This window comes from Glycine max, chromosome 13 (assembly GCF_000004515.6).
Source record: "Glycine max cultivar Williams 82 chromosome 13, Glycine_max_v4.0, whole genome shotgun sequence".
NCBI lineage: Eukaryota > Viridiplantae > Streptophyta > Magnoliopsida > Fabales > Fabaceae > Glycine > Glycine max.
Window position 1 is genome coordinate 36,403,071 of NC_038249.2, and position 143,013 is coordinate 36,546,083.

At 30.4% G+C, this 143,013-nt stretch overlaps 17 protein-coding genes and 1 non-coding gene across 32 annotated transcripts in view; 9 read left to right on the forward strand and 9 right to left on the reverse strand.

Moving 5' to 3' along the window:
* Positions 1-697, reverse strand: part of LOC100305673 (uncharacterized) — a 1,212-nt gene extending 515 nt beyond the window's left edge. Inside the window, 1 exon segment of the mRNA NM_001248158.2 lies at positions 507-697. Within this exon segment, the coding sequence (NP_001235087.1) occupies positions 507-592 (86 nt within the window). The 5' untranslated portion in view covers positions 593-697.
* A 6,025-nt stretch (positions 698-6,722) lies between these two features.
* Positions 6,723-8,711, reverse strand: LOC102663141 (WRKY DNA-binding transcription factor 70). Of its 3 annotated transcripts, none has more exons than XM_041008395.1 (3): positions 8,303-8,711; positions 7,542-7,640; positions 6,723-7,440 (listed from the first exon to the last, which is right to left on the reverse strand). In XM_041008395.1, exons 1-3 carry the CDS (start codon positions 8,653-8,655, stop codon positions 7,014-7,016), a joined length of 879 nt encoding a protein of 292 aa, XP_040864329.1. In that variant the 5' UTR covers positions 8,656-8,711; the 3' UTR covers positions 6,723-7,013. The 3 variants fall into 3 exon arrangements, with proteins under 3 accessions (XP_040864329.1, XP_014621824.1, XP_006595434.1); XM_014766338.3 differs by having other exon boundaries at positions 6,723-7,428; positions 7,542-7,646; XM_006595371.4 differs by having other exon boundaries at positions 6,726-7,440; positions 7,542-7,646; positions 8,303-8,707.
* Positions 8,712-14,222: 5,511 nt separating this feature from the next.
* LOC102663281 (WRKY DNA-binding transcription factor 70) lies at positions 14,223-17,656 on the reverse strand. Its single transcript, XM_006595372.3, has 3 exons — positions 17,211-17,656; positions 15,850-15,954; positions 14,223-14,875 (listed from the first exon to the last, which is right to left on the reverse strand). Exons 1-3 carry the CDS (start codon positions 17,564-17,566, stop codon positions 14,446-14,448), a joined length of 891 nt encoding a protein of 296 aa, XP_006595435.1. The 5' UTR covers positions 17,567-17,656; the 3' UTR covers positions 14,223-14,445.
* A 2,206-nt stretch (positions 17,657-19,862) lies between these two features.
* LOC100792193 (probable WRKY transcription factor) lies at positions 19,863-22,242 on the forward strand. Of its 2 annotated transcripts, none has more exons than NM_001370956.1 (3): positions 19,863-20,277; positions 20,840-20,944; positions 21,639-22,242. In NM_001370956.1, the coding sequence occupies exons 1-3, from the start codon at positions 19,910-19,912 to the stop codon at positions 22,066-22,068; spliced, it is 903 nt and encodes a 300-aa protein (NP_001357885.1). In that variant the 5' UTR covers positions 19,863-19,909; the 3' UTR covers positions 22,069-22,242. The 2 variants fall into 2 exon arrangements, with proteins under 2 accessions (NP_001357885.1, XP_040863734.1); XM_041007800.1 differs by having other exon boundaries at positions 19,884-20,277; positions 20,870-20,944; positions 21,639-22,173.
* Positions 22,243-24,934: 2,692 nt separating this feature from the next.
* On the forward strand, positions 24,935-34,207 carry LOC102659367 (WRKY DNA-binding transcription factor 70). Of its 2 annotated transcripts, none has more exons than XM_006594660.3 (7): positions 24,935-25,239; positions 25,992-26,096; positions 26,499-26,593; positions 26,982-27,317; positions 32,250-32,679; positions 33,138-33,242; positions 33,462-34,207. In XM_006594660.3, the coding sequence occupies exons 5-7, from the start codon at positions 32,330-32,332 to the stop codon at positions 33,817-33,819; spliced, it is 813 nt and encodes a 270-aa protein (XP_006594723.2). In that variant the 5' UTR covers positions 24,935-25,239; positions 25,992-26,096; positions 26,499-26,593; positions 26,982-27,317; positions 32,250-32,329; the 3' UTR covers positions 33,820-34,207. The 2 variants fall into 2 exon arrangements, with proteins under 2 accessions (XP_006594723.2, XP_040864331.1); XM_041008397.1 differs by having other exon boundaries at positions 33,144-33,242.
* Positions 34,208-42,144: 7,937 nt separating this feature from the next.
* Positions 42,145-47,074, forward strand: GH (gamma glutamyl hydrolase). The gene is made up of 10 exons (NM_001248620.2): positions 42,145-42,498; positions 43,622-43,708; positions 44,162-44,251; positions 44,997-45,091; positions 45,441-45,501; positions 46,131-46,220; positions 46,332-46,394; positions 46,501-46,592; positions 46,697-46,789; positions 46,875-47,074. The coding sequence occupies exons 1-10, from the start codon at positions 42,175-42,177 to the stop codon at positions 46,906-46,908; spliced, it is 1,029 nt and encodes a 342-aa protein (NP_001235549.2). The 5' UTR covers positions 42,145-42,174; the 3' UTR covers positions 46,909-47,074.
* Positions 47,075-48,337: 1,263 nt separating this feature from the next.
* LOC100796947 (gamma-glutamyl hydrolase 2) lies at positions 48,338-53,362 on the forward strand. The gene is made up of 10 exons (XM_003543150.4): positions 48,338-48,754; positions 49,830-49,916; positions 50,247-50,336; positions 50,672-50,766; positions 51,306-51,366; positions 52,296-52,385; positions 52,508-52,570; positions 52,694-52,782; positions 52,916-53,008; positions 53,093-53,362. The coding sequence occupies exons 1-10, from the start codon at positions 48,434-48,436 to the stop codon at positions 53,130-53,132; spliced, it is 1,029 nt and encodes a 342-aa protein (XP_003543198.1). The 5' UTR covers positions 48,338-48,433; the 3' UTR covers positions 53,133-53,362.
* Positions 53,363-54,576: 1,214 nt separating this feature from the next.
* Positions 54,577-58,419, reverse strand: LOC100792724 (probable LRR receptor-like serine/threonine-protein kinase At3g47570). Its single transcript, XM_003541767.4, has 2 exons — positions 55,583-58,419; positions 54,577-55,440 (listed from the first exon to the last, which is right to left on the reverse strand). The coding sequence occupies exons 1-2, from the start codon at positions 58,272-58,274 to the stop codon at positions 55,049-55,051; spliced, it is 3,084 nt and encodes a 1,027-aa protein (XP_003541815.2). The 5' UTR covers positions 58,275-58,419; the 3' UTR covers positions 54,577-55,048.
* Positions 58,420-59,999: 1,580 nt separating this feature from the next.
* LOC100793247 (uncharacterized) lies at positions 60,000-66,506 on the forward strand. 5 transcript variants are annotated; one of them, XM_041008396.1, is made up of 8 exons: positions 60,000-61,876; positions 62,045-62,100; positions 62,220-62,344; positions 63,305-63,464; positions 64,195-64,274; positions 64,728-65,228; positions 65,685-65,787; positions 66,145-66,506. In XM_041008396.1, the coding sequence occupies exons 1-6, from the start codon at positions 61,808-61,810 to the stop codon at positions 64,769-64,771; spliced, it is 534 nt and encodes a 177-aa protein (XP_040864330.1). In that variant the 5' UTR covers positions 60,000-61,807; the 3' UTR covers positions 64,772-65,228; positions 65,685-65,787; positions 66,145-66,506. The 5 variants fall into 5 exon arrangements, with proteins under 5 accessions (XP_040864330.1, XP_014621366.1, XP_025980916.1 ...); XM_014765880.3 differs by having other exon boundaries at positions 60,002-61,876; positions 64,189-64,274; XM_026125131.2 differs by having other exon boundaries at positions 60,002-61,873; positions 64,189-64,613.
* Positions 66,507-67,848: 1,342 nt separating this feature from the next.
* On the reverse strand, positions 67,849-72,974 carry LOC100306399 (ubiquitin-binding domain-containing protein). The gene is given in 4 exon segments (NM_001251317.1): positions 67,849-68,158; positions 69,070-69,189; positions 70,973-71,095; positions 72,878-72,974. Coding segments are annotated over 4 exon segments (345 nt in total). The 5' UTR covers positions 72,915-72,974; the 3' UTR covers positions 67,849-68,093.
* A 6,910-nt stretch (positions 72,975-79,884) lies between these two features.
* On the reverse strand, positions 79,885-84,322 carry LOC100797841 (uncharacterized). Of its 2 annotated transcripts, none has more exons than XM_006594662.4 (7): positions 83,821-84,322; positions 83,545-83,613; positions 83,249-83,419; positions 82,605-82,775; positions 82,040-82,249; positions 81,455-81,543; positions 79,885-80,775 (listed from the first exon to the last, which is right to left on the reverse strand). In XM_006594662.4, exons 1-7 carry the CDS (start codon positions 83,906-83,908, stop codon positions 80,065-80,067), a joined length of 1,509 nt encoding a protein of 502 aa, XP_006594725.1. In that variant the 5' UTR covers positions 83,909-84,322; the 3' UTR covers positions 79,885-80,064. The 2 variants fall into 2 exon arrangements, with proteins under 2 accessions (XP_006594725.1, XP_006594724.1); XM_006594661.4 differs by having other exon boundaries at positions 79,885-80,778; positions 83,821-84,321.
* Positions 84,323-86,120: 1,798 nt separating this feature from the next.
* On the forward strand, positions 86,121-86,429 carry LOC102663538 (mulatexin-like). Its single transcript, XM_006595373.1, has one exon. It carries the CDS (start codon positions 86,121-86,123, stop codon positions 86,427-86,429), a length of 309 nt encoding a protein of 102 aa, XP_006595436.1.
* A 2,510-nt stretch (positions 86,430-88,939) lies between these two features.
* LOC100798372 (protein transport protein Sec61 subunit alpha-like) lies at positions 88,940-92,720 on the forward strand. 2 transcript variants are annotated; one of them, XM_006593382.4, is made up of 7 exons: positions 88,940-89,254; positions 89,953-90,320; positions 90,531-90,758; positions 90,894-91,248; positions 91,329-91,456; positions 91,590-91,725; positions 92,250-92,720. In XM_006593382.4, exons 2-7 carry the CDS (start codon positions 89,977-89,979, stop codon positions 92,487-92,489), a joined length of 1,431 nt encoding a protein of 476 aa, XP_006593445.1. In that variant the 5' UTR covers positions 88,940-89,254; positions 89,953-89,976; the 3' UTR covers positions 92,490-92,720.
* Positions 92,721-107,458: 14,738 nt separating this feature from the next.
* Positions 107,459-112,777, forward strand: LOC100799419 (protein GRAVITROPIC IN THE LIGHT 1). 3 transcript variants are annotated; one of them, XM_006594663.4, is made up of 3 exons: positions 107,459-107,759; positions 108,133-108,293; positions 110,965-112,777. In XM_006594663.4, the coding sequence occupies exon 3, from the start codon at positions 110,965-110,967 to the stop codon at positions 112,387-112,389; it is 1,425 nt and encodes a 474-aa protein (XP_006594726.1). In that variant the 5' UTR covers positions 107,459-107,759; positions 108,133-108,293; the 3' UTR covers positions 112,390-112,777. The 3 variants fall into 3 exon arrangements, with proteins under 3 accessions (XP_006594726.1, XP_006594727.1, XP_040864321.1); XM_006594664.4 differs by lacking the exon at positions 108,133-108,293; XM_041008387.1 differs by lacking the exons at positions 107,459-107,759; positions 108,133-108,293 and adding an exon at positions 108,323-109,574.
* Positions 112,778-125,473: 12,696 nt separating this feature from the next.
* On the forward strand, positions 125,474-130,026 carry LOC547654 (GTP-binding protein). The gene is made up of 2 exons (NM_001249030.2): positions 125,474-125,896; positions 129,333-130,026. The coding sequence occupies exons 1-2, from the start codon at positions 125,676-125,678 to the stop codon at positions 129,763-129,765; spliced, it is 654 nt and encodes a 217-aa protein (NP_001235959.2). The 5' UTR covers positions 125,474-125,675; the 3' UTR covers positions 129,766-130,026.
* A 440-nt stretch (positions 130,027-130,466) lies between these two features.
* On the reverse strand, positions 130,467-130,539 carry TRNAE-CUC (transfer RNA glutamic acid (anticodon CUC)). Its single transcript has one exon. It is a non-coding gene; the product is annotated as a tRNA-Glu (tRNA).
* Positions 130,540-132,498: 1,959 nt separating this feature from the next.
* LOC100800305 (pathogen-related protein) lies at positions 132,499-134,667 on the reverse strand. The gene is made up of 4 exons (XM_003543156.5): positions 134,434-134,667; positions 134,214-134,346; positions 133,465-133,763; positions 132,499-133,057 (listed from the first exon to the last, which is right to left on the reverse strand). The coding sequence occupies exons 1-4, from the start codon at positions 134,551-134,553 to the stop codon at positions 132,902-132,904; spliced, it is 708 nt and encodes a 235-aa protein (XP_003543204.1). The 5' UTR covers positions 134,554-134,667; the 3' UTR covers positions 132,499-132,901.
* Positions 134,668-140,585: 5,918 nt separating this feature from the next.
* Positions 140,586-143,013, reverse strand: part of LOC100800839 (alpha-1,3/1,6-mannosyltransferase ALG2) — a 4,117-nt gene continuing 1,689 nt past the window's right edge. For all 3 annotated transcript variants that reach the window (XM_014765881.3, XM_003543157.5, XM_014765882.3), the window contains exons 5-8: positions 143,010-143,013; positions 142,742-142,878; positions 141,213-141,379; positions 140,586-141,128 (exon numbers count right to left, since the gene is read on the reverse strand). The exon at positions 143,010-143,013 is cut by the window's right edge and continues 144 nt beyond it. In XM_014765881.3, the coding sequence (XP_014621367.1) occupies positions 140,835-141,128; positions 141,213-141,379; positions 142,742-142,878; positions 143,010-143,013 (602 nt within the window). In that variant the 3' untranslated portion in view covers positions 140,586-140,834. The remainder of the gene's footprint in view (positions 141,129-141,212; positions 141,380-142,741; positions 142,879-143,009) is intronic.

A 143,013-nucleotide genomic window follows, 5' to 3' on the forward strand; every position in this document is an offset into this window, starting at 1 on the left:
AGAGTGTTTAACTTGATCACTATCTAGTCTTGTTTGAATAATTTTATCATAAACAATAATAAGAGAAGAAAAAAAAAAACTTCTTCATAAGCTAAATTAACTTTTGCATAAGTTAAAAATAAATTTGTAAAGAAGCTAATACCAAAGAATTTTTATAAATTAGTTTATAGATAGACTAATTTTAGTTTATGAAAATGAAAAAAAAAATCCTTCTTCTATAAATATTTATGAAGAAGTTTATTTAATCTTACTTCAAAATAGTTTACTTTAAATGATATTCATGGAGTAGTTGCGTAATATTAATGGCTTAAAGTAACAAAGCAAAAAATCCCGTAAGTAGATAGAAAAAAAATGCAATTGAAAGAAGAGATTTTACTGTAAGTTTTCAGTCATATTCTTCGCGGACCAACAGAGATGTTGGTGAAACATCAATGATTTAACTAAGTAACAAAGCAAAAGATGCAGTAAAAGGACACATATATTTAATAAAAGAAGAAAGTAGTTACTTGAGCGAGGATGTAGCTTGGCGAGGCATGGATCTAAGTGCCTGAACAAGGATTTGAGGTGTAAGGTTTCCCAATAGGCGAGGCATGATATGGGTAATGACTAATGAGCAAAGTGCAGTGCAAGTGATGGTTTGTTCTTGGAAGTTGCTCAGATACTAAGAGTCAGGGGAGGGTGAGGAGTAGGACTGATCACTTGAAGCTGCAAAGAGGGCAAGAATGATGCCAAATTTATAGAGCAGGACCTTGGTTGTTGGCAAATAATTGAAGCAGAACTCTCTTGACTGTCTTGATCAAATGGGTCCCTTTTGATTCAATTACGGTTGTTACCATATATTTGTCTGTGTATATGTATGTCCGTGTTCATATTGCTAAGACTGTCTTGTTTAGACAGTGGACTTATGAGTGCATTGACTTATTTATTATGTATTAATAATATATATATTTTCCAATAATACATCATTTCTATCACATATTGGTTAAAATTTGTTAAATACTATAAAAGTAAAAAAAAAATCATTAAATAAGAGGTTTGAAATTTATAAAAATTTATGATTTTTAATAAATTTAAATAAATATTAAAAATTATATTCATAAGAGTTAAAGAGATATATTTAGATAGTTTAGTCTAAGCATATACATTATCGTATACTATAAAGTTGAATAACTATGCAATCTGGCGTTCTGAATTGAAAATCCGAAAAGGACAAACTACGTAAAGTAAGCAATTTAATTTGCTGCTGTCATGCACTACAAATTGAAATGGTCAATTATTGAATGAGGTCAGTGAGGATGAAAACATGGAACGTGCTTATTGCTTTCCCACTCCCACATTCTGATCCATCGTTATTATCATAATAAATTAACAAACACTTGAGTGGTCCTTCTTAATTCCTCAGCTTTTTATCGAAAAACATTAAGACCTGGACGTTGATTTGGTCGACGGTCAAGTCTAGGAAGAACGCTCATAATTTGGGTATTTATATTAACTATAATCATATCTAATAAATAATTAAATTATAAGCGAGTATTATAAATATAATTAATTTTTAAAATAGGGATATAATTTGATATAATTAGTTATTATTTTTAAAATATGAGTATATAACTAGTTGTGAATAAACTAGTTAGATAATTAATTATATAACAAGTTATGTCTAAAATCAATTATATAATTAATTATGGATGACCAAAAATAAGTTATCTAAAATATTCATTTTTATAAAACTAGTTATAATTATAAAATTGGTTATAATTTTATACCTACTTTTAAATAATTATATAAAATTAGTTACAGTTATAGATATTTTTTTTTAAATTAGTTTTTTTTAGGACTCCTAAAGTCTAGTTCAATATATCCTCCATGTTCTCTTTGTCTTGAACAATTCTATAATCCCTACAATAGGTAGAGCTTTAATTTCTTTACCATTGATCAACTATATAATATGAGTTTGTTTGGATAATTTTTTTCAGAAACACTTTAAAGAAAAAGCTTTTGCATAAATTAGTTTATAAAAATTCTCATATATATATACACTAAACTTGCACAAGTGCCCTTCGATTACATGTAACTTCTCCAGCTGAACAGTGAATATTATTTTATCATTTTCTTAATTAAACTTAACCTACTGTAAACCAATACTAATTCTCACCAGTTAGCGTGAGAGGTATCAAAATTACCATTTTTTTAAGAGGAAAATAGAATTAAAGCGGGATTTAGAGTTGACACCATTTTTTTCATGCTTTATATAAAATTAGTTATAGTTATAGATATTTTTTTTAAAATTAGTTCTTTCTCCTAAAGTCTAGTTCAATATTTCCGTAATGTAAGATTTTAATTATTTTCAACACATTCCTTCACTTTGAAAGTGAGATTTTGGACTTAATTCAATCCAAAAGTTAACTGGAATAAGATTGTCACTCACTTATATAATGTGAAATTACTTTTAGTCGATGAAATATTATTTCCAACAAAAACGTTCTCAATTTGAAGATTGCCCCCTGCACTATTCGTTTGTGGACCAAGCCCTCTCCCTCCGTCGGATGTCTTCTTTTATTAATATTGTTGCTATCCAAAGGTTAATTCATCTCACTATTAATATCAAATTCATTCTAATTACATTATTAATTGTATAACCATATATTGTATACAACCATATGATGTTGGAATAGAAGAATTTGATGAAGACAATAATCTTGAAGAAACAATTAACGATGCTTGTGATGTTTTGGAGAAGTGGATGAAGACAGCATAATCTTGAATACCGATATTTCAAGATTAAGAGAATTCTCATATAAGAAACACTTACATAGTCATTGTCATAGGTTTCCACGGTAATTAATTGGACGTTCGCAGCATATTAGGCATGTGCATGAAACAACCAGAAGGAAGAACCGTGAACAGCAGACCAAAGTAAAGTTGATTTTTCCATGATCGAAGTGCTTATCTTGGACAATATTTCATATCTCATAAACCCGTAACATCAATTATATATAGTTATGGCTGCCACTTCAACAGAGTTGCCATTTTTTTTTTCTTGCTAGTTAATACGAGTATTCTGATTTTTTTATATCACATTCCTTAGCAAGAAAAAATTTGGGTAATATTAGGATATTCAAATTTGAGAGCAAAACGTTCTTTTTTCTAAAAAAATTAATTTCATGATTTATCTTTTAAAACATAATCTGAGGTGGATTTGTCCAAATGATCAGGTGAAATGATAGTTTATATATCGCTCATTGTTATCAATGGTCGTGATGTGCATTTTTTACTAGTGCATATTTTAATCTAAGGAATCAATTTCTTAAACAATAATCTTCATAAAAAATATAGTTAATATGTAATTAAAAATATATATTTTAAATAACTGATCTTATCTCTAATATACAATATACATACAAATAAATAATACAACAAAAAGCCTTTCAACATTACATGATCACAGTTGTTGAGACCACGATGAAACAAAATTACCATGAAAAATAAAAATAAAACAAATATTTTGTTATCTATAGTATTCATATTAGAATGGTAATGATCCGGTGGTCACCTATCACCAATTGTTTGGATGCTTTTTCTTCACGTCCTCATTGACACCCTTCATACTGGTAACTAAAATATCCTCAATTTTCTGAAGATCGATTATTTGTTGTGGTTTCGAGTAGCCCTACACTATTAGTTTTTGGACCATTTTCTGTGCTTTTGAGTAGCCCTACGCTATTCGTTTGCGGATCACGTCCTTTCCCTCCGTCATGTCTTCTTTTCGTTTGTAGAACACTCCCTCTCCTTTTGGTTGTTGTGCTTTTGAGTGACCCTATGCTATTAGTTTGTGGATCACGTCCTTTTCCTCCATCATGTTTTCTTTTCGTTTGTAGAACTACTACACTTCCTCTCCTTTCGGTAATTGTCGTCATAGAATTTTGTGAGCTAGGGTTGGACGTTTGCACCAGTGGCATGTGCATGGAGCTAGGGCTACCTGGAGTAGCTAGAGCCATCATGAACAACAGACCTAATTAAAGTGGATTAATTTAATCTGTGTCTCAAATGTAAAAGTTGCTCAGAGCCCAAAACGTTGTTAGTGTTTAGTTTTTGGTCTTGGTGTGTATATTGTAGCAAGTTGATGATGGGATTTATAGGGAAAAAGTACGCAGTGATGGAAGGAAAATATAGCATTTAACTGTTTGAACTTGTCAAATTAAGTATGGAACGCGTCTCTATTTTTCTTGGGATGGATGGTCCAATTAAATGAGTTTATTTTCAGAGGAGGGTGCGGACTGATCATTTTGAATAGCTGTTCGGAAAATATTCTTATTTCTATTCAAGCAGAAATCCTTTGACTAAGCTGTTAGTTCTTCTTTTGTATTGTTTAATTTGTTCAAATGGGTCCTTTTTAATTTGTTTCATACGTATGATTATCATCTTATATTTCAATTTGCTTTTACCAAATATTGATCTTTGTATTTTAAGTCCATATTCATACTAGATTGATTGTCTATATACTGGTTCTTAGTGAGTTGACTTGACTTAACTGTTCTATAATCAATGTCAAACCACTATACAAGCTGGATTTCAGAAACTCCCAAAATAAGAATCTACGTAAAATAAACAATTTTTTAGCTATGTCACTTCAAGTTGAAATAGTCAATTAATGAATGATGTCACTGAGGGTGATACCATGTGAACGAGCTTGCTGAATTCCTACATACTGAGCATTCTTTGATTGCTATTATAAATATAATGTTAAAATAAGAATATAATAATCATGCCGGAACTCAAAAATGATCAGAAATGGAGGGGACCAAACTAAAGACACAGTAGCTAAGATCAAAGTTTATATCTTGGCAATGGCTATTGTATAGACACAGGGTTAGATATGGAAAGAAAATCCGTACTTGTGGGTACCCGCCCGAATCCGCTCCGACTTTGACGGGTAATATCCGAGTTGATCGGGTATGGTTCGGGTTTTTTCCGATAACCAAAAGTCGGGTACGGGTACGGGTATGGGATTACTAGACCCGTCCCGACCCTGAACCCAAACCCGTCCCGCCACTTAAAATCTTTAGAATTTTTGTATAATTTAATCAAAAGGCATATAATTTTTATTACTAGTTAATTTTATTTTAAATTTTTTACATAATTTAATATTATTTTTTTAACTATTTATGTAGACACACGCGTTATAATAAATTTATTGATATATAAGTAATTAAAAATAAATGTTTAACAATTAATTTATTTTTTTCTAAAATCAAATTTTTAATATTTTTTTACAAAAAGAAAATATTTTTCTAAATGGTGTGTGGAACGGGGTTGGGGATACCCGATACCCGACGGGTACGGGGATGAGACAATAAACTCAAACCCGTCGGGTATCGGGTACGGGTATGAGGATATGTTGAGGAGTCGGGGTAAGAAATTTGAGAGACAATACCCGTATCCGACCCGCCCCATTGCCATGTCTACACAGGGTTAGTTCCGAATTCTTCTCATGTTGGTTATACCCAAGAAGTTGTCTTGTTGGATAGTTTCCTTAATTTTGATTGTTTGGCAGATGGATTTACCTGCTTTTTTTTTTTTGGTGCTTTTTGAAAGTTGTAAACTGTACACCTTGTACAGAACATAGCACTACATATATAATAATACAATGCACATATTTTGCAGTTAAAAAAAAAAGAATACAATCATACAAAATTATGACAATAAATTGATGAACACACACTGGTGAGTGACACACTCAAGCATGCACACACACTCACTCATATCCCCATGGATGGTTAGAACTAAGGGTCTCTTTAGGGTAGATTGAAATGGAATGAGATAAAATTTTTGAATTAAAATATAATGTAAAAATATAAATCTCACATGATTTTATTGTTCATTTCATTATTTCTAGTTCTCTTTCACAGCAAACAAATGAACCTTAAAAGTTATTATATAATCACATGACCATTTAAAAAATCACACGACTTCTTGATTTAATTTTAACCATTTAAGTATGGTATAGTTATGAATATTATGTTTTAAGGTGATTGTGACATATTTTTAAAGAAAAATAGAAGCTATATTTTAACTTGTGGTGCCAGTGATAGTTTTATTATGATTCTTGGTATTGTTGGAAATTAGGAGCAAATTTGTTAGTAATTATGATCCCAACAAACTTTAAAAACTTGATGTTATGGTCAAAATTATAATCACAAATCGTCTTTAAAACTTTGAAAAGAAGATATGCACATGCTTTTTTTATTCTATCTAATTAAGTATATGTATTTGTTATTGAAAAAGTTGCATAAAAGCATATTAGTAAATCTAAAAGTTTAATCTAAAATTTTAAGATTTAAGTTTGAGTTTTATTCTCACTTATGATGTTCAATTTCACTTTTACTCAAGGTAAGAATTTGCCTCATACTTATATTCTAACAAGAATCAAATTTTGAGTGCTGTCAATCCTCCAATTATATGTAGAACTCGGTTTGTTGACCTAACAGAATAATTGCCTGAGAATTCAGCCAAACCCCGAGATCAGGGCTCCCAAAGTGTAGTTTTGCTGAGTTTAACAAAGTCTCCAGCTATTGAAGTTCCCAATAAAACCAACTCCGGTGCCATTTTAGGTCACACATCCCCCTCCCACATACCCACCTCCCCAACAAAGTTATCGTTTTGCAATGAATTTGCAAACAATCTAGGGGGAATAGATAAATCAATGAATTTGCAAATTCAATGTGTCACCGAACAAGATAGAAAAAGGTGATGAATATATCTTTCTCGGAAGAAATTAAAAGCAAAATACACATTTAAATTCAGGAACCAAACTGTGAGCAGGGACGTATAATATTAGAGAATGAGTTTCCTACCTAGCTACTAATATAGGTCCCTCAATCACTGTAAACTGTAAAGGCTTTCTTAATTAACTATAAAGCATACAAGTAATTAAGCTCTGTTCGAAGATGAACTTACCAATGCATTCCCCTTACAAATTTAAATAAATTATATATGTAGAATCCGAAACATGCCTAGCCATCAAATTCCTGATCACTCCGACAAACTTCATCAAATTGTACAGATTCAGTGGAGGATAGCATAGTACCATACCTCGAATAATTAAAATCAAGATCATAGTCACATAACATGTGGTAATCTGATGAGGGTAATTGGTTGTGAACAATATGGTCTTCATGAATCACTTCCATAGGCTCCTGTTTCATGGATGAATAAAGTGATGATGAAAATGGGTATTCTGCTTTGTTTGGGAAGGTGTTACTGAAACTAAGAAACATAGAAGAGTCAGAAGAAGAAGCTGGTTCCAACATTAAAGAGCTTTTGCAATTGTGATGGCCATAATAAGTTGTATGGTACAACGGAGGATCTTCTTGAATTCTTTGGACCTGTTTGGTTGCTAGACAACCCTGATCATACTTGTGAGTGCATCTGTAGTAGTTCCTACATGCATTCGTTATTTGAATCATACTGGATAAGAAAGAGTCCTATAGAGAGAAAAAGGATTTTTGGTTGGTTACAATTTGAAATTGAAGAATATATACCTGAGGTATTTTGCATTCATTGTCATTTTTTGTCCATACTTTCTCCATGCATAGCCATCTTCCATCAGAATTGAACTGTTCTTCTCCCATGTTGGTGCACTTGATCTCATAAAGAGAAAAAATAATAAAATTTTAAACGATCTTATTTAACTATATGCTCAATTAATCCTGCAATCTACTACATAACTACAAATATTTATGCAAACAACTGCAATGTATAACAATTAATCAATTGATTGTACTATCATAATCATTCAATCCCTTAAAACTGCAACCAAACTAAGGGTATTTGTCTAGGTTAATTATTTGGGGCAAAATATCATATTTGCACTACTAAGGGTCAATGAGATATTTTCAACACACGATATATATACTATTAATATTTACAAATTAAAGTGTTTGAAAGCAAATTAAAAGCTTTGGAATTTAATTTTCTCTTTGAAAGCATTGAGGCAAAAATAATTTTATGAAATTAAAGCGACAAAATTTAATAAAACCTAAAAATTAAATGACTTAAGAAAGACTAGCAAAAAAGATTTATAATTATTGAGACCAGCTGCTAAAGAAAGAAAAACACATTACTTCTGCTCGATTGATGAAAATAATGGTCCCTCTTTGATTAGGAAAATTGCATATCTTTATCAACCGTAACATAAAAGGACAGTGGAATTTTAAAGAAGAAATAAACGATCCAAATAAGAAAATCAACAATAACCATCACACATAATTTTCTAGCAAAGCAGGAGTTATATAATTCTTACTTTCTCTTGTAGCTCCCACTTCGTCTTTTAGCGTTGAAAGACTCATCCTTATACTCAGGCTTTTGGCATTTCACGGACGAAGAGACACCTTTGATAGTGACAGGCAAAACAACCTCATCGGAGACATGATCACTATGAGTGTTCAATAGCAAAAGGGTATTTGTGAGTGATCTGAGAACCTTGCGAACAAGATCTTCAGCAAATGGTAACACTAACGCTTCCACTTCTACACCCTTATGTTGAGTAGTATTGGATTTAGGAGCAAGTATTTCAAGTAACTGGTTTGCTATGTCACGCCCTTTGATTAGTTCTTCTTCTATTGCCTTTCTTCCATTTGATGGCTGATTTTCCATTGCTTATTTGAAATGGGGAACAGATTGGAGACTCACACACTGTCGTCTTTTACTCAAAATAGAAATAGCAATGCCCCCAACTAGCAATTTTAAAATTCGTTGTCTTCAGGGTTGAGACAAAAACATCCCTGGCAGATAAGATTAATTTACGAGCCTAAGGATGAGTTATTAGGGCTTATTTGTCAAGCTGTAACCTCTGATGACATTGCAAAGGACACACTTGTCCTTTTGGTTTTGTGCATTGTGGTACTGTGGGAGGCAATCATGCTCAGTCAAACAGAAGTGAGGGTACATAGGATTCTATCCAGAAGTATTAGGTTGGACAATTTTACTTACGATAATGAAACTGATTGGTACTTGCTGGTAGGAAGGTACAGAATATAATTTATAATTGCTCCGGTGTTTATATTCATTTTTTTAATGGATTAAAAGGAGTTTAATCCTGATCGTGGTTATAAGCTTAATTATATAGGTATAAAGTCCCTTTTCATTAATTTTTAAAATAGTGCTCTAATCCGATGACTTGAATCACTATAGGTTCTTTTGTTTAAGGGTAAATTATTAGATTATTCATTATTGAGGTAATGGAGAGAGTAAAATCTCTGAGAAAAAGTATTCTTATTAAAGAACAAAAATCCCTTAACATCTGCACCAAAAATAAAATAAAAAAATGCCTCCCTTCCTCTTATATTTCTATTCAGCTTTAAGGTTGGTGACAATTAAAGTCAAGAATAATGGAATGTGTAGTGACTGGCCTACATCGCATTTAAGTTGAGTCTGAGCTTACTTCCCCATTTTTCTTAATTCCGTTCATCTTTTTGCAAACGGCGTTAGTAAAAACTTGGCCCTGAGATTAAAAGAGTATAAAAATTACAACTATAAAGACTAAAAGAAAATGCTTTAAACTATAAAAGATTAAAAGAAAAAATTGTTACAAAGACAAAAAGAGTACTTAAACCTTATTCTTTTTAGAAAAAGAACTCACCAATCCATGAAAAATACTATTGCTATGTTAATATGTGAAGTGTATTTAATTAAAAAAATTTCAAATCATGAATTACCTCCATGTCTTGAATTTTGGAGCATTAATTAGCAATGTCATTCCAAATTTTTAGTCTGTCCATCATCAATAGGGGTGGGAATAGGTCAGGTCGGCCTATAGGGGCCTATGACCTAACCTACATAAAGTCGGACATGAACTGACCTATTTAATTAAAATGTTAGGTTCAGGTTTTTTTAAAAGCCTAATAAATTAAATAGATCAGACTTAGGCTTATTAAAAAGTCTTATAAATCTGATATATAGGTCGACCTATATATATATATATATATATATATATATATATATATATATATATATATTTGTATACTTATATTATTTTTTGGATACCAATATATAATATTATTTTTTGGATACAATTAATTTTTTTTTTAAACTATCAGACTTTAATTACACATTACTTATTCATAACTTCTATTCCTATAATCAAGTAAGATTTTAATTACAATTTAAGTGTGAGTCATGTGCCTTTTTATATTCCTCATTATTTTTATTGACTTTCCTTTTCCTTTCACTTTCTTATTACCTTCCTATTCCATAAAATATTAAATATTTATTGGAAAGAAAACTTTTAAAAAGACTATCAAGTCAGGCTAGGCTTTTAAAAAAGTGAAGCTGAGGCAAAATAAAAGTCTTTAATAGGTTATAAGTCAAACTCAGACCTTAAAGATTCATCGTATGCTAGGCTCAGATCTCAAAGGAGAAAAAACTATTAAAAGCCAAAGGGTATTTGTGAAGGATCGATATATCTCTCTGAGTATTCATATCCATTTGTTTAGCTAACAAGTTGAAGAAGTTGTTTCGGAAACTCGCCTCCTCTAATAATTAAGCCTTTCTGCGATCCAAAGCTTTATTAATACATCACAACATATATAGCCGATCACCTGGAATATAGTTTTTCTTTTCTATTTTTTATTTTTATCTATTTATTTATTTTCCTTTTTGGGTGTGAAAAAACGATGTGCAACCCACAGTCTGCAATTAACGATAATAGCAATTTAAGTACAGAAGTTCAACTTTTAGTTTGGAATATCGAGGCATGTTCTTGGGCAAATGCAAGTGCTAAAACCAACTTTTCCACCATCCAAGGCGGTGTGTGCACAATGTTAGAAACACAACCTATGAAGGTCTACAACATATAGGCAGTGTGACGTCACAAGGATTGCGTAAGTATATATCCAGCTGTGCCCGTCCCAAAATTAATTATTATTAATTATTCAATAAAACACAATATTTTTGTAGACTCAATTGCTAGGGCTAACTAGGATTGTAATTATGGGGCTTTTCTTGTTATTTGTAGTTTGAGTTTATGGAATATGGTTATAGACTATAGAGGTTTCAGAACAAATACAAGTTTAAATGAAATAAGCTAGGATTGTAGTGCTAGAAGGAGATAGAGGTTTTGACTTGTGCTCAACTTAACATTTATTAATGAATCTTTTGCTTATTAAAAAAAAAAGAGAAGAAAATATCATTTTTTTCTTTTCAATTAAAAAAGCATGTAGAAATAAGTAAATTCTTTGGAATCGGAAGTAAATAATGGACAATAGAATACTATATCATATATAATAGAAGATTGAAAGATTAATTAGTGAAATCAAAGAGGGAATTAATGAACTCATCCTACATGTAGTGAGGAAAGTTTCTAAAAATATTCTAAAGTTGGGAATTTATTTCAATAAGAATTGCTTCATGATTTACTGGAGGCAGTGGGTACGGTCAAGCAGCTATGCAGATTAATGTTCGTGATAATGGGTATGATTGTATGAAAAGTGTATAAATTGGAGGGCCGAGCCCAGCTGAAATTAAAAGAATGAGGTGATGGGAAGGTTGATCTTATTATAGAATATTGAATATCAAAATCAGATGATAAACGTGGTTACAAAAGTTGGCAGAGATACTTTTATGGATTGAGTATGTTATTCATTTATGAATAACTTTCAATTTTTTTTTTCAAGTTCCTAAAAGAATTATTAATTTTACTTCTAATGATGTGATTTATATCTTTGATTAATAACTAAAACATGTGTAATGAAGGACTAAGAAGACATTATTTTATTACATATAGGGATTAAAAATATTAAAAAATAATTCTTAAAGTATAAATTTGTAACATTTTTAAGGACTGAAACATATTTAACCTTTTTTTTTTGCACGGTCTTCTTGACTTTTTCAATGTATTAAACTAGCTTATAGTTCCCTAAGAATATTCCTTGTATTTTCTTAATATTAATATTGTTTGATAAAATGTAACTAAAATTGGTAAGCACTTCGTTTGGCTAGTATATATCGAATATAGCATAAATGGAATATACTAATTGTGTGCTGCGTTGGGTATGTATAGTCATTATGCACTTGAAAAAGACAAAGATATACAACAGGCATCCATAAATTCTTTGAACCTGAAGGAATATTAGAGATAACATTTTATATTAGCAAAACTGATCATTTGCAGAAAAATCATTTAATTTTGTAAAAGATATTACCTATTATATAAGGAAACTAATATTACAAACTCTGTATGTTCCAAGAAGATGAAGACAACAATGCTGGATAAGAAAAAGTTAAACAATTGCAAATTAACTAATTAAATTTTTAACAACTTGGTCATCTATATTTTGGAAGCTGGTACAGCTAGCAATGTAAACAGTTCATGGAGTGGCTACTCTAATACATGTATGCCATATCCCGTGAACCTGAAGTATATAGGAATAAAAAAATAACAGGTTTGTTAAGTACATATTGAATCCATCTGACTACTCTAATATCATGTTGTAAAAGAAGTAAAGAACACATGCAAAGGCTTGCTTCTCATATGCTGAACTTATCCATAGTTTTTTAATAAGTCCTATTGATGAGTATACTATAACTATATTAATAAAGTAATATTTACTATATATATATATATATATATATATATATATATATATATATATATATATATATATATATATTAAATAATTATAATTATTTTAATAAATACCGTAAGTATTAAAAAAGTTTGTATCCGCAAAACCAGAGTCATAATTCAGTAGGCTTGCACCCAGTGTATTATTGGAATTGTATCCGCACGATTTTCGCAAAGGACGTCGACTGTTCATATTTCTTTATGCACCGTGCAAGACCTACAAGGCTTACATGGTAACCTCCATCGCACTATAGATGAAAAACTAAGAATAAAGACTCATCCTACTTTACTTTCACACAATTACTATTGATACTTGATGATGGATAACATTCTTTCTTGGTTAACCAGTCGCTAGTCTATGCAGCAAGTTAAGGCAAAAGATAGACAAGAAATTGTAATGGTTCATGAAGTACTAAAGACCTAACCCAATAAATGACTTCATTCACAAACAATATTAGAATTAAGCCAAACTTCCCTTGACGTCCCCTAGCAAAATGAAAACAAAGTTTTCCCTTGACCATTATCGTTAAGTTCAATTTCCACAAGGTATATATAATAAATGTGGCTGTAATTATACATATACCCATATAATAAGATTTAGTAATACAAAATATTTTTGAAAAAAGATATCTAAGCATGTACATTTCAGAACTATAGCTCTACTTCTTATTGCATCAAATAATATGTCAGTGTACTAAGTATAAAATAAGTGGGTTAAAAGTAGGTTATTGATAGTTGATAGTTTTAGAGAATTGTTTTAAAAAGAAGATTATGTTATTGATTTCTTGGATTATCAATTACAACATATCAATTGTCTATTTATAGGCTCAAGTCATCAGTCTCTCAATGGTAGTGAATGTTTCGACATTATTTTAAGTTTTTCTAGAATTTTCATAATAGATTAGTATCATGATAGTTTTAGATTCTACTATTTTATACATACATTTATAGTTTTAGATTGTTCTATCATATTCATACACATTATAGTTTTAAATTGTTTTATCATATTCATATACATTATAATTCTAAGATATTCTACCATTTTCATATATATTATATTTAAGAATATTCTAAAAATTTGTAATAATTTTAACACAGATATATATACTACACAAACACATACATAATAGTATGTAAATTAAACTTTCGAAAACACTACACCATTTGTTTTCAGCCTACACCATTTGTTTTCTGCAACTATTAATATGTCGTTTAATCCTTCACCAATTCTTTTACTAGTGATTAGTGCGTGTTTGTTCTTCTGACGATTTTACTGTAACACGAAATACGAGATAAATAACTTCATCGTAGAAGTATAGATGAGCTTGCTTCTAGATTCTCCGTTTCGGATTACTGCACCGACAATCCAAACATGTTATTAGTTAATGGCCAATGTATTCCTGGATCAGTGGTAGTATTACCGGTAACATCAAGTGATGATAAAGATCCGTTAAAATAGATGAAAAAACTAAAACTGACAATTTTAATTAGTGACTATTTTAATGGGTACAAAAGCTAATTTTCCAATTGCCCCTTTCGCATCAATTTGCTTACTTTTATGTATTATTGATAACAGCTTAAAACAATATTCACCCTTATCACAAAAAGCAACACTATTCTTTTATATATATAAATAGGCAAACAAATTGTTTTGATACTAAAAGCTTTGCTGCTATTTTGACAAGATTTAAGGTAAAAAGATTCTACTTATCAAATAGCCAATACAATAGATTTCAGGTGTTTTCAATTGGCAAGATGAAGTATACTCTCTAATGCCTTGCCCAGGAAAGAATTTGAGGACCGAAACAAATATCAATTGGCCATCAAAATCCAAACTGCTCATAAACATTCTCAAATTCAACGGTTTCAGTGGATGATAGCGAGGCCACACGCTTCGAATAGTCAAAAAAAAAATCATAATCGTATAATAGGAGATCTTCAGGTGAGGACAACTGATTTTGAGCACTATGATAATCTTGAATCACTTCCACGGGCTCTTGTTTGGTTGATGCAAGTAGTGATGAGGGAAACGGGCTTTCTTGTTGTCTTTGAAAACTATTATTAAAGCTAAGTAAGGTGGAAGAAGCAGAGGGAGAAATAGGTTCCAAAATAATCTCGGGATTCAAAGGGCTTCTACAAGTATGATGGCCATAATAGGTTGTTCGGTACAATGGAGGGTTATCTTGAATTCTTTGCACCTGTTTCATTGCTTGGCATCCCTGATCATTCTTGTGAGAGCACCTGTAGTAGCTCCTGTAACACATTTCAAACATTTTCGATATTAATTCACTGCTTAGCTTAGAAAACAAAATAGAGAGGCTTAGACACATATATAAGAAAGACTTCATTACTATTTTAATCTTCAATCGTTTTTTTTCAGATGTATTGATATTCTCTTTTTTTTTCATTCTAATTATTGACATGGAAAGGGGTGAAGAAGATTATAGATCCAATTAAGTATTAAATATATGTAATTAATCTCCTCTTCTTTTTTTTATAATTGGCCTCATTGAAATTCGGAGTGGATTATGTTTTCTAAGCTCTTGAAAATCATTTTTTTTAATCCTTGAATTTTGATAACTTATTTTTTTAGTCATTAACATAATAAATTAATATTTTATGACAATTTCTAACACTGACAATTTTTTAGCATTATGATAATTTTAAAATTCAAATTCAAGTAATTAAAAAGTAAAAATTAATTTATGAAAACTAAAAAGTGTCAGAAAGTATCTATTTATTATACTAGAGATTTATTATACTAGAGATTAAAAAGAGTTATTTATCAAAATTTAAGAATAAAAAATAATTTTAAATTTTAGGAACTAAAAAAACATACATCCCAAATTTAGAGATTAAAATAAAGCATTGTTTAAAACTAGTTTTTGATGTCAAAAATCAATTTTATACTTATTTTAAAATTTGTTGAAACTAATTTAACAAGAAAATAGATTAATTTTACAAATTAAGTCATAATGCTAATTTATTTTAAATTTATTTTTAAAATTATCATAAAATGTTAAAAAATCATCGTAAAATATTAAAAATTGACATAAAATGTTAATTTATTATATCAAGAAGAAAAAAAAATAATTTATCAAAATTTTAAAGATTAAAAAAATATTTTTAAATGTCAACAACTAAAAAAAAACATTTAAATTTAGTAACTGAAACAATAATCAAACTTATACTTATAAGAAAAAGGGTGATTTGAAAAGGAGCATTACCTAAGGTATTTGGCGTTCAATGTCATTTTTTGTCCATACTTTCTCCATACATAACCATCTTCAATCAGTATTGAGCTGTCCTTCTCCCAAGCTGGCGCAATTGATCTTATATATATATAAAGACCAAAATATCAATTTTAGAATTCTTATATATAAGTTTTTTCACAACTAATCCCAATTATCTATTGAATTGAATATTTATTAAATCATTGTATTAATCCTAATAATTGTGTAATAATGGTTGTTATAATTTCCGGAGGCTTTATTCTAGATGCAATTGACGACCAGCAATTATTTAATTTGTAATTCAAGCATTCTAAATCTGTTTCTACAAGTATTTTGTATTGAAATTACATATATGAACCACAAAGTTACTTCTCTAAATATTTAACGCAACATATATAAAAAGACTTAAAATTAAAATTACTAATTAAATTAATTAGAACAATCTCACACTGATTATCTATGCACTACATTGTTCTTATTTATTAAAAACATAAAATGTTAAAAATTTAATTATGAGGTCCTTTGTATTTATTAAATACATAAGACATCAAGAAAATTAATTAAAAGGTAGTATAAAAAAGGTCATAATTTGTTTATTACTCGGGTTTAACTCTCCACTTCAAAAAAAAAAAAACATAATTGATATAATGACGAGTTTTGCTTTGACCGTTGAGCGTCTACAACAATACTCCTTAACCAGGGTTTGGAACCCACTATGAAAAAACATAGGCGGAGTTCACTTCAACAAATAAATAAAGAAGTTTAAAAGTGTATAGGATCCTATAACAACACTTTTCTTAACATTAAATTCAGTTTAATTAGAATAGTGAATCGTTTAAAAAAACAAAATAGAAGAATAAGAAAAATTATACATGATGATGGAGATTATTTTTTTTAAAGGCAAAGTTTATATTATTTTGTAAGAGTATAAGGGATACTCACCAAAAAACAGCTAGCCTTACAGAACAATTAAAGAAACTAGCAGACACACCATTTGAAATACACAGTGCTGTAGAATAAGAATATAGAGAAAAACTAGCATGGCGATGGAGAATTAATAAGACAAATTATTTTTTGCATGATCGACAGAAACAAATAGATCTTTTATTTTTTTTTCTGGATTTGCAAATGTTCCTCAATTTTATTTGAAGAATTTAATTTATGATAAAAAAAAATATTAATTTTGTGGACGAATGGTTGATCCCTTTAATTACAATAGTACTGTACTGGTTGATCTAGCTTCATATCCTATATCATATTCTTAAACAAAATGATCAGATCCAAATCACATAACAATTATATCAGAAATATATAATTTTCAAGCTAGGAAAAGATGAATTATATATAATTCTTACTTTCGCTTGTAGCCTCTTCTTCTAGTTTTAGTGTTCATGAGACTCTTGCAGGTTTCATCCGAAGACTCCAGCTTTGGGGAACTCGTGGACGAAGAGACATGTTTGGGAGCAATAGATGCCACCACCTCATAGGAGACATCGTTATTGGAGTTCAAAAGCAAAAGGGTATTTGTGAATGAACACAAGACCTTGCGCACAAGATCTTCAACAAATGGTAACACTGACTTTGAGTTTGTTGACCCTTCATCCTTATCATGAGCAAGTACTTCAAGAATCTGATTTGCCATGTCACGCCCTCTAATTAGTTCTTCTTCCATTGCATTTTTGCCATTTGGAAGCTGATTCTGATTCTCCATTATCCTTTTCGGTATAACACCTTACCTATTATGGCAGCGAAGCAGAGAGACACTACCTTTTTATTTAACGTGGCACTCCCCCACTTGCATATTTAAAAAATGTTGCACCAGGGAGTATATAGATTAAAATTCCTGAGCACAAATTGACTGGTTTAGTTCACGTGCCAAGGTTTTAGGTGAAGAACACGCACCGGTGAAAATTTGCAACGTAAGCAACAGGGTTGTCTCTTATAGGAAGGGTTTATAGCGTGGGAAGAGAAGTAGTGGGTTTCTTCCCATGGACATGCAGGATGAGCTCACTATGCTAACTTCATGCTGAGAACATAACCATCTGTTTGACAATAACACCCTTGGGCTTTGCACGTTGTGACAGTGTGAGAGGAATCCATGTTTTGGTCATAATTACTGATTTTTTTTTCACTTGTAGATATCAAAAAAATTATATCAATTCACACATTTTTAAAATCAGCAGACTCTCTTAGTGATTATAAGTTACTGGATAACTAGATATATATTATTATAAAAAAATTAAATGAAATTCATGATGGCTGATATGGCGTTTAATATACGATACCTAACATTAAGGAGAAAATTGCGCAAATATAGTTTAATAACACAAAGTGGGGTGGGGTAATTACGTTGAGAGTCGCACATGGGGTATTTGATTCTTTTTCTACATTACCATTTGACTGCTCCATTATGATCAGATCACTATAATTGTTGCTAGTTGGTACGTTTTAAATGTGACTAATGGTGTTATTTTTATAATTATTAATTAATGCAGTTATATTTGAATAGTCACTTTATCAATCCATTAATACTTTGACTGCGAAAGCACGGGTTAGTTTCCTTGTAAGTGGATTACGTAGGGAGATTAGTCATAGACACTAATATAAAATAAATATAACAAAAGTTGATCCAATATATTGCTAATGTATTGATTAGGATTTGATTTTGAACTATATGTTTCAGGGGGGGGGGGGACTTAATTAGAAGAAACAAAATATATTTTGAGTTATATCACTTAATATAACAAAATCTGGTTTACTTCACATCCAATTTGAGAAGGACAATATTCTATCATAAAGTCCCTCGCTAATATATCATTTTTCTTTTGTGAAGGATTCTGTGATGAATGCATGGTTTTGAGAGGGACAAACTTGGGTCACAGAATTCCTCCCAAATAAAATCTTATTTAATTAGCAAAAGATTTTGTGACGGAAGGTTTAGAGAGCAAAATGTTTCTTCACTAATTCCGTCACAGTTATTTTTCGTAGTGAATGGTTGTTCACTCTTTAAAAAAAAACAATAAAGATTCCATGCTTCATGCTTCCTCTGAAGCAAAAACAAAAAATTAAAGCAGAAGAAGAGACAATAAAAAAGGAAGGTAAGATAATGGAGAAAGAAAGAAAAAAGTTAGAGAGATATAGACAGAGTGAATGAAGAGGGGATCCAAGTCCCTTGAAAATAGACACTCCTAGGAATAATGTGTTGAAAGAGACCTCCCAGTTTTCGTGGTCATCAGATGTGTAGCTATTGTTTCAACTAAGGTTGGAGCCTCGAACCATCACCAACCAAGTACCAAAGCATATCTATGTAGATCTTATTTTTCAACATTTTTTTATTAATCTCACTATATATACATTACACAAACATAGAAACTAACCCATTCTTTCTTCTCAGCTAGCCATATATAGATTAAGCTCGTGTCGATGAAATAATCAAACTGATGACCATTCAAACTTCAAAAGATAACAGCGTTAGTAAATTTAATATCAATCTTACTTACCAGTAACAAGAAACATATCAACCAACACGACAAAGATAGTGATAATAATAGAATTCCTAATATAATCTAGAATTTCAAATGGTGACTAGAAAAAGAATCAATCCCCCTACCTGGTTCTTGTCTGCATATGCATCATATATCCCAAATTACCCTCAGCTTTGTACAAATAAACTAACATGCATGCAAATTAAAACCGAAGGATATTATTGTCTAATAGATGGCTGTGTTCTCAGCATGAAGTTAGCATTCTGAGCTCACCATGCATTCCCTTGCAAAAACACACACTGCTTCTCTTCCCACGCCTTGGACTCTTCCAATACGAGAAAACCCTCTTGCTTACGTTGCACAATTTCACTAGTGCGTGTTGTTCACGTGAAACACTAGCTCGTGAACCAAACCTGTCAATTTGTGCTATGGAATTTTTGTCAACACTCTCTGATGCAACAATTTTTAAATTTGCGAGTGGAGGAACTGCTACGTTTAATAAAAGGCAGTGTCTCTTGTGCTAGCAGCCACAATATAGTGTTATCTTAACCATTCCAAAAAAGACAATAATGGAGAACCAGCTTCCAAATGGCAAAAAGGCAATGGAAGAAGAGTTAATCAAAGGGCATGGCATGGCAAATCAGTTACTTGAAGTACTTGTTCAGGATAAATTGAACACTCACCTTGAAGAGGAGGGTAGCTCAAAGTCAGTGTTACCATTTGTTGAAGATCTTGTTCGCAAAGTGTTGTGTTCATTCACAAATACCCTTTTGATTTTGAACTCCAATAATGATGTTTCCAATGAGGTCGCAGCGTCTATCACTCTCAGAGATGTCTCTTCGTCCATTAATTGCCCAAAGCTGCAGTCGGTGGATGAAACTTGCAAGAGTCCCAATATTCTCAACCCTAAAAGTGGAAGCGGGTGCTACAAAAGAAAGTAAGAATTTTAATTCATATCCTTCCTAGCAAGAAAACTTTACTAAAGGATAACCGCCAAGAAACTACAACATATTTTTTAATATACCCTTTATATTATGTTTTTTTTATTAAAATCTGTTTAAAATTATAAGTAAAACTCGTTAAAAAAATTGATCAACCCACCAAATTGTTATTTTTAATAAATTTTATCGTTTAATATGATATTCAAAAAAATGTGTTAACTAATATGTTGTTAATATTTCTCTGAATTACAAATAACATGATTAGTAAGAAAATTTTAATATTTTTTTAGTACGATAAAAAAAGATTGATAGTATAAAAAGTACTATATGATGAGAAGATTTAGAATTATTTAATAAGGAAAGAATTTGTGCTGTTGATTGCATCTTGGCCAAATGCCCCAGACGTAAATAACCATGATCATGTATACAATTTTTAGGATTAATTATTTTTCCTGCAATATTTCATAAATATTCAAGTAAATTATGACAACTGGATTCGTTGTGAAAATACTTGCATATAATTCTTAAATTGATAATTTTGACTCCATATATAATAAGATCAATTGCGCCAACTTGGAAAAAGGACAGCTCAATACTGATTGAAGATGGCTATACATGGAGAAAGTACGGACAAAAAATGACGTCGCAGTCCAAATACCTCAGGTATTCTTCCCTTTCAAATTACCCTTTTTTTAATTTATGAAATTGATGTAAAATATTCACTGATTTTATTGATGAATGACTAATTTTTATCATAAAATTCATTTAATCACACGTAGTGGGATTTTATTTTCCAATCACAAGATTCAAACTCAAAATTTTATTTAAAAAAATCGAGTTTAATATTACTTGAATCAATAATTTGTTGGTTTAATTTTTTTTATCTTGAAAGTATAAATATATTAAGTTACACGAGAAGTGCTTAACAAAATTACATCTCAAGAGTTCTCAGAGCATTCTGACAATACTAAACCAGTCAAACAATAAAAATAAATACATAAAAGAGGAGCTGAATCTTAATATATACTCACTAAAGGCTACATAAAGAAAGATACAACACCTTAACTCTAAAATCAAACCAGAATTTGTACTCACTCACCTTACAAACTTAAAATTTGCTAGAGAAGCACTTTGATTAATTTGCCAAAGTTGATAGGTGACAGAAAAATCTTGTTTAAAAGCCTTCATGTGTATCTAATATGATCTATTACTGACTGAGACCAAATTATCCTTGTCTTTTTATTTTATAGGGAAAATAGTGTATTATTATAGACTCATTTTTTCTACATGTGTATCTAAGCCCCTCTCTTTCGATTTTTCAGCACTGAATTCAATATGGTTGAAATATGTGTTGCAGGAGCTACTATAGGTGCACTCACAAAAATGATCAGGGATGCCAAGCAATCAAACAAGTACAGAGAATTCAAGATAACCCTCCATTGTACCGAACAACCTATTATAGCCACCACACTTGTAAAAGCCCTATGAATCCCGAGATCATTGTGGAACCTTTTTCTCCCTCTGCCTCTTCCATATTACTTAGCTTCGATAACAACCTTCAGAGCAAACAAGAAAACCCGTTTTCCTCATCAATACTTGCATCAACCAAACATGAGCCCCAGGAAGTGATTCACAATGAACATAGTGCTCAAAATAAATTGTCTACATTTGAAAACCTCCTATTTTACGATTATGACATTCCTTTTGATTATTCGAGGAATGCCACTTTGCTATCATCGACTGAAGCCGTTCAATTTGAGAATGTTTATGAGCAGTATGGATTTTGATGGCTAGGTATTTGTTTCGGAGGGTAACTTCATCATGTTAGAATTGCGCAGAGCTTAGATCTGTATGTTGTATTAGCTAGTAGTTCTTCAATAAAACTTTGTTGTCTTAAATGTTGTCAAAACAATACACACGTACACATGTGATAATAACCAATTTTATAATGAGAAATGATAACTATAAAATATGCTACGAATTAAATTTGATTGATTTTAAAGAAAAAAAATCAATTAATCTAATTATTTAGTTTTCTTAATTTATCATCCATTTAATGTTGTTTAAAAATAAAATTCAATCCAGTCTAATCCAACATAAAGCATTTTACATTGAATCGATAGTTGATTTTAAACTCTCTTTTACAGTATTTTCTTTGTAAAAGTATATATTAAATAATTAGTAAGATATATAATAAATATTTATAATATCAAATATCTCATTTATACATCAATAAATATACGTAAATAATAGTATAAATCTTTAAATATAATATAGACCATAGTTTTAAAAATCAATCTGGTGACCAACATTATCAAGGCATTGAGTTAATGATCGAACCAGTGAATTGTTAATTAATTTGTATGATCCAATTTATATTAAAAAAATATAAAAGCTTTATATTTATCTTTAAAAAGGTCCCAAAATCATTACTCATAATCACTACTTGTAAACAAACGTATCTAAAATAAACACTCCATAATTAAAAAGCAAGTTGAATAAGTAATATAAAAAATAATCTAAAATCACATTACAACAATAAAACAACGTCATTTTGAGTAATTTGAAAGAAAGAAAAAATGATGACCCAATTTGAATTAATGGGTTAATTATTGGTTCAACCACAAATTCAATCAAATTATACTGGATCATACCAAATTGACTGCATGATCAATTTAATAACAAATCCAACCAGGTCAAACCATCGATTCACAATCAAATTAGTCAAGTTGGTCTGATTTTTAAAAACTATAATATTATAGTTTTAATATAGACTATTAATAAAATTACGCAATTTGATAATCACATTAATATAATTTTATAGAAACAATTTCTAAAATATTACTATCTTTAATCAAATATGTTTTCCATAAATAAGTATAAGTTTATTATTTGATAACTTTAAACACATATATATTATGAATAGTATAAACAGGATTGGTATAATAAAAATATAAATATAAATATTTGTGTGCCCGTGTGCGTCTGTGTAACTTCGATTTGAATCAGATTGATTATGAAAGTCATATGTTTATATTCTACGTTGATATGTCAAAATAAGCTAAAAATTCTTTAACAAAAATTTGTTCATGTAATACATAAGGGGGAAAAAAGTAAAAACTAACAATAAAAACAGTAATGTTTTATTATCATATGTCAATTTTTATTTAGGTATATAAAAGGAAATGCAATAGGAGATATTGATTTCAATTTATTTATAAAAAATATAAATAATTTTGCCACACAATTATATAACTTCTTTTTTAAAAAAATTGAGTTCATCCTAATTATGGATCTTGGGTCGTTGCACGTCTAGAGTAGACTCTACTCAAGGCCAACCCTATTTGGAGATGAATGTTTTATCCCTTATATTATAATAATCATGTATATTTGATTTATCATGATTGTCTTGTAAAAAATATCCAAAAATTTGTTATGCAAAAAACATATAATTAAGGTAAATATTTATTTTGGTTGTTGAAAGTATAATTTATTATCACTTAACTTCCTCAAAGTATTAAAATTTCAAAAAAGGCTCATGAAAGTGCAATGTGCTTGTAAGTTTAGTTTTGTCAGTAAAAGATACTTCGCATGTTATTTGCCTATGTTGCCGTTGATAATAAATACATGGATGATATATAACAATCTTATGTATACATTACAGCTAATGGTACAATCATATTATTTTGGTTCTTGACTGAATTGTTAATGTTATCAGTTATCACTATGTGCAAAATTATCACATATAATTTATGTGCATTATCAATTGTTTAGGACAAATATGATACCACTTTGGAACATTGGCTTTTACAAAAAGTCTTTTAAGCACAAGATTAAAGTGATAAGCAAATTAAACTTTCAATAATTATTTTGAAAATTTAATAATTTAAAAAGCTACGTGAAAATAAATTATAACTTTATTGATTAAAGTGACTATTTAAAATAGAGATTGATGCATAAAAAATATATAAAAAAAATCATAAAAAGTATAATTTTATGTCTCTCAATAAAAAAATTATTCTTAATTTCTTAATTGGTATTCTTAAAATATTTGTTAATATTTATCTTAAAAAACATAATTTCAGAAAAGGATGGTAATTAATATATTTAATTGAGTAATTAATTCATCTTGGAGGTGGCTAACGTCACAGCTGGAGGCCCTTACGCAGTATTAGTGACGTCAGTCTGCACCTTCATTGTAGACCTCCGTTGGTTGTCTCACACCTGGCGTTGGAGAGCGGAAAAGTTGGCACTTGCACTTGTCGACCTTTCTCCTTGCCTCCACATTCCTAATCAACAGTCGAGCTTTCTATATTAATACTTAATTATAAACATAAAATTATTGATTTTGTAATTATTTCAAAGTTATATATATAATTTAATTATTTGTTTGATTAAAAATGGTTGTCCTAATTTTCAATGGCTAAGTTTACAGCTTGAAGTAAACCCTAGCAAACACTCAGGACCCATTCCTATAAAAATAAAAACCTTCTCCCTAACGCGTGGCAAGTTAATATTCGTTGGTAGTAATTTAACTCTTTGGCTAGTGAGCCAAGCCTTTCTAATAAGGAATTTTTTGTCCCGACTCTGAAGAACAACCATTTTAAAATTGCTAGTTGAAGATATCTAATTTGAATATAAAAGGCACTAGCTGTGTCTCTTCGCTTCTCATCGGGTCTCCAATCTCATCGCGCTTCCAAAACAGCAATGGAGAATCACCCCTCAAATGGAAGATGAAAGGCAATAGAAAAAGAGCCGATCAAAGGGCGTGACATAGCAAACCAGTTAATTGAAGAAGAAGTGTTTGTTCATAAATCCGACACTATTCATGATGGAAACGTAGAAGGGTCGTCAATGCTTACCATTTGTTAAAGATCTTAGCCTCATCAGGATACACATGAGGCTTGCAAGAGTTTCTTGTTCCACGCTAAAAAACGAAGAGGGTGCTACAAGAGAAAGTAAGAATTCTAGGTCTGGTCTTTGGTATATAGCAAATTATGTGTGAGATTGTTGTTGATTAGTTGTCATATTTGAATCCTTTTTATGTTTGACAATAGTATTTGTGTCATGAAAGATCAATTAAAGATGGTATTTTCCCAATCAAATTGGAGGACCATTTTTTTCCGTCATGATGCAGAAGCTAATGATATGTATTTTTCCCTCTTTTAAGAAATGATAGATCAAAGTTCATTGTCGATAATCTCAATGATTAGGGATATTCTTTTTATTACTGCATTTTCTGACAATTTAATTCTAGGTTAATATATATTTTGTCGCTTTAATTTTTATAGCTATTTAATCGCTCAATTATTCTAATCTAGTCGTCTGCACGTGGGTTTAATTTTGCAAATAAATTTCAAAGCTTTTCCCTTCAAACATATATTGTGAGGAATTGAAAATATTCCCTAGACACTATTTTTTTTTAAAAAAAATCCCTGGATAATTATAGGCAAAAGATTTATGCTATTTCTCCCCGTATAATCAATTAACCAAATAACCAAAATCTTTAAATAATTAGTCAATTAATTTCGTTGCAGCTTTAATAGCGTATTGGCTAGGGCAGACAGATTGATAAACCATGATTACAGTCACTGGATTAATTGTCATATATTGCTAGTGATTTAATTTCATAAATAGTTTAGCTAGTATTATTAATTAGTAGATCAGATAATTAAATAACTTATAATTTGAATTTTTCGTCTTCATTAAGATCAAGTGCACCAACATGGGAGACGAACAGCTCAATTCTGATGGAAGATGGCTATGTATGGAGAAAATATGGAAAAAAAATAACAATGAATGCAAAATACCTCAGGTATATATATAAATATTCTTCAATTTCAAATTATAACCAAACCAAAAAATTCGTCTCTCTGATTTAGACCAGCTCTTTGTTCTTAATGCATGATGAATCCAAATATAGTATGATCCAAACAATATTATAAATGAGTAACATCCACCACAACCACTCTTCCCCCACCCCTTCCTACCACCCACCCATCATCATCAACATATGTTTGATCATGTATAGGAAAATCAACTTGTCTTCGTTAGAGAAATGACCTCCTAGCTCACGCACCTTGCCATCGGGATTTTTGTTTATTGCACACCAAAAATAATAAATTGTGCTTGGTAGCATCAACAATGACAACAAAAATAGTCATGAATATGAAATGACGATTATTATGAGCTAACGATAGTGGCATGGTGATTGCAGTGGTTGCCGACTCAGTGTTGCGGAGGTGGTCACCATGGCCGCTGCCCGCTGACTAGGGGAGGGATTGTGGAGAGTTAGGGGCAGAATAATCTGGTGTAAGTGAATGCATGATATAACCGTGAGATTAAATAAAATTAATGTGATCCATGCATCATAATAAATTATCTATAAAGGTGGTCTATATTATCACAAAATTGATTTTTCTGTTATCTTTTTTCGTATTATCTTCTTAAAATAATGTTGTTTTGAAAGTTATATTTTTAAAATGACATCATTTTAAAATGATAACACAAGAAAAGCATGAAAAAGGGCAGCCATACTAGCATCTGTCTAAAATAAATTGTAAATATTTAATTTGTTTCTTATCTCTTTCCTTCCTAATTTCTTCTATTTTTCTTTAATTAAAGAAAGTGTATTTGTCACTAACCGGGGAGGAGGGGTCAGTGTTATTGAATTTAATTGAGTAATTAATTCATCACGTAGCGTCACAGCTGGAACCCCTTACGCAATCCTGGTGACGTCACTATGCGCATGCATTCGTTGGAGAGTGGAAAAGTAGGTTCTAGCTACAATAAAATACCTAATTCGGAACTAATCAGCTCTTGGATGGAGAAGAATAAGCCTTTGTATCGTAGAATGGCAGCAGAAGCAACTTGTTAATTAGTAAAACAAGTGCAGATGAAGAAGATTACTGCCACTTGTTGCTTTCTAATAGTTTTTCTCTCCTTCCATCGCCCCAGTCCATCTCTCTGCTATATGTGGATAAAGCTATGAAAATTTGAAGCCATGTTGCAAGTGCTTCAAAATTCAAGATATGAGGTAATTCATGATATTATTTTTGTTAGTGGCTTTCACTTCATTTCTATACATGAAAGATATGAAAATATTTATGATGCCGAAAGATGTCCAAATATTTTATGTCCCTTGTACGCGTTTTTTTAATTAAGTTTTATAAACTATAAAAACATACCAACTATTTGTGGTATTAATAAAAATCAATATTATTGCTAATTAATACGGATAATATCCATTTCTCAAAACCAATTTCATTTGGATTTTTTTAAATGCTAGTATTACTCCCTTTTGAATATATTTATCTTTTTATTGGTTGAAATTTATTTAAAGTTACAAAATTTTGATAAATTTTATTCAATAATAAAAAGCATTTTATTATTAATTTTCACCTCCCATTATTTATAAATAATATTTTATTAAGAAACACATAAAAGAAATACTCTAATCAAGATACAAAAGTCTTGTAAGATCAAGAGGATAAATAAAGACAAGTTACATGGTCAATACACCAATCAAAAACAGAAAATATGAACAATGTTTGTCTTTACCTTAAACCAAATCTAATTTTATCAAGTACAAAATATATCATTCAAGTAATAAAAAAAATGAAACACTTCTGTTGTGCATACTTTGCATTTATTTAAGTGTTTTAGGTAAGTTATTTTAATTAATATTAATAAATTATTTTATTAATTTCATAAATAAAAAAAACTATAGATACTAGGTACTAATTATTTATTTGATACCCATTAAATGTAAACATAATGTCAACATTTCTTATTTCTTTTTATTCATTTCTTCTTATCACATTATTTCACTTATCATCAGGGCCGACGTAAGGTTTAAGTAGCCCAAACAAGGGCTTTATGCTAATAAAAAAAGACCCCAACATTTTTTTTTAATATTAATCTACCTCAAAAAAATTATTATAAAATTATGTTTGAAAATAAATTTTAATTAAAATATTATAAGTATTGTTAATCTTTTTATTGATACTGTAAGTAATAATTAATAAGTAATAACTCTTTATTAATATTATAGCTTTATTTAGAAAAAAAAGATTTAATAATTAATAATTAAAAAAATTCAAAAATTTTTCTTTTAATAAACTATTTTATGAGTAAATAAAAGATTTCATTCTTAAATTTACTTTATGTCTCTTAAGACCTCTACTCATCATATCAATTACTCATCTTTTATTTTTATCTATCTTTGTCTAAGTGTAACCTAAGAAGTTTGTAAAGATAATTTTGATGGCTTTTTTAACTATCTTTCCTAAACAAAAAACCATTTTAAAATGGATCGTATGTCGTCTTAATTATGATGTGATAATTTTTGTAGGTACCCTGTTATACTACATTGTAATACATGTTAATCAATTTGACGGCCTGCTAGTTGTTTTATATACATAAATAAAATTCATCAGTTGAGAGGATGACAAACTAAATCAAATAGCTAGTTTAAAAAAATTGTCACTTAACCCATAATTTACAATTAAACGCATGAGTCAATGAATGTGAATTTTTTAACTTAATCAGTTATTTTAAGTTTGAGTTATGCAACTATTTTAAATGCTAAAAATGAAAATTTTATCATCTTTTTGTAATAATTCTACTTAACTTGAGCATAATTATCTTTTATAAAGATTTCATTTTCAAACAGAAAAACTTCAAGTTTTTAAGACATTTCATTATTTTTATCTTATTCATGACAGCCGTTAAAAACCTACCGGGGTCGGTCAAACAAGATAATATATACAAGATTAGGTTCAAATTTTATTGTTGTCGTTGTAAACAAAAAAAAATATTAATTTTTGTTTTTTATTGTACATAAAAAGAAAAAAAATATAAAATAAGTATTTTATTAGTTTTCAATTTAATATTAATTATTTTTTCATTAATATTTTTATAAGTTTTGCTTTAGTTTTTCAATGTAATTCTAATACTATTTTCTTTTTATTTAATAAAGTTAGTTTTATAAAATTGTTATTCTTTTTTATTTATTAATTAATTTTTCGTAATCTGTGTAAAATAATATAGAATAACACTTATTTTGAAACAGAAGGAGTAATATATTATTTAATTAAAAAATATTAACATATTTTCTATCACACTCTTTTGTAATAAAAAAATTACAGATGATATATCATATTTAATTATTCTCTCTTGATTTTATAGATTTTAATAAATTTTAACCAATTAAGTTAAAAGAATATGTTTAAGAAAGTATGATAGAGAATGTGTTCCTTGGGCTCCTCTTTTTGTTTTTCTTATACTATGATTTGTCTGATGCTCAATTTTTTTATTTAGCATTTCATTTTAGGTCTAAAATCTTGTACGAGAAAAAGTTAATTACTTGAGGAATTCTCAATGATCAAATAAATTATTCAAAATTTATCATTGCAAACAAGTCATTAATCTAATGACAAGGATGTAATTTCTTGTATCATGATTTTATGACTCTTTCTTTGGTTTCAGAAAATAAGGTTGTTAATTAGAAGGAAAAATTGCCCTATTTCAGAATCAAGAAATACCAAAAACGTAAAAAAAAAAAAAACTACAATATGGTAATTACAAAATATAATTATCAAGTATAATCATTATCAAGAATTAAACTGGGCTCTTTTATCAACCTGTTTAATCCAATCTGCTGAGCTAAAGCTCGTTTTTTTTTTATAAGTATAACTTTATTAATAAAGAGGAGTACAAGGCCGTACACATTTCTCTAATGAAACTAAATCAATAAGATAAATACTGGAGAGCTAAACCTCATTAATTAGAATTGGCCAGACTCGATCACCTAGCTAGCTAGCTATGTTTTGGCTTACAACTTAAATTAGACAACCATTGTTTCTTCAGGAAAAGAGCTTAGTTCCGTCCATAACTGCATGTTGATTAAAATTTAAGAGAAACCAGACCAAAAATAGTTTCGTTATATCATAAAACACTATTATGTGAGAATTATTTCTCAGGTTTAAGCTTAGGAAAATCTAGTATTTTCTATATTAAGCTTAATTGTTTAATAGATTGTTGATTAGTCGTTCACTCAAAAGACAAATAATTCATAGAAATTAAGGAGAAAAAGTTACTCCGTTAATTATAGATTTCCCACCTTGTTGAAAATTGTTGGAGAGATTAGAAAAGGACTTTCACCAGGACATGGATCGAGTAAATAATCATGAATACCATACAGTAGGACTAAATATCATAGCCAAAGGATTGACTACTAAATAGTAGAAAGTAGAAACAGATTGCTTTGTGATTAAAGCAAATAGTCTCGAGTGAGTTTTACCTATTTGATGAGTTCATTGCTTAATTCCAATATTCAATGTATAGCTAAGGGAATGAATATTCGCTATAGCCTGATCTACTACTTTTCTGTTTCTTTATTAAGTTGAGGATTTCTCCAGTGCTGATGGAATGTGTGGTGTGAAAAAGTATGCATGGCAGGGGAGAAAGTTTATTATACTTCAATTCACTATAATATGACCATCAAATATCAATATTGATTAATTTAATTTGTTGTAACCTTCTTTGATAAACTACTTTAAGAAAGTATTGACAGATGCCTTGAGTTCTTTAATACAAATTTTACAGTATTCAACATATAAAGAAAATCACCAAGGCATCTGTCAATAATTAATTACCTTGAGTTCTTTAACTTTTACAGAATAATAACTTGAATTTATATCGTGGGAACGAATTTATTCAATTACCTTTCATTACATAAAACTTCCACACATGCATGGTCCACTTAAAAAGAAAACCACCCCACTTTTTCCCCATGGAAGTATATTAGTTATCAAACAGACCAATCAAAAGACATCAGGTTAGTCACATCCGAAATGGCTAACAACCTTCACTTTTTTTTTAGATAAAGGTCTAACAACCAACAAAAGTTATTCAACAGACAACCAATAACAAGAGTTATTCCATCAATAATTAGCATTTTTTTTACTGGAGAATTGGCAAATTATAGGATATTGATATTAATTTTATTATGGAAGTACCACAATACTAAGGTTAGTTATCCAGGTGGTGTTGTATGTGTGATTCACAGTATTATTTTCTAAAAATTTATTTGAAATGTATTAAGAGTGTAAATATTTTTATATTGATATTTAATGGGTAAAATTGTTGTTTTTAATATTTATTTCAAAAATATATTTAAAATCAAATTTAATTGATTAATAATATAAAATTACTATATTAATAATTAATCAAAATTAAATTTATTATATGATGTGTAATATTAAGAATTTAATGATCATTTACAGAAAATATCAAATAATTTTATATTATTATTTAATTATAAATTATTATTGATATGTTGTTAAGATAATTATTATAAAAGTTAATAAATTTATCTTACACAATAATTGTAAATTGTGATAAGATGATTATACTAATGCATGTTTTTTTCTCTTTTTTTATCAATATAGGTTTTTTTTTCTAATTTTAATGTTATTTTTTCTAGATCATCAATATTCAAATATCATATTAAATAGGATAATATTATGAATTTGAAGAATAAAAAATATCATTATGAATTTTAAAACTCTTTCTTCAAGTTTTATAAATAATAACTAAAATTAATTAAACACAACTAGCGTTTAATAAATTCAATAAACATTTAATTGATATTTAAGATGGATACAAGAGTATATTTACCAAAAAAACTTCAATATGCACCAAAAACAAGATGGATGTACAGGAGTAATCCTACGGAATATAATCTTTACCTTTAACAAGCCAAGAAGCAATGCATGAAAAATGTAAAATTCACTTAACTTTTTGGTACTGGTTTCCTAATTACCTTTAATCTGTTTGACTAAACATGGTTGAAGTAAACCCTAGCAACTCTCTGGACCCATCAAATAAAATAAAAATAACAACGATTTTTGTCTACTGTGCCGACCATTTCTAATGAGGAATTCAATAATTGCTACTTGAACAGATCTATTTGAATAAAAGGCACTGTGTCTCTTCGTTTCTTATCGAGTCTCCAATCTGTTCGAGCTTCCAAATTAAACAGCAATGGAGAATCAGCCTTCAAATGGAAAAAGGGCAATGGAAGAAGAGCTGATCAAAGGGTGTGAGACAGCAAACCAGTTACTTGAAGTACTTGTTCATAAATCCAACACTACTCATGAAGATGTAGAACTAGAAGGGTCAGTGCAACCTTTGGTTGAAGATCTTGTGCGCAAGGTGTTGTGTTCATTCACAAATACCCTTTTGCTATTGAACACTAATAATATTAATGATGTCTCCAAATACACTATCAAAGATGCCCCTTCGTCCGTGAAATGTCCAGAGACTCAGGGTACGGATGAGGCTTGCAAGAGTTTCTTCCACGCTGAAAAACGAAGAGGGTGCTACAAGAGAAAGTAAGAACTAATTTTAAGTCTTGCTTTTGCTATACATAGCAAAATATGTGTGAAGATTATTGTTGATTATCATATTTGAAAAACTCCCCCAAGTTAATACGTGGTTTAATTTTGCAAATAAATTCCAAAGCTTTCTATTTCAAACATGTTTATTAGCATAGTGTATATTGTTCTGAAATGGAAATATTCCCTTGATATGCATATAGGCAGAAAAGTAATTAAGACCCCGTATAATTAACTGAACCAATTACTTTTAGTCAAATATTTGTTGCAGTTTAACAGCACGCCTTAATTTGGACAGCCAGATTGAATAACCATGATTACACTATCACTGGATTAATTGTCATATATTTTGTGCTATATTAATTGATTTCATAATTATTTTAGTTAGTATAGATTACTCGATTATTAAATAAATAAGAACTTTTGTAATTGGATTTAATTTTCGTCTTCATGAGATCAAGTGCACCAACATGGGAGACGAACAGCTCAATTCTGCTGGAAGATGGCTATGCATGGAGAAAATATGGACAAAAGATAACACTGAATGCAAAATACCTCAGGTATATATTCTTCAATTTCAAATTGTACCTTTCTCTTGGATAAAAAAAAAATTGTATCTTTCTCAACCTAAGGGAGTCTGACTTAGTTGATTTAACAGGTACATGAGCTGTTGTAATTAATCCTTAGTATCTATTTTTTATTTTGACGGATAAAAAAAAAATTGTTTTTCCCTCCATAGGGCTCTTATCCAATCTCGTTTAAATAATGAATGTGTGTAGGAGCTACTACAGATGCACTCACAAGTATGATCAGGGTTGTCCAGCAACCAAACAGGTTCAGAGAACTCAAGAGGACCCTCCATTGTACCGGACAACATATTATGGACATCACAATTGCAAAAGCTCTTTAAGTCCTGAGATAATGATGGAACCAGCTTTTTCTTCTGGCTCTTCTATGATCCTTAGCTTCACTAGCACCCTCACAAGCAAAGAAGGATACCCATTTTCATCATCACTTTCTTCATCCACAAAACTGGAGCCTATGGAAGTGATTCAGGATGACCATATCGTTCAGAACCAATTATCCTCATCAGATTACCTCCTGTTATCTGACTATGGACTTGATTTCAATTATTAGAGGCATTTTACAATGCTATCCTCCACTGAATAATCTGTTCAATTAGATAAAGTTTATGGGAGTAGTGATCTGTATTTGCATGTTCCTACAAAATTTGTTTTATTGAGGAGGGCAATGCATTGGTAACTTCATTTGGCACAGGTTTAATTCTATGGATTTTTGTTACCTTCATTAAAAACGTCTTTTTATAGTGATTGAGGGACCCCTATACTTTAGTTGCTAAAAGTAAATAAGAAACTTGTTTTCTAAAACTATCATTCAGTCACAGCTTGGTTAAGAATTGAGATGAAATTTTACTGTAGTGAACTGATCAGTACTTCTGGTACTCTTTGCTATGAATAAAATTTTTATTCCCCGAAAAAAGAAATATATATATATATATATATATATATATATAATATTATTTGCTGTGAGTATGGCTTGTTGATCTGCTTGGGCTACAAAAAGTTAATTATGGATTGAAATCAGCATATATGGCACACAAAAAAGGTTTAAATTTTGTGCATTAGGAGATCTTCATACCTCATGTAAGAACAAATTACACAACTAAATTTAACACTACATTCAATCCAAAATTTAAGATGAAAAGTTTATGTGTATTTCTCATCACTTATATGTTGTTTGATTTGCTCTTTCATATCCAATGTGTGAGAATTTATCTTCACACTTTGATCCTTGAACTCTAATAATTCCCCTCTCAAGTGAGATTCTTTGGCACATGACATGTTCCCTCACAAGCAAAAACATTTTTCCATCGACAAGTACATATACAATGATAGTCATTAAAGCTTAGTCATTGCTCTCAATATGCCATGGCAATCATGACCGTCAATTAGCTCATATAAGTAAGACACACCACTTGATCTCTATAGTCTACACTACCAAAAAGGCACCTAAAGATCTCTATATACATGAGTCACAAATAAATCACACAAATCTACTTTTAATAAGTTTACGAGTCATTTTCACGTACTTATATTTTATTCAACCTAAAATCTTGAGAATATATATATATATATATATATATATATATATATACTTTAGAAAGATAAAATATTGTTAATCTAATTCTATATAAATAAAAAATATTGACGTTTTGAACATAGATGTGGTTTTTTCTTATTTATTGAATGTGTAATTGAACATTGATCTTTAAATTGTTACACATTCCAATTTTGATGGCTGTTAAGTCTTTTGAAGTCTACAAATTCAGCCACCATAGTCTATCAAATGAAAAATTGGTTTATGTTGATGACATGACACAAAATAATTTTAGTGATATTTAAATCGCTCTAAGTTCAATTGTAAAGTTAACAATTGACATCACCTCAGAGTAAAAATATCATCAGAAAAGATTAGTTGTCAATGTCATGTGAATACTGTCCTTGTATATTTGTAAGTCGCTATAATTCTTAGGATAATGAGAAGTGCAGCCCAAGTATGTCACTTACCATGCATTTGCATAGTCAAGTTCAACATTAGCAGCAGGATAAATATATAAAATACTCATCGTTAAAAATCTGTAGAATAATCTCATAGATTTTCTTCCTGAATATGAATATTTTTAAAATCATGTCCTTATGCGAAGAATCACACACACATATATCACCATTTAATATGTTGTTTAATATTCTAACAACCCCATGGAAAATTGGCATATCAATGGAAGGAAGCTGCGTGTACTAACTGCAGTCTGCTTCTGTCAATTTCATAGGGAAATCAAACTTCGTTCCAAAAAGTCCCAAAATTCGGCTGGTCTAATTAAAATTAATAGACCAACATTCTAACAACCCATGCAAAATGTGAATTTGCATGTGAATCAATATCATGTAGGTTTTCATCATGTTATTTGATGAGCATGAATTGCATCAAGTTAAAAGAATAAGATCAAGTAAATCTAAGATAAGAACTTAGTAAATTTGCTTAAAAAATTTCAATTTGATTGTTTTAATTTGGCCTCAACATCTTTAATATCAAGCATTCTTTTATCAAAGGTTAAATCAGTTTAAAAAGACATTTATCTTTTTGGACTGGTAATCGATTACCAGACTGTGTGATCGATTACCAGAGAGTTTGTGAAGATACTTTTGACTAACGACAGAAAACTGTTTGAATTTTTATTTGTGTAATCCATTACCAAAATCCTGTAATCGATTAATAGTGAACAGATTTCAAAAAACCTTTGAAAAGTTATGACTCTTCAGAAATATAACTGTGTAATTGATTATTAGAATTCGTAATCAATTACCATTGAGAAAACTTCATAAAAGTTTTTTGAAAAAACACATCTCTTCAAACCATTTTGAAAAGGTACAATGGGCCTATATATATGTGTTTGATTTCGTGAAAAAAAATAGAGATGTTCTAAGAGAACTTAATTGTCTAATAGTCTCTAAACAACTATTGGTTAAACACTTGTAAATCTATTGAGAATTCTTCTAAGATCTCCAATTTGTATCATCTACTCTAAATGAGAGAAATCAATCTGTACATCTCATAAACTCATTTGTAATCAAGAGACGGTTTGTTTCTTGATTTGTGAGAATCTTGAACACAAAGGTGAAGGATCCCAAGGTGTGTTCAACGACTATAAAGGATTTACAGAGATAGTAAAAAATCTCAAGTAGGTTGCTTGAGAACTAGACGTAAGCACTGAAAGTGGCCGAACCAGTATAAATTAAGTTTGTATTTCTCTCTTCCTTCATCTAAGTTATTTTATTACAATTTACTTTGTCTTATGCATTTAAAAAAATATTACTAAATTAATTGTTTCTTTTTCTTCTTCTTCTGCATTTAGAGCCTATCATATATCATTTAAAAAGAGATTAAAATTTGTTAGTGAAAAAAATTTAAAACTTAATTCACCCTCTTTTAAGTTATTGAGGTCACTTGTCCAACGGTTTAATCTTTTAAATATTATAAAATTTTCATTTAATTATCCATTTTCTCATACAGCAAATATAATTAAATTATATACATATTTTAAATATTAATACTTCCTTATTTTCTCAAGGTATTCTCAATATTCTACCACTTAACTAACCTAAAAAGTTCCTTCCACACTTTATTTGTATACATTTATTTTTTAATAGATAAAAATTGATTGAAGGAGGTACTAGGGGTACTAGCGCCAGCCTGTTTATAGAATAAACAATAAACCCAGCCCAAAAAAGGTAACTAGTTTTCTGCTGTAATGAGAGAACATGTATACAATTTCTATACCTAGTTATATATATGAGATGTATTCCCAACTATGATTAATCCAAAAAAATGCCACCAAGCAACCCTTTTATTTGTATGCATGATCTTCTTAGCTGTCAATTTCTCTTAATTTATCCTCTTTTATCTCTATTTTTAAATTAAATTGATCATTTTTTAAAAGAAAGTCAATAGTTAAAAATAATTTTATATCACAATTTAAATTATTTACTATTAATCTAAAATAAAACTTATATGTTTAAAGATATTAATTTATTATATATTTTAATTATATAAAATTAAAAAATTATCATTGTAATAGATAGTCTAAAATATTAAATTCAATAAAATAAATCAGTTATTGGAAGGGGGTGAACTTAGTATTATGGTAATGATGTGGGTGCTCACATCAATAGCATTGTTTTTCTTATTTCACAATGTTCTAAAATAAATATGTACTTTTATTTTATTTTATGAGGACCATATTAAATCTCATGTGTTCGATGCAATAAATTCATTATTTAATCAAAATAATAAATCATTTCTTATTTTGTAGGAAAATGATAATCCATTAAGTAATTCACATCCGATGTTTTTGGTCATACGTAACGTGTTCAGCCCAAAACTACTATTGGGCCTTGTAGGTCAACTGCACTTCTACCATCTTGTTTTACAACAAAGGTTAAGGGAAACTAGCCCTAGTGCTTGGAAGTTGAGAAATTAGTTGGAGTGTGATAATAAAAAATGAACCAAATCAATACAATCAAAAATTGAATCGAAATTAATTATAAAAGTTGAATCATTTTGAGGAAAAAAATAAACCGAACTACTTTATAAAAACTATTCAATTATCCAAACCATTTTTATAAAAATGTTTTGTTCAATTCTTTGAATATACCAAACCAAAAATATGTATTACATAGATAATCAAATTGGATTGAATCAAACCTAAAATATTTGAACTGTTTGAAAAAATAACTTCAAACCAAAGTACTTTATAAAATTGTTTTTATAAAAGTTGTTTGATTGTATCTTATTCAATTTTTTCAAAAATTCAAATTTTGAATTGTCCTACAAAATAGGAAGACAATACCTAATTTTACCTTAATTTCGTCCTCCCGATCACAAGATAATACATCCTCTTGCTTGCAAATTTGTAGAGTAGTAATTGTGATCGTTGGCTCATCTTGGTTAAGAATATGTGGAATAGCTGCCTTTGTGATCTCCTATGAGATTGGACTCTTTTGAGTTCTTATAATGAATTTTGATTATGATTAGAATTGTGTTTGGCAAAATTAGTTGGAAAAATTAATTGGAAACTAAAAGTTAAAAATTGGTAGTTAGAAATTAAAAAATTAACTTATTAAATTATAAATATTCAATAAAAATTAGTTATTAATATAATTAAAAAGTACAAAATGACTGAAAAATAATAAATCTATTATTTATTTAAAAACAAGTATTAAGAATAATGAATAAATATATTAAAAATAAAAGTGAAATAAAATATAAAAAATTAGGAATTGACATTTTAAAAAACATTATAAGTCATTAAGAAGTTACTAAAAAAAACTTGTTTGTAGAATAATTAATTTTTTTAATTAATAAAAAAATTAAAAACTAACTAAAATATCTTATTGAACATCATTTATCATTAACTTACGTTTGACTTTGTAGTATTTGGTAATTTTATGATTTCTCATCGTTTATGTTAACATTTGAATGTTTATTTATCTTATGATTTAGAATTTATGACTTATTTTGAACTTAAAAATGATACATTTTAATTTTATGAGAATAAAAATATATTAAAATTTTTATAATAATAAATTTTAAATATTTTTATATTTATGATGATGAAAAATGTATTTTAACTTTAAATATATTTATATATGATGCTGTCTTTACATTAAAAGTAAGTAAAAATTAATTCCTTGTTCTTATATATTCTTCTCATATTAAAAACTATATCTTGTTTTAACAAAATATAAATATTAATTGTGTTTTTAAAAGTTGAAACATGATGTTGAATTATAAATACTATCATTAGATTTGATTACTTAATCTTTAAAAATCAAATCTCTTTTCTTAAATTGTAGAATCATAATCTTGCTTTTATTTAATTTATATAAATATCATTTTCATAATATGTGATCAATATAATGAATCTTTTAGTTATTAATATAATTTAAATAATTAGTTTCATTTTAATTTTTGTATTTTTCTCTCATAACAAAAGTTCTAGCTCCGCCCCTAGGTATATATAAAGAAATTAAACAATAAAAAGTAAGATATTTATCTTCTCTTGATATATATGTGTCTCCTATTTCCCTTAAAAAAAAATTTTGTCTCCTACTAAAAATTCTCGTACCGAAAAAAGATACACATTGAGAATACCTGTAAATTAAACTGGTTTAAATGGGTACGAATTGTGGGGCATCGACTTCGTCAATTGATCGGCGTCGTTTCTTGCTTCTTGTAGTAAACTACTAGTAGTATTATTTTTTCCATTGACTAAAATAATTATCATCTGTCTACGAAAATTATTTTTAAAATAAAATTGACAACGCAATTCATAATATGCAGATATTAATATGTTTCTATTGTTAAATAAATTTGTGCAACATTTATTAAATAATGAGATTTTTAATAATAACTTTTATGAATTAAAATTAATGATAAAAATTATATTTAAAATGTGTTAAGGATTTTTTTTTTTACGAAATGTTAAGGATTATGTTAAAAAATATATTATTAATTCGTAATTTTTTATTTTAATATCAAATTAAAATGAATAAAAGAATCTTTTCCCTAAAGTTATACTGCTAGGAATAATTAATACTAGTATTTTTGTAAAATAACTTTTTTTTACCAAATTATAAAAATGAATTATAAGACGCAACTAAACATATTTTTTTTTATCGACCTTAATATTAGCAAACATCTTTCCACTAAAGTTACACTCTTAGGAATAATTAATAGTATTTTTTTATAAAAAATGAATTTATATTTTTATATAAAAATATATTATTTAATTTAACATGATTGAGGTTTCCTAAAAACAAACATGAGGAGTTAGTTTTATTTTTTTCTAAATCCGTCAACAAAAAATCTTTCAAAAAATTCGATTTAGTTAATCGAATCGACAAATCGTAATCGAATATTTTGTGGGTTCACTCTTTTGGCAGATATTTCACGGTATGGGGGTTTTGTGGTAGTCATTTAGTGGGCCTCAAGAAGAGGACGAAAGAAATGCCACTGTCATCACTGTGTGTACCTTAAACTCCATAATGCAAGGCTCATATTATCCTTCTTTTTAACAACTTGTCATAAATTTTAAAATGAAAGTTAGTTCCAATTTAACTTTCGTTTTGAAATGTTACTGTGTACGAGTATTTTTTTTTTTTTTTACAGAAATGTTACTATGTAATGTTAATATAAGTAGTATTATACTAGTATCATATAATATTTCGATTTCCTAAAAAAAAAAATAAGTTGATCAACTCGTCTATAAATAATTAAATACCTTTATTTAATAGGTGTAGTTAAATTGAAACCACACATTGAAATTGTGTGAGTAAACATGAATTTGACTTTTGTATAATATATTTTTGAAAAGGTGTAAAAAGTCTTAAGTATGATTAAATTTTAGATTAAGAATTAATTATATAATTAACTAAAACGATTGAAATATGTAGGAATGTTTTAATGTCTCACATGAAACGACATGTTGCGCTGCGTATAGGTTTCGTCAGAAGATGTCGCTTTCAGCGTGGTTATCTTCTCGTTCTTCGTGTTCCTTCTTATCCAACGGTTCATTTAGTAGAAAATTCAAAAACAAAAGCAATGAAAGAGAAATATTTGATGGAAGAGAAGTAAAAAAAAAAAAAAAGAGAGAAAGATAAATAAATGTAATAAATACTGCTAGCATAACTTTATTTCAATTCAACTAAATATTATTTTACTTTTCTCCTGTTTCTACTCTTGTCTTATTTTTCTGCTGCCGGGCGTAAAACAATAAATTTAAAAAATGCTACTACCATTTCTATATTTATTTTATAAGTTCATTTAAAAAAGATTTTTTATTCTTTCTTTTCCTCTGTGGGTCTTGGATGATTTTAAAAAAAGTATAAACTATGTGGAGAATTATATAAAATATATATGAAGACCCTACCACGTTGCTGCATTTACTTTTTGAATAATGGTTGCATGAAACACGAATCTTATCGACAGTACTATTAAAACTATCCAATCACACGTGTCTCGCTGTTACCAATTTTTTTTCTGGCTCAGTAATCCTTTGAAGATAATGAGCATAAGAGCATTGATTGTTGTGCTCGTTTTAGATAGGGTGTAAAAAAATTAATTTGATAAAAAAAGTTAAATTGAATTGATTTTAAATTATTTTAATCGGTTGAGTTTTATATATGAATAATTAAACTGATTTAAAATTAAATTAATTTTCAATTAAATTAATTTTTAATTAATTTTAAATTGATTCTAAAAGTTGAATTAATTTTTTAAATAAAAAATATTTAAATAATAATCAATTTAATTAACTAAATTTATAGAAATAATTTGATTGATCAAATTGATTCTATAAAATAATAATTTGTTCTTTTCTTAAATTAATTTAAAGAATTAATTTGATTTAAGTACAATTTTTACAATAAAATAATTCAATTCAAACTAATTTTTGGGGAGAGCATTCTACCGAAAGGGTCTGGGAATTTTATTTATTTTGACAACTTTTTTTTTTCTTTTCCCCAACAGGCTGAGGATTCAGACTGTAATATAATTTCTAAAATAATAAAATCAATAAAAGACACCGTAAAAATTTACTAGAAAAAAGTACAGTATATCCAAACAGTTCCCACTTACCACCAACACCAACAACAACAATAATTGTCCCAAACGGTGATAATTTGTTAATTAATTAAGTGATTCATGTTTAAATGTTAATTAATTTTTAATATGAAATAAATTAGGTTAAAAAATATATTTGATCTTCTATAAAAACAAGTCACGGCTGTGGAAAGTTATTTCGTATCAATGTTATATTAGGAAAAAAAATTCCCACGTGCCAATTAACACCATAAATAATCCCACACCTCCCTCGATAGCTTCAAGCTCCAACCATCACTTCCCTTCTCCAACATGCCAAACGACAGCGTTCTGAGTCTTTTCTTCTTCGTTACCCTCTTCACATGCCTTCTCTCTGCTACTTCCCACGATGACCATATTTTCCTACCGAGTCAACTCCATGACGATGACTCAGTGAGTTGCACTGCAACCGACCCAAGCCTTAACTACAAGCCGGTGATCGGAATCCTGACCCACCCCGGCGACGGTGCCTCTGGCCGGCTCAGCAACGCCACCGGGGTTTCTTACATCGCCGCCTCCTACGTTAAATTCGTGGAGTCCGGTGGTGCTAGAGTTATTCCCCTTATCTACAATGAGTCACCTGAGAACCTTAACAAGGTAGTACTCGAAAATACTGTCCTTTTTTTTTTCTTCGTTTTTCTAAGAACATTAGAATTACACTTTCAAATACGTTTTTTTTTTAATACACTTTGCAGTTAAAAATTGTTAAAATACTAATAAAATCATGAGATTTTTATTAGATAAAAAAAGTGAGATAAAAAAAAACTAAATTCCCTCCTATTCTTATTAAAAGATCCGAACCAACAAATTTATCCGATTACGAAATTTGGTTATTGTTTTTTTAAGAATGGTTGATTTAACAAATATTAATAAATTATGTTTTTCTGTTATGTCATTCTAAAATTGACTTTAGTGAATAATATTTTTGTATAAAAATAATTATAAAAAAATATGATAAATTGGATCTTTTATAAGAGGGACTTAGCCACGTTTTTTATTTGGACATTTTGAAAGGAATAAAAGGAGTAATTTCTAATAAACTTTAATTATTAATAAAAATGTATTAAAAAAACATAAATGTATATTTGATCCTTTAATTATAATTTAAAATTTAATTTAATCTCTTAATTATTGAAATATTTAATTAGATTCCTCAGTTATTTAAATATTTGACAAAGTTAACTAAAAGTTTAAAGATGAAAAGTTAACCGATATCTAAAAGTTGGAAAATTTGTTTATTAAATTATAAATATTTGATAAAATTAATTATTGAAATAACTAAAAAATGTAAAATGATAAAAAAATAAAAAAATTATAATTTATTTAAAAATGATAATTAAGAAATTAAATAAATATATTGAGAAGAAAAGTGAAACATGAAATCAAACTTAATTATAGATTTTTAAGTGGTGTCGTATGATTAAAAATAAATTTTGTGAGTGAGGAAGATATATGAAACATAAATTTTAATTGTATAAGAACACATAAAGCAATTAAGAAACCGAATCTTAATTAAGTATTTTTTTTTCTAAATTCTCTTGTGAATTGAAGTGATTAATCGGTGATTAAAAATGGTTTGAACTTAATTTGCTTTTTATATAAGTTTCGAGGAGATCAGGATGACTAAACCAGAGATTTCAGGAGCTAAATTATTTTACTCGGGGTGAAGAAATTTACCATTGTGAAGCTTAACTCTGCTTTTTGGTTTCACTTGTTGCAGAAGCTCGATTTGGTCAATGGAGTGCTCTTCACTGGTGGGTGGGCTGTTTCTGGTCCATATTTGGATACTCTTGGAAACATTTTTAAGGTATATGTTTTTTTCTATCAGCAAAAAAATTAAAATTAAGAAAGAAGATATGGTACAAGGGATATTCGCATTTTTAAGGTATATATATGATTATATTTTTTCTAATACGTAACTTTGTAATGTTTTTTGTTTTGTATTTTTCTGGGAATTACTAAAACTTTGTAATGTGAATTAACATTGATCAAGGATAGCGTATTTTAATCCTGAGTTTCATGGATCAAATCCTTTTGACTTGTGTGAACAAACACAAAACCAAATTTTACACATTTTTATTTTTATTTTTTCATCACATATCAAACTTTCTTTCTTTCTTTCCTATTTTTCCCTTGTCACTCGAGATGTCGCTCCCCTTAGAATATGAAAAAAAAATATTTTTTATTGTTGATATTCATGTTGATATATGTGGTTGTGCAATTTAAAAATTTATTTATCGATTTTTATTTATCTGTCCAGAAAGCTTTAGAGAAAAATGATGCTGGAGACCATTTCCCAGTAATTGCCTTCAACTTAGGTGGAAACCTCGTAATAAGGATCGTAAGCGAGGTAAGTTATCTTCATTAATTGTGATTTATCATGCATGATTTTTAAAATTCACTCTTCTAATTAAAATGTAAAAAATATAGGGATGAGTCAGAGAAGCTTTTCTACTAATTAGGTAATTTTATTAAGCTAATAGTATTTTAAATCGTTCATAAATGAGTGACTTTTGACGACTTTACTTATTTCAAGAAAATAGTCATATTTGTTTTAAAAAGACCTTCTAAAAAAACAGTATTTGAGAAAGAAGAATTTAGAATAATTTTATATCTTCCAATTTTAGTAATGAAAATATTAGGTCAGTGTCAAGATTTTTATTTTATTTTTTGTATATGTGAGTGTCAAGATTAGAACGTAATTACAGGTTTTAGGATAAATTGGCATAACAGTAAAAAAAAAAAAAAAAAGAGAGGATAAATTGGTATAAATGTGTATTAATCATTTCTTCTTTATATCTTTTTATCTGTTTTCTAAATGAATGGGAGTTTAATAGAAGTGTTTATACAGTAAAAAAAAAAAAGTTTCTTCAATTTTCTCTTCTATATATGCTTTCAGTCCTAAGAAAATAGCCGATATCGTTACAATAACCTTTCTTTAGATCGTCTTTTAAGAATTTTCTATATAATATCTTTTGATTTGTTTAAATATTTTTAAAAATATAACAAAATACAACTTAATATTTCTTTTTTGTGTATTGTACTTATTTTTCTCATGTATTGTATTTTTTTTTTTTACTTTTCATTGGAAACAGCAAACTGATATTCTTGAACCATTTACTGCGTCGAGTTTGCCAAGTTCTCTTGTATTGTGGAAGGAAGCAAATGCTAAAGGAAGTCTATTTCAAAGGTAAATAATCTGCATTCTGCATTATAGTATTATACATTTTAGTTATCTGAAGATCGATGCTTTGAAGGGACATTTTATGAATAAAAAAGTTTCTATCGCTTCCTATTTTACAAAGTTGGTTTGAACTTAAATTGTTATTTTACTGCATATCTTTCATTTTAGAGGTCATGAACTCATGATGTTCATTTCAAAAAGATTTACAATATTTTTATACTAGATTTGAGATATTTGTGTACCTAAAGTCTTAACAATCCTTGCATTAAATTCATTGATCCCTTAATTTTATTTGTTAGAACAAGAGATGATGATAGTTAACATTTCTTTTTCTTTTTTTTTGTTTCTTTAATAGATTTCCTTCAGATTTGTTGACACAGCTGAAGACAGATTGTCTCGTCCTGCACAATCATCGTGTGAGTTTTGTATTGTCAATGACTTAGTATTACATAGTGTGACGCTTTTACTGAATTTAAAATTTTGACTGGACTAATTGTTATCCATTACAATGAAGCATTTAATTTATAATTATTAATAAAGATAATTATTTCCTGCGTATACATATTTTTTATTTCTAAATTATCCATCAACATATATATATATATATATATATATATATATATATATATATATAATTATTTTTATTTTTTCATAACTATTCAAAATGTAACTATTGTCATTTTTCCTATAAAAAACTATCATCATTACTTTTTTGAATTGTTTTTTTTTTCTGAAATAAAGATAGAGATACAAAATATTTTTCTTTCAACTAACCTATAAAGTGAGTTTGTTCTTTTTCTTATATTAATCATTCAGTTTATGACTTGGGAGTATGTGACTAATTAATAAATCCTGAAATGATGGATAACTCACTTTTTTCATTCTTTAACTTCATTTTTTTTGTGACATTCTTTAGCTTCATCTATTTGATATTGTTGATTGTTCTCTTAGCTACTCGATCTTGCTTTTACTGAATTTTAATTATATCTATATATATTTAATTTAAATTCAGTAGTTTAAATTTGATATGTTTTTTACATGACAGTATGCCATATCCCCACGCAAGCTTCAATATAATACCAAGTTATCTGACTTTTTTGAGATTCTGGCAACATCTGAGGATAGAGATGGAAAGGTATTAAATTAATATTGTCCTCTCTTCGTAATTAAACAACATGTTTGCATAATATTTTAACTTGTATTTACCTTTTGGTTAAGATATCTAACATTATCATTGCTATTTTAGACTTTCGTTTCCACAGCACGTGGTAGGAAATATCCCGTGACTGTCAACCTATGGCAACCAGAGGTAATTAATTCATAAAATTGCTTTAAATGGCAAACACCATTTTTAATTAGTTAATTCTCAATTTCTTATTTTAATTATATTGCACCTTTTACAAATAATGTTACAGAAAAATGCTTTTGAATGGGCTACATCTTTGAAAGCCCCTCACACAGAGGATGCAATTCGGGTTACTCAGTCCACAGCAAACTTTTTCATAAGGTTAGGCCTCAAACATTAATATTTCCATCCATTTTATTCTTCTCATATTATAAATGGTCATTTTAGAGGGACCAAAGTTGTAATTATGATGAATTTGGGTACAGTGAAGCTAGGAAATCCACAAACACACCTGATGCTCAAAAAGTGCGAGATAATCTCATCTACAATTACAAACCTACTTTTGGTGGAACGGCTGGGTAAGCCCCAAATGTCTTTGTGACAATGTTATTAATTAATTACCTTGCACATAAAGTTTCTAACATGGTTTTTTGCAACTTGCAGGAAAGGATATGATCAAGTGTATCTCTTTGAATAATTCTATCTGTAGGAGGTGTCCTTGAATTTGATTTTATGCACAATAAATTATGAACTGGGGATGTAGTTTGAAGAAATAAAAATTTGTGCACAGTGATGTTTGTAAGATGCTTAATTTCAGGGCAATGTTCTGCTTATCAATGTGTTATATCTTGTTATTGCCCCAACCTTGGTATATTCTCCATTTTGCTATAATTCTATTAATTGCACGGATAATGGCCGTGATACATGTAAAACGCGCTCAAGAGAAAGTCCATTACATCGTACTAGTACTAGTAATAATATAGAAATAAAGTTTCAAGTATCAATTTAATTATAGAGAAACAAAGAGAAAACAAGTTTCTATTATTAGATATCCAAGAATCTGAAGCTATATAAATATAAATAATCAAAAATAAAAAATTTAAGTAATTGTATACCAAACTAAAGATAACAACCAAAAGAATTCACACATAACTGGTACAAGTGAATGTGAATCAATTATGGACTAGTTTAGAACTTAGATTTTATTTTCACTTAATTATTTTATTTCTAATTTAAAATTTAAATTTAATATTTTATGTTTTAAAATTAATTAAAATGGACTTCAAGAATAATTATTATTTTCAATTAGAAAAAAACAATAAAGATAAAAAGAACAATAATTTTATAAAATAATTATTAAATTATCATTAATTCATTTATAATTTTTGTTATTTATTATTAACATTATAAAAATGTAATAAATATGAAAAATAATTAATATTATACCATGAATATCAAACTCTTGAGTTAATTCGTTCACTTATCTTTTGTAAGTCGACTCTTGAGTAAATTTTTTTTTTAGTAGACTTTTGGTAGACTTTATAAATTCTAAGTAAATTCGGTAGAATTTGGAGTTTACTATCGAGTCAATAAGTTAAAAAAATAAGACAAAAATATAAATTATTTTGGGTTATTTTTTGTTTGTTTAGTGTTAAACATAACTTTATTTGGTGTGTTATTTTTAAATACAAAAATTTTCACTTTTAATAACATTAAACTCTTGTTCTCTAATAACATCAAATCCTCCATGAGAATCATCTATCATTATTATAACATTTAAAAGTTATTATCCAGTAGTGATGCATTAATAGACTTGATTATTTAAGTATTGTGAAATTTATGATTAACTATTTTATTTTATTATATTTTTAAATTTTTTAATTGATATGTTATTTATAGATATTTTATTATTATTTTTATATGAAATGAATTCTTACAAGTTTACGAGTCAAATCTTTCATAAATTTATGTAAATTTTTGAGTTTGATAACATTATATTATATTAAAAAGTTAAAGTAATAATTTTTTCTCTTATAATTATAATAATATTAATTTTTTTTAATTGGAACACAGAATGATGGCAGGGATTGTTTTGATTGTAAAAAATGGAAATGAAAACGTGACGTGAAAGAATGATTGATTCCCGAGCGAAGGTGGATCTCACTCCCACCCGTTATAAAATGACATAACTTCATTTCCTCATAGTCATTGACTTCTCCAACATGTCAAGCGACGCCGTTTGGGTCCTCTTCCACCTCGCCTTCTTCTCCCAATGCCTTCCCTCCGCCTGGGCCCACTCGGCGATCCTCCTCCCGGGTCAACTCGCCCGTGACTCACCGCAGAGCTGCCCCGCCCCTGACCCCAACCTCTACTACAAGCCAGTCATCGGAATCGTCAGCCATCCCGGCGACGGCGCCTCCGGCCGCCTCAGCAACGCCACCGGCGCCTCCTACATCGCCGCCTCCTATGTCAAATTCGTTGAGGCCGCCGGCGCCCGTGTCGTTCCCCTCATCTATACCGAGCCTCCGGAGAAGCTTCTCAAGGTAAAATGTTTCAACTTTCAACCATCACTCCCTCACTCTTAATGTTACTACTTTTAAACCTAACTACATAATTAAATAGATAATCAACTAGTATTTTTGTTGCCACTAGATGCAAACGAGTCGAGTCCAGCCCAACACTTAAATAGTTCTGGTTTGGTTTCTAAAAAAAATGGGATGCTCAATTGCTGATGCTTAACTGTTTAGTTAAACCTGTAAGCTTTAAGCTTGACTTGTTAAAAAAAAAAATAAAGCTTGAACTTGACTTATGTAGCTAATTCTTAACTTCATTATTTTTGCCTTTTTTATGAAAATTTTATCAATTTAGTATTTAATGAACATTTTAATGATGACATACAAATAGTGTGATTTGAAGTTTTCTATGATATATATTTATATATAAACAAGTTATTCATGAGTCGTTAATGTGGAGACTTTAAAGTTTGAACTTGACCCATTCAAATAATCAAGCCTGATTTCAAACTTGATTTTGCTTATTTAGTTAAATAAACGAGTTTGACTGAAATATTTAACGAATTGAGTTTGAATAGTTCATGAGTAGTTTAGCTCACTCACAACCTTGCTTACTAGTGGGATTGATTCATTGGAATAATAATAATTACATGTATAAGATATCAGTCTTAGAGAGCTTAAAGATGAAAGATGGATTTGTATTGATATGTTTCATTGTACAGAAAACTATTATTATTAGGTAAATGCCATGCTTATACAAAGTTTAACTTTTGTAACTAACTTAACTAATCAACAGATTTAGTAACTAAACATAACTGTCCTAACTACATTAATAACATGGTAAAATCCAGAATAAGGATAAAAAGATATTTTGGGGATTAAAAAAAATAAGTGTGTAACCTGCCAACCTACTAATTTACATTTTTTTTCCATTAAAATTTAGTACTTTTGCTTATAGAAAGTTCTGGTAAGTACATACTGTATAGTGTGAAATTGCAAAAATGGGCAAGAAAAGAAAATTGTTGTATATGTAACATTACCCCTAATTTTTTTCACTATGTAGAAATGTTTGTGATGATATGACTACATTTTTTACTAATTGCAGAAGCTCGAATTGGTAAATGGGGTTCTCTTCACTGGTGGATGGGCTAAAAGTGGTTTATATTTTGAAACTGTCACAAAAATATTTAAGGTATCTGTTTATCTTTTTCTAATGCTCACACAGCGGTTGATATGAATGCAGATGTCAGAGTGACTTGTTTTTAAAGTAACCAATATGCATTCGTTGGAAATTCTATTTGCATCTGAGTAAAATTGACGTTTCTCGAATTTGGAATGTGAATTATCAGTGTAGGATTACTACTGAGGAGTGGATAGCTAGTTTCTTTGCTACTTGTTAGCAATTATTTTACTTGTGCTTTTGTTAGATAAGTTCCTTTTCAAGATGCCAAGGAATGCTTTGTTGATACATGTACTTTTGCATTTTAGAATTTTATTTATCCAGTTGTATTTGTTTGTGCAGAAAATTTTAGAGAAGAATGATGCTGGAGATCATTTCCCATTATTTGCCACCTGCTTAGGCTTTGAACTCATAACGATGATCATAAGCCAGGTAAGTTGGCTTTCTCATAGTTTTATCATTTTTCACTTGAGTTTTAGGCACCATACTATAATTTTCTGCGTAATTTGCTTCAAGTGAATACAGTATTTATGTTATCTTATTATGTTTCCTTGTACTGCAAACATTGTAATTAATAAGTTCTATTGGATTTCAAATTTACAATACGTGACACTAGAAAAATTAGTCATTATGTTAAACATTTTGAACAATATTCATGAAATGTTCAGAACTTTTTATGAGTTGAGGGCTTTTGACAATATATTATAGTTCTATTCTTTTTTGGCTCTTTCAAGTTTTACTTTTTACTTTTTCTCCCATGATAATAGGACAATAATATTCTTGAAGAGTTTAGTGCATCAAATCAGGCAAGTACTCTTCAATTTGTGGAGAATGCAAATATCGGAGAAAGTGTCTTTCAAAGGTGAGCAATTTAATTCAAAGTTGGGAAGTTAGCTTTGAACTTTGGTAGCATTTGGTCAAATTTTTTTAGGCATTTATTCTCTTTAAAAGGAAAAGTTGGGTCAAACAAAATTTTGGAAAAGCTATAAAAGATAAAATTAGCATTTTTTGTTAATGAAGGAAAGACAACAAACAGAGCTTCCACAGAAGCTAATTGGAGGACCTTCTATCTTTAAGGAAAAGAGAACCTGAAAAAAGTTGAGCCAAAAACTACCTTAAAAAGTTGTTTTCAATGTTTCCTGTACAAATCTTTGAAAACAGGAAATAGAATGAAAATAAGGTGGCAATTTTGTAATTAAAGAGTGAAGACAGAAAATGAAAACAGAAAACAAAATTGCAAGTAAATGCCCCCTTAGTCTTTGTCTATTAATGAATTTTTCTTGAATTTATCATCCTCTATAATGATGTTGGTGTATCTTTAGGTGCTAAATAATTATAGGTTCAACATTTGGCATAGAATATGATATGAATAATCACTTTGACACTATCTCTTTCCTGCAGATTTCCTCCAGAGTTGTTAGGGAAGATGAGTACAGATTGTCTTGTCATGCAAAACCATCGTGTGAGTATATATAGTCAATATATTGTTATTCAGTAAGAGGCTTTTACTGATTTTTACAATCTGACAACAATTTAATTGGACAAATTGTCTTCAATTAGAGTTTTAAACCGCTTATGAGACATGAGTGTACCTTCAAATTGGTCCTGTTTTATAGATTTACAACTTATATTGTTTGGACAAGTCTATGATGGCACACCCCTGGGTGCACTGTTGCACCACTTAATATGAGCCATTGGATGACCTGGTATAATCATGTTCACAGTCTTCATTGATGCAGAAAGTTTTGAAGCAGCATTTAAAAGTTTACTAGATATTTTAGGTCGAGGCTCCTGAAGATAGGACTGTTGATGGCATGTCTGCCGTTTTTCCTAATTATCTGAATATTGCTTATGCTATTAAAGATGCCATTGTTGACTCTTCCTTAGTTCTTAAACATTAAGATACTGATAGGAAACCCAGATCCAATTAACTCAGCAAACCACAATCCAACCAACCCAGCAACTACTATGGCTGGGTTTGTTACTAAAAGCCCTCACAAGCATAATCTAAAAGGGGCAAGAGGATTTAGGAAAGAGAGTTAGGGGACAGAGAAAAGAAGGTCTAAGGAGATTAGTTTGAATAGGAATTTTTTCAATGGGAGAGGGCACCAAAAACCTTAGAGTTTGTAATCAGCATTGTGTTTGTGACCAAAGGTTTTGCCTTGGCTTGGATATTTTGCTCTTACTATTCTATGTATCTTCTTACATTTTCTCAACAAAAACAGTCTACTTCTCCTAATTTTCTTGGTGCATAATTTCTCTAGATATTTTTTTGGTGAATTAATTTCTCTAGATATTTATTTCACTATCAAATCAGTTTGATGAAGTTCATTAGCTATAGATGTTTGAAATTCAGTAATATAATTTTTTATCTGATTTTGGACGTGATAGTATGGCATATCCCCTGGAAAGCTTCTGAATAATCCAAAGTTGTCTAGTTTTTTTGAGATCTTGACAACTTGCACAGATGAAGATGATAAGGTACTCAGTGTTATCCTATCTAAATAAGTGATGTTGGTATGCAAATCCATTTTTTGACATATTCATAGCTTATAATTGGCTTCGTTCATAAAGAAATCTAATAGCATCAGTAATTGTTTTAGGTTTATGTTTCCACTGTACGTTCTCAAAACTATCCTGTGACTGGCTTCCAATGGCATCCAGAGGTGATTGATAAATTTTCTGGGCATGATCTGTTGCAGTATTGTGAATTCCATTTCCTATCCTAAATACTATGCACCACTCTTATTATTTCAGCTATGTAATATCCTTTATAAATGATGCCACAGAAAAATGCCTTTGAATGGGGTTCACCAAGAATTCCACACACGGAGGATGCCATTCAGATAACCCAGTATGTTGCAAATTTTTTGGTCAGGTTAGGGCTCATTGTGATAATATTGCCATCTGTTACTTCCTCCCAAGAATAATGAAATGATTGAGCTATATTTTCTGTCTTCATGAACTTATCAATGGCTAACATTTTTCCACTTTCACTTTTCTGGTGCCAGTGAAGCTAGGAAATCCTTAAACAGACCAGTTGCTCAAGAGTTGCTAGACAATCTCATTTACAATTACAGTCCAACTTATTGTGGGAAGGCTGGGTAAGCCGAAGACGTCTTTTCAACTTTGACGTGAATTTGTTTTTTATGTCAAGTTACTGATGTTGATGTTTATGCTTCTTGCAGGAAAGGATATGATGAAGTTTATATATTTGCGCAAGCCTGAGAATGCTGGAGAAATCAGCCAAGAATTGTATTGTGCATAGTAATTACCATGAATGTTGTTGTATGCACTAGTAATATCATTGTTATGATGCACAATAATGAGAGCAAGATGCTTAATATTGTACCAAAAGCTATGCTCATTTATGCGTTGTATCATGTTATTACCGAGTCTTTGGCCTTAGCTTCTGCTAGTATTCCAATATTATAATACGTGCATCTGCAGAATGCTAACGCTGTGTTGTTTAGGTCAATTTTCTGTTGAAGATGACTTGTAACATGTAACCTTTAGGATTATTGTCTATCTGAGGCCAAAAAGATAACATCAGAAAAAGAAAACCAAGCTTATAAGGAGACTATGGGAAAGTCGCAGAGTGATTTGGCACATGAACCATAGAGGCTTCAATGGAATAAGTAATTCATGTGAAAGATAGTTCAATTAATAACAAAACATGAGAATTAAAAAAAAAAACTTAAATAAAAATTTGGTCCCTACAAAATACTTTTTTTATTTTATTTTAGTCTTTTAAAAAAAATTAGTCTTTTTGTAATTTTTTTTTGTTTTAATTCCTACTATCAAGTAAATACTATTTGATGACATAATAATGACGTCCGTAGTCTTTTGACTTGTCGTGTGTATTTTTATTTCTTTTATAAATTCTGTTTTTAAATTCAAATTTATTTAAAACAATGTAGACTAAATTGATGATATTATTATAACATTAGAATACTATTGCATTTAAAAAAAAAAAAAAGAGAATACTATGGCAAGGTTTAGAGAACAATGCTCTGAAAAAATAAATTAATATAATAATTTCATAAAATATATACTAATAAAAATATAAATATATAGTAACGTCATAAATTTAATGATACACACCCGGGCATGTATGTTGTTGGCTTTTCAGTAAAAAACATGTTGGCTTTGGTCGGGTTTAAATAATTTTTAAAATTTGGAATCAAAATTCATTTAATTCAGTGAAAAATGTCAATTTCGTTTATACTTTTTAGTTTTTCAATTTAATTTATGTGATTTGTCTTTGATTGAATTAATTTATGTTTCCAAATATTCCATACAGCTGCACACCACAAAAACCTCCATTTTCAATTTCGCTTGGAGTACCACTGCACAATGTATGCTGCCAGAAATGCACTACAGGTGATTCAGGTAATGTTGTGATCCCATTTTTCCACAAATAACATCCCTTCCAAACACCATCAACCCCATTACATGCAAACATCATGAGACAAAGATCCATCTTCATATGACAGAAGGGGCATGAGAGATCATTCGAACTTAATTGAATATTTCTGGTTTTTTAAGTAAATAAATTACATTGTAGATTATGATGTCTTCCAGAGGGTACTCATTTTGCTTATTAAATTGGGTGGTCAAAATTATGCATCTATTACTATCATCAAGGGTATACTTTAGTATGTGTTCAAATTTCCTACATGCGGCACTTCTTTATTCTTGGCTTAACTAGATCATCATCATGTTTAACGTAAGAGATGCAAGGTGATATTATAGAACTCCATTTTCTCTCTTCCCTGCTGCATATAGTTATGAATTAAATATTTTCAGATTTGTTATAACATTAGTTTATTATGTTAGATATTTTATCTCATTTTTCTGTGCATTCATTATAATAGAAGTAGGATACAAAATTAAAGAAAGAAACAGTCACTTCACTTACAACAATTAATCCCGAACATATTTGGTTGCTTTGGAATTATAAGGAGGGAATTATATATTGATTATATTATATAATATAATATTGTCTATATTACAACCATAATAAACATGCATGGATGATAGAATCAGATGGATAGAAAGAAGAAAAAAAGTGCATTCAATTAGAAATGAAACATCATAGCATGCACCCGTACATCCTGTGTTTTGAGGTAGCAATAATGTTGTTAGCTTAGCCTCCCTCGAACCTCAAAAGGAGAAAAGCTTTTGATCAGATTAAGCTCCCTAAGGACATCAACCATACTCATTCTTTCCTTTGGTGATTCCACTGAGCAAGCGAGTGCAATCCTAAAAAGTGAAAGTAAACATTTCTCTGCATTTGGATGCACAGGGCCAAGCTTTTCACTGCCAGCAGTCCTTTCGAGTTCACTGGGGAGAATAGTCGGGTCCACAATCTGCAATAGGTTATTTGAAATTGAAAATTTAACATGATTATGGAGATTATGGCCATCTTTAAATATTTCATCTGTGGGTCTCCTTCCAGTTAATATTTCTAAAACCAGAATCCCAAAGCTATACATGTCGCCTTCAATTGACACCTCTGAACCCATTCCATACTCTGAAATGTAAAGCAAACCGATTAATGTTTTTAAAGTTATCATTAAAATATTAACCTAAAAGCAAATGAAAGTTCTGTAAACAAGGGAAAAAAGTTGAAATAAAAAGATTTCACAACTAAACCAAACAATATCATGTCATACCTGGAGGAGCATAACCAATAGTCCCCTTTATTCCAATTGTGCTACTTTGCAAAAGAGATATTCCAATACTTGAGAGCAATCTTGCTAAGCCAAAATCACTTACATGAGCTACCATGCAATCATCAAGAAGAACATTGCTAGGCTTTAAATCACAATGAAGGATAGTTTGCTCACACTCGTAGTGAAGATAATGCACTGCTGAAGCAACATCAGTAATGATATTAAACCTTTGCTCAAGGTCTAAGGATCTACCCTGATATTCAATATCTATTGATGAATGCAACCAACTTTCTAAGCTTCCATTTTTCATGTACTCAAAGATTAGAGCTTTAAATTCTTGACCTTTGTAATCTGTACTGGAACAGCATGTCAAAATCTTAATCAGATTTCGATGTCTAATATTCTTTAGTGCAATGCATTCAGCAATGAAACTCTTGTGAGCCCCTTTCTTTTGAAGGTTCAGGACTTTTATGGCAACAACTTCATCTTCTGACTCAAGAGTTCCTTTGTAGACAGAGCCAAAATTTCCAGATCCTATTAAGTTTCTACCTGCAAACCCATCAGTTCCATTGTGTAGGTTTTGGTATGAAACCTTAGGCACCTGGTCAGTTACTGGTGAATCAAGAGTTGGTTTCTTGTTTCTTTTCCTCATGCAATAAAAAGTGAGTATAAATAGCAGTATGAGTAGAAAAGCTAACACACCAACTATCACTCCTATCAGCCTGAAATTATGATGTTTTGTAGGCTCTTCAGCATTGATAGGACATGATGGTAGATGCAACTGTGGAATACCTCCACAAAGTTTATTGTTTCCAGTCACTGCTAACTCACTTGCATTTTGGAAGACACCTTCAGTTGGTACCTCTCCATCCAACATGTTAAATGATGCATTGAAGTATGCCAAGAAAGAAATATTTTGCAGACCTTTAGGAATTGATCCAGATAAGTGGTTTCGTGACATGTCTAAACGTCTAAGACCTTTCAGTGAAGCCATAGTGGTGGGTATGATTCCATGGAAAGAATTCCCTTGCAAATAAAGGTACTCCAAGCTTGTGCAATCTCCAATGCTTCCAGGAATATCACCAGACAGATGATTTTCAGAGACATCCATCTTCTCAAGATTTTTTAACTTGCTCACTACATTTGGTAAACTACCACTCAAGGAGTTCTGTGATAAGTCCAGCAAATTTGTTAGTGAGGAAAGGCTAAAAACCTCTGAGGGTATGGTTCCTGCAAGGTTATTTTTCCCAAGGGTTAGAAGTTGTAACTTTTGGCAATTTCCTATGGTCCTGGGAATACTTCCTCCCAGCATATTTTGTGCTAAACGCAAATGAAACAATTGAGTGAGGTTGCCTATGGAGGCTGGTATATCTCCTACCAGTTTATTTCCACTCAAAATTAATGCTTGCATCTTCTGGAACTTGCCAAAAACAGTTGGAATAGTCCCTTCAAAGTAGTTATATGCCATGTTCAAGAGCGCTAAGCTAATTAAATTTCCTAATTCTATAGGAATTTTTCCTGATATCAGATTACTCCCAAGATATAGTTGGCTAAGTTGGATGGATAAATTGCCCACTGAATTCGGCAAACTACCTCCAAAATAATTGTAGGATATAGATAACATTTGCAACTTACTACAGTTTGTCAGTGATCTTAAAAACTCCAAATCCTTAGTTGAATTTCCCTCACCTAGATTGTTTTCAGACAAACCTAGCCACCTAAGATCCTTTAGCTTCCCTAGATTTGGAACTTGTCCTGTGAAAGAGTTCCCAGAAAAACTAAGAACTTGAGGGACAGTTGCATTTGTGATGGAAATGGGGATTGGACCAGAAAATAGATTCCCACCAATGCTAATTCCTTGGAGATTAGGAAGTGTGTGAAACATGTTGGGTGAAAGAGAACCACTAAATTGATTGCCTGGAACTGAGAATAAAGTAAGAGATGATAAATTGTAAAGACAAGTAGGAAGTGTACCAGACAATTTGTTGACAGGCACTGACATCAGTGACAAGTTTTTGAGGCTACAAACTTCTTGTGGAATCTTTCCCTCTAAGTTGTTCAAACCTACCGAGAGCTCAATCAGGGATGAAAGATTCCCTATGGATGGTGGGACTTCTCCTGTTAAGTTGTTTTTTGCAACATAAAAGTATTGAAGCTTCTGAAGAGAGCCAATTTCAATTGGTATTTTACCAATGAGATTGTTCCCTGACAAGTCAAGGTCTTTGAGCTCAGAGCAACTTGTCAAGTTTGAAGGAATTTCTCCAACCAATGAGTTGTTAGTGAGATAGAGTACCTCTAGTCGTGACAAATGACCCAACTCCCGTGGGATTTTTCCATTGAAACTGTTGTTTTCAAGTTTTAAGATTCTTAGAAAAGAGAGGTTTCCAAGTTGAGGAAGTATGGGTCCATACAACTGGTACCCATGTAAGTTCAACTCCACAACTCTTTGATGCATGGGGTAGCATGAGATTCCATGCCACTTGCAGAAGTGGATGGAACTATTCCAAGATTTCATGATTCCATAAGGGTCACTAGATATTGATTCCTTGAATTTGAGCAATGCCAAATGATCTGTCTCATTTCCTAGCATTGCATTTGCATACACAACTGTGTTTTGGCACAACCATGGTGAGTTTAAAGGAATGACAAGAAACCAAAATACTTGTAACATGTTGAGAGAAAAAGGCTTCATATGGTTGAGGAAAAAAAGGTAGCAACTTAGTGGATTTTCTTTTGTTAGGTAGATGTATAAGGGTGAAATTGAGTAAACAGAAAAGAAAAGAAGCACAATCTTTTCCTTGTGACTCTATGGACTTAAATACTGGATGGTGTGGAATTTTACAATCAACACCCACTCCAATGACTAACAACATCTTCAATTGAAGAATTCAATTTGGTTCTTAATTATTTTCCAATAGATTTTTTGTTGTCAAGTGAAATTTAAGAATATTCACTAATTTTTACTTAAATACTAAATTTCAGCTTAAGTTTTTTAGTGGATTTTTTTTTTCACTCACACAAAAATCTTCATTTATCTTAGAAAATATTATTTAATTTTTAAGCAATCTTGATGTAAGTTACTTATATAAAAAATATCTATAAAAATTTATAAAAACTCACTTATTTTAATAATATTTTCAAATTATGTAACTTTAACAACCAACAAAAACAAGTGTATTAAAGTCACTCTAAGTCCTTTATTATTTTGCGGTCCCCTTAGGAAAAAAAAAATCAAAGTCAAGTCAATCGATCGTATATACCACGAAACATGTGACATGAAGTGTGGAATATCGACCATAGTACTGTTTTGTACTTGTAAAATCAATTTCTAAATATTTTAATGGAAAATTGTATTTAAAATTTAATTAAAAAATTCAAATTAATATATATATATATATATATATATATATAATTGATTATATTTCACGGTATTGAAAAAAATATTTATTAAACACTTGTAATTTAATAAACTAATTTTTCAACTTTCAATTTTCCATCAACTTTTCAGGTAAAATTTTTCAAAAAACTCGATTAATTGTTACTAGATTTCCATTGTCGCTTAAAAAAAATCATTTTTTACATATTGTTATTGATTATAGGTATAATGAAGTGTGACTTAGTAGAACTAGTCATATACATAATATGAATATAGAATTTTCATAACCCCTATTTAATCCATTTTTGGACTATTACATGTTATTACAAGAGAAAGTCTTTGGAGAAAGGTCCACGAAGGTGCCACTTCTATCTAGTATTATTATTACTTTTAGAAGAATTTCGCACATGTGTGTGAACGTAATAATAATATAGTACTTGATTACTTGATAGTATATCCATTCCTCACGCTAAGCAAAAGTTGGGACTTGGGAGCGTTAATTACGCATGTTCATGTCAATTTCGCCCATTAAGTTCTGTTAAAGAACCAAACATGACGCATTTTTTCTTCTATTGACGCGACGCGGTTTCAAACGCATACTTATTATTGTCTTTGGATGGAATTTATTATTTAATAAAACTCATTTTTATTGATTTTTTTATAACGTGTTATTATTTTTTAAAAGAAAGAAATTAAAATTTCAAAAAATATTAAATTTATTTATTTATAATAAATATAGTTAATTTTCAATTTCTGAAAAGACACCTCTTTTATCAATTATATTCTTACATGTTTCATAATCTTTGATTAATTTACATATGTATTTATTGTAGACTCAAGAAATAAATAGATAAAATAGGAAATCTTATAATTATTTTTAATAAAAAAAAATATATTAAATTTTGTAATAACTATTATTAGAATAAAAGAATTGTAATAAATTTTTTGATATGACCTTCTTCTTTTTTGATAAAGTTTGATGATCTTCTATCCTTTGATTTTTATGTTGATGTTAATCTAAAACTTTATAAGTATAAATAAGCTAAAATATATTTTTTTCCAGTAAAATGTCTAAAGTTTGTTTTGCGTTTGTGTAAAAAATTAGTCTGTTTAAGCTAAAAAGTTTGTGCTTGCAAAATTATAATGTTATTTTTTGTTACTCTAGCTTCGGACGTTGTTGAATCTGACTTTTTTTAATTTAAATTTTAAAATATAGTTCGTGGAGGCTAAAAACCGCCACAAACTACAAATTTTTTATTTTACAGATTTTGGAACCCCGTGTCTTCCATCTCTCAACTTTCTGATGAACTTGATTTCACTTTGCTTTTACCTAAGGAGATTGAATTCATGTAACAATTAGGTGGTATTTGGTTTATAAACCTGAAGCCAACTCATCGGAGCCACCAATCTCCACCACAACGTTCTCTCAAATCCCCCTCACTCGCCATGGACTCCTTCGCTATGGTCCTAATTCCTAAACCCGAAGCCCGGAGCCACCGTTGTTCTTCCCGTCGACGAAGTCCGATTACTTCCAAGGCAACTTCTGCGCTGACACCACCGCCTCTAACGAGGACGACCTCTACATCACCAGCTCGACTTCATCGACATCTAGGAGCAGTACGTGAGGACAAGCTAAAGAATCTCGAGCGCCGACCACCATCTCTGGCCCAGATCCGCCACCCACCACCATCCCTAACCTCACTCCGGCGCGGCCCCAACAATTCGCAACCGCGCCGACGCGACCAGAAATCGCAGATTTGGATCTGGGAAGAGAAGAATACCAGATTTGGGTTTTCTCGCAAAGGCTTTGGAAATTTGTTTTACTAGATCTGAGTTGTGATTTGTGATCTGCTTGCTTGTTCTGTCGTTCCATTCAAGTTGGAAAACTAATTCGGTCGTTGTTCCCTCTGATCCCCACCCAAGTTCCAGAGGATGCTCCAACTGTTCGATCAAATGCCCCTCAAGAAGGTTTTGAAATTGATGAACGCGTTGACTATCTTTAAGAATATCTTCTTAGAGCATCTATATAATGTATAATTGGTTAGCCGAGTTATTTGTTATAATTTGATGGGTCTTAAAATTTTATATAAAAATTTATTCTAATAATAAAATTATTAAAGTGAGAGATTAATTTAATTTTATGATTTTATAATATTTTTAAAATATTATATTTATGGTATTAATTATTAAGCAATAATTATTTATATAAATAATACTATGTCATCTTAGTGGAAAAAAAATAGCAAGGTTACTTAAAATTTAAACACTTGTAAAATTTACACACAACTTGGTTTAGGTGATGTGGCGGCTTGTGCTAAATCCATGAAAGTGTAGCAACATCTGAGGATGGCAAAAAGGCTCACCAAAGAAAAGCAAAATGCCAATACTTCGGAGAACACCAATCAAAGTTCAAAGAAACATAACTTGGTTTGAGTGACGTGGTGGATTGTGGTTTTGATTTGTGATTTTTGGAGTTCCAAGACTAAAAATCATATTTAGTAACGATTCCAAATTTTGTGGAGTTTTTTTTTATAATTAGTAACGATTTTTAATCTTTAAAAATCTTACTCTAAACTAAAAAAAAAAAACATATTATAAGTCTGTGAGAAAGAAAAAAAATCTTATAAGAATAAAAAAACAAACTTTAAACATTTTATGAAGACGAAAAAAAATACATATTTATATCATAGGTGTATATATACATTTCACATAGTGCGACTGAAGCTCTTAGAAGGCAAATTAGTTGAAAAAAGAGCACATGCGCATATATTGGCGGGAAAACAAAATCATAAGAAGAAAAACAGAAAACCCTTAACTCTCTCATCTCATTTCGTCACTCTTCACTTCCAATGGCGCAGACCCAAACCCTATCCTTCATTCACGAGATCGATTTTCTCATCTCCCATAAACTTCAAGTGGTACCCCTCTCTCTTCCTTTCGTACTTTCGCAATTTCATACTTACCATTTTCCGTGTTTCTTATTTTTTTCTTCTCTTCTATTTCGGAGGGTTTTTCTCGAATTCCCCCAAATTCCTTTCTTTTCATGCCAAATAACTGATCTCGTGCGGCGTCGTTTCCTCTTTCAGATTTCGTACAAATGGCTGAGCCGCAATTATATGGTATCGTCCGATGAAGCAAAGAGGTAGGGTTTTCTTCAAAGAAAATTCGAGTGAAAAGCTTTACTCTTAGAATTGCTGTTTTTTTTTTTTTTATGTTATGGTTTTATGCAAATTTGCAAATTTTTGTTATGTGTGTGTGTAGGTTGCTTCAGGAGTTTGTGCAAAAGCATGAGGGTGGGTTGGAGGTCGTGTATGCTTTGTCTGGCTGGTTAAAAAGCAACCATCCTAGTTACCACGTAAGGCTTGTTACCGGGCCAAAGCTTGAAGGTACTTGTATGTTTTGTAAAATTTATAGTAATAATAAGAAAGCACAAAACTTATATGTGGTTATCCAATTTTGAATTGGAGTTTCACTTTGGTAATTTGTGTAATGACGGTTTGCATGTTAACACATATTATCAAGGTGAAACTCTAATTTTGATTGGAGAACAATAACATCTAAGGTTCTGTGTCTAAGTTTTGTCCAATAAGAAATTGGGTGCTCTACTTTATTTTACTTACTGTCACTCTGTCTACACTCTACATATATGAAGTTGTGGGAATATGAGGGTAAACATCAAATTTAACTTTTCCATAGTGGAAAATTGTTAATATGCTTCTGAACCCTTGTCGTATGATATTTTCATTTGGCATGGTTCCAGTCTAGTGGGAAAAGGCTTGGCAAAGGTGCCCACATTTAGTGCCTGACTGAGGACTGAGTCTCGAATAGCATTGTCTTCAAAGGATGATACTTGTGGGAAACCAAAAAAAAACTAGTGCATTTTATTCATAGTTTTGTCACACTTTAGTTTGTTCCATTTGTTTAATTTTAAGGTATCCAGCTTTCATTGCTATGTTTATAACAAGCAGAAATGGGCCACTGGCAGATATCCATTTTTCTAGTGAAGTTGCAGTTGTAATTTAGTATCATTTTATAAAAACTGAAATTGTTTGTTTTTGTAATTCTCTTGTATGAAACTTGGATATGGGTGAATTTGGTATGTCTGACTCAACTGTCAACTTTTCTTGTATGATCAGTTTGTCTATGTTGGAAGAACTGCTTGTCAAGAAGTTTCACTAGTCATATGGTGTGTGTATTTCAATTAATCTGTTCAGTTTACAATTTGAGAGACATTGTTAGTGAATATGGATTTTGAGAAAGTTTTGCTTGTCATTCTTTGATATGAAGTGGCTAACTAACAGATGGAAACAGGAGTAACATGAAATTGCTTCCTACTTTTTATGCAGAAGCACAACAAGAATTTGATGGGGATTGCTCAGTTCAGATATATAGTGTGCAAGCTAGCATTCCAAAGGATCCAGCTGTGCTTTGGAATGCTGAGTTCATTCAAGCAGAGGAGCTCTTCAAGCAACCTTCCTCAGTTGACAATTGTTTGAGGGATAATAGGTAGGTTCCATAACTGCAGAATATCTATATCGTTTCCTTGTGCCCTCCCCCTGATTATAGCAGAAAGTCTTTCCAATGATTATTTGGATCTGAATGGTTCTGGTTAATAGCAAGATTCCCTGACCTCCCCCTGTGTTCTTTTCTTATGTTTTGGATTTTGGTATCTATTTTGTTAGGAAAGGTTAAAAGATAGAATGGTATGATATTATGATGCATCTATCAGGGATGAGTAATGGCATGGACCATTTTAAAAGAGGAGAAAAAGTTGCTTTGAAAATTAGGGGAAAAGGTTTTGGTTGGTTTTGTTTCAGATAAGCTAGAAGTGGTTCAGATATAATTTTCAAATTGGAGAAACTTTGGCATTAAAATATGTTGATTTTTATACAGTAAAAAGTGGTGATCTGATTTTGCTATCCTCAATTTTTTTTTCATCAATGTGCAAGTTGGCCTGTTCATAAATCTCAACCTGCTGGCAGGTCCTGTTTACTTTTGTAAGTTAACTGCAAGATTTATTTTCCAGAATCTGTTCAATGGTCAAGAATTGAGTCAGTGAAAATGGTTATATCAATTTTCTTCTACCGTCATGTGCTGAGTCTAATCTCTATACAGACCTGCATACATCACTATTATACTTGTAATGAAATGATGTGATGTTTTCATTACTGTATAGAAAACTTGAGATTATTTTGTGGGTTTCCTTGTGGTTAACTAGCTTACTTGTCAGGTTCAGTGGGGTCTTTAATTCTTTTGTACGATGGAATGTGGATGGCCCAACAGTAGTTTCTGCAGCTCCTCAATCAAAATCTCTAGGTGAGGGACCAACAAAGAGTAACATAGTTCACCAACCTTCTAAAAATATAGCATGTGATTCTATTGACAAAGTCGATACCAAACCACAGAGTGTGGTAAAGGAAGTCAAGAGTGAAAGCAATGGTATAGGGAATACTGTAGTTCATGATAACATCAACACACCTACTGCAGACAAAGAAAAGGCACCTCCCTTACCCACAGGCCAAAAGAAAGTACAAGCTGATAAAAGTGGTTCTGTTAATGGAGGTTCATTAGCAAGCCTTTGGGGCCGTGCATCTGCAAAACCCAGGCCTTGCTCCTCATCAGCAGAAAATAATAACAAAATTTCAAATCCTCCTGGTTGGGTTTCGTTGCAGTTAATTCCATTTGCTTTATTTTAGATTTTCATTTTTTTTCTTGGTGGCTGCAATGTAACAGAACAATGTGTCTCCAATATATTACACTTTCTTTCAGTATCTAATGAAGCTGGAGAAACTGCTGCCCGTGAAGTAGAATAGTGTGACAGTGGTAATGATGATAATCAAGATGTCTCCTTGAGAAGGTCTTCCAATAGGAAAAGAAGGGTTGTCTTTGATTTCTCAGATGAAGATGAAGATGAAGATGATGTTGTCAGTTTAGCATCACCTGATTTCCCAAATAAACAATCATCTCTAGATTCTACACCAAATGACAAAAAAACATCAGAGAAAACCACTCTGAATTTTGATTCACAGGAAGAAAATAAATCAACGGTTAAGGAAGAGAGAGCAACAGACCAAAAAGCTCGCCTACCACTGAGAGAAAATGTATCAGCTATCAGCAAGTGCACAAATACTGGGAAATCATCTTCTGAGAAGTTACAGAGTGGTGCTCCTGAAGTACATTTAAGTAAACATAGTGTAAACAATCCCCCTCCATGTTCACCTAAGAGGAGAAAAGTGATGAAGACCAGGATTGATGAACGAGGGAGAGAAGGTACTTACATTCTTAAATGCTTTTTTTTTTCACTCAGCAGATTCTTTATTTCCATAAAGCATACAAGCTAACTTTATGAATGATTATAACTAAAATAGATTACTTTGGAACTTCTGTTTTGAACTTAAAAAAAAAAAAAAAAACTTCGTACCCCATTGCCCAGAGGCTCTTCGCTATGTGAAGGTATGGGGAAGGGATGTTGTACGCAGCCTTACCCTTGCATATGCAAAGAGGCTGTTTCCGGATTCGAACCCATGACCAACAAGTCACCAAGGCACAACTTTACCGCTGCATGTTTTGAACTTAATTCTTCATAATTTATTTACAACTTTTTCTTCTGTACTTGCATGATTTTAGGGTGATTCATATCAAAATGTTTGGTGAATCTCATTAATCATAATTTTTTTTTATATGTTTTGTATTTTTCTCTTGTTTATGTTTTTTTCTTCTTTCCAGTAACTGAAGTAGTCTGGGAGGGGGAGGAGACAGAAGAGAAGAAACCTGATAAGGTTACAACAAAGAAATCTGACAGTAATGCATCTACCAAAGCTATCGATAGGTTAGTGTTAATCTTCCTTATCCTTCATGCATTTGAGATGAATCTGGAAACCACCAGTACTTCAAGGGCCAAATGACACCTATTGGTTGTTCCATGAAGCATAAAGGGGTACTTCATTAGGTTTTTTTTGCAACTTGCTAGGTATTTCTGAAGTACTTCAAGGTCTTTTGACAGAAAAAATCTTGATTTCTTGATATTGAAATATGTAGTCAGTTTGTTTTTTATATCTGAAGCTTGTAGAGTCCCCTTTTAATCTGGTTTTATTTTTTAAACTTAATTTTTAAGATAAAAGATTATTACTTTAATATGGGGTTTACATTTGATGATCATTACAAACTTTATTCATTACAATTCCAGTGCTCCAGCAACTAAGAAGCCACCAGCCAATTCAAATGCCATTAGTGGAAAAGGAGGAAAAAAGAAAGCAGGAAACTCAAAGGATCCCAAACAGGGCAATATTCTTTCATTTTTCAAGAGAGTTTGAGAACTACACAAAGAATTGCAATGTTCAAAAGGGATGATCCTTTTCCAGGATCATTCATCAATGCTAGTTCCTTCATGATTGAGGATATTGCATTATGCAGTTCTGTTAGTTGAGGGTTTCACTGTAATCTGGATGCAGGGTTGGTTGAAATACCTCGATGTGTTGTGTATTCTATTGCTAATATAACTAATTACTCTGGTCCTGTTCTTGCCTAAAAAAAAGTATAGTTCACGTACAGGTCCGTGCCCAATGAATCAGGTTGTGATGGGTAACTCTTGATCTCGGTTGCTTGAGGTTCTAATCCCAGGTCATGCCTAGTTTAAGTGAGTCTGTAAAATAAATTTAAAAATGAGAATATACTTTTGTATAAAACAAAGCATAGGTGTAGTATCATTTTATGCATCTATTTTCGCTTGAAGTAAGCAAAATTGTTGTGAATTAGGACAATTTATGTTTTGATTTAACACATGCTACAGCCAAAATAGAATTGAGATTGGAAAGCAAGTACCCGATTTTACTGAAATTCTTACCGTTGTGTTTGAACGAGTATTTTGTAAGAATTTTGTTAGTCCTGTTTTTGACCTAGAATCAATTCATTCAACATTATGCAAAACTCAACGTGAAACTAAATATGCACTGATGTATCATATTGTATGAATCTAATGCATAAACACTAATGTAGTAAGGGGATCTGGATTATGACTTTTTAATCAAGTTGTTAGGTAGCAGATGAATCTAGATTATCACTTTTTAATCATTTAGTTGATAGGTTGCAGATGAACGGATAATTTGTTCTGAATTGTATGTAGATTCAAAATAAAAAAATGTTAAAATGAGACTTTTATAAATAATTTAAAAGGTTTTTTTTATAGTTTTTTGAATGAGACCATTAGACACTCTTACAACTTGTTATTATTTTCCCAGAGTATAATTGATTTATAGTCGTCTCTAACTTCTGACCTGAGAGTAAGTTTAAGAGTAAGTTAAACAAGGTATAATTATTTTTTTAGTCCGTTAAATTGGGGGCCATTTTTTTAAAGTTCTCTAAATAAAAATGTGTTTTTAATTTTTCATTCAAAAAAATATTTTTTTAATCCCTCTGCCAGAATTTGAAAAACTGAAAAATACAATTTTTTGTTTGAGAGGATGAACTGAACAGAACATTTTTCCAATTTGAGAAACTAACAAAAAAATATAATTTTTTATTTGGAAATTGAAAAAAATAGATACCATAATTTGAGGGATTAAAAATAAATTAAGCCATTAAATATCCAACTATTTTGTTCACATCAGTTAATCAATTTATTTTTAAAAATATCATTTATTTAAAAGGAATGGTCTTTCACTTGCTTAACTAGCCTGATTATAAGAGTCCACCTTGGCAGTTTTTTGTAACCTTGCATTTCAATTCTATATAATAATGATAAAAATAAAAGACATCAAATGAGTTATTCTTTTTCGGTTCAAATTGATTTTGAATTGTAGTCAAATTTTTAAACAAGTATAAAATCAGGGGATAAAAACTGTAGGAAAAGTTGTTCAAATGTTCTTTCAACACAAATATGAAACCAATGTTGAGAAATTGCCGATTGAAAATACATAACGGAGTTTGTATTTACCAAAGAAGAGGGATACTGTCATCAGATACAGAACAGACTTTTTTGTTTAATTGATGGAGGAAACATAGCGGTAGATAGATTTCAAAGATGGTGGAAAGGAAAAAGAGTTGCTACCCTATGCAAGTTACCAATTCAATGAGATAACCATATACATGATTTACAATCTTCTCGCCCATGAATCTTTCTATTTATATTCTCTGTTATTAAGTGTCCCGAATCAGGTTAGTTGGCTCGCTCAAAACGTACTTGGGTAGCTCATACTTTGCTCCTGCAAAACAAGTATTGCAGCAAGGATCAGATAAACAACAAGATAACATTCATATAGGTAAATATTGTAATAAATGAACATGCTATTCTAGCCCCATAATTAATATAAGGTATAGTAATTCAACTTTTGGTCTTTGATTTCCATGAACCAAATCTAGCATTTCCAAGAATTTCTATTCTAGCCCCATAATGAACACAAGGTATAGTAATTCAACTTTTGGTCTTTGATTTCCATGAACCAAATCTAGCATTTCCAAGAATTTTGCTTTTATTATCAAGGTTTCTCATGCTAAGCTAGTGTTAACTATTTTACTGCATTTCCCCTGTACTATATACCCTTCAAAATGCATGTTTGAACTTTGAAGTTTGTGCATGAATCTTAAGGACCCCAACAATTTTCTAATAGAAAGGTTTCTTTTTTTAGGTAATAAATTTAAAATGTGTAAAAACAAAGGGTTTTGATTGTGAGATAACATGTTTATGTGGTAGGGTAGTTGAGGTGAGAAAGGTGACGGTGGGGTTAGAGAGCTTTCTACAGCAACAGTGCATTGTATTCCACCATAATCCACAATAAAGGTAGGCGTCACATGATTCAGCTAGGCATGGACCACGGTTGGATAATTAAGGGGAAAAGTAGGGTAGTGCAGCAGGAAGCCCACATGGTGGTTCATGCCTCATGGTATAAAAAAATTTTAGATGCTTTTTTATTTAACTTCCAATTTCATAAGCTGTATTATGATTTTCAAATCAAAGGAAACTGAATCAAGTTTTTCAACTTTCGGTTAAAGACTGATTCAGATTATAAAACCAAACACATTGTATTTGTATCCTATATATAATTTAAATGTTACTTTTCATTTTGAAAATTTTGTTCGATATAGTAGATAATGGAATGCAACATGAAACAGTTACCTCTTTCATCATAGCATACTGTCAAATCAGAACTCTGGACAATGACCCCGGCACTATCCACAATTGCTTGTGCTAAAGTTAGATCAGCCTCGGCAGCGGCTCGAAGAGCATCCCAAATCTCTAGTAGCAAGCAGAAAACAGATATGCACACACTTCAAATAACTTAAACAATTAAGATATGTATTTAAGGCAAAAATGAAATAGACAAGAATGATTCACAACAAATTTAACAAAATACCTAGTAAACCTATATAATCTGAACTTTTCTTTTGTGTAAGTGTTGTATTTTATTGTGGCATAAATTTGTTGAACATATTTACATATCACACCAGCATTGTTTCTGCTTTTCTCAGAAATTAGTTTTATACAACTAAATGCAATAACTAGTAGCCTATTTGCTTAAGATTTATAAAAATAAAAAATAAAAAAAATACTACAGATGTGAAATTTGGCTTCCCAAGGCATGTAGACCCAAAGGAAATCAATGATTCCTTCTTGCCACCAGGCCTAGGGAAGCCAAATTTCACTTTTTTAACCTAAGTTATTCTGAAAAAATGGCCAGCCATACAATGATACAAAACAACTTTGATAACTTTTTCTTATTTCATTGGGGCTATGTTTTTATTCTTCTATGGATTCTTTTGGCAACTATACTCAAACATCAAGTCAATCAATTGTATACTTTCACTCACATGTTTCTTGTCTGTCCAGTTTTCTACATATTAAGCAAGACAGATATAAATATCACTATCACATATATGTATGAGTCACCAACAACCAAACAGGATTCTTACTCTTACAAAAGCAAATTTTCAATTTTTTCCTTGATGTAAACTTATTGTGCCATAAACAATAATGTAATAGTAAGATAGAATGTAACTTCACTCTTTACATGGAGAATATCATCATTATCAGATTCTATATACTTTGTGAAATCTAAGCCTACAGCTATATGAAGAATCAGAGTACGGCTTAGAAAGAAAAAAATAACTGTATAAGGCATCATGCTTAATAAATGTAAGAATGGATAAAACCTTTTGCTTATGATGAGAGGAATACAAGACGTTTAAAGGCAAAGGTCAGTCCCAAAAAGATGATCATCCGATCTCGTTCACCCCCCCCCCCCCCCCCCCCACTCTCTCTTTCTCTCTCTCCATATATTGCCAAGAGAATAATGATGCCCCAAAAGAAAAATGAGCCATAAAGGAATTATAAAAAACCTGTCCTGACCCAACATGAAGCACTCCAAATTTATCAACCTACAAAGCTCAACCTCTACTGCCTCACCCAGCAATCCACTCCCCTCAAGTTAAAGTTTCATTTCCAACTTTTTCCAGATAAACACTCTTCAATCTCTCATTGCTGCAGTCATTGCACCCTCATGTGAACAAACAATAATACAAACTCCCTAATTTGGAGGGCAGATTTGTCAACAGCCCCTTTGAAAAAGAGCATTTTCAAAAATTTCTTCTTGGTAAAGAAGTGACAACCACAATTGATCAACTTTCTATGCATTCTCTAACTAGAATATGAATTAATGGACTAACCAGTTTAGGTTAGGATTACATGTAAAAACCTTTGGTTATTGTCAATTTACATCTTCAACAATTATCAACCCTATTGTACAACATCCTAGCTATAAAGATAGAGGCTTCTTTAGAAGATGACCATTGTAGATGAGATCAAAGCAAAATAGCAATCTATAAATAGTTAATTTTAATCAGTCAGAAAACTAATCTTAAATAAAGAAATTGGAGCAATGCAGCCAACTATGGGAAGTGAACTGATTCATATAAAACAATCATTTCCACATAAACTCCTTTTCTTCCAAAGCCAATTTAATCTGCAATAGGCCTTTATTTAAACATTCCAAATATGGTCATTTATTGAATCGTGATAATACCTTTCCGGCCACCGTAGTGAGGAGCTGTGTCCCAAAACTCATCACGTAATTGTGTGAGCTGAGTCTTTGTTATGGGTTGAGGATGCTTCCAAGGCTTAGGTTTCCGGATCTTTTTTACAGCCCCTGTTATATTGGTGTAAATGGCAAAAGAAATCAAACTTTAAAACCTGAGCATTGTCATCAGGAACAAGCCACTAAAAAGATAGTTTAACACTTTGGAGGACGTAAGGAATGAAAAATCTAACCACAAGCATTTGAAATAATGAATAACAAAAATTCAGATTAGCAACATAATAATATAAAATAAAAAAAAAAATAAAAATCTATACTATGAGAAAGGAACAAATATAAGAGAGTGCTGCACCACCTTATTCTACATATCCTTTTTTGTGGTTAAGATTTAAATCATCAATTTGCAAAGATTTTTTCCCTTCATGATATTATATCAATACTACCAATACAGAACAAATTTGAGGTAAGACTAACAAAGAGGCTCCTGCATGTTGTAATGCTCGACTATGAATGTATCTCTGTATACATGCAACAATGCACAGATCAATGTACCTTAGAAAGGAAAGGGCATATTCATATAATGTTGCCACTTTTTATCTTGTGTCCAGGGGAAACAAAATTGCAAGGCAAATTTTCAGTGTCATGCTTATTGGCACTATCTCCAGTCTCCACGAACACACAAACAAAAAGAAAACAGACACACATCATAGTGATAACTGATAAATAAGCTTTTCCTTTCACCCTTCTTCACTTGCTTTAGATCACGCAGCTACACATTCAGGTTTGGTGAAAGTTGGAAATGAAAGATTAGGCTTTACTAACAGTCAGGATACTCAGATGGCATTATCCATACAACCAAAACTTTATATTAAAAGATAAATTCATCAATATACTGCTACAAATTTAACTTTCTTCGGTTTACAAAATTCATAAATCAACAAGTTTATAAGCTTGCTTCATTCAAGCACTTTCAAATGTTCACACCAAATTACTGCAATCCAGCTAAATCTCAAAGATCTTAACTAACCCCAATAGTAGGGTTCATTCCAAAACCACTATTTTCAACCTCAATTCAATCACCAAAAACCCATCAACAGTGTCCCCATTAGAGACTAAATTTTCAAAACTATAAATAATAGGGACAGACCAAGTGCATGTTTGGTTTAACATTGACTTATCCAGAATCACGTTCAAAAACCAACTAACCGAATTTTAGATAAATGTTTACATCTTCGATTCTACGTTGAGAAAAATTGATTTCGAGTAAAAGTTACTTTAGATAGATTTTGCATTGGATCAAAATAATTTTCACTAAATTTTACTATTAAACATAAATCACGTCACTTCAAAATCAATTTGAACCAAAATCAATTTTGCAAAACCAATTTCATTTAAAATCAATTTTGTCAACACTCCCTCAAACACACCAAGCAAATAACTTGAACTTAAAAACCAGTACCATGTAGAGTTTACAAGTTTGGCACACCATCCTAACTCTTACCCCCAAGACAGCCACTAGCAACATCCAACGGATTAAAAAAAACCTATGACAAAAATTGCTTTGAAAAATAAACACAAAAAAAAAAAATGCTCCAAACGGTTACAGAGGGTAGGACTTTCATTGTTCAATACAAAATGTGGCAATATATCTAAAACCCAAAAGAAAGGTTTTAAATTTGTTTGTCCTATGCACCTTATTTCCTGATTCTCTCCCCCTTAAAAACTAGTACAATTTTTTAGAGTCAAAATTACATGCTTGTTCACGAATACCATGAAACAAGAAGAAGAAAGAAGGGATTTTGACAGCGACCCATGATGAAATCGGTAAAGATTTAACGAAAAGGGAATGCAAAGAAGAGGTTTTGAGAGGATTGAAAAGAAGGGGTGGCTCACCATCAGGCTTGGATTGTGAAGATCCAGCACAACCCATTGCAGAAAAAGGAGAAGAAGTTGGTTGGCAGAAGGAGAGAGAGAGAGAGAGAGGTAAAAGAAAAAAGAAAGGGCTTTCTTTCTGAATTCTCACTGAGATCAGATGCCAAGTCAATGACGTAGCTTTGGCACGATAACCACTGCAGTGGGTAACGGTAGTAGCTACACTCAAACCTTTCTACTTGTACACCACTCTCATCCCATAATCCATATCCACATACTAACAATAAATTATTCTGTAACTATAAATAAAAAAAATAAGATGTTTTAGTATCCATATTTTTATATTCATATTATTTTATTTATAACTTATTATTTTATTTTTATGCCTATCTTCAAAAATCACTAATTATTTTTTATTATCTTTTTTTCATTTTAAAAAAGCATGAAAAAGCAGTTAAACACGAAATATCTATTTTTCCTAGTAATTAATAATAATAATAATAAGTTTTTTATTTTAAAGTTAAATATTATTAATATGACTAATAGCACATTTTTTTTACTTTTTTATTAAATAAATAAATTTTCATATTGATAAAAATTAGTCTTTAATGTCTTGCTAGATAATAATAAAAACATATTTAAAAGAAAAAAATTGTCATAAGATTATCTTACTTTCGGTTTATTATAACTATTATGTAACAGAGAAAAATTATCTCAAAATAATTATTATTTTAATTTTTTAATATAATATTAATTGTATTTTTTATAATATTAATGTTGAATAATTAATTATATTTATAAGATCAATAATATAAGATTAATTCTATAAAATTATTAATTTATTTATTTATTTCTTTTTTGTTTGTGTAAAATAATTTAATATGATTATTATTTTAGGATGATGGGAGTATTATTTAGTAAAATAACTCTACTATTGATTAAAAATATTTTAAATAAAATTAGTCCTCAGATAAATAATTTCGAATTAATTAGAATGTGATAACAAAGTAAATATATATATATATAGTCATTCGGATATTACTATATAGGATAAGATTATTTATTTTTATACTTAGAGTAAATTTTAATTAATTGATAGTGTAGAAATTTAAAAACCTTTATATTGATAATAGATGAGAATTAAATTCAAATAGTTGATACTGAATAAAACCAACAATGGACAAAAAAGTTAAAACTTAATTTTTTTAATATTTTCCTCTTTGATAACATCGTAAATAAGGTGTGGAACCCCTCCCCCTTTATTCTCACGGGTCAGGTTGCCTCTTTGGTGGGTAAATGACGGGCTGCCCTTCAAATATGCCATGACTATGTGCTGCATTTTCTTTTTATTTCTTGATTCTTGATTTATTTTTCCTGGATATTTTTATTCTTAAATATCAAATTAACTTCATTCTAAATATTTCAATTCTCAACTTATTGATTATTTGTTTTGATTCTTAAGTAACTACGTTTCAAAATTTCTCAACCTATCTGTAACTTTTAAAGTACATCAAGTTGGAGGGAAGTCTATTTTAAAGTTTATAATTGGTAAAAGTTAACTTACAAATTATTCTTACCTTACAACTTAAAGATCTAACTAATAAAAAAGCGATGTTATGATTCAATGAAAAACATTAGGGTCCCGGTTTAATTGTTTTAAAGGGTGTACCTTAAATTTTTTTAAAAACGAGTGAAAATTGGGTGCAACAGGTTAATACTACTACTCAATAATAATATTGTAAATATGGCATATATTATTGGCTATTGAGAAAAGGTATAGTAACATAAATATATCAAAAAGGTAACAAGTAGTCATCAATAGTTTAATTTAGAGCTGAATTTGCTGCGACTTTTCTTTTTCCTTTTTTGTGCGTGGAGATTTTTTTTTTTCGAGTTAGAGAGTATGGTGGGTCATAAATTAATTTCATGCATATGTAATTGTTATTTATTCAAAAGAATTTTATAAATAAAAAAATAACACTAATTATTTCGCTAAACAATTTTTTTCTTTTTCATCTAAACACGACAAAATTTAAAGCAGTGCATCACCCCTATAAATTGTGTGTGGAGATATTTTATTAAAGGGAAAATGAAATGGCTATTGCCTATTATTGATTGTAAGGAAGAGGGAATCATAATAAGCATTCCTGAGAACAAAAGTAGAAACAGATAATGTGGTTGTTGGCTGTCAATGTTCCATGTTGCGTGGCACTATGGCGTGTGATCTTCTTTTTTCTATTAGTGAGGAGAATATGTGATAATATTAAAATAGAAACATGCTACCAGGTAATAACAACAGTTGTAATTTTGTTCAAAGCTTACTTGGTAATAAAAAATCGGCTTTTATTAATTTTGTTCAAATTATGTTGTGTATAAAAACTGTTTAATATGGAATTTTTAAAATTATAATATCCATTTTTAAAACAAAAATGTTTTAAAATTAAAGAAGCTATTTAAAAAAACAGTTTTAAATTATGTTGCTTGTAAAAATTATTTAATTTTCTTTTTCTTTTTTCCTTTAATATAACGTAATAGAAATACCAATATTGAAGTGTGACGCGCATGTGTCTTCACCGGTACAAATAATTTTGATTAAAGAAATTAGAGAAATTCAACTTAATATGCCGAATTAAAGAAATTCAACTATTTATAAATAAATATGAAACTTTTTTATATAATTTTGATTAAAACAAATTAGATTTATTCCATGAAAATCCACAAGAACAACTCAACATTAATGAAAAATTATATTAGCTTGATATTTTTTATATTTTAAATTTACTTTGTCTATGAATTAGAAATAATCTCAAATATTGGAATTTAAAGTAATTATAAAAAATGATTGTGTGATGAAAATATAAAAACTAAAAAATTGGTTTTAGTACTAATTAAATTACATATGGTATCAACATTTTATTATTCAAATATTAGAATTGGTTAAAAGAAACTTAGGCTAATTTTACAATCATTGAAATTTGATACAGTGAGTGACTGTCTGACGGTAGCTAGGAAACCAGTAAAGTCCACAATATGCTGAGCTCGCTTCGCTACTTTATTATTATTATTATTTTTAATTAACTAAGTTTTTACTCTTAGCTAAACTGCTAATGGTGAAAATATTCAGAACTGGTTTTTTTTAATTGAAGGGATACGAGGATAGCAAAGAAGTCAATATACACTCAAATATTAATATTACGAAGATAACAAATGATGTCTATCTATTTCATGTAAACTCAAGTTGAAATTATAATTATAAATATTAAAAATCACAGACTAAAATTACTCGTGTAATAAAAATGTATTACAACTTAAATTAGTGACTTGTTTTTTTAATCTTGGTACAACTTAAAGCAAAAGTAAGAAATCCATTATCTTTTTATTAAATAAGCTTTTCTTGTTTGTTTTGACTCGTCTTACTAAAAAAAAAAAAGTTGCCATATTTTGGCAAGATGCTCGTGTTGGTTGATAGTTCTACCTAACCTTTAAAAGAGAGAGAGAGAGAAAATGACGATTGAAAACAAAAGACAAATGACTGTGACAAATACATACTATTACTAGCAAACAAATCAGCAGAACAACCACCCTCCTAATTAACCCTCTTTATTTATACAAATTTCTGACAACTATTTTTTTAAAATAAATTATTTGATATAAAATTTTATTTTGATATGATGTCAGTATAGTTTTTTTATACAGTGAATTAATGAAAAATTATTTTATATATATTAAAGTCATTATTAAAAAATATTTAATTACACAATAACATATAATTAAATGACGATATACAAAATTTCTTACACTAACATATCAATAAACTTATATTGGCACCTCAATAAATTCAAATTATTATTTTTATAATGGTAATATTGAGGTTAAATTAGATTAGAAATTTGATCTCATACAAGCTACCTATAGTTTTAGGCAAACAAAGTTAGAGTATTAGTTACATAAAAGATAGACTCAGGACAGGAATTTTCATATATATTTCCCAAAGAAAAAATCTTCACATGGTGGTCTTGGATTCAAAGTGGGTTATACATTAGAGCTGGACTAACATCTTTTCAGGCAAAACAAAGAGGTGCACTATGGAAAGATAAGAGATGGTAGAAACGTGGATATTTGGAAGGATAGATGAGTTTCACCATACCACAAATACATGATGGCTTCTTTAAGGAAATTAAGGGCTCTTGTCCAAACTCATGTATAGGCTTAGTCACTAGTCATCTAGCTCGCTAGTTTCTTTTCTCCATCCAAAGCGTATTCCATTATGCTTTAATTTTCTCCTTCAGGAATCATCTCAAGCATCGTCCTCTACCAAAACTTGTAGCAATACTATGTGGTCCAGAATTTGAAAAGTCAAGACTGCTCCCAATTATTGCAAATAATTGATTTGAAGATTATGTAAGAGGGTCTACCAGTAAATTCCAATCTCACTAAAAAAACGCATTTGATTTATTTTATAATCATATGATACAAAATATTTATTAATTTTATCTAATTATTTTTTGTAAAGAAAATATTTGATTGGTCACTTTTAACGAAATCTTATCTCTCAATCATATTTATTTTTTCATTCACTAAGCTTAAATTCGAAATCTCTTTTGATCCTAACCAAAAATCATGATATTAATTCTTGAGATATAGATATCACCAAAATGGGTTTTACTTCTCTCAAAAAATTATTTCCTGCACAACCAAAAAATCAAACTATTGTAAGCATATTTAAGAAACTTAATCATCTATTAATTATATTATACTACTTAAAAAGATTGACTACAATACCACTCGAATCAATAATTTTGTTGGTATATTAGCTTATATTTGGATAAACATTTCAAATGTATTTTTGTTCTGTACTGAACATATTTTCAATTCAGAGAAGAAAAATAGTTGTATCTCTTTAATCTGATGTATTTTTAGAAGGACTCCACCTCTATTTCAAATATGCCTTTCAATGGTACGTCATATGAATTTTAAAATTATGTACCATGCATTTTTTAATACCAAATTACTAAAAAAAGGAAGAAAGAAGATATATTGATTCACGTTTGTGAAATATGAGGGTAATATTATAAGAAATTAATACGTTCTTAATATCAATGAGTTGTTAATCTTTTAAGCATTATATGCTTTATTTTTCCGTCTCAAAATATGCCTTTTGTATAATGCCTTTTTGGAGGATTTTTTCAATCATATTTCCTCCCAGTTTTTAGTCTTTCTTTTGGGGTCTCCCCATTACCACATAAAGAAAAAAAAAAAAAGAAATAGTGATTCTGTTGGGTTATCTAAATTTAGGATATCCAATTATTCATTAAAAGAAAAAAAAAATCCCCTCTCTACCAAAAAAAAAAAAAGATATCTACTTTAGTAAAAAATATCCATTAGTCAAAAGTTCCGTTCCTATCAAATCGAAAGAAAATAAAAAGCTTCAAATAAATTTTCACAATATTTCCAATTATTAGAAAGGGGGATTGTGCATATCAAACTCTACCAAAGTATACATAAATAATTTTCTAAGTGAACCTTTATTTTTACCTGTTAAAATATAAATGTTTTCACTTTAACTTTTGAAAAATTTGATATCAATTTAATACATTGATTACACACAGTATCTATTGAGCAAGGTGACCAATCTAGATGGAAAAGAAAAAAACATAATTAAAAGGAAGATTTTAATAAAGATGAAAAATTAGTTTTTTTAAGTTTAGATTAGTTATCAACAAAGGTTATATTTGACAAAATTAATTAAAAAGTTAGTTAAAAGTTGGAAAGTTGAAAAATTATTTTTATTAAATGGTTGGATAAAATTATATGTTGAAATAGTTTAAAAATATAAAATTATATAAAGGATAAAAATAATAAAATTTCACCTTAAATAGAAAAGATTAAAATAGAATTTTAATAAATGTTTAAGGAAAAAAAATAAATATAAAAAAAATAAAAGTCAAAAACTAACATTTTAAAAAATATTACTTCAAATAAATTTTAAAACTAAAAAATAACTAAAATCTTTTATCAAACTCAGCAAAGAAAAGTTATTAAATACTTCTTACTTATATATGATTACCTAAAAATATTCTATTGAGTGGCTAAATTGATGTCAAAATATTTTGAACAACCAAAAAGTAATAATTCTTTGCATTATTTTTTGATATAGACAATTTAAATCTTAAAAAAAAGCTTATTTGAATTGAGTAAAATTATTAGGATAACAAGATTATTCCTCCAGTATTGAACGCAATTAGGTAGTACCACAGGTATTCTTGCATTATTAAGAGAGTAAATTAATTACAAAATCCTTGCGATTACATATTTGAAGGACAAAAATACGAGTTTGACCTTTTTTTCTTATCACCCAATATTTTCTTTTACTTTGGTGGAAGGCTTACCTTTTTCTTTGTCACCAATCTATTTTCTCATGCAATTGCTGACACAGAACTGCTTGTTGCTTCATACTGCTCAGTAACAGTATTCTATTCTTCTATTAACTAGATGTTAGATCCTTCTCTAATATCAATTATTTAAATTATATAAATTATAATATTAATTAAATTGATATTATATACATTAGAATATATTTTCAAAATATAATATTATAATTTAGTCAAAAAGATTAATCTACTTATTTTTATGATATTTATATGACATTAACGTCATTCATCAAAGTTTTGCAAAATTAAATACGTTTTCAAAGATTAAAAAAAAAGTTTTGTTTCTTACGATTTTTTAGATAATATGGTAATGCACATTAATCTGCAGAAAGAAAACCCTCATTGTTAATAGATATGCAGATGAATCAGTTGCTTGAGTTCCCAAAATGAGATGGATTCCTCCTCATGCCTATGAGATTGACTGAAACAAATACCAAAACACAAGCTGTAATTAGAATCATCTTCAAGAGTGTTTGATGCTTCAGCTAAAAAGATAATGAAATGAAAGAAATAAGTAGTTGGGAAGAAGTAGTTAAGAGGGAGCAATCTCCTTGGAACTTAACAACGTTGCATATTGAGGTGCTAATTTTGTGACAATTTTTCAGAACATGGGTGGAAATCCTCCCACCCGCATGATTCACTAAGCACTGAATGTTTGCTTATAACATAGCTTCAAATACTTGTCAGGTACAGACACACTTCAAACTAATGTAGGTGCACATATTCAGTATAATGGAGAACATAATGCTAGTGAAAAATAAATCATGCAAAACTTGTTTACTGAGAGTTGAATCGGAAGGTCTCCTCAGATGCATACTTAGTTCTCATACTGTAATGGTCAAACTTTGGATTATTATGATCAACAGCCCTTGTCTCAACTGGTTTAGCCTCAGCTCCAACTGCCCCCATAACGACTTCTCCACTCTTTTCTCGTTGTCTGTGTCTTGGCCTTTCTTTCTGGCTCTTAGATTTGGTGTACGGAGGAATCTCAGAAGAACCATAGAATTCAGCATACTCAGGTCGTCTTGACGACCGGTGCTTGCTTGACATAGAGGGGTCCTTGAAACTGCTTGATTTTATCTTTGGGGGCTTCATTTCTGAATATTTCTCAGCTATGGTTGGAGTATGGACCTGTGACGCCATCCGATTTTCGGTAAGAGGAGTATGGACCTGTGATGCCATCCTATTTTCGGTAAGAGGAGTATGTCCTTGAGCATTTTGCCTGTTGACCAATGGAGGCGGCACATCATCTTCAGGCATCACAAGACGATCTTTCAGTGGTGTTAGGCCTCTCTTGGAGTTGCTAGGTCTGAAATGTGAGGGTATGAATTGAATGAATGTGCTAGCTAATGCTTCAAGGGAAAGCTTAGAAAGATCAACAATGAGCTGTCCGAAAGACGGCCATCCCGGCTCCTCTTTACTGCTCTCCAGGATTGGCATGTGTTTCTCATTGCTTGCTAACCCTTTGAACTGTTTTTGTGATGGTTGCTGCTGCATTTGTGCAGTGTAATTAGCCAATCAGCAAGGGCTAAGTACTTTCTTAAAATGAACAGCATCACATAACAATTAAAATATACATACCAAAGCCCAAAGAAAAATAAGATTTTACAGCAAAAGGATGAAATTTAGGGTCTGTTTGTTTTGAGAAAATGTTTTTTGTTTCCATTTCCTCTTTTCACATATAATTTCAAGGATGCTACATTTTATCACTTCGTTTCCAATTTTAAAGATTTATAAAAGTGATATGATAAAGACAACATGTTGTCTGCATTGTTTCCTGTACTAATATTTGAAAATAGAAAACAAAGTAAAAAACAATGTATATTTTTGAAATTACCTATAAAATCAGGAAATAAAAAATTATTAAACCAAACAGGCCTTTAAATGAAGGGTTGATCCTGCCTTTTGCACCTCACATCCTCACAAGTAAAAAGACAATTAAAAAAGAAAGGAAATAAAATATTCCACTTTAAAAACTGAATAAGTAAATTCGAAGTCTTGATTTTAAAAACTGAATAAGTAAATTTGAGCTCATGTTCTGGCTCAACAACATGCAGTAAGCATCCAAGATAAAACAGAATAATTCTGACATAATATGGTTACAACAGGCAAAATGTCATAATTTTGAAATTTCTGTTTTTATAAATCCTATTGAAGCAAAAGATACCGTTTTTGAGAAAAAAGAGGATCCAAATCCCTGCTGAAGCATACATGTAGCATATCCTACTATAACAGCACCAACAACTGTAAGTATATCTGCAGGAAAACCCACAAAATGAACTAAAATCAGAAGTTGATTGGCATTATAGAGAATCTAAAGGACTTGATAAAAAATGCAATCACATCATCAGTTTTCACATTAACATATTCTCCATTGTTTCACTTCTCTGCTAAATACAGCAAATTCACATTATTCAGTAACACCAACACATGCGAATATTTTATGTACTAAAAGCATTTATAGGATAATCTTCTGATAAAGAAAAAATCAGATCCATTAAGAATAACATAGTGAAACTAAATAGTAATTGTCTGACTGGAATATTCCATTTCATTTATGAACCATAGCCAAGGGAGCTAAGACAACGTCTGAGCAAACACATCACTAGGATGAACTAAATCCCCAAGGGACTAGAATCACCTAGGGAAAGAATAAAGTAGCAAAGGAAACTAGGTAATCTAGTAAATAATACAAGGATATTAACAGAATCCAAATGATATCTACTATAATCAACAAGATAAGAATATAAACCTGTACTGGAAATTGAATTAGACTGATAATCACAGTCCTCCTGGTCAAGAGAGATTTGTCGAAGAGCAGCATTTCCTCTATCAATGACCAACAAGGAACAGGTGGGCCGAACATATACCACATCGAAATCATTTGAGAATTTAGCATCCTCACTAGGCCCATCCCTGTAGCCTGCAACATTTGACTTTCCTCCAGCAATGGTTGTCACACCTAAAAAAAAACTCACAAAGATCAGTTACAAATTTTTTTTTCAACATTCTCACTCACAATTTTCTCAATACATTAGGATCCCATAGCCACTGGTTGTATTGTTTAAATGAAGGGATTAACCATTATGCCATGGTATTGAACTGTGGGATTCTCAAGTCAAACACTCTAGCAGATTTCCAGTAAAATGAATAACACAATTGAATCATAGAGCACTAGTAACACTTCTATTGAATTCCTATTTATACACTTAAGTTCAAATTCCATTCTATATTGTCGGATACCAATACACCATATTAGTCCAGAGTAGATCTTGAGTACTTCTAAGTTGCAACTCAAATTGTCAGTTATCACATACCAGCATCTCCAATCTTTCTGATGGCCAGATTCTGAGTATCAGCAACATAAACATTCCCCTTATCATCCACAGTTATGCCTTTGGGATGATTGAAACGAGCATCACTTGGTTTTCCATCCACATGGCCAGTGTATCCCTGAAATGACCCAGCCACCAATCTTCCTCTACTATCTGCAGCCAGGTAACATAATTGACAACACAATTAGGATTCCATAAAAGTAAGCTCGGAAAATGAAGATCACATCATTCAAATTTTCAATTAATCCCATACTCTGTTTAACTTGTTATATAACTTTATCCTGCTAATGCTGTCAAGAGAACCCATGAACAATGTAACATAAAGCTTAGGCTTTAATTTTCCCCTTTTCTTTTTTTCCCTCCTTAACCTTTTTTTATTTTGACTAGATAACTATCAATTCCCTGGTAACTTGAACCAGATAAGTAACTAAAACCCAGATTCCTTCTTTTTTTTCACTTAAATTTTTATCATCATTCTTACCATTCGCCAGCAACATTCAGAACCAATTTGAAAGCATTATGATAAAAATATTAACCTCCAGGAACGTATGTCAAAACTACCATATCCTAACCCATCAAATTTGCTTATAACAGTTACAAAACCTCAAGAGGACGAGCAACCATACATTGGGACAGCGGTGGAGTTATCCGAACAATGTTGCTGTTAATTGCATCAACAGCAAAGAGTTCACCATCCTCCTCAGAGACGCGGATCCTGTAAGGGACAACCCCAATCTCGTTTCCTTCCACAACAGTCTCCACCACGTAACCATTTTCAAATTGAAGAACATTCCCATCTGAAAAGAAAGAAACAACAAATCACATTCACACACACTCACGCACAAACCTTAACCATAAGACTGTTATTCAACAAACTCATCTAAGTCGAAAAGCTCTCACTCAGTAGAGAAAAAGCAATAACCTGAGTGTGGTGTCTTGGAGGTAGACCTTGTCCATTTGATGAGTGAAGAAATATGCTTAATCAACGGCCCTGACTCATTAACATTGTTTAATTAAAGTAACCAGAAAAAAAATTAGCATCGTTTAATTAAAGTAACCAAAAAGAAAGAACAACTGAAAAGACACCCAGTTAGGTATTCATCAACCTTAAGCTAACAGATCGAAAATTTAGCATACCTATTTAAAATTATGGGAAAATTCAAGTTTCGGAAGAAATGGGGGAGCGAGTTTTGCTTACCTGCAGGAGCGGCGTGAGATTGCAAGTGGAGAGAGAAAGTGGGGGCAAGTGCAATGAGAACGAATAAGAAGAAAATGTGATTTCTCATAGCTATTTTGGGACTGATCTGAAGTGGGGCAAGGAGGAAAACGAATGAGCTGAACTAGGTTGTGTGCTTGTGCTGTTAGTTTAAGAATCAGAATCAGAAGAAGAAGAAGGAGCTATGGAGTGATGAAGGAGAGTTTAGGGAAAGAGGAGTTGCAAGCTCAAAGTAGGGGTAGCAAGCAAGTGGAGTGTGTTCGTCTTCTTGTTCTTCTTCTACCTCTTCATCTTGTTGTTGGGAGCACACAGTAACACACACACACTCTCTCTCTCACAGTGTAATAAAAGTGCTTTTGGTAAAAATTAACTTTGGTTTTTGCATTTACGCGGAAAGTGAGATTTTCGAGGGAAGCATGGGAGGCGTGGCGACGAAAGTAAAACGCTTTCGCCTACCTGCTTGCCTTTTCATTCCATCCTCATTCTCATTTTTTGATTAACCAATTAAATTACATTATTTAACTCTTTGCTTAAGAAGTTCTATGATGGAGGGACTGAGGTGCAGGAAGTAATTAACAGTGGACCTAGTAATAAGGGAAGGGGTGCAGTTAGAAGGAAAAACAAAAAGAACCATCACCAAGCTTACATGTGCAATTGTGGCTGAGTTGATAATGAAAAAATTTGTAGGATCATGGTTGTCGAGAATTAGGGGACAATAATAACAGAATTCATTTGCTTGTAATCTTTTCCTAGCACAGAATCACAATTCTGTTAGGAAATTCACACTATAAATATGCACGTGTAATAAAGCTGAAGATCATGAATGAGAAATACATAATTCCTTTCCTCTAGCTTTCTTCTTCTCTTATTCTCCTCTAGGAGGTGTTGGCCCTCAAAGCCAACTATAAACACTGCACCTATCATTTTTTGTGCTTTCATTGAGAGTCCATGGCTGTCTTCCATGGCTGTCATACCAGCTTCAACTACCGCAACTCACACCACTTGCCAAATAGAGCTCCAATGGTTGCCTTCCATGGTTTTCATTCCAGCCCAAACCACCGCAATCCACAGCACCCGCCAAACCACCTTTAACTTTTTCCCGCTGGCGTGGACCGCCTCGAGGCCGCCTTAGCCAAACTTATCCTTAATCGACTCAACCTCGTCGTTGTCGTCGACACCTTGGCCACCACCATCGATAACCTTCTTCAGCGATTGAGCCCTCGCAATCCCATTCCACATTTTTCATCGCCCGTCCCTGTGCAAGCACTAGTTGTCATCATGTTGGACCTTGTGGCCTCAATAACTTAAGAGGGATGAGCTTAGAATGCAGAAGAAGCAACAACAATCAATTTAACAATGTTCTTTAAACATGCAAGGCAAAATTGATTGCTATAAAATAAATGAGATCAGGGAAAAGAGAATGCAAACATAGTTTTATACTGGTTCGGCCACACCCTTGTGCCTACGTCAAGTACTCAAGCAACCCACTTGAGATTTTCACTATCTTTGTAAAATCCCTTACAAAGTCTGAACCACACAGAGACAACCCATCCCTTGTGTTCAGATGCTTTACAACAGGAGACTCATAGTCTCTTAACCAATATCATTGAATAAGAAGAATGGAAGAAGAATTCTCTCTTCGAGAGAAGAATATTACAATGAAGATCCATGGATAAACTCTTAATGGATTTGCAAGTGTTTGTCCAAGAGTTATTGAGAGAGCATTTGACAATGAAGTTCTTTTGGAATCTCTCTCATTTTCTTTTGAGAGGATAAGACATTCTGGACCAGCAAAACTCTCTGCAATTTTGTCCCAAGTCACACATATATATAGGCCTTTGATGGCCATTCAAAATCCAAATGATAAGATGTGACTGTTGACGATATTCCTTGAAAATTCTCTCTGGTAATCGATTACAGAATTAGTATAATCGATTACACAATTATTTTTCTTGAACAGTTGTGACTCTTCATTTAAAATTTGAATTCCCAACGTTCAGAGTCTCTGGTAATCGATTACATATGATGTGTAATCGATTACACACTTTCATGTGCCTTGGCATTCAATTACATGTATTGATAATCGATTACATGTGCCTTGGATGACTTGAAATCTTTTCATTTTGAGGCAAGGCTTCATCTTGAAGAAATCTTGAATCAAGGCTTTATTTGTTGAAACAATCTTGTATTAATATAGAAGCAAAATGAGTCTTGTTTGATTCTTCTTTTGACATCATCAAAATCATGTATATATACATTCACACATCATATCAACTATGCTCATGTCAACTTCGCGGCTCATGCTGACTTCGTTGCCAATGTCGCCGCCGCCGCCCATGCCGACTTCGTCACCCATGCTGACTCCACTACCTATGCCACCTCCGCCGTCCATGCCGCCTCTGCTTCCCATGCCAACTGCGCCTCCATGTCCTGCACCCGTGCAACCATTCCTTCCACCATTGTCGGGTCCACTTCCTATGTCTGTTCTTCATATGCCCAATTTCAGTTTCGCTCGCACCACCATTTCCTTCAACAAGTTCTTCAACATTGTTCCTCTTTATGGGACTGCCATGGCCGCATACAAGCTCTAATCAGTTGCCTTTGCATTATGCTCAACTGCTAAATCGGGTGCAATTTGCCGAAATAGACCTTGGGATCTCGGCATCACTTTTGGAAGCCATGCATTGAATCCCAACACCTTGAGGACAAGGTGTTTTTGCAAGGGTCGTGGAATGACAGAGAGACAGAGGTGCAGGAAGCAACTAACAGTGGACCTAGCAACAAAGGGATGCAACTAGAAGGAAAAACAAAAAGAACCATCACCAAGCCTACATGTGTAATCGTGGCTGAGTTGGCAATAAGGAAATCTACAGGATCATGGTTGTTGAGAATTAGTGGACAACAATAACATAATCCATTTGCTGGTAATCTTTTTCTAGCACAAAATCACAATTCTGTTAGGAAATTCACACTATAAATATGCACGTGTAATAAAACTGCAGATCATGAATGAAAAATACAAAATTCCTTCCCTCTAGCTTTCTTCTTCTTCAGGAGGTGTTGGCTCTTGAAGCCAGCTATAAGCATTGCACCTATCGTTCTAACTATTTACTTAGTTTTGGCTTAAGTTGTCATTAGAACCTCTTAAAAAACAACTTATTGTACTTAAAGTAGTTGGTAGCTTAACCTCTAATAGTAGATTAGGTTAAGGTGCATAGTTTTTATGTCTTATTAATATAATTTATATAAAAAAATTATATGTTTTTAGTTTTTCAAGTGTCTATATTTTTTAGTTCCTCCAATTAAAATTATTTTTTTAGGATAATTTTTTTTACCACAAATCATGTATCTAAAGTATCAAAAATCAATTACGTAGTAGGGACTAAAAAAACAATTAATAAATTTAAGAAATTAAAAATAAAATTTTAATTTAGAGAACTACAAAGTTTAAATTTAAAATACTTTAAACACACACACACACACATATATATATATATATATATATATATATATATATATATATATATATATATATATATATATATATATATATATATATCTATCTATCTGTGTGTGTGTTTGTTATTTAAATCATAAAAATAATTTTCATATCACACTTTCTCTCCAAAATCATGACACTTATGTAATTAAGAAATATCCATTTTCTAGTTGTTTTCAGTTACATGACTTGAATCTCACAAATCTTAATCAATCTTAACTACTAACTTATACTAATTCATAATTTAAGATAACTTAATTTTTTATTTTATCCAAATTTTCCAAGTGAGATCTAATCCATCCATTTGATTATACATATGCAAATTATTTGTCAAACTCTCACGATGATAGATGACAAAAAACACCATAGTTCCTTTGCCCTAAATAAAGTATCGTATTTGTAGATAAAATTTATTGCAAAATAAGTTTTGTATTTAACTTTTTAATGTAATATTAGTTTTTTCTCATTAATATTTCTGATAAGTGACACTTTAGTTATTCAATGTAATATGATGTTGTAAAATCAATACTTTAATTTATTTCTTAGTTTTTCTAATACAGGACAACACTTATTTTAAAACATAATAAGTACTTATTTATTATGAGGGTAAAACCATCTAATGGAGGTGTGTGAAAATAAACCATAAAATCCATGTCATCAAATCAAATCATGTATAAAAGAATTTGTAGCATTACATTAGGCAAGTTTTGAGTGCGTTTGGTTGAGATCCGTGATTTAATATGTACAAGTAACTTGCCATTTATTTTTTAAAAAATGACATTGACAATTATATATAAAGAAAATATTTTATGTATTAAAAGAGATAATAAAAAAATATATTTATTTAAAATTCCTTTTCACTCATAATCTTTAAGAAAATGGTGATACAAACATTTATCAAGTTTTTCAAATGTAAAACTATCAAACATCTATACAAAGTCTCTCCTAAGAAAAAACTTTGGAGCATATGATACACAAGATTGAACCTTTTTTGTCTTAAAAATGATTGCTTGCATGAGAAAGAAAAATAAATATGTTTTTCATGATTTTTTCTATTGGATTTTCTGAAAAGATGTTTAATGAAGTAGTATATAATGATTTTTTACTTGATTAAGTTTCTGATTTTTTTCTAGTAAAATTTTAACCAACTATATTATTTGAATAATGGAAAAAAAGATGGTATGATTAATTACCGGAGATTATTCATACTGCAGTGATTATCTATATTCTCTCTCTCTATATATATTATTAAACGCATAAAAAAATATATTATGTGTAATTATATTTTTCATTAATTTTATTAAGTTATGTGCATCCCATCATCTATAAACAAGGTAAGCCTATTTTGTTGACAAAAAAACACAAGAACTCCTAACATTCATGATATTCTTCTTGTTTTTTCTTTTTATTCTCTCCTTTTAACTTCTAAGTGTATTTTTCATAACATTCAAGATTTATTTAATTATAAAGAATAAAAAAAAAATAAACAGATTATATTTACGAGATTTAAGGTTCTGTTTGGTTGCATAAAAAATAATAAAGAGATAAGTGAAAAGTTTTAACATTTGTTTCCATTTCATGTCGCACAAAACGAGATAGACGACTTTTCCTCTTTGGTTCCAAAAAAAAAAAAAATCATAGGCCCCGTCCTCTATATAAACACGCGTCCCCACACACCAACGCACCCGGCACTTCCCAATCGCAAATTTTCTTCCCCAAATCGTAGATCTACGGTAAAATTCTCCTTCCATCGCTGCTTCCTTTTCCTTTTCGCGGATTCCCAAATCTACATATTCCTCTTCCTGCACCCCCGTTTGTGTTCCCCGATTCGCTTCTCGCCTTTTGCACGTGCGAATTAGGGTTTCAATTCGCGTTTGCCATTTCATGAGGCCAGATCTAGTTGTATTGCATGCATTGGTATTGCGTAGCTCGCTGGTTTTGTTTACTGTTATTTAGGTTAAATGCAGGCGATGTGTAATTTTCTGTAGCCATGTAATCGATGATTGATGTACCTTTTTTTTTTATAAAAAAAATCGAAATTAAGTTTTGTTTACATGGTATCGTTTTTAGGATCAAAAGATTGAACCAGTGAAAATTGGGCATTTGGTTGTTCTTGTATTCTCAGTAAACTGGAAATTTTAGTGAGCACAAATTGAAGAAGGTTTGCTAATGTAGATGGGAACCGTCTTTTAATGTAGTGTGTTTGGGTGAGTTTTTAAAAAATGATTTTGACTTTGCAAAATTGATTTTCAAGCAATGTGATTTATGTTTCATGTTTCGATGTTTTTATTTTAAAAGCAGGATACGATTTGTTATCCAATGAAGTTATCTATAATTGCTTCAATGCAATCAATTATGGACTCGTGGATCATTTTTTTTAACATAAAACTAAACATATGAATATTTACTTAAAATCATCTTAGCTAGTATTTCAACTAAACATGCCATTAGGAACTTTACAGTGCACAGCGTTTTTTATTTCTTATTTTTGTTTGATTTGGGCTTCGTTATTTTTGATGAATTGTCACTTGGATGCTGAGATATTCTCTAGATGTACGATATTTTGGCTCCTTGCTGGTAATCCTATTAGATATACGTGTTGAATTTTGGTACAGGTTTAACTGGAGTAGTGTGGTAAGATGGGAGGTGGATTTAGAGTGCTTCATTTAGTTAGGCCGTTTCTATCGTTTCTTCCTGAAGTTCAAACTGCTGACAGGAAAGTGCCATTTAGAGAGAAGGTCATATACACTGTGATCTCTCTTTTCATTTTCCTGGTTTGTAGTCAGCTCCCTCTATATGGGATACACTCAACAACAGGTGCTGATCCATTCTATTGGATGCGAGTTATTCTCGCTTCAAATCGTGGAACTGTCATGGAGCTTGGAATCACTCCCATTGTGACTTCTGGGCTAGTAATGCAACTTCTGGCTGGGTCAAAGATCATTGAAGTGGACAACAATGTACGAGAGGATCGAGCCCTGTTGTAAGTGTCTTTCTTTGTACCTATATTCCTTTCTGAACATATTTTTTTTCTCCGTCTAATTTTATTTGCATTTGTGGCCATCAATTTAACTGTGCAAAATGGAATTTATTTAGTATCTGTTGCGTTTTAATATTTCTCTTTGATGGCACTGCTCTACAGTGCATATCTGTTATATACTGTATATTGAGATAACTTCCATTACTTTCCCAGAAACGGGGCACAGAAGCTACTTGGTATTTTGATAGCTGTTGGTGAGGCAGTTGCCTATGTTCTTTCGGGGATGTATGGCAGTGTGGGGCAACTTGGAGTAGGGAATGCCATCCTCATCATCATCCAGCTATGTTTTGCGGGTATAATTGTGATATGTCTAGATGAGCTTCTTCAAAAAGGATATGGTCTGGGGTCTGGAATATCCCTATTCATTGCAACCAATATCTGGTAAATTTCTACTTTTCCCTGATGAGATATTTCCAGCTTTTAATTATAATGTTCTTGTTGTCTTCTAGCAACTGCTAACCAGGATATTTAACCATTTATCTAATACTTAAATGGAATTCCCTTTTCGTTTTTCAGTGAAAACATTATATGGAAGGCATTTAGTCCAACCACCATTAACAGTGGGCGTGGAGCTGAATTTGAAGGTGCTGTTATTGCTCTGTTCCATTTGTTGATAACTAGAACAGACAAGGTCCGTGCTCTTCGTGAGGCATTTTACCGGCAGAATCTTCCCAATGTGACAAATTTGCTTGCTACTGTCTTGATCTTCCTAATTGTGATATACTTCCAAGGTTTCCGTGTGGTCTTGCCTGTAAGATCAAAGAATGCTCGTGGACAGCAGGGTTCATATCCAATCAAATTGTTTTATACCTCCAACATGCCCATCATTCTTCAGTCTGCCCTTGTTTCCAATCTCTACTTCATCTCCCAGGTAATTAAGCTGTATGATAGGTTGGACTTAATGTTTTTGGATTTATTGTTTTAACAGTCTAATTTATTCTACTTGTTCAGCTGCTCCACCGTAAGTACAGCGGAAACTTCTTCGTAGATCTATTGGGAAAATGGAAGGAATCTGAATATGGAGGTGGTCAGTCTGTTCCTGTTGGTGGCATTGCATACTATATCACTGCACCATCCAGGTAAAAGCATTGTTGACAAATTCAAGTTCAGTGCTTTGTATGGTATATATATATACTGTCAGCCAGTTATGTACTGCATTCATTTCTCATTTGATAACCCTAATTTGTGCCTTTGCTTTATATATTTTTGCAGCTTAGCTGATATGGCAGCCAATCCTTTCCATGCTCTGTTCTATCTTGTGTTTATGCTTTCAGCCTGTGCCTTGTTCTCTAAAACATGGATTGAAGTCTCTGGTTCATCTGCTAAAGATGTTGCCAAGCAGCTTAAGGTACTGACTAGCATTGATTTTGTATACTCTTTTCCCCATTGACATGATATATTTCTTAAGTAAAGCAGCAAAATAATTGTTAGGCTTTGGGTTTTAGAGCAAGCAATAGTGTGTCTAAACAACTAAATATTATTTGGAGCTTCAACCCAAGTCTTGTAAGCTTTAAACCAGCATAAATTAGAATTTTAAATGAAAGGTTATGTTTGCGGCCAATGGATGGGAGATTCATGACTAGTTGCAGTTTGTCATTCTTGCTGGATCTTGTATCATGGAACTTTTAGGAGTGTTCATAAATCCCGAACTGGTAAAAATAGTGATTGTGAAATGCTCTGCTCTATTGGAATTATTCCCAAATTAAGAAGCATTAAATCAATCTTGTGAAAGGTGTTTCTGAATCCGAGTTTGCTGGCAGGAACAATGTTTTATCAAATAGAAATTCATCTGTATTAAAGATACCAGACAAATGAACTTTATCTATTATGTCGGTAAATTTTGGTGGTCACAATACATTTTTGAACTTGCAGGAACAACAAATGGTAATGCCTGGACACCGTGAGTCAAACTTGCAGAAAGAGCTGAACCGATACATTCCCACGGCCGCAGCATTTGGAGGCATCTGTATCGGTGCTCTGACAGTGTTGGCAGACTTCATGGGGGCCATCGGTTCAGGAACCGGAATATTGCTTGCAGTAACAATCATCTATCAGTACTTTGAGACATTTGAGAAGGAGAGAGCTAGTGAGCTTGGCTTCTTCGGTTTCTAAGTTCTGCCAAGCAAATAATGTTGGTTGGTGACTCCAACGAGCTCTCCCACACCCCTTGTTTGAGGGATCGTTATACTTGTAGGTCGTTTAACATCGTAAGGGAGGACATAACTAGTTTGTTGTCAAGATTTACTTTTCTTTTTTTCCCTTTCAACTGAGGAAGTATCAAGTAGTACATCGTTGTTAACATTTTTGGGTTTCCTCTGAAATATACTTGTGTTTATCATTGAATTGAATCTATACGTAAGTCTGACACCAAGGTTTAAAAAACTCGATCTTAAAGTTACCAGCTTAGTGATGGAAATTGAAAATCGCTAAGTGTGATATACATTTCCTTGACTAGACTGACATAATGTAAAATTTGATTTTAAAATTTAATATTATTTATAAGAATTAAAATTAAACGCAATTATAAGTACTAAAACATATTTAAATTTTTTAAAAGTAAGGCTATCATTTTGTTAAAGTTAAGCAAGACTTGAGATTGCTTCTGAAAACGTCATTTTACTAGACCTTGCATAGTTGGTTATGACTTATGAGATCGTTTAGTTGATGATAATAGATGTATGGATAATAGTTAAGAGATCGTATTCGTCTAACTTTTGAAGTGCATTAAAATATAAAGTTTGTCTAGCTTTTTGCGTGATTATTTAAGTGTTCCACCTAGCAAGTACGGATTGTCCAATTATAAGTTGGTTTAGTAATTTTTCTCCACAATCCTCATTATGCCTCAACGATTGGCATTGGCTTGATCTAAAAAGTACGATAGCAACATTATTATTGTAATCTAAAAAGTTCACGATAAATCTAATTCAGTTGGCTTATTCTCGCGTCGACATTTGTATGCATTTTTCGTGTTATTGTGGGATATGTATTTTCCCAATTGCGTTATTTACATGCTAGGACTCCCCATCATGTTAAAAGAGTAAGAGACCTTTTCATTATGGTTCACACTTGTATTGCGACAGTATATCAAAACTTGAAGGTTTCCTTGACTAGTATTAGGCTGACTATCCGATTACTCGACATTTCATTACAGTTTATTTTTCTATTGGGATAAAAATTTTATAGTCTTTGAAACAAATTGCCCTGTCTTGTTAGAACACATTGTTAGATGTGTTAAAATGGGCCGATGTGATGATGAACAGACCCAGATAACTCATTGTTTAATGTGCATGAATTTAAAAAATTATGGGCAGTTACCATTTAAACTCTCATTTTCCTTATTTTTTTCCCCTCCTAAACAACCCTCATAAGAAATGGGGGATGTTTTCCTAAAGAAGAAAAAGAAGATAAAAAGTTATACTGGAGGGAGAAAGAAGTAGGTTTTGTGCAAGGCATTCCAGCACCTGCAGAAGCTGAAGCAGCAGCCCTGTTAGAAGCTCTCAAATGGATTCACCAAATGAACATACAGAATATTATTGTGGAGACTGATTTCAAAGAGGTGGTTGATAAACTGTCAAGTGATTCACTTCATTCTTTAGAGTTAGATCATACTGTTTTGATGTGCAAAGAAAAACTCTCTCACCTACAAAACGTAGAGATTCGTTATATTATGAGACAAATGAATCATGTCGCTCATGGTCTTGCAAAGATGCCAAGATTGTATCCTTGAGACCATGTTTTTGAGCCTGTATTGACTCTATTATATGCAATGAAATGATATATACATCTTCATTTAAAAAAAAAGGGAGGGAGGTTATTTAAAAAGTACAATAATACTAAAAATATAATTTCATATAAATATTATATTATATTATTATTGATATAATTTTGGAATGTTATTTAAAAGGTACTTTTAAAAAATTAGAATGAAGAAAGTGAGTTTATTGTTCAACATGTTCGACTTGTAGTTTGCAATGTCAAAGATCACGAACATTATTGTATGGTAGGGGTGCAAATTAAAAAACTTGCACTACATTAGACCCACTGGGCCTAATATCTTATGGGCGTGAGCCCACTTCCACTACTCACCTATTTGAAAGGTTTTAAAACAAGTTATTATAAACACTTTCTGTAAAAAAAAAAAAAAGTATTATAAACACTTAAAAGTAAGTTAAACAAAGCAACGTAGGGTACGAACCTTTGAAATACTTCAAAAATCACAACATGACCTTGCAGTCTACAATGGCCTCAAAATTTTATTGACAGGGGTAATGGATTAACTTGAATGAGTTGAGTTGACCTAAATTGGCATCTCTATATCATGCTTTGGATTTATTTATTTTCATTACATTCGGGTTGGCATTAACTATCTAAGTGGGGCAGACAACATCCCTGATCATCACCCTAGCTCAGAACCTTATCTAGCAGAGTGTGATGAAAAGAACCAGTATGGCCAAGGCATGCCAATTGATTTGCACAAGTTTACTTCTTAATAGACGTGAGAACAACTTTTGTTTGTCAATTTGCATGTTGGAATAAGCCCAGTGTCTCTTATAGGATGGGTTGAAGTGAATCCATGCTTTGACTTTTTTAATAACATAGTCATGTTGGTTGTATAATATTTTGTCCTATCCTATTCTATTTTTCTCCTACTTGGATGTATTGTTATAATTTAGGTACCATTTATTTAGCACATAATTCAATCTTGCCCCAACCAACCTATTATGGAGATTGACTTAAACTTTAAGTTTTTGCGCAAAGAACTTCACTTGAAATCAACGACTTGATAATATCTTTATCAAAGGGTATGCAAGTTTCATTCATTACCATTGAAGCAATATAAAAAATGGTTTCTTCTGCCGCTCAAATTAAGCTAGCGAGGATGATACGATAAAACATGTTTAGCTTATGAGTGAAATTAATTTAACAAAGATACATATACTTCTTTTTAACTTAAATGACAAGTTCTTACCTAACATATTGGCTACATCGCATATCATTGTATTATATATTGTATAAAATATCAAATGAATAATTAATGTGTAATATATTCTTATCTCTTTTATTCTTTATTTTACCGTGTCTTATTTGGATTTTTTTTTCTTTTTTCCTTTTAAAGCGTTTCACATTAGTCTGAGTGAAATTAGACTCAGATTTTTTTAAGAAATGTTTTAAGTTTGAATATTTTTGATGAAAAAAACATGATTGAAAGATGGGATTTCACAAAAAATGATCAACTAGATTCTTTAATAAAAATTAGTCATTAACGATAAAGTTGATGAATATTTTATATTAATAACATGATTTTTCCAAAAAATGTATCATTTGTCAAGTTTAATGTGCACTAACATTTTAATTTAAAATGGTTCTAGTATATTAAGGAATTTTAACTTAGTCAATTGAATAGTATAAGTGAATTATTATAAATTTTGTAATATCCGAATTCAATTCCTATTGATAAAAAATGTGACTAGTATCATCTTGAGGTATCTTTAGTAAAGGTTAATTTTCAAAGATTAATATTAAAAAATCACTTAACAAAATTATTCTCTTAATTAAATGATAGAAGATTATTTAACTTGCCGAAACATAAGGAAAAAAAAGCATTAATCAACCCTCGTAGTTTTCTAGAAAAAAGAAGATAACCGATATATAGTTTAATTCAAGCTCGTTGGTTTTATTGATGGTCCAAAATTTTAAAGACTTATACTAGATCCCAACGAAGGTCAATAGATGCAGGCCTATAGAATCAAATAGGCTGGTCCCGAATAAAGGAGAAGACTGTTGTTGATGCAGACAGAGCCTTTTAACTCAACCAAAACCGTGATCATAATCCATAATCCCATGCGTACGCTCCTATATATTCTATACCTCAAAGAATTCAATGAATTTTGTGTTTTGTGTCCTTTGTTTTGCAGTGTGTAACTTGTCTTCCCTTTATTAAGCACGTTTTGACCAATCCAATTGCATCGTAGAAACTACTACTGCAATTAAGAAACAACGTTTCTGTCTTCTACTGGTTGGCTTAATATAGAAAACATGACGATAATATATTTTTTGTTTAATGTTTGTTAGTCAAGATAAATGCGATGAATTAATTTTAGTCATCTTTTTTTTGCCGATCAAAAGAACAAAAACCTGGGATTGCTTTTTGTCATTTTCTTGTGTTAGTAGGAAATAAAGCTAATAACTCATCATTTTCTTACTAATTATTATGGGGCTCGTCAATCTCAGTCTTTGGTTATTTGGGATGTTCCTTCTCATCAACTTGAAACTCCCCTTCTCAAGAATAGTTTAGGTTGAGTTTGCCTGTATTTTTTTTATGTAACATTGCTCTTATAAGAAAATTATATACATATTCCTTTGAATTATGAAGATAAGCACGTGGTGTTATGTTAATTACTTTAATTTTCAGTTGGAATGTTATATGATTAAATTAGTTTTTTTCTTCTAATTTATTTTTTATATTCAATTTGATTCTCTAATTTTTGTCAAGTTGAATTTAATTATTTAATTTTTAAAATCAGTTCAATTTATTTTTTTCATCTAAATTGGACTAATAATGTTAAAAAAATATGCACTACGTGACGGTTTTAAATCATACAAAGTATAGTAACATTAGCATATTCTTAATACCATTCGTTTAATTTATCTGTAGGAATCAAATTTAAAAACTTATTTAACCATGTTATATTTAATGTTTTATTATATTATATTGTGCCCATGCATGCTGTGCGTTATGTGCATGAAACATGCACTTGTCTTCACTTCGTAGGAGCCCCACCTTAGTGGTGAAAGTTTGAATTATATATATACACACACACAGGCGCGAAGTCCTGGAAATTAATTTTAATACGGTAATTTGAATACCTAAAAAAACGTTATTAGAGATTATTTGAATGATTTATTATAAATATAATTGATTACTTGAAATCAATTTAGTCGAACTTTATACTTAAAAAAGTTTACTGAATTTTTTATGGTAAATAAAAAAGGTACAAAAAATATTTGCACCCAAACTAAAAAGGTACAAATATATTAATCTAATAAAATGATAAAAAGTGGAGAGTATTTGTAAAAATATACTAACACATAAGTCAACGTGAAAATTAGTAGAGTAATAGTGTATAAAAGAAAGTTTATTTAGTGGCATAATAAGTGTTTCATTTTAAATGCTCAAATGTGGATGAATCATATTTTAATATTTGAGCACAATTATGAGGTAATTTTAGTTAGTTAGAGTATTTGTCTGCCTAACCATTGCATATTTTGGTACCCCTGAGCTAAGGGGAGAAACTAACAGAGATTACCTACTTTTGAGCGCAACATAAAATGGTGTAAGTTTTAAGTGAATTGATAACATGGTCCTAAAAGGTATTTGGTGTAGAGTTGGAATACGAGGCGCCAATGGAGTGCCTTCTTGTTGTCATGATCAAACCTTTGTGTTTAAACACTATTGTGATAGTAACCTAATTAAGTTCGTCCTATGTAAATTTGAGTGTCTTTATGATGACAATTCGAGCCTTAAGCAATTACGGGTAGATGTATAGGCATGGAGACAGCAATCAACTTAGTATTGTTATTAATTATTTACCCAATTATAAATTCATCTCCAACAAAAATTCTTGCAAATAGATCTTAACCTTAAGATATGATCTTGTTAAGATTTAGTATTGAAACATTTTGTTGGATCTCCACATAGATACCAGTTCATTTACAAGAACTCCCAAGATATGCAACAATTTTTAAAAAATAATTTTTTACTCTCTCTCTTTCCATAATATCCCGTGGGAAGCAACAAGAAAAAAATGGAGCTTTGCGGGAGAGGAGAATAACTAGATACACAACAACACCAACACATATCTCAAATCATAAATGATTAAAAACGAACAAAAAAAAAACAAATATGGAGAGGGGACATCATTGAATCTGAGAAAATCCCTCTTCATGGCTATCTAGAAAATCAAAATGAAAAAAATGACGGTAAAAAAATATCTGGTCGCTAAACAATAAAAAAATATTGATCAACCGCGACTGAAACAAATGCAGTTATTATTTTTAAGTCTCCTCGATTGAATTTGAATCGGCTGAGGAGTCAAATAAAAAGATAAACACAAAATCCGTCTTTATATTTTTCAAATATTTTTGTTGTAAAATGGTCACTAACTTGTGAAATTGACATTTTTGTCATTGATGATTAACTCGATCGTCATTTGTCACCAATATGTTTCGGTTGCTATTTTACGTGCCTAAAACATGTTTTTCTGATATTGTCAATTTCCTTAGCACCTAATAAGGCATTCCTATTTCAAAGCCACTTTTCCTAATAAGGCATTCCTATTTCGAAACCACTTTTCCTTTTTGGACATTATCCACACCTATTTTGATTTTCTTAAGTACGAGGTATTTGACTTTAGATGATATTATTGTAGTGCCATAGTGCAATCATATATTTATTGGCCTCGACACATATGTAGGAAAATGTTTTTTATTAATTAAGTCTAATTCCTCCTAAAGGAGATTCTTATTCTCCACTTCTTTTATCTTTTATGTTCTTGATCCTCTATGATTCTCTTATTTTTACAAGATAAAATTCTTCAATGCCATATGTCATCCAAAAGGGTCATTTCTTGGAGGAGGTGAATAAGAGTTATTGTGCAGAAGACTTGTTGTGCATGATCCAACTACTTGGTCCATGCTTCTTTAGGCCTTATCTCTTATAGGGATGTTATATAACAATCACATAGTTAGCTACTTTGAGTAGACCATTGGTTTGGAATTGTTTAACTGATGTAAACTGCTAGATGACACTCAACCTTTATAGTAGGGCTTGAAAGTCTTTAGCTATAAATTAGGTCCTAATCAGTGACGATTGACGACATTTAGCAGGGTTAAACATGCTAATGATATTGTAAAAAGAAAACTTATGGATATCAGTAATCAAAGGTTATATTTCCTTTGGTCTCAAATATAAAAGAACAAAATTATTTTATTGTGATAAAATATAAGAAAATTTCACTTAACTAATTTTATTTTATTTAAGGCTATTATTTCTAAATTATCTTTCATTTGGTTGAGATTTTAGTTTCAATAACTATTTCTTATTTCTAATATCAAGTTTTAATAAAGGATAAATTGAAAAAAAAATAATTAAAATTAGTGTGATTAAATATAATTAATTAACTTTATTAGGTAGCGTGAAAATAATTTTTTTCTTATATTTGAAATCAGCCTCCGACTACATAAGCCTCCGACTAAGATGGTCCAAATTCAAAAAAAAAATAAAAATATGATGGTCCAAAGACAATGAGTGTTTCTTTTGTGTGTGTGTGGAAAACGTTACAATATTTAATGGTAGATGATGGAAGTGTGTGGATGTGATTAACAGCATTAAATATGAGAATTGAGGAAAATAATTAAATTAATTAGTGACATATATTTTATCCATCTCTAATTATAAATATTTTAAAAAAATGTTTACTCTTTTTTATAAGACTCTTTTAAAATTTTTAGATATATTAATTATTTTTTGACGTATTTTTACTTAATTATTTTTTCTGTAAACATTAATAAAAAAATAAGTAAATGGATAGAGAAAAAATAAAAAAGATAATTTAAAAATAATAATATAAATAATTGATAAATTTAATGTTATAATTAATTTTTTAATGGATATAGATAAATTGAAATGGTTTAATAATCAGGGACACAGTGACGAAGGGAATGTGGACTGAAAGTGTTGTTCCAAGTTCCAAGTTCTAGTTACGTTGCATAACAAGTTGGAGATTATTGGATTCAGAGTTCAGACTCATGCATGGCCCCCTGATGTAGCTCTGCCATTACTTAGGGTGAATTAGAAAGATGCAAAGCGAAGAAGAAAATATCCACTAAAGTCAAAGGCATGATTTTGAAAGCTTAAAAGTAAAATAAAAAAGTTAAACGGCTAGATAAAAAAGTTCAGTATAACTTTGAAAATCATTAATACAACAACCTTAATCATAATTAATTTGAATTGAGTTTGATATAAAATTAATCAATTATTTAAACTACTTTAAATCAATTTAATTGGTTAATCCAAATAATTTGACCATACATTTGAATGTGAGTTCAAACAATTTTCATTCCTGTGTGTGGGTATTATTTAAAATTAATTATATATATAATACACATTTGAATGTAAAACTTATAATTAAAATTAAGTAGTATATACATTTCATTTTAAAATTAATTTTATAAAATTTAATTTTACTATTCTCTTACAAATAAATAAAATAAAAATAGGTACCTCATTGTATATTTGGACCTAGAGATAGTGCATAATGAATGAGTGTTATGTTTTAAGTTTGCCACTTAAATGTCTTTCTTTTTGGCAATTTGAACAAGGATTGGACAAAACAGTTACCACTTCTTTTATCTGACATAGACTAAACATAAGTTATCATGGGAAGGAGTTAGATTTTGGAAGAAAAAGAAAAGCAGGGAAACATTTTTTATTTTGAAAATAATGAAGAGAGTTATGTAATATTTATAAAAATAAATAAATATTTGAGATATAAAGTTTATGCTATTTTATTATTTTATTTTAAAATTATTTAAATAGATAATATTTATTAAAAATCTTTATTTATTTCTGAAAATTTTTTTACTGAAATATTTCTGAAAATTAAATCCTAATAAACTCGAAAATATGTTTAGAAGTATACTTTACGAGGGAAATGATATATTTTTTAAATTAAGACATTAAAATTGATAAAATTAAACTGAAAATAAAATATTAAATTAATAATAATATATAATTGTATTTTATTAGTTTAAATTTATTAAATGAGGAAATATTATTATTAAAAAAAATCACCCCGTTTCTTAAACTTTACTGTCAAAGATACTATTAAGAAAATCATGCAACACAAAGTTACCGCTTTTTTTTTTTAACTGCAATATAGATTGAATAAATTTCAAAATAACCATGCAACACAAAGTTACCACTTACTTACCAGCAGTTACGACTACCTTTTCGTTTTAAGGAAAAAGCATATAGGAAGAAACGTGAGTTGTTTTACGGAATCAATACTATCTTGTCAATATTTCTTTTTTTGAAAGTACTATATATCTCGTCAATATCAAATCATTAAAAATTGAAAAAATAATACGCTAATAGTATACTTAAAATTTTTTATTATTATTTAATTATAAATGATCATATAAGAAATAATTACTATTTTTTAAGGTTTTTTTTTTAAATTATACTAATGATAATTTTAGATTAGTTAATCATGTAAAAAAATTTACACTAAAAGGCATGTTTGTTAAACTCAAAAATTAATTTTAATTCTTTAAAGCATTACATGATTTTTATATTATAAATAATTTAAAATTATTTAAAATATATTTTTAAAGTAACTACTACAAAGATTAATAATTGTAAATTATGACATTTATAATTAAATGATAATATAAAAATAATATTTTTTTAAAAAATAATGTAAAGATAATTTCAAGTTTGTTTGGTTTGAGAAAGTATTTTAATTTTTATTTTAAATTTCTAAGTGCAAAAGTATCACATTATTTTTACTTATTTTCTGCTTTAAAAAGTTTGTGTAGAAAATAGTAAGAAAAACATTTATTTAATTTTAATTTTTGTGCAATTTTTAAAAAATAAGAAGAAATTTTTTAAAAATAATAAGTAAATTAAAAATTAAATAACATTTTTGAAGTTAAGTGGAATTTAAGTTAAATGTACAGAAGTTATACATAACTTTTATATTTATTATGCTTAACTAAGATGAAGATTTTTTCAAAAAATGATTAAGACGAAGTTTGTTAATTTTTATAATTGTTTTTAAAATTATATATAATATATAATATGATGATTGATTGGAATTATAAACTTTTTTGAAGTCAACAATATATAGAAGTTAAACTCAATTAAAAGGAAAAAAAAACATTTTATGAAATAAAACAGTATCTTATATATCATAGACTTAAATTTTAAATTAAATATTATAAAAGTTACAAAATTTATTATATATAATAATATGTGATTACATAATAATGTGAAAACTTTTAATCTATCAGACTATTCCCTTTATTTTATTATAAAATGTGATTTTTGACCAACAAAGTCCATGTTTGTATTAACAATATTCAATCGCCAACAAAGCTCGTCATTGTCTTAAATAAAAAATTAGTGTCATTTAAAAATAATTTTGTTAGAAAAGACAAAAAAAAAAAAAACGAAAAAAAAAATAGTGCAGGCTTAACGTTTGTTGGTTGAGGCTAATGGTGTCATAATACCCAAACTGAAGCCAAAAGTATCCATGATTATATATATATATATATATATATTTTTTTTTTTTTTTTTCTTGTAGTGTGATTATTTTTAGCTTACACATTTTTTAATTATTTTGCAGATCAAATGTTCAATATGAGTGGTTGTTTGCCATCCAATTATATCTACTACAGCATAATGTTACGTATCCAGCAGCTTATATTCAAGTGAGCAAAACTTTCTAAATGTAAACATATATAAATATAAATATCAAAATTTTATTAACTTTGGCATATACTAATGTAAAAAAATTTGAACTTAAAATTTTGTGCAAAATGCTCAAATTTACGGAGATATAAAATTTGTTGAATGACTAAGAAAAAGAAAAAGATTATAAATTTGATTTTTTCTATCAAGATCGATCCAACTATAAGTGAGTTGTAAAATAAATTTTAAGAGAAATATTTTATTTTAAATAAAAAAATTATATATTAAACCTTTTGTCAATACATGTGACATTTTTTTAATAAATGTGATCTTTTTGCTTTATAAAAAATTAAAAGAAAATATAATTTTATTGATGGCCTAAAGCTTATCTTTTTAGTTGTTTTATTTTTGGGTTGACTGTGCCTTCTACTAATAAAAATATTAACAAATAACATTTGTGATTAAAAAAATGCTCAAATTTCTTACTACTAAACAAGATTAATTAGTGTAAAAATGAAACCAAACAAATATGACTATCGGTCAACAACTTCTGGTCAAAACATTTTCTCATAAGTATCAGAGCATGTTAGGTGATGTGGTAGGTATTCACAATTATAACTAGAAGGGTCCCAGCGAACAGAAATAACGTGCTTCGCAAAGTGTGGTAGCAATGCAATTGTGTAATTTGTGTTTCTCATGTTATAAGTCAGTTAAGATTACCAAGAATTTATTTGAATTTACGAATGATTAATGATTTTGATAAGATGTTTTTAATTTATTTTAATAGTCTTTTAGCTAAAATCAATACATATACTATAAACTGTGAATATATGGTTTTGATAGTTTTTTTTATCTAAATATGTTAGTTGTTAATTTTTGTTAGTGAAAAAAAATTTAAATTCATTATCTTTTTTTTCTTTTATCATTAAATCAATCTTATTAATTTCATGTAATTTTTAGGATGAAATTCATTTTTTCTCATTCTCTTAAATAGATATTGTTAATGTTTTTTAGTATATATTTTAAAGGCATATTTCAGACATTATCCCTATAATTAGTAATAAAAAATTACCTTTTAATAATATCAATCCGAAATGCATGTGAGAATATTTTAAGACAAAATCTGGCCCACGTGGTACATTTTCTGTCAGACTAAATCAATGTTACAGTTCAAGGCCAAGGATAAAGCAATCAATTTATGTGGCATGGATACCTCCTAAGGAGGAACACAGGGTCTATCAAGATCAATGTCGACGATAGTTCTCTGGGGAATTCATGTGCTTCTGGTTTTAATTTGGTGGACTCTTGATCAATGAAGTTTTCAGGTTCTTGCGGTATCACGACAAATATAAATGTTGAATTACATGCAATTTTGCATGGTTTAGTGTTTAACGTTGGCTTGGGATGTTGGATACATGAGTATTTTTTTGCGAATTTGATTCTTTAGTGGCACTCCAATTACTGAACCAACAAGATATTCATTTGCATCCTTAGGCATCTATTATTATAAAAGGATCACCAACTTCAAAAGCACATATATAGAGAGGGCAATTAGTGTGTCCATTGGTTGGTGAGGCAAGGATCTTCAACATCTTTGATGTTGTTTTTAGATATTTGTCCGACTCCGATGAATCATCTTTTGTTGGTTGATGCATGTAGCACATCCCTTGGTTTTTTTTCTTCTTCTGTAGTTTAATTTCCCACTAAAAAGAATATTTATTTATTTGTATATTTGATATTATTAATTGTCTATTTCTTTCAACTCACTCTCTTTTATTTAAATTATAAATTCAATTTCAATATTTTTTAAGAAATTATCAACAATTAAAAATAATCTTATGTAATAACATAAATTATTTGTCATAAATAGAAGTATAATTCAAATATTTAAAAATATTTATTCTCAATATAATTTGTATGAATAATTCTTAATCCTTTATTATATATTTCTATAAATTCTCCTAATATCTTTTATGACAAAGGTAGTGAGAGGATTTATAGGAGATATAATAGGAAATATAGTAGGAGGATTTAACATTACTCCATTTGCATATATAATATTTCTTTATCATAATTTTTTTAATAAGTTCTTTATCATAAATTTTAATTATATAAAGATTATAATAAATATTAAACGAGAAATGATTGAAAATTAATGTTTACCGGATTTTAATGATGATGAAAGGCTAGAGATAAATGTTTTTTTTTAAGTGTAGAATGTCTAGAAATTTAAAGCTGATGAAAGAGAATATAGAAATGTTTTTTTAATTGAATAGTAAAGCATTATAATCCTTAATTTAAACTTACAAAAACAAATAAGTTTATTGAACTGTTTTAAAAAAATAAATTTATTTGATTTTTTTTTCCAAATTTTATTATATCATACTAAAAAAAGGGTGTATAACAACATATTGTTGACCCAAGTGAAAGTAAAGATTTGAATGTCTTAAGCAAGTCTTAATTTTAAGTTTTATAAATGAAAATTATATTTAAGATCTAGGAGATCTAACTAAAAAATGATTGTTGAAATTCTTCAATAAAGGTGAGGGAGATTATAACTAGTTATGGGCCCCACTTCGTATACGCACAAATGCGTTTGTTTATTTGTTCTTTTTATATTTTATTTTTACGTTGCGATCTCCCTACTTGTTATGGTATTATTATTAAGTGAGGTCTAATTGTTTTCGACATTAAAGTGCTGACAAGGGAAGAATTCCTACCTTAGTTTTCATGATTAGTTCCATCACTTGGAAGTGCTTTAAATTTATTGCTACTAATTTTTATGAGAATTAAGATTACCTGTAACTACTGAAATTTTATTTTTTTAAATCAGACTTGACTTTCCTCCCCCATAACAACCATCTAATCCCCCTGAACTTTCATAGGGATATTATAGTCATTAATTTTTTCCGACTTACAGGCTAAGAAACAATATTCCATTAATAACTTTATCCATGTTTGCTTCCAAAACAAAATTTACCATATAGTATCCATGAGTGATATCAATAAGATAAAATACGCCTTTAGGTTTTCATACAATATTTAACCTATGCATTGTCAAGAATTCCACAGACATTTCCTTAATAGTTTTGCCACAAATTACTTCTGCCATGACTTGCACAATTTTTTGAAACAAATGGTTGTCACTAACAAGTTCCACGCACTTTCATGATGCCTTCTTCTATGAGATTTCACACCAACTTAGGAGTGGGTTGTTTAACTAAGATTAATATCCTTGAATGACATTATCATGTTGTCTCCATTTAGGGGCTTTGGTGGTTTTGTGGTTTCTGCATTCTCAGGGAGATAATGTTATGTTAGGGTTGTCTTCACCGCATCAAAATAAATACTTAAATGGTTTGTTAACTACTATATTGATAAAGTTATTTTTTTAAATCATAAAATTTAAAATAATTAAATTATAAATAATGAGATAAATAAGTCAATAAACTTTTTTTTCTAGGTCAATCTCAAATTTTAATTTTTTTTATTTAAATAAAGAAAAGTGCTAGAAACATACTATTCCCTAACACATTATATAATATATGCTTTTTATTAGTTAAAATTTATTAAAATTCATAAAATCATAAATAAGATTCCTGGAACCTACACTAATTTATAATTTTCAACAAATTTCAATCCAATAAAAATGTATTAATAACATTTTTATTTAAATAAATAAACTAAACATGCACACTCTATTTTTTTCACATACCAATCTTAAATTTTATTTCAAACTATTTGCATACCTACTCATAGCTATCTTAAATAGAATTTTTTAAACTCAATTACTAACCTCATTCAATTCTTAAAACATAAAACAAATCACAAGTGATGATATAAAATATTTTTTTTTTACTGTAAATTTATTATTTCTTATAATAATTATTTAAAAAAATATGTGAATTACGATTTAGTATTTTTGGATAGGCAATCACGTCACAAAGATAAAAACTATGTAAGTGATGGATTGAGTTTGAAGTAGGTTCAATTGGATGCAATTATAATTCAGACGATTTCAAAGTTTTTCACACCCTTTGAATACAGGATTAAAGGTGTTGACGGTGGAGATTTGGTGGGTGTAGGATAGTCACAAAGTACTGAATAATGAGAGAGAATAAGGTAAACACTAAATACCAACTTAGTTGGGCCCTTTTAGTAGGCATTCCTCCTCATAACCTTAAACATGCCACAGAGGTTCCCAAGAAGACGGAGGATTTTGAGATTTGGCAAGGTTTTTGATTTTGATGAAACTAATTAACCAATGCATTATAATTTATTTTATTTAGATTAAATCCTCCATTTTCGCCAACAATCTCTTTCTCCATTTGTTATTCTGTACTTTGTAACCATGCTACACTCACCAAATCTCCACTGTTACTTTTTTTATTCTTATATCTAAGGGATGGATAAAAGGTGCGTGATCTATGAGGCTCATTCACCCTAGAACTTGTCTATAATTCTAACAAAATTAATTTCAGACATTATATGTTATTAAAATAAATCATATTTAAATATTTTTTACATTAAAATTTATTTTAAAAAAAAGTGACTCGACCGTGGCGTTCTAAATTTATTAAAAAAAATCAGGTTGGGACTTCAGACGGATTAGATCATCAGTGACTTTTTGTCACTCCAACTATTTTCTCTCTCTTCTTCTCCTCCTCCTCTGTTTTTCTTCTTCCTGCCCTGTTTTCCTCTCTCATTAATTTCTCTCTCTCTAGAATTTTCTCTGTCCTCCAGCTGTGGTATTTCTGTCCCTGCCAATACCCCCACTAGTCCCCTCTTAACAGGCTCAACAACAAAGTCTTTTCACTTTTCCAACCTCTCAAACACACCACTTTGAAACACACACACACCCAAGTGCTTCGTTTTCACATTCATTCTAGGAACTTTTTGGATTTATTAAGGTAAACCTTGAGACAACCTTAACCATTTTGTTCATATATATAGTTTTAGTAGTTTACCATGCCATTTTCCCAGTGTCTTCTGGGTTCTGAAGGGGAAAAATGGTGTTTTTATTATCTTTCAAAGGGAAAGTTTTCATCTTTGAGAGTTTTTTCGTGTTGGGTCTCTTGCTGCTCTTGTTGAAGATACATTTTGATGATCCTATGTTTTTTTTGGTTGTTCTATGTGGATTGTTTTTGTTGTTACCGTTGTTGTTAGTGGCGTTCATTGCTTTGCCTCTTTGGGGTGTGTTGTTGTTTTTCGAGTTTGGAGAAAAGTCCGTTCGATTTTTGTTGTATTTGCTCTTCTTGATGCTTCTTCCGTGTTTGGTTACAGGGTGTTTCTCTCAGGGTCGCATTTGGAGTTAGAGAACAACAACAAAAATAAATAATTAAGATAATAATTATTGCATATTTAATTTCTTTGTCTGTTTTCTTGAGATTTACGTTGAGCAATGACGAGAAGTTGACTGCTTCGTCCCCCCTCAATTTCTCGAGGTGCGTTCGATTTCTCACTACTATCGACTTTTGGGATTGTTCTTTTTTTCCACAAAATCTAATTCATGATTTCATGCTTTTATTTATTTATTCTATGAAATATTTTTCTAAAGAAAACATTTGTTATAATGGGTGTGTAATGTTGGTCGCAAAATGTAACCATTAGTGGGGAAAAATGCCGTGGCTAAGGGAAAGCAATGGTATAAGAATGCATCATTTACGCATACTTATTAGTTGTTTCTTTGCCGGTTTTGAACCATTGATTGCTCTAATGTTAACGCATGATTTCTGGCGGCGTTTGAGACTTTTGGGGGGGGGTGTTATAATGGGTGTGTGTGGGGGAGATTGGTAAGTTGCAAACTAATTTTCATTTTTTTTTGCTTTGGGATGATTTTTCTTTTGGTTTTGTGTCTCGAATTCATGTCCCGTGTTTTTTTGGAAGGTAAAATGTGGATTTTTTTAGAGCACGAAGAATCTCTCATGTTGTAATATTTTGACCTTTTTTAGTGATAGGCATGTGAACGTCTGACATAATGGATGTTGAAATGACATTAACTTTCGAAAGCTATCAGTATGTGGCACAGTAACTTCTCTGTCCAAAGAAATATTTTCCTCCTAATTATTTTTCCTTATCCATTATTTGGATTCACCTTTATCTCTTTCTTTACTTTTTAATAATACTACTCTCTTTTGTATAAGAAACTTTACGGTTTATTATATGTTTTAACTAACAGTTAAAAAAGAATAATTAAGTGTAATTAAGTAGCAGTAATATTCTTCTACAGCTTTCTAATATCTGCCGTTAGGTACAGTTATACGCGGTACAAGTGCTCAGAGGCCGTGATTTTAGTCACGGGAAATATAAATTATCTCTCCTAACTATGGTGTACAATCATCACATTGTCCATTTGCCTAAACTATTATTGTTTTTATTTGTTGTATAGAATATATTTTATTATTTAAGAAACATGTACTCTTTGAGTATGGATGTAAAAAGGGTACAAAGGAAATAAGAGACAATAAAAAATGACTAGATTTTTTTAATTGTTTTAAAGGAAAATTATTTAAAACAAAAAAGTCGAGTATTTTGTTCACTTGGATAAAAAAAAAGAAAAAGGTATTTTGTTAGACAAAGACATTCCATTTTCATGTTTACTTTTCCTTTTCTCTTTTTCCCTATAAACTCTTGCCGGCCTACTATGCACACGTATTGTTGGATGATATATATGTCTCCTCTAACATGTGTTGGGTGATAAATTTTCTAAGAGCTATGTTACTTAGGTTAGGTTATGTTATTTTGCATGGTCCCGTTTTTACTTGCACCACAAAAAATTGAAGAATTAGTGACTAACCCTACTTTTTCAGGAATAATTTTGGGGCGACAAAGATTTTAGACTTTGTGACAATTATTTTGAAAATTATATATGAATTGTTGTGTTATTATTTTTTCTTGGTGAGGTCCTTAGTTATAGGGGAAAATATTTCACTTTCATGTGTGTTCTTTTTTTTTTTTGAAAGGCAAAGGTTCATGTGTGTTCTATTGTTGACACTGTTGGCTAAGTACTATCTTACTGCAGGCTACATAATGGTGTTGGATATGCATAACTTAGGACTCAGGGAATCCTAAGGATTATGAATCAGACCAATATAGATATATTCAATAAATAAATATTTGTCAGTTTTTTTTATTGGTTACATTGAGAGTCACAATTCAACTATGATCTACCTAGATCCTATGATTGCCCTACAAAAGTTGTAATTTAACTGATTTTATAATTTGATTTTATCATTTCTTTGCAAGACATAGGAAGTGAATGGAAAATCAAGGTTGATGGTGACCCTCTTTAATCATTATTTCTTATATAATAATGCATATCTAAGAAGCCAATTCACCGGCTACATATTATAGAATAAAAGAGGCTATGATTAATTAATTGATGGGCCATTTGGGCCTAATGCTCAACGCTCCTTGTAGCGAAATTAGGATAAAAAGTATGTAGAAATGATGATCTTGTTTTCTTGCTTAGAGGTGGTGTTAAATCAGGTCCTATTACTCCTAAAGTATGCTTTTTTCACAGCATAATCCTTGAGATTAGGTTATTTATTTATTTATCATTATCTATTCTTAATTATTGAATCTTGTTACGTAAGACCTTGGTTTTGTGTTTAAGAATGATGTTGCAAATTGCCATGATGGACAACATGCATAGTATTACGTGGATAAACTACAATTTTTGAGCTTTTTAATGTATCTTTAGATCTTGACCTTCGGTTTTTATTCTCTTAGCCTCCTACACACCGTGTGTTAGAAACTGCTTTTTGAGACACTTTAAATTTAGTTATGCAATAAAATTTCAATAGATGGAGTATTACAAAAAGAAAAATTCCATCCTCTACTAAAGAGCCTCGATCTATGTGTTAAAGCATTACACTTTTTTCTTTGTTTTGTTTTGTTAATAGCTTTTGCTTGAACATGCTCATCATGATCACCATCGTGTTATAACACTTTATTTTATGTGTTATAACACTTTATTTTATTGTCCTCGTGAAAACCCTTTAAAGATACTGCTACTTGCATATACTTATACATATACATATACATATATACATTTCAATAATCACAATTCTGATCTGTATTTGGAAACTTTGGTGGTGGCTGCTGCTTGTGCAGATGGAATCAGTGAAGCCGTCGGCCGTGACCCCGCGAAAGAAGTTGGCGCGCAGTTTTGCGAAGGTTCTTCATGTCAAAGCACTTATTGGAATTGCTTCAGTTGATGGTCTGAAGAATGTTATATCTGATGCAAATCTCAAGGACGAAGGAAAAATCGCTAAGAGCAAGACTACACTGAATTGGTCCGAGTCTTTTAATGAAGATGATGATGAAGAGCTTCAAGAGAGAGTGGCCAATGAAGCTCTTTTGGCAAAGCTTTTTGCTAGCATTTCAACTGTTAAAGCTGCATATGCTGAGTTGCAGCATGCTCAGTCACCTTTTGACCCTGATGGAATTGAAGCTGCTGATCAATTGCTAGTGTCTGAGTTGAAGAACTTGTCTGAGCTAAAGCAATGTTACTTGAAGAAACAGTTTGATCCTTTGCCCGAGAAGGAGATTCTTGCAGCCGAATCCAAGGAGCTGCAGGGTGTGATCAAAACCTATGAGATCATGGGGAGGAAGTTGGAGTCACAGGTGAGGCTCAAGGATTCTGAGATTATTTTCCTTAGGGAGAAGTTAGAGGAAGCTAATATGCACAACAAGGCAATTGAGAAGAGATTGAATCAAAGTGGCCAGCTATCAGTGCTTGATAATCTTCACATAACTGGATTAAGTCCTAGCCATTTCATCATGGTCCTTCGCCATGCAGTCCGGTCCATTCGCAACTTTGTGAGGCTGGTTGTGGATGAGATGAGATCTGCAGGTTGGGACATTGATGCTGCAGTCGACGCCATCGAACAGAATGTGGTTTATATGGCAGAAGATCACAAGTGTTTCGCAATGGAGGCCTTTGTTTGCAGGGAAATGTTTGATGCATTCCACATCCCTAACTTCTCCCTTTCAAGTGAGTCTCCTCTAGAAAAAAACAGGAGACAACAGTGGTTCTTTGGGAAGTTCAATGAGCTGAAATCAATGAAGGCAAAGGACTACCTAGCCGAGAGGCCACGATCATCGTTCGCCAAGTATTGCCGGGTCAAGTATTTGGGACTTGTTCATCCCAAGATGGAGTCATCGTTTTTTGGTAACCTGAGTCAGAGGAACCTTGTGAATACTGGTGGAGGGTTTCCAGACACTGCATTCTTCACCTCATTCGCCGAAATGGCGAAGAGGGTGTGGCTTCTGCACTGCTTGGCCTTCTCCTATGAGCCTGAGGCTTCAATCTTCCAAGTGGAGAAAGGGTGCAGATTCTCTGATGTGTACATGGAAAGTGTGAATGATGAAATCTTCCTCTATTCGGAAGTGGAATCAGATCCACAAGTTGCTTTCACAGTAGTTCCAGGGTTTAGGATTGGTAAAACTGTTTTACAATGCCAAGTGTACCTCACATCACAGCACAAACAACAAAGCAAGGTTAAATTTTTTTTCACTTCAACAAAGCAAAGGTGACTCATGACTGACCCCACACAACTCAGGTGATTGAACTGGAAGGCAATTCTTTATTTTTCTTAGTGAAAAAAAAACTTTTTGGAGGGAAATGAAGGCCTTGTGGTTGTGGGGACTGAACTCTGGCTTGGATCACTCACCGGGGCATCTTTGTCCATTTGTATTTTGGCCATTTTGAAAAGAAAAAGCCATTGGACCGCGTTGCATTGGAAACAAGCCTTTTTTTTAGAATCTTTTTTTTTTTTAATTTATGCCAGATTTATCAAAGAGACATCCCCCCAAAATTTTATTATTAGGTCAGTGACAGGGATTGTCTAGCTGTTATGCATCTTTTACTAGACATTGCATTTTATGATATGTACATAATGATATATAGGTGGGCATTTTATAATCCTCTTTTTCCTTTTTTTATTTATTAATCTTTGTTTTGCTCAATTCCCCTATTTTTGACCCTCTTGAGTTTATTTTCACATGCCACTTGTTGTGCCTTTAGATGCCTCCAAATCTGTGTTGTCAACTTAGCTATTAATTATTCTTCATTCCTCCTATGGAATGCTGCTTTGTCGTGGTTAAATTTGAAGTAAAACAAATGAACAAATCACTTAATGCCAATTTTGCCCTTGTTAGATGTGAGTATCTTTAAATAGGCTCAACCAATATTATGGGGACTACTCTGGCAGTTGTTGTACGATGAACATTGGGTTTTGCAAATGTATTGAAAGCTAAATGGGCCCCACATGTGATGCCTACTTTATTCAACGAAGTCGGTGTTGAAGGGGGCATGTGAAGACAGTATTTGGAAACCTTTCTTTGTCCCCATAAAGGAGATGCGATTCTTGTTGATGGGTTTGCATTGTATCTAAGCATCTTCGTGTAATGCTTCCCAACCGTTACAAACATCTCTGCCAATGCAACTATGCAAGTGATTGTTGTGTAATGTGTACATTGGGCTGTGATTCATTCACATGGTGGAAGTGGAAAGTGGGTAAGGAACATATAAGATCTTAGGGGGCTATTCATGTGCCTTTAAAATCTTGGAAAGGTATCTTCTTTTACCGGAAAATAATTGAGGGTCAAACTTTTTCTACTTTGATAACGTTTGGTCCATGTGGCAAGAGGTAGATTTAGCCATTTAGGTGTGAGTTATGTATATATATTATTTTCTACATGTTAGGTGGCTTTTTTTTATTTGTGTGAATGTTACGATCAGCTTAGCATCATTTTCACATTTTGATCAGGGGCATTGAATAGAGGTTTTACTTTGGTGTGACAGGACAATGCTCTTTTGCAACAATACAACTGACAAAATAAAAAGTTAGGCAGATAAAAGATAGTGGAATACTTATCACTTTTTAAAAATAGAAAAATAAGGGTACACATTTTTTTTATGGGATATAGTTGTGTCAGGGTATAATGGATTTTAACGACCAAAAAAGAAAAGGTGAGATCATTAGGCATTTCCAGTTGAAAGAAGCCACTTGTATGTACACTTGACTGAATTGAGACAATTGTTGATGAGTGTGACAATTGGTTTCATGTTGTTTTGGGCCTCATGGCTACAGAAAATATGGGATGGGCTCTCTGGAAAAGGTTTAAGGGTTTGGTGAACCTTACTTTATCTCTTCTTAATTCTCCTTTAAATTAAAAAAATAAGTAAAATTATAATACTTTTTTTTATTTAAATATTCACAATTGTAGTAGTTAGTTTTTATTAAGTGAGTTCTTTCTCATTCATTCTTTTAGTATTTCGTTTACTATTATAAACAATGCTATCTTGAAATTGAGAAAATTAGAATTCAGTTTGTAATCGAGGTAAAGATATAATTGAGAAAAAGAACAAAGGGAGTATGTTGTTGGCATAAGGATAAATTATGAATTTAATCAAAACTTGTGCGCACCACACAATTGGTCCGCAGATCTCCCTTGTTGGTTAAAGATTTGAATTCAACTCTCCTTTTCTGTTTTGTTAGATGAAGTTTTTTAAAGAAATACCAAGTCCTTATAATATAGATTAAGAAATTAAAAAATAAGTTTTGTGAAAAAGTAGTACACATTCGCCATGATTTCTCAATTTTTTGAAAGACACCGTGATCCTCAATAAAACATTTTATTTATTAATTTTAATTAATATTTTAACCCAAAAATATAAATATTATAATCTTATTGATAATAATATTTTTTTCAACTAATAATAATTACTAACATGACATTACTTGTTATTGAAACTTGACTTAAATCCCTTAAGTAAAGTCTCATCATGTTCCAGCTTTGTGAATAGAAAAAAAAGTCTCTGGTAGGGTAAATTTTCATAAAAGTGATCATAGAATATTAAAAGTTTTTTTTTATAAATATTAGTTATCAATAAAATTAATAAAATTTTCACACTTATATCATAATAAAAAAATATTATTAGAGTAAAAATAAATGGTTGATTGTAATATTATAAACATTGAAGGGCCGGTGCAGATGGGCCTAGTGGATTTTAAATTTGGATTTGGACCACTTAACATTATGATGGTATTGGTTGAAGGGAGATTCTGTTTGAATTTTCTTTTTTATTCCTCATCTCTCTCTTATGTTATGAAATATAGTTTTCAGAAAGTAAAAGACAATTCTAGAAACTAATTTCTGAAATAATAGGAGTGTGAAGGAAAAAAAAACAGAGAATGAAAATAGATTTATCCTTGAGTTTACGGTGTCAATGTCATCACTACTGTACTCCCCTATTATGGTTTGGTTATCAAGTGATGAACTTTGAATATGTTTGAGAAATGAGCTTCTAATCAGCATATCATAGAAACTTCCATTCCTTTGTTTTTCTTTAGTCGTACTGGCGTATTTCATTTAAAATTTAAAGGATTATTAAATGATTTTAAAGGAATTAATTTGTGTTTATGAATGATATTTAATTTTTTTATAAAAGATTATTTTTAAAAATAAAAACACTAGAAAGGGCATAATATAAATTTAGAACAAAAGTGATGGAGAATTGAAAAAAAATTAAATGGCGGTTAATGTGATAAAAATATATAATAGACATCTTTCAACTAAGGTATAGTTGGTTAAGACTTTAAGTGATGTATTTTTTTAATCAGGAGGTATATAAATTTTTTTATTTGGTATTTAATTAGTTATTCTTTTACTTGTTCAAATTATTTTAGAATAAAATGATACTTTTAAGTATGATTCCATAACTAAGTCAGGATCGAACTTCACAGCTTAATTAAAAGAGATCCAAGTACTAAATTATGGGTGCCAACAACTTTTCATTGACTGATATTGATTTCTCTAAATTAAGGTCATTCTATTCATGTGTTTAGAATAAAGAAATGGCAAAATACACTTCTTTCACTAAGACTAAAACTGATCGCAACAACCACTTCCATCATTAAAACGTAAATATTACCTAAACATAACGACCACCCTTTAAGTCCATTTATGTGATTGTGATGCCAATGAACGTTTGTGGCTTCCTAAATCTAAAACAAATAATTGTCACTTTTTACATAGAAGCTTCCATGCTTAAACTGGGTTTGATTCTCTCATTGAGACTTGTCTGATAACCATACTTTCCCTTTTGATTTAATTATTAATGAAAAAAAGATATACTGGGGTGTCAAGTTGTGGAGACCATCATCACATGTTATATAGATTCTCTTTTTTCCTCTTTAATATAAGTAAAACTTGTTATCTAAAAGGAAAATGGACAATGATTTGTAGAACGAAATTATCATTTTTGCCCGAGTCTTACATTCTCAAAAGGAGTAAAAAACAAAACAAAACAAAAGGAGAGAATTAGTGGAAAGACGAGTAAATGACGAATTTCGATCTTGAAAGTAATAATAAAATAATAAAAAGGTCTCTGAAAGTGTACTTTTGATAATTAAAATCACAATAAATATCTAAGTTTAAGGAATAAAATTGATCAATTACCCTCGGACAGACAAAAAGAAATTTGACATTTTGAGATCAAATCTAGAAATTGAAGTTCAAGCATTTATCAAAAGGTTATGAGCACTAGGCAATTAAAACACGTGGGAGTTAAAACATTTACAGGTCTATAATCTTTAATGTTTAATTTTTATTCTTTATGTAGAAGTTAAAATATTTACAGATCATTTTTTATTCTTTATTATAAACGATTCTTTATTTCTCAATGAAACATTCATAACTCTTTAAATAAGAGAAATGAAATTATATGTGACGGTTTAATATATTAGAAATCATAATCTTCTTCTAGCTTATTAGCCTAATAGAATTTTTATTATATCTTAATGATCCAATACTGACATCTATTTATTTAAGTTCATATCGCTTTATTTAGTAATCTAATAAATTCATTTGACCACATAAAATAAATTCACTAATAATAAATATCTAATATAATTGTCTTATAATATTATATCATATTAATTATTGAAATAGAAAATTCCAACACCACACACCAAGAATCAACATAATAAAGTAAGAGATGTGATCTTACCATCGAGAGTCCTTGCATATTCTTTTTCCATACCAAAATTCCGGTACTGAAAAGCATGTCCTTGATTGAGAAGGTAGAGGATAAGGATATGACACTTCCATAGTATGCCCTAATATTAACTTGAACTGAGGAAACCAGATTAATAAAACCTCTGAATAATTGTATTGCACAAATACTATAATATATTTTTGTTACATGGGAAACTTATAATGTAACATAGAGAAGAAGGCTATTGACAGAACTTTATGGTTACAAAGAAACATATGACCCTTTGTTTTGTCATTGATTATTTGATACGTACACAAGTAGAGTTGCACATTTATGCGGGATCAGTAAGATTAATATATATATTTATATATCACTTCATTCACTAGTGTCCTTCACCGGGGCTGGGATTAGATACTACTTCTTCATTGGAAAGATGAGCAACGAGCCTTCCACTACCACGCTTGTGATAACTAGTGGCCTCAATTGAAGGTGGGGTACCCTTCAAAGAGAGCATTTCTTGTGTCTCAATTTTGAGAATCTTTCGGGCATCCAAGACTGAGGAATAGCTTACCAAAACAAGTAGAGTGATGAGTAGAACAGAATTCAAGCGAGCCATGTGGAGCACTAATGTAAGGAAAGAAGTACCAATGTGTGTTGTGATGTGTTGAAAGAAAGAATGGCATGTGCTTGCTATTTATATGGTTTTGGATCCTCTTGAAATTCCTTTATGCATGCCTGCCAGAGGGGAAAGACACGACAACAACTTTGACAATTGGAGTAATTTGTGTATGGTCTCATTCAACTTATTCAACTTTCTTTTGTATCTTTCTTTAACCTGAAAAGAAACACGAGAGGGAAAAAACATGATGTGACACAAATTCCTATTTATGCAAATTTAAGTATTTGAAAGAGGTGAAGAGTTGAGACGTGAGGGTTACGCTATTTTGCCAAGGAAAATGAAGTCACACACACAATTTTGGAGTGTATGAGTGAAAAAAAATAGAAAGAAAAAGTAAAGGAAAAAGAGAGTGATAAATGCTACAAATATAACGTGATGAAAATAAATAGAGAAATAAAAAATGAGATGAAAATGAAATATAATATAAATAGATGTATGATACTATCTCAATCACTAAATAATAGACTTTTTTTAAAACTAATTTGTCCCATTAAAGTAAGTTAGTTGATTTAGATATTAATATTAAATTTTTGAATAATTTATATATTTTTTAAAATTACTCTTAAAATTATTGGAATTCGTCTTCTCACTTTTCTACTTAATTTTATTTTTATATAGTTAATTAATATGCATTAATCATATTCTTCCATCTTTATACAGGGGTTATCATATTAATTTATAATATTTATTATAAAGTAATTAAAAAAATATTTTGATAAAAAAATTAATAGATGAGATAATTTAAAAATAATCTTCTAAAAAAGATAAACAAATTTAAAAAATGAGTATTACATATAATAATAAAGATAATAATAATGTGTTTGGTTTCATGTTTCAAATGTGATTTTTCACATCCTATATTGTGATTTTCAGAAATTAATAATTATAACTTTCACATTTAAAATATGATTTTTTTTTCTTTTTTCCAACGAGTTTCCAAACACGCTGTATTACTCTTTGGTCAAATAGTACAAGGTTGAAATTTGCATAAAGATTAATGGGCACGTGATACTAAAAGAATGATAAGTGTCCTAATTAAAATTCCTTGTAGATGTTGGGTTAGGTTAACATGATATTGAGGCGCCCATTGTTCTTGCTTGCTTGCTCCAAACGCCTTGGTGAGTTGCTTGTAAAGTTGAATCTTCTTCACCACTAGGCATTGCGGTTTTGATCTCATACAAAAGTGCACTTTTTCATGGTTCATTGGCAAAAAGCTCATATTATGGCGGCCACTTTGACATTCCATTGTGGTCTTGTTCTCAAAGAGCCATCAATACATTAATTCCGTGAACGAATAATATGTAATGTGAACTTTTTTTTCGACTTGAAACAATGAATGGCTAAGTTAGTAGTTCCACCATATAACAATGGTTTGAGAACTGGTAGAAATTATTGTGACCCTTTCACTATATATGTCAAGTTTAATTTGTGACTATCATAATTCTCTATAACAAGACATATACTACTATTCTCATGGTAGGGGTCAGAATTAATACATGATATTCGGTGAAATGATTCAGGTCAGCGGCACTTCTGAAGTGCGGATTAAACATTATTGGTGACTTGTGTCATGCAATTCCTTCTTGATATGATTGTTAAGGTGAAGACAAAAGAAAAAGCAATAAGCGACTAGAAAGTGATGACTGAATGAGGGAGATTGGTTATTGGTTACTTATAAATAAAGGTAAGACGTTTAATATCATATATATTGTAGAAGTAGTGTGCTTGCACCTGAAAAAAGTACATGATGGCGAGACATATATCTTGTTGCTTATGGGATACATGTACCTAACCTATCAAAACACAGAAATGGTTATGTGACTTTTGTGACAATGAGTTTTTTTTTATATTTTTTTTTGGTGTATTGTGACAATGAGATTTAGTTCTGTAAGTAATCAAAGTAGGAAGTTCATTCTTTTAGCCCCCACCTGGTCAACTTGAGCTCATAGATATTTATCACTTAGTACGTACCTTTTTGTTCTATGTAGCATATTGATGTAATTAGTGACTATTATTTCCCAGAATAAATTTTTCCTCCCACTCAAATAACTCATGCCGCACACACAAGAAATTTGTTTTCTTCATGAGAACAGTTCGGAATTCTAAAAAATTGTGACTCGAGTGGCTGATTAGTAACAAATGATGGTAATAACTGAGGACTCGATTTGAGATTTCTTACACGACGTTTCTAGTCATTCCAACCAATTTTTCTTAACTTAGAACAAGTCAACCTTTAGTGGATATATGCAAAATTTCTTTGTAATCACTAATCGGTAACGAATCAACATTTCCGTTCCTTCCCCCAATTCTCAAATCTTGGGGAATTGGATATCTATACGCTTCGATTACCCACAAAACGTAGTAGAAAAGTTGATTTCAAAGAATAATTATAATACAAAAGGAGCACTATGCTTTTAATGTAATGTAGTACCTCAACTATATATCCTTTTTAGTCATATTGAGTGTCATAACATGTCATTGTTCCGTATTATATGTACCAGTAGAAAGATTCCAACAACGGGTTGTTTTTACAAAAGATCAAGATATTGTATCTAACTGAAGATGATATTTGTTCTGGGCTCCTATATACTCGGTCCACATAACCAAATAAAATATATATGCTGACCCAAAGGTTATTAGACCCCTGACTTCATTCCAATTCCCTTCATCACTTGAAAACCTTCTTGACACTACACAGGAGACTATACATATGTGAAACACTATATCGTCACTCTATAAGAGTCTTACAAATAAACATGTAAAAGGTACATTCTCTCTCTTTAATTATACTCATTTCTTGGTCTCCTACATATAATAACTTGAGTATCGGAATTCTTGTAGCCTTTTAGGTGACTACACTGGATTTTGGCTCATAAAAGATTGCCTAAAAAGATTCAGAATTCTACCTCGAACATTCCATACCTTGAACTGGTGCTGAATAATATGACACATTTTTTTTCTAGTTTTTATGTCACTATTACAATCACTGTATGTACGTATATCCAGCAAATTTCAAATCAATAGCATTCACTAACATAAAAGTTTCATTGGTCAGGATACATTTATAACTAATGTTGTATCCATTTTGTTTTTCTACACATGTCAAAAATGTTTTGAAGGCATCACAGGCTTTTGATTTCTGTTCTAATATGATTATGTACAATATGATTTATTCAATGTGCAACATAAAAAGCAGTCTTCGGTTATTGGTTAGAACTATGTTTGATACATTAAAAAAAAGGAATATTTCTCAGAAAAGTACAATAGGAAAAATACTTATAACAAATAAAAAATTATATTTTACAGCAAAATTGAAATAATGGAACCAATCATCAAATGCAAACCATCCTAGCTAATTAAATTTGCAATGATAGATAATGTATCACTCACGATCACATCCTGGAGTAGTGTTTGCTTTGTACTTTGGAGATTCTATTCTTACCCGAAAGTTGGGGGAAGGGAATCCATTTCAAGTTAGCAACCAGACGAAAGAAAAGCATAAAGAAGCACAGGTAATTTGCAGCGTCTTGTTGAATGTTGTCTACTATTCTAATTAATAACTCAGAGTAACTATTTATCAGTGACACAGACACTACACTACCCACTTTTGAATATTCTTCCTATTTTATATAGCTGCACAATGCTATTGTATGTAGTCACAAAGCTCGTCTTAGTAATTCTAACTAATTGATATCTCACTTACACCTATTTTAAATTCTATTCCATGGCTAAAAGCACGAAAACTCAGCCTGGATTCTCTGCAGCTGTTCTGTCGTTTGCTACATGATCTTGGCTGTTGGAATAATTTTTTTTTTCACGACCAATAAATTAACTCGGATTTTTTTTATATTGAAAATATTAGTAATTTAATATGTTATGCTAGTGAAATAGTTCCAACTCATCACCTTCTTATCCCTCCAACCCTTAAGCCCCTCTCTTAACCACCAAACTACCTTATGACTTCCAAAAGATTAACTAAGATAATCAATGAATTTTAATTCAACATTAGATGATAGATAGAACAGTTACATAATCAGCTTAAAAATAAGTGAGACCTAAATAAAATTTTGAGAGTAACTTCTACTATAACGAAAGAGTTTATATGTTAGATTTTTTTGCTAATAACATATATGACGTTTTTGCTTTATAAAAATTAATAATAAACAATTTTTTGCTAATGAACCTAAAACTTTAGATTTAGTAGTCTTACTCTTAAGTTGACGTTGAAGTGTTATATAGGATCTAAGTTCACAAAAATTTATAAATAAATTATTTAAAGCAAGAAAGACAAAAGCTGAGTTTAATTTTAAGCAAACGCTTATCCAGGACAAACTTGTAGTGTTCAAATCAATATTCATAAGAAAACAAGAATTAAGTTGGATCGTTTTATAATAATATGATAAATCATGAAAGTGCAGGAATTGTGGGAACATTGAAAAGCAAAAGGTTTCAAATATATAATGTCCAGTTCACACATTGTAGTGTGCATACGATTGTACCCTGAAGTTGGAAAAACTGTTCTCACATACACTCTGGAGAGTAAAGATCACATATTCTGAGACAAAACATGATTTTATCCAAAGAGATTATGGTTGGCATACACATATTAGATACCTTTCAATTATGGTAGGTTATGGTCTCTCCAAATCTTCATAACATAAAACTCAATTATATTTTATACATAAACAATTGGAATCAATTACACAGACTATAGAGAAATACAGAAACAGAAAACAAAAGAAAAGAGAAATAATGAAAGTGCATACATGTGTGTGTAGTATATACATTGAAGCAAAATATTGGAGTTTTTCATTGGTTTCTGACTATCTGACCCTTATGTCTATTAGCAACATGGCTTGGCTTTTATATTGTGCTTGGTGTGAAGATGAACGTTGCTTGAAACTACACACAGTAATTTTCACTTCTGCTAAACACGAACTATCTCTCTTGCACATGCCATATGTTCAATGTTACTAATAATTTACTGTAAATTTTTGGTTAATGTTATTGCTATAGAAATATCTACATTTATAGTAGTTATATAGAAATGGCAACTTGTGGTCTTTAAGGTCCGGGATATATATTTATAGGACTAGAAAAATAAATCACAGCTGAGTTCATAGAGTACCATAACTCAAACTAGGTGATAGCATGCCAACTATTGTTGGAAATTTAAATTTGACTACAAACTTGCCTTAAACTTTTGGATCTATTGGGATGCACATCTTCCCTCGAACAAAATGGGGTAAATGTGAAAAAAAGAAAAAGTAAAGCCACTTTTGGCTTGAAAATCAAAAAGGGAAAGCTCTTTCTACCCACCAAAGGGAAGCAAGTTTCTTACTCTGTATTTGTAGGTAGACAATGCATTTAAGAGTGTGAAAGAAAGAACACTTCTATTCTTGGTTTTTCTATTATCTATTTAGAGTTTTTTTACATTAAATGTTGTGCATCAATTTTTCTTTCTCATAATCAGAAAAAAGATTAAACAAAATTATATGAGAATCCACATCAGAATACAATTTAGGGAGTATCTCCGGGCAAGGCTAGGTGAATAAAATTAGGGAGTAACTCAAAAATCCTATAGAGAACAACAGTATTAACACCATGCTTAGCAAAGAGGTCAAAAACTTGATTTGCTTTTCTTAAAACATGGCACCATTTAACTTGCCCATCTTCAAAACAGATTTGACGAATACGAAATTTTTTTCTATATCAACTTTAATTCTAACTTCTTGATATTCATTATTCCCATACTAAATGCCTACGAAAATTGAATGCTTGTTCACTCACTGGAGTTGTTGGGGGAGAGCCAACTAGCCAAGTACCAATATTTTATTGTTCTATTTATATTTTAATTATCTATTAATGGCAACAAAAAGTTGGTTAGCAACTATTAGGTTAGTAAATCAAATGACTAGGTTAGAAAAATGATAAAAGATTGGGAACGTGTAACTTGTAAGTCGTCTGAAACATTGTAATTATGTAAATTTATATTAATAATTATCATGAAATGTTTTATTATATTTTTTATACTTATGTTTGGAAGTCACATTTAAATTTTATTGGCAGAAAATCATTTTTTTCTTCTTAACCAATAAACGTTGATAATTATATTAGTAAGCGTTGGTTCGACACTCCCGAATTTGAATGCATCGCGCAATTTGCTCGAGAAAGAGATTTATTTTTTCTCTCTTTAATATAGATACTCAGCCTACTCCAAAAAAGTTTTGGTACTCATATGGTTGATTGAAGTTATGTGATATTACTCCTTAATAAAAAAAAATTTAATTACTCATTTAGTTTTTATGATTTCTAAACTTATCCATTTTAATTCTTATAATTCTTATAATTAATAAGTGGATTTTTTAATTCTAAAATTTAATAAATGGATTTTTAGTCTTTGAAATTTACAATTTAATTTTCAAAATATTTATTAATTAAAATATTTTAACGGTAGAAACTTTCTTGAAATTAAAATAAATACCAGAGAATAAAAAATTCACTTATTAAATATAATTACTAAAAATGATATGTTTAAAAATTATATGAACTAAATGAATAATTAAACTTAAAAAAAATAATAAGTATAATTTTTGGAAATCAACTCTATGTTAAATATCTCGGTAGCATATATATATATATATTGGTAACAGTAATCAAAGATGACCCTAAAATTAAAACGTAGAGGGTCAGTTTGATCAACATTATATGATTTCAGTATTAAAAAAAAAAAAGAAGTTACTTTGACATTATATTGGTCTAGCTGATGTTACTTGTGTAGTGGTGTTGGTGTAGCAACTGACCTACTATTTCAACTCTAAATATTTCTTGCAGAAATCCTCCCTTCCAACAAAAACAAATCATATATTACAATAGATTGTTTCCAACTACTTTAATCCTCCTCTCCAATGTACTAATCTTATAGAAATCAAACGTTTTTGTTTTCATGAAGGTATAAAATTAAAAAGTTATCACTACAATTTTTAAGGATTATGTCAGGTTTGAATCAATTTTTTTAATCTTTTTTATAAATTCAAACCAAAAGACATTGAGTTTGAAGTTCTCGTTTCGAGACATCAGTCATTCAAAATGCCACGTTATCAATACAATGTTAGTTCTCATTGTTTAAAATAAGGTATAGTTGAAAAAAATATTAATGAAATATTAGATTTCTAACACAAATAATTTTGAAACAAAAATGGAAAGACTAAAACATCGATAGATGTAACGGACGGGATACTTAAAATTGAGTTTGAAAATGTTAGAGAAAAAGATATTAATTTGTGAATAATATGTCATCCTTTGCATTGTTGTTTTGTCTTAATAAAATATCCTGATTGCAATCAAAGACTTGATGAAACATCTTTGAATTGTAGAATAAACCAACATAAAAGACTCTAGTAAACTTTTTTATCCGTTATTTTATATTAGCCGAATATATCATTTAGTTGTGAAATTACAGTTTTTGAAAAATTAAAATTTTTTAAAGTTGTTTTTATATCATTTTAATTATAAGATTACATACTTTCATCTATTGTGAAAACCTTTTTCTATGCAATAGTATTATAAAATATTTTTCACTTGAAAATTTTACTACATGTCTGTTTTTCACTGAGAACCCTTCAAATAGATGTTTAAGTAAAATCTTCAAATTCTAACTTCTGGCAAAACTTGCATAGGAATGTGTATCTACTACACATAATACAAATGCAAACATGCTCTAGTAAAAAAAAATGGTTTGGGATAATACAATATAACATGCAAAAATTAGAGAATAAGTCAAAGGATTAAAAGCATGTACTTTTAAAGGTCAGATACTAAAATTAAAATTCAGCAAAATAAAAACTAAAAACATTTTTTATCTTTAAGTTTCATGCTTAATATGGTAAAAAATGAAAAATAAATTTCAACCCTGAGTCCCCAAACTCCAAAGTGCCAGACTAGTCTCAGATGTACGTGCAAATCAATACAAAGAAGAAAATAAAAATAAAAATAAAAAATCATTAGTAGTGGCGCTTTTTAAAGCGTTTTCATACTCTAGTGTTTCTTTTCTTTCTTCCTTTCCTTGTTTCCACTACTTTTCTTCCCTTCTTTCCAGAACAACACCACAACACAAACAGAGCAAAAAAAGCTCCACCAATGGCGGGTTACAGAGCCGACGACGACTACGACTACCTCTTCAAGGTGGTCCTGATCGGCGATTCCGGCGTGGGCAAGTCCAACCTCCTCTCTCGCTTCACCAAGAACGAGTTCAACTTGGAGTCCAAGTCCACCATTGGCGTCGAGTTCGCCACCCGCACCTTGAACGTCGATTCCAAAGTCATCAAGGCCCAGATCTGGGACACCGCAGGCCAAGAAAGGTTTTATTTTTTTCCCCTTCCCCCCCACATTGCAAGATCACGCTTAATCAACTAATGGATACCCCAGTTTCATGTCAAAAGCCCTTCTTTTAAATGGTTGAAAAAATGGTTTTTTTTTCGAGGGTTGGTTTTGTTGGGTGGATCTAATTTTGTTGGGTCGGTTGTGTTTTTTGTTTTACTTAAGGTCGAATGAGGTAGTGTGATCCATGTATTCGACCTTATCTAGTGGGATAAGGCTTTGTTGTTGTTATATAATTGGGTGGATCGTGATCTTGTGTGGAAGTTTGCTCTAATTTAAGTAATGCGAATGAATAGTTAATTGATGTTTAAAAAGGGTAAATGAAGGTTGTATTTGTGGAATTAGGTTAGTGAATTAAGTGAGGGTTATGTTGTGTTAGATTTGGTTTGTGGAGTCGGTGGGGATTTTTGTTTTTGAGATCGGGAGTGGAAGTGGGACCGGCAACAAGGCGGTGGTGTTTTGAAAATGAAATTAACCGGATGTCATTGATGTCATGTGGATTCAATTTTTTTATGTGCTGTTGGTGTGAAATGGGAATAGATTATTTGCCTGATAATGTGTTGTCGTCGTGTTGTTTCCTGCGTTTGGCATCTCATGTCAGTGAGTGTTGACATGGTCCAATTTATTAAATATGGTTTCTACGTTGGATTTAATGATTGTTTGCAATTGGAACTAATGAATTTGTTTACTTTATAAGGTTTCAAAAATTGAAATTTGTGTTACACTTGGATTTTGAAATGCATCGAATTGGAAGGTCATTGAATTCAGTTGAGCTTGACTAATGCTGATTGATATTTGACTAGATTTTACTACATTTGGGTCTTGTGATGGATCATGCACAAGCAATGCTTCACAGCACAGACTTTCTTTCTTTAGAAAAGATTATGCTGTTGTGTACCAGTAATTTTCCCTTTTGCTGTTTGGTTCAATATCTAGTTGTCTCTGTCTGATGGGTGTTAGTTACTGGTATATTGTTAATAAAATATTGATCTTCTTATGTTAACTTAAACTATTAATACTCTATTTGTTTGTAAGTGGATATTCCCACTGTGCTTAATTTTAAATTTTCTATTAGTTTATTCTATTTTTAATATTATTTTCTTCATGAGCTGACCTTGGAATTATTGCGCAAATTTCTTTGTTTGAGAATCTGAGATCTTAATTCTATGGGTAAGTATGTTGAACTTTAGCTTTTGCATTTCTACCATATAGCTTGGGAAGAATTTGGAATCTGTATATAGGTGGGTTGCGTGGGTTTTTTGATCATATGTGATCTCAACTGAATTTGGGCCGGATTGTTGCAAAATAAAATCAAGCATGCCTTGATTAAGCATATGCCAATAGAAATTGATTTATATGCTTTTCATCTGATACATGTCATGTCAAAGATCCCTTGAAAGGGTGAGTTTTGACCTTTTTCTTGAGCTACCTACTGGATTAATTAATCATACTCCTTGTTGACATCATTGTATTTTATGGAAACTCTGGTGAGGTTGATCAGCCTTATAGAATAAACAAGTTCTGTGTTATACTCAAGGAAAAATGTGTCTCGTAAGTTTATAGGTTGAAATTGCTGTAGGCTTAGAGGTTGAATTGCTGACACATCAATGATGTTTTAATGACTCTCATAGTCATCCTTGCCATTCTCATTACATAGTTGTCCATTTTGAACAACCAACATAATGGTAAAATTTTGGTTAAATTACTAAGTAGGTTCCTAAACTAGTTAGACATTTTCAAATAGGTCCCTAAACTATTTGTTTTTTAATTGGGTCCTTGATCATGTGATTTTTTTTAATTGAGTCCCTAGGGTTTTTAAAATCACCATAAAAATTGTCATTTTCTGGCAGTTTCAAGTTGCCAAAAACTAACCCCGGGTACCTACTTCTTCATTTAGGGACCTCTTTGCAAATTTCCAAATTAGTTCAAAGACCTACTTAGTAATTTAACCTAAAAATTTATAATACAGTGAAAATATTTTGGCCATAGTTCTATTTACCAATTACCACAAACTATTCCCTTGAAGAATTCAACAAACCGTAGCACTATTTTTCCATCAATTTTTTCCTTGAAAAAATTCTGCATTTCTCCCCTTCCTCCCCAGCAAAACCCTTCTAGCACCACCTCTGCTGGCAAGAGTAAAGTACTGTTGAAATTTTATTACAGACATCATTGGAGACCTTGTAATTAACCTTGTTATTGGAAACTTGATCATTGCATTTGAAAGGCTGAAATGGCGTTGCTATGCGAAACCATGGATACATGACAGAGATCAACAGTACTATATTTGGACAAAGTCATTTGGTTGATATGTTATTTTTCTGATGACTTTGTTGAATCTCAATAATTTCCTGTACCTCTTAAATTATTAATATATACTTGTGTATCTTATCTATAGATACATTGATGAAATTATGTGTTTTTCCAGGAAAGTCTGTGCTGAATGTGGAACATCTTCCCCCATTATGTTGTAGGATTAAACTTGCACATAGTTCCTTGGGTGCTTTTGATGTTGTTCTCCAATTAAAATTGGAGTTTCATTTCGATAATCTGCATAATAAATGTTTACATGTAGATTACTGACATGAAACTCTTAGTCTGATTAGAGAACAAACACTAAAAGCACCTATAAAACTGCATCTAGGATTTGTCTTATAATATATTTCTCTGAAGGGGTGAAAATAAAAGATGTCTTCATTTTTCTTTCATTTTCTACTGCTATTATAAAACCCTAATTATTCGGTGAGATATTTATTTGAAATATGATATATTCCCTCTGGTCTCTAATATAAGGGGAAAAAATCTTTTCCTTGGTCTCAAATATAAGAAAATTTCAACTAACTTTATTTTGTTTAATGCTACTATCTCTAAAATACCCTTCATTTAATTGAGGTGCTACTTTCAATAACTCTTTTTTATCCTTGATACCAAGTTCCAATGAAGGATAAGTTGGGAAAAAATACCTTTTAATTGAAATTTATACAATTAAATGTGGTTAACTAACTTTCTTAGTTAGTGTGCCATGTTTTTTTTTTCTTCTTATATTTGAGACCAAAGGGAGTACAAATTAGTAGTAGTGGAAATTTAAGTTATACAGTTTTCATTCTTTTTTATCTGCCCCACTGACTTAGGCACTTAGCATTGACTCTAATCTTTGTTTAAAGATATTGCATAATATGTGATTATCCTACTTAGAAGTGTTGGGTATGGAATTGCAGTCTTATTCATGTTCCATTACCAATGTCGCGAATATGCCCTGTCTTGATTTCTGTACTTTTGCCTTGTGACCATCTTATTTATGCAATTTTGCTTTTTTGTTTCACAATCTATTGTTTTATGTGTAATAAGTTAACCGAATTTGTAAATTGGCTTCCCACCAGCTTGCATTTTGTTAATTCACATTGTTTTTCTTTGTAGGTATCGTGCCATCACCAGTGCATACTATCGTGGGGCAGTCGGTGCACTTCTCGTGTATGATGTCACTCGCCATGCAACATTTGAAAATGTTGACAGATGGCTGAAAGAATTGCGGAACCACACAGATGCCAACATTGTTGTGATGCTCGTGGGTAATAAATCAGACCTTCGTCACCTTGTAGCCGTGTCAACTGAAGATGGGAAGTCCTATGCTGAGAAGGAATCACTTTACTTCATGGAAACCTCAGCTCTGGAGGCTACTAATGTAGAGAATGCCTTTGCCGAAGTTCTGACTCAAATCTATCACATTGTTAGCAAGAAAGCAGTAGAGGTGGCTGAAAATGGAACCACATCTGTGCCTGCCAAAGGAGAGAAAATTGATCTGAAAAATGATGTTTCTGCTTTGAAGAGAGTTGGTTGCTGCTCAAGCTAAGATTGGAAAACATAGTTCAATTGGTTGGTATCGGCTCTGTTGTACGTGTAATATTCTGAGAAATACGAACTAGAAGAAAAGTGAAATTTAATTTGTCATAGCATGTTAGACTCTTTGTGTAACCTTAAAACTAAGTTTGGTGTTTCAATAGGAGCTGCTGGTGAAGCAAGTTGATTGCTAGTCTTACTTGTTGTAGTGCTTTTATTATTGTTTTTGAAATGTTTTCACATGCAAAGAGGTTCAAGCTTGGAATTACTTCATTTAAGTTTGTGTAGTATTCTGCAGTGATTATGGCTCAACGATTTAGACTTTTCGGTAGAATCACTCAAGTAATAATAGGAATAAGTTTCAAACCCTTTGGTTTTTTGAGTAGAAATAAAGAGTGGAAAGAAACAAGAAGGATGGAAATAAAATACCACAGCTTGTTTGACAGGAAAAAATAAGGAGGGGGAGTTATTTTGTGGAATCTACATTAAAATATTTTTCTCCTAAATTGGAATCAAATGGGAGGGAAATGATCATTCTTTATTTTTTTTGTTTATATATATATATAATTTTTAAATAATAAATAATTGAAAAGATTGCAAAGCTGATCCCTTTTATTTTCAGTTTCGAACATGTATAGAGATTTGGTTAGTAAGTTGTTTATAACGGCAATTTTAGGAAGAGGAAGTAGGAGATATGAGAATTGTAAAACAAAATTCCGTTGCCGGGACTTGAACCCGGGTCTTTCGGGTGAGAGCCGAATATCCTAACCAACTAGACTACAACGGAATGCTTGATTTGCTGTGGGTTTAAATTTAAATAAATATAAATTAATGTTCTAAATGAGATTTTCCTGCGGCAATAGAATGAGGAAGGACAAGACAGGGACCATTGGGGGAGTGATGACCTAGCATGACCCGCATGTTTGTCCTCTCAAATGCCTTTCTCTTTATTGTTTATTAATTCAATCATCAATTTATTTAGGCTTAATTACAAAATTCATTCACTTATTTTATTCATTTCATCAAATTGATTTTTTTATTTTTTAATTTATTGTTTAAGTCTTCCTATATTTCAAAATAAGTAATCTTAATCCCGATAACTAATTTTAATAGTTGATTGTTAAATTTTCTACACTAGAAAGTTGATTAATATTTTTTTAAAAAATAAGAATTTAAAATAATATTAGAGAAAAAAAAATCATAATCCTTGAAATAAGACGCATACTCTTTTATCACCACACCCAAATATTCATTTAAATATTTGGTGTAAAATATAGTATTAATATAAGTTTTATACAAAATAGTTCAAAATTTAAATTTTATTCTTTTTTAATTTATTAAATTTTTATAATTTTATATATTATCTTTTAAAATATAATATATAAGATTAAATTTTATTTTCACATAAATGTAGTAAAATAAGGAGTACAAGTATTAATTCCTGCTTGTAAGAAGATTTATTGGAATGCATTTGCTGGTAGAAAAGCTCCTTATAAGTTCAAAGCTGTTATATATTAGAGCTGATGGTTCATAGTTCATATTATGAGGTATGTACTAATATTCTTCCAACTTTTCTATGGTTCATTGGTAGTACATGGTGAAGCTTGTCATCATTGATTTCATTAACAGTTATTTCTTTAGGAACTGGACATTATGTTTATAATGTTAATTTCTCAAAAAATAGTACATAGGTTCCATGTGTTAGCCTTTAATTTATACATTTTTTCCCATTCCTGGCTTTCTGAAAGTTTTCATTTATTCCAAGGCATGGGTTGCTTATACTTGATTTTGATAAATTGTGTAAGAAGGCACCACATGCCAAATAAAACTAAAACTGAACTGTAGAATACAGGGTTGAAACTTTTTTTTTTTTTTTTTTATCAAGGGCGAATTACCTGTTTCTTCAAATAGAATACAGGGTGTTTAAACTTTTTGGGGGGGTTTGTTCGTGTCAAGTGCGATTGTTTCTTGATAATATGGCTCCAAAAAACATCATGGTCCCAACAGAATATCTTTTGGGGCTAATTTGTAATTGCGTTGTTAATTATTTAATATTTGTATCAGTAAAAATGGAGCATTGATTTATGATTTGAAAGTGTACTCTTGACTAGGCTTCATTTTTCATACAGTTGCTTGTGGAAGTTAAGGTTTATTCCGGATATTGGTAGATACAGACAGCAAGGTACTACTTTTATATCGTGACTAGTAAAGTGCTGTGTTTTGTATTTTGTATTGTTCCTCTGGTTGTAATAATTTTCATTTTATGATAAAATTTCTACATTGTCAACACTTTTAATTTGTTTTAGTGATTGCTGGAATCTAACTGCTCCAACCATTTTACTTTTCAGCCTTTTTTTATATTTCTCTGTAGAACTTAATTCATATCCATTCACCTTTTAAGAATTAAAATGAATTATGAAATATTGTGGAATTATTTAGCTTCAGTCTGTCCTAAGCCTTTCAAAGAGACTCCACCTTCAAGTGTATTTTAGCTCTACAAGAAAATTCATACTTCCTGACCAATTAATAAAGATGCTAAAAGGTTTAATGTTTTCAATTATTTAAGGATGATTTTTTTTTTATATAACCTGAAGAATGTTTTATTTTTTTATGTAACAATTTTATATTATTAACCAGTTCCATAAACACACTCAAAATAATAATAACAGTAAGAAGAAATAAAATTTATACTCTGAATAATCAGTGTAGTCTAAGTAGTAACTAGTAATTCAATAATGCATTGTACTTGATCTTCAAATGCTTTCATTCAACAATATAATAGATTTTGCTGCCACATGAGCTAACTTGGTCCCTTATTGGATCGATCTCTTCATCAGATTGCTAGAAAGCTCTCCCTCCCAAAAATAAAATAAAATAAAATAACTTATAACTTCTAAACTATGCAACAGCAAAGCCAAACCGACATTGTATCATGCACATTGCTTTCCAACACATCACATTTATTTGCCATAATTTTCCATATAAAGCGGGGGGAAAAATAATTCATTTTGACATGTTTCCAATTTTATTCAATGGACCCAATTTCACACAAATACTATATTTGCCTTCAAATCTCAGCTGCCACATTAATTAATTCAAGAAATATAGCTGGATCCCAAGACACCATTCACTTAAAAACATCATTGTAATTATTTGGAGAAGGGACATCCTTGGGAAGGTGCTGAAGTTTTGGTGCCATCCTCTTCAATTGGGTGATTTATGTGGTTCCCTGAAAGAAGGCCTCCAAGAAGCTCTGCCGGGTCATAGTAAATCTCCACCTCTTCAACCTTCAAAGAGTCATCCACCTGTATAGCCAATAAACCTCATGAGTCATGATTGTGATTGAGCCTTAAGTAAAATGTTTTTTATGACACATCACTAATTGTCAATACTAGGTGGAAAATTTTGTTTTACTGGGAGAATATTGTTTTTATCATGCATGATGAAATTTTTGAATACTTGTGCTGCCTATTGTATTTCAAATATAAGCATAATACCAATTAGTAAAAATATGACTCATATCTTATAAGAATGTAACTGGTGTGAGTTTGAATGGTGTTACCAATGTGTGGATTTCGTTAATAGATAATTTATAAGCACTTCTATAAACGTTGCTCGTAAGACTTGTCCTTATCCTTGTGAGTCCTGTAAACCCAATTCACCCGAACTTTTTGACAGCAAAAAATAAGTAGAAACATAGTAAAAGTAATACCTTGACAGTTCCCAAGCCATAGAATTGGGCCATCTTCCCGGTAGGGGCATGTCCCTTAAAAGGACCTTCAAAGAAGCCCCAGTGCCTAAACTTGAAAGCAATTTCAGGTGGTCCACTATAAACTTTGATCACTTCCCAAGCAAACCCTCTAGGAAAAGCTGATTTGAACGCTTCATGAGATGATTCAAAAGTCTCTTCATCTGCTTTGTAAGGCTTCAAGTCTTCAGGCAGAGAACTTTGCAACAAAGCATTATAACTTCCCAGGCTTAGAGTATCCTCTCCAGATAATCCTTCCCTGCCTGCAAATGAAACATGATACTTATTTTGACAACATACAATTAATATACTAATTGAAAAATAAGAAGATTGTTGTAATTATCTAATGCAACTATAGTTTATTATCATATTCCCTTGAAAAACATGTCTCCTACTAGAAAATATCTATGCAAGAAATGAAGGTGTTGCAGAATTTGTCTTTTAGGGATCTCTTTTTGCTTCAGAAATAACAAATTCTCCCCCCTTAAGGAGAAGTACAAGGTACAACACAAAAATACATGGTAAATTTTGAATCATTCATTCACCCCCCTTATTCATGTGAATAGAAGTCAATCAAATAGTAAGAAAAATGATAGAACTAATGGACTAAAGTAAAGTATCCATATATCTATCAAAACACTAAACATTTCTATAGAAAAAAGAGCTTGAACGTTCAGTGGAAACAAATTTGACACATGTTATTAAGTGCACACCATTCACAAAGAGCTTGAACTTCTCAGGGTTTATTGTCTTGAAGTCCTGCAAACGGGTCTTGTGTGAGAGCTCCATCTCCCATGACTTAATAGCATTTTGCACTATCTCCTCCAATGATCCTTCTGTCCACTCCTGCAAATGCAAATACAAAGTGAACACACAATCTAGAAAGAGAAAATAAATAAATAAAGGTAAGAGGGTGAATGGTGGTTGTTGCACCTTTGTTCTTCCTTCTTCAAAAAGCTTGTTAACAGCATCATAAGTGGGAGGGCCACCATGTCTCCACTGAACGTTATCAGGTTCATCATGCAAGAAAGACCTGTACTTGTCTTTGGCCATGCTGAATTATGCTAGAGATTATAAAATAGGAAAATCAACAGCTATAGTAGTAGCATATAGGAAGATGGCGGACATCATATTCATGGTGTGCAACATGAGTTCTTATATAGACTTTTTTCCTGGCCTAATCTTAAATAAATCCTTAAGATAAGGTTTTCTTTCCTTGTATTAATTTCTGAAATATAATTATTTTTTACTCTGCCTTATTAAATAGAAACGCTGTTTTTTTCTTCGGTGCCATTAAATAGCTACTTATTATGGGTCCAAACAATTAAAATTGTGGATAAGGGTGTTCCCTTGGTCGATTTTGGTCAAATTCAATATCTAATCTAATCAAATTTAGTCGGTTTGATTTGATTTAATTTTTATAGTTTTTTTAATCTCAACTCATTCATGAACGGTTTGATTACCTATTTAAATTTGATATTTTTTTATTTTAAAATTATTATTTTATATCATGATTTATTCAAATATCCAACACAATATTATCAAATGTCTAAAAGTAATAAAATTGATTCATTTAATATCATCAACATAATATTCTAAAATATATTAATATAAATTAAAACAAAATATTCTTCAACCAAATTTATTATAATAGTCTAAATCACAACTATTTTCTATAAACTAATTTTTTACCATAAGCTTTGTTGCAACCAAAATTGTTACAACCAAATTTGTTGAAACAAATGAACAAAATATGATCCATTAATATTATAAATATGACAAAAAAATAAGTATGAAAAAAGATAAAACAAATAACAAGGTGCATAAAAGTAATACCTTAATAAATTTCCAACAATAGTATTCATAGTACTTGGAGTCCCAATATTAGCCGACCAAACAACTTTAAAAATTTTGAGCGGTTTTGATTGATTCAGTTTGATTTTAATCGAAAATATAAATTTAAACCTGTGATTCAACCCGTACATGAACAACAGTTTTGATATGTTCAGTTCGGCTTTGACCCAAATACATAAATGATATAATCCAAACTATTCAGATTGATTTGGGTCAATTCAAGTTCACGAATGACTGATACCTGTACATGTAAACACCTCTAATTGTGGAAAGGAAAATTGACTTAACTTTTAATTTGTTGCTCCCATCCGACAAGGTACTACCTCTAGACTTTGGTGCTCCCATCCCACAAGGTACTACCTCTAGACTTTGATTTCATGTCTTTATTGATGGTGTTCTTTTTTAGGTCCTTCCTTTATTAAGAGAATTATGTTTGAGATCACTTAAGAGCATCTTTATTGGAGTTTTTTTAAGGGTTCCTTAAGTTACAATTTCTTCCTCATTTGAGTAAATCTATGTGGCAGAAAGAGTTTCTTAAAAATAAAATTTGTATTTTTTACAAAAAATTGTTTCTTAACAATAACAAATAATATTTATCTGACACATAGTAACACGAGAATTAAGTGAAAATAAAAAATATAAAAATGTGAGTTTCTTAAAATTTGTTATCATTGAAGTAAAATTATATATGAATTTCTTATAATGATATGACATTGTAGGGATCACAAAAAGTAACTTAAAAAACTCACTTAAAAAATTCTCATTGGAGATGTTCTAATTAAGAGAATCACAACAGTGTATGTTTGAACTTCGGTTTGAGAATTAAAAAGTATGCTTGAAAATAAAATTAGTTTAAGTCATATTTGATTATTTTTAAAAATAGTGTTTGATTATTTTTAGAAAAGTAATTTTTATATTGGTTAATGGTTATGTCTTTAATTAATGTAAAAAAATCATTTTTTTACATCGGTTGGTAAAAAAGATAATCAATATAAAAAAAAATTAAATCATCCATGTTAATAGTTTATATACTATATCTTTTATCTTTTATGTAAATAATTTTTTATTTTTTTATCTATGCCGCGAATCCTCTTGAAAGAGAGGGGTGCCTTCGGGAACGCGGACACAGGTGGTGCATGGCTGTCGTCAGCTCGTGCCGTAAGGTGTTGGGTTAAGTCCCGCAACGAGTGCAACCTCGTGTTTAGTTGCCAACATTTAGTTTGGAACCCTGAGCAGACTGCCGTTGATAAGCCGGTGTTAAAAAAAAGCATATTTTTATGTATTTTGTTAAAATAACAGTTTATTTGACTATTACATAACTCATCTTATTCATTTCAATAGAGAGATAGATTACTGTGCACATCTTGAAAACATTATGAATTAAAATATCTTTTTTAAAAATTTAAGAACCAAATCCCCTGCAACTCTTTTATGAACAAAAAAAGAAATCCCGTACCACTCAAACTTTTTAATTAAGGAACTAATTTATATTATAAATAATTTTAAAATAAAATTAAATCGCTGTCAATCACGTATTCTATTCAATTTTATTAACTTTTGATAAATAAAAAATAATGGAAATAAGAACTATCTTACATGTTTTAAAAATTTAAGGACTTAAATATTAAATATATTGATAATGTAAGAAAATTCTCTATGGTCCAATCACAAATTTATTGTATAAGATAAGTTTATTAATTTTAGAATAATTATTTTAAGAAATTAGTTTGTGACCGATTAAAAATATATATTGAATAACTTTTTATTTTAATAAGGTTATATATATATATATATAAATATATATATATATATAGAGAGAGAGAGAGAGAGAGAGAGATAGATAGATAGATAATACTTTATTATTTTAATAAACTGAAACAGATAAATGGAAAACTAAAAAAAGTAACTATATTTAAAAATAGTAAGTGATTATTATACAAAAAAACTATAACTCATGACCCCTAATATTAACAATGTTAGGTTTTAAAGTAATTGAGGTTCAGTAAAAAAAAAAGTGATAGAGACAAAATAAAGTGATTTTTTAAAATAATAAGTGATTATTATACAAAAATAAATATAACAAATGAGCCCTACTTTAAAATCCTTATACTAACAATACCTAAATATTTAACTCTAAATAAAATATATTAACAGTAAAGAACTGAGTAATATATGTAATAATATTTTAATTTTAATTGGAAAAATAGAAAACTTAGCAAATGCAACTGATGCTTGTAGATCTCGACATTGGTGCGGCTGTTATATTATTTTCTTTTTTAAAAGGGTGGCTCCGTTTTTAATATAATAAAAGGAAAAATTGTAAATTTGATCCCCATATTATTTTTAATTTCATATTTGGTCAACTACTAATTTAATTTACAAATTAGATTCTCTTATTTTATAAAATCATGTAATATTAAAAATTGAACGTTCATCATTACAAAAGAAACGACATTCTGTCACGTTCTTATCATATGATTCCTGTCACGTGTCATATTGACATTTAATAAGAACATCACACGTGACCGTCATCATCTAATGATAAGAATGTGACACATAACAGTCAACCCACCTGCTAATTGTCAACATCCAATTTGACCTAAGAGATCAATATTGCACGACTTTACAAAATAAAAGCACCCAATTTATAAATTAAATTATTGGACATCAAATTTAAAACCAGAGACCAAAAATGCAACTAATAGATCTCGACATTGGTGCGGCTGCTATATTATTTTCTTTTTTAAAAGGTGGCTCCGTGGCTGCTTTCAATATAATAAAATACTAAATTTATGAAATACTATTATCATTGCTTGTAGATCTAAATTTCGATTATTAGATTTTTTTATTGGTACGGCTGCTATATTGTTTCAAATATAATAAAACGGTAAATTTATGAAATGTTATAAATGCTTCTAGATTTTTTTATTCGAAATACGTATAAGTTTTAGACTTAATAGTAAATTTTACAGCTCAATTTTTATTATTTTGTAAATTTTATTACTCAAGTTTTATTTTAACAAATTTTACAATTAAATTTTTTAATTCTTACACATTTTATTATTGTAAATAAAAGAGGTATAATTTTGACCTTTGATATCAGTTATAATTATTAACGCTATAGAAAGTTATTTTTTTACATCAATTATAATTTTAACTAATGTAAAAAATATAAAAAATAACTTTTATATCATTTGGTAATCAAAGTAATGATAAAATACATAAAAATTTAAATTTAAATTTATAAAATATTAAAAGTTGAATGATAAAATTTATAGAAAAAATTTTTTAAAGATAAAATCCATAAAATTATAAAAATTAAATGATAACATTCGCAAAAATAAAATTTACAATATAATAAAAATTTGATGATAATTTTTACAATTAAATCTTAGTTTTAAACATCCAAACTTATATCATATCACTTAATTACAAAAGCAAAATACATTAACATCCTACGAGATTTTTTCGAATTACAATGTGTAGATTATTGAACATTTTTTAATATATACTGGACTGGAGATAGTTTCATAATGTTATTCCCATAGTGGTGAATCCAGTATCCTACCGTTTGAACTTCGAATGTACAAAAGAGCATAACAACCAGTCACGTATTTAGAGTGTTTGTTTCATATTGAATTCTTGATAATCACCTTAATATCAACTAACGTGAATTTATGTACATGTTTGCTTTTATGTTCAAAAATTAATTTTTAATTCAAAATTAATTAAGTTGAAGTAACTTTTTATAACTTTTATGTTAGATAAAAAAATATACTTATTTTAAAATAAAAAAATGTAAACATAAATAATGTAACTCCAAAATCAATTTTAACTCAAAATAATTTTATAAAATTAATTTCATTTGAAATCAATTTTACCTGCAAGGTCCAAACATACTACTGCAGTAATTATCTTCAATAGTTTCCCACTAACACATTTTAGTACATGATATTTTTTCATTACATGTTATCGCATATATATTTATTGATTTTACTAATGATTAATATCGATTGAGAAATCTTATTGTTTATTTTTAGTTAAGTCTTTCTTTTTAATCATGCTTTATTTATTTATAACTTGGATTTAAGATCTCACTCAAGAAAAATTGAATTTAATATTACTTGAATCAATAACTTATTTTATTACATAATCTTTCAATTTGCGTTAGTTGATTCTAAAATTTTGTGATTTTTACCTTTAATGCAAAAGCTTGTTGTAGATTTTTTTTTTAAGTTATGTTGACCAAAATATGTTAAAGCTGCGTAAATTATTTGAATTGGACCTAATAAAAGAATAATATATAATGCCATATTAATTTGAATCAATCCATTGTTGGCAGTAAAATTTTGCGTCAACAAACATAATTCCTTAAATAGGGAACAAGTAGGTATTTTATCCTCTCAATATTTTTGTTGCTTTAAGATTATAGGCACTTTTTGTTAATGATTCAAAATTCAATGATTGCTCTTTTGTTTTCAAGGAGTTAATGTTAGTTCATAGGAACTATATAAATGCATAAACAGAATATTATTTCATATAGGTAGAGTGACGGGTGAACATTGCCCTTATAGTCTTGAAATATATCATAATAGAATCACTTAAATATATTTTTTCCCATATAATTTAATATTTTTTTTACTGAAAAGAAAATCATTTTAATCATTATAAAATATGATTGTTTTATTTTTTTATCTTTAAAGTACTTTTAGATAATACTTTGAATAATAATAAAAATATTTTAAACAGTAAAAAAATACCATCTAAAATATTATAAGGACAAAAAATAAAACAATTATATTTTACCTAAACTAAAATGATTTAAAAAATATTAAATTACATACACCAAAATGTATTTAAACCTAATATCATAGGACTACCGACTACCTGACACTGGTTACACAATCACCACCACTATCATCATCATGACTTGAGTCTTTCTTAGAGACACGTGTATGGAAAAATCAGAATGTTTGTATTTAAGATTAAAGGCACTTTAAGATAGTTTTCAATCAATTTGGCTTGTTTTCCCAACATTGTTTAATTTCATAAATATATATAACAGCAACCAAAAAACATAGAAGTGGATATTAAAATCATAAAACAAAAAAATATGCAATAGTCAACCTGTTTTGGTAGAAAGTTAAGATGTAAGCAAAGGGAGAGCCAGAAAGCTGGGCATATATTTTGGTAAAAACATAAAACATAACTTCTAAGATAGCCCAAGAAAATTCTCTATAAACTTCCAAATACCATATGTTGTCAGAAAATATCCAAAAGAGCAAGACTTTGGAACATTGAACATGTCATCATCTCTAATTCAGATTTACATGGTATATTGGTATAAAATAAAAATTATCTTGAAAATAGAACTTGTAGCAAATAGTTAACTATGCCAACTAAAATCTGAACAGCAAGTTGAATGGTCACCAATTGCAGTTAACAAGTTGAGGGCAAAACCATGCTATCCAATGTTAAACTCAATCCTCCTTTCCCCGGTGGATGTCAACTAGATATCTATTTAGATGCTGGCCAAATGACTTTGTAGAGAATGACTCAACAACATGCCTCCTAGCTTCTCTCCCCATGTTATCTGCCTCCTGGGGATCACTTATGAGCTTAGCCATTGCTAAAGAAAACTCCAGTGGTGTAGGATCACAAAGGAATCCCGTTACACCATTCTTAATCGACTCCACAGGGCCACCACTATTGCATGCGATAACAGGTTTATAAGCTGCCATTGCCTCCAAAGGAACAATGCCGAAGTGCTCATCCTGCATCAAAGATCTCTATGTAAAACTCTCTTCAATCTGTTTCTACCAATTGCCAAGAATCATAATTCGCAAGGTTTGACATACCTTTGGTGTGTAAAGGACACACAAGCATTCAGAAAGAAGTTCATTCCTTTCAGCTGTTGAGCAAGATGTGATGAATTTTATGTTATTGGAGACCCCTTCCTTTTCAGCTAAATCTTTAAGCTCTTCTAAGTATTCCACATTCTCCTTCAACCGTTTATCAAAGCCACCTGGCACAATTTATGACAATTGGATTTTTACTCATTGAATGTGCACAAATGCTTCAAAGTGAAATGAACGAGTCATGTATGGGTTGTTCAAACTTAAGACGCAGCAATTCTACCTAGAAAATACATTTAAATTAGAGCAGAATGCCATACGAAGGCCTTCGAATATAACTAACCTAACACACCAAGCAGGTGGAAATCAATCAATTTCTAACTCGCAACTTTTTCCAAGTCCAACCAAATTTTACCCTATTTTAGTTTTCAGACTAATGAATTGACAGGTACCAAAAACTTACACTCAGTGATAAATTCTGACAACATTCAAAGATCCTTAATAAAAAATTATCGGGTTAAATACAAGGAAGATGTTCCTGTATTGATCCTCCAAACTTGCACAACAGAGTGCTTGGTTTCTTGCATTTGATGACCAATTTTTATCAGCATATACTAATGGATCACATCCAGATAGCTTAGCAAAAGGTGGCTTAATTATTCCAATTTTATTTTTTTGGAAGGCTGAAATGTGTATTATTAATTGTTCTATTTAGCAGATATTTGATGCCTTTCAATAATATTTGCTCATCGTTTTCTGCTCAAAATTTGTACAAATACACTTCTTGTCAGTCTCAGATAAATAAATTTGTGCTATTCTATGTTAAATGTTATATCAAATAAAAAAATTAATTTTTTCTCTGTAATATTATGTTATTCTGATTCACTATCCTAGAAAAGTGCTGATGACTTATAGTGATAACCAAACCAAATGAACTTATTATCATGTGACCTAAATTGCCTTGTTTAAAACAATATGAAGATCTAATTCTTAAACAGATAAGGTTTGTAACCTTGTCATAACTATACAGTCCACCTCTCATTTGATGGCAACGAACAAGGTTTAATAAATGAACTTTCTGTCACCACATAATGGTTAATAAATACCCATTTAGTTAAGTAATTATAATAGAAAATAAACTTAATGCACTTTCCACGACAATTATGAAAAGGTTCACTAAGAAAAACATTGACAAATCCCAGTTAATGCACCTGTTTGAGAAATGATTGCACCACAAAGCCACACTAGATAATTTACACACAAACTGCAAGATTGAGCAGATTCTGCAGAACAACAAAGTCCCTTGAAATGATAGAAAGAGAATATTAGAGTTCTGAAACTCAACTACAAACCAAACATAACTTTCATTTAAAATCATGTTTTCTATCTTGAAAATGAAGATAACCATACCAAACTCCAGTATGAGGCACCTACATCAGAACAGATACTCCCATCCCATGACAATTAGTATGCACATAACATTACCATAATATCTATCATCGGAAACACAGGCATAAATAAAACATGCTCACCTACAATAGTCAAAGAAGCATTAGTAATATCTTTATGCTTAAGAACTCCTTCGGGTGAGTTAAGCATAGCAAAAGCTGAAATAGCTAATTGTATATTCTTCTTCCTTTCAAAGCGATTGATGGAAAGAAAATTCAGCCTACAACAGAAGAAACAAACCAAATTAAGACTATGATTCTATACATAATGTTTGTAGAATTGGATATAAGAATTAGCTACATGCATAATCTCATAAAGCATCAACCATATATCTACAAACATGTCATTTACTTAA

Excerpts from the sequence above, each read along its gene's own strand:
- LOC102663141 (XM_006595371.4), bottom strand. The coding sequence starts at position 8,655 with ATGGAAAATCAGCCATCAAATGGAAGAAAGGCAATAGAAGAAGAACTA. Across the intron at positions 7,647-8,302 it reads AGTGGGAGCTACAAGAGAAA|ATCAAGTGCACCAACATGGG; the intron begins GTAAGAATTATA and ends TCTCTTTATGAG. Across the intron at positions 7,441-7,541 it reads ATGAATGCAAAATACCTCAG|GAACTACTACAGATGCACTC; the intron begins GTATATATTCTT and ends GAATGCATGTAG.
- LOC102663281 (XM_006595372.3), bottom strand. The coding sequence starts at position 17,566 with ATGGAGAATCAGAATCAGCTTCCAAATGGCAAAAATGCAATGGAAGAA. Across the intron at positions 15,955-17,210 it reads AGAAGAGGCTACAAGCGAAA|ATCAATTGCGCCAGCTTGGG; the intron begins GTAAGAATTATA and ends TATATATATAAG. Across the intron at positions 14,876-15,849 it reads TTGAACGCCAAATACCTTAG|GAGCTACTACAGGTGCTCTC; the intron begins GTAATGCTCCTT and ends AATGTGTTACAG.
- LOC100792193 (NM_001370956.1), top strand. The coding sequence starts at position 19,910 with ATGGAGAACCAGCTTCCAAATGGCAAAAAGGCAATGGAAGAAGAGTTA. Across the intron at positions 20,278-20,839 it reads AGCGGGTGCTACAAAAGAAA|ATCAATTGCGCCAACTTGGA; the intron begins GTAAGAATTTTA and ends ATATATAATAAG. Across the intron at positions 20,945-21,638 it reads TCGCAGTCCAAATACCTCAG|GAGCTACTATAGGTGCACTC; the intron begins GTATTCTTCCCT and ends TATGTGTTGCAG.
- LOC102659367 (XM_006594660.3), top strand. The coding sequence starts at position 32,330 with ATGGAGAATCAGCCTTCAAATGGAAAAAGGGCAATGGAAGAAGAGCTG. Across the intron at positions 32,680-33,137 it reads AGAGGGTGCTACAAGAGAAA|ATCAAGTGCACCAACATGGG; the intron begins GTAAGAACTAAT and ends CGTCTTCATGAG. Across the intron at positions 33,243-33,461 it reads CTGAATGCAAAATACCTCAG|GAGCTACTACAGATGCACTC; the intron begins GTATATATTCTT and ends GAATGTGTGTAG.
- GH (NM_001248620.2), top strand. The coding sequence starts at position 42,175 with ATGCCAAACGACAGCGTTCTGAGTCTTTTCTTCTTCGTTACCCTCTTC. Across the intron at positions 42,499-43,621 it reads CACCTGAGAACCTTAACAAG|AAGCTCGATTTGGTCAATGG; the intron begins GTAGTACTCGAA and ends CACTTGTTGCAG. Across the intron at positions 46,395-46,500 it reads TCAACCTATGGCAACCAGAG|AAAAATGCTTTTGAATGGGC; the intron begins GTAATTAATTCA and ends ATAATGTTACAG.
- LOC100796947 (XM_003543150.4), top strand. The coding sequence starts at position 48,434 with ATGTCAAGCGACGCCGTTTGGGTCCTCTTCCACCTCGCCTTCTTCTCC. Across the intron at positions 50,337-50,671 it reads TAACGATGATCATAAGCCAG|GACAATAATATTCTTGAAGA; the intron begins GTAAGTTGGCTT and ends CCATGATAATAG. Across the intron at positions 52,386-52,507 it reads GCACAGATGAAGATGATAAG|GTTTATGTTTCCACTGTACG; the intron begins GTACTCAGTGTT and ends TAATTGTTTTAG.
- LOC100792724 (XM_003541767.4), bottom strand. The coding sequence starts at position 58,274 with ATGAAGCCTTTTTCTCTCAACATGTTACAAGTATTTTGGTTTCTTGTC. Across the intron at positions 55,441-55,582 it reads TATTGGTTATGCTCCTCCAG|AGTATGGAATGGGTTCAGAG; the intron begins GTATGACATGAT and ends TTTACATTTCAG.
- LOC100793247 (XM_014765878.3), top strand. The coding sequence starts at position 61,808 with ATGGCGCAGACCCAAACCCTATCCTTCATTCACGAGATCGATTTTCTC. Across the intron at positions 63,465-64,188 it reads AATTGTTTGAGGGATAATAG|GTTCAGTGGGGTCTTTAATT; the intron begins GTAGGTTCCATA and ends CTTACTTGTCAG. Across the intron at positions 64,614-64,727 it reads CAAAATTTCAAATCCTCCTG|TATCTAATGAAGCTGGAGAA; the intron begins GTTGGGTTTCGT and ends ACTTTCTTTCAG.
- LOC100797841 (XM_006594661.4), bottom strand. The coding sequence starts at position 83,908 with ATGAGAAATCACATTTTCTTCTTATTCGTTCTCATTGCACTTGCCCCC. Across the intron at positions 82,776-83,248 it reads AACTCCACCGCTGTCCCAAT|ATAGTAGAGGAAGATTGGTG; the intron begins GTATGGTTGCTC and ends ACCTGGCTGCAG. Across the intron at positions 82,250-82,604 it reads CAGAAAGATTGGAGATGCTG|GTGTGACAACCATTGCTGGA; the intron begins GTATGTGATAAC and ends GTTTTTTTTTAG.
- LOC102663538 (XM_006595373.1), top strand. The coding sequence starts at position 86,121 with ATGTCAACTTCGCGGCTCATGCTGACTTCGTTGCCAATGTCGCCGCCG.
- LOC100798372 (XM_006593382.4), top strand. The coding sequence starts at position 89,977 with ATGGGAGGTGGATTTAGAGTGCTTCATTTAGTTAGGCCGTTTCTATCG. Across the intron at positions 90,759-90,893 it reads TTCATTGCAACCAATATCTG|TGAAAACATTATATGGAAGG; the intron begins GTAAATTTCTAC and ends TTCGTTTTTCAG. Across the intron at positions 91,457-91,589 it reads TATATCACTGCACCATCCAG|CTTAGCTGATATGGCAGCCA; the intron begins GTAAAAGCATTG and ends ATATTTTTGCAG.
- LOC100799419 (XM_006594663.4), top strand. The coding sequence starts at position 110,965 with ATGGAATCAGTGAAGCCGTCGGCCGTGACCCCGCGAAAGAAGTTGGCG.
- LOC547654 (NM_001249030.2), top strand. The coding sequence starts at position 125,676 with ATGGCGGGTTACAGAGCCGACGACGACTACGACTACCTCTTCAAGGTG. Across the intron at positions 125,897-129,332 it reads GACACCGCAGGCCAAGAAAG|GTATCGTGCCATCACCAGTG; the intron begins GTTTTATTTTTT and ends TTTTCTTTGTAG.
- LOC100800305 (XM_003543156.5), bottom strand. The coding sequence starts at position 134,553 with ATGGCCAAAGACAAGTACAGGTCTTTCTTGCATGATGAACCTGATAAC. Across the intron at positions 134,347-134,433 it reads TTGAAGAAGGAAGAACAAAG|GAGTGGACAGAAGGATCATT; the intron begins GTGCAACAACCA and ends TTGCATTTGCAG. Across the intron at positions 133,058-133,464 it reads ATGGCTTGGGAACTGTCAAG|GTGGATGACTCTTTGAAGGT; the intron begins GTATTACTTTTA and ends TTGGCTATACAG.